The sequence below is a fragment of the Onychomys torridus genome, chromosome 4 (assembly GCF_903995425.1).
Source record: "Onychomys torridus chromosome 4, mOncTor1.1, whole genome shotgun sequence".
NCBI classification, from domain to species: Eukaryota; Metazoa; Chordata; class Mammalia; order Rodentia; family Cricetidae; genus Onychomys; species Onychomys torridus.
In genome coordinates, this window is record NC_050446.1 from 113,635,144 (window position 1) to 113,779,322 (window position 144,179).

General features: G+C 38.4%; 1 long non-coding RNA gene across 1 annotated transcript; it reads right to left on the reverse strand.

The window, feature by feature from the left end:
• Positions 1-16,746: 16,746 nt before the first annotated feature.
• LOC118583026 lies at positions 16,747-109,989 on the reverse strand. Its single transcript, XR_004944813.1, has 3 exons — positions 109,885-109,989; positions 20,611-20,836; positions 16,747-16,859 (listed from the first exon to the last, which is right to left on the reverse strand). It is a non-coding gene; the product is annotated as an uncharacterized LOC118583026 (long non-coding RNA).
• Between the last annotated feature and the right edge of the window lie 34,190 nt (positions 109,990-144,179).

The following is a 144,179-nucleotide window of genomic DNA, read 5'->3' on the forward strand; positions in this document are numbered from 1 at the left end:
GATTTCCAAAGAGGCTGTACAAGCTTGCATTCCCACCAGAAGTGGAGGAGAGTTCCCCTTGCTCCACATCCTCTCCAGCATAAGCTGTATTCTGTGCTTTTGATCTTAGCCATTCTGACAGGTGTAAGGTGGTAACACAGAGTCGTTTTGATTTGCATTTCCTGCATAATTAGGGATGTTGAGCAATTCCTTAAATGTCTTTCAGCCATTTGAACTTCCTCTGTTCAGAATTCTCTGTTTAGTTCTATAGCCCATTTCTTAATTGGACTGTTGGGCATTTTGATGTCTAATTTCTCAAGTTCTTTATATATTCTGGATTTCAGCCCTCTGTCAGATGTGGGGTTGGTGAAGACCTTTTCCCATTCTGTAGGCTGTCACTTTGTCTTGTTTATTTTATTTTTTAATTTTCTTTTGCAGGGAGTGCTGCAGTGGTAAGGGGAGGGGGGACTAGGTGATGAGTGGAATTAGGATGTGTGATGTAAAATTTCCAAAGAATCAATAAAGAAATTATGTTAAATTTTTTAAAAAGTTTAAAAAAACTGTTACCTTTATAAAGCATTCTTTTTTATTTATAGAGGTGATTTATTTATTCTTTCATTGGTTATTCAATATCTACAACTGTAACCCTTGGACATCATCTCAAATTCATTAAAGAGGTCCCATTGTGAGCATCCGGGACCCTTCACTTAAAGTCTTCCTCTTGCATCAGGCCTGCCTGGGGTGACAGATAACAAGTGGTAAAGAAGTTATGAATGCCAGACCAATCATTAGCTTCAACGGTGTAACTCTGAGTTGCACCCAACATCACATTGCAGAGGTTTCCTAGTTACACAGCAAGAAGACCTGTTTAGCATGGTTAACTAGCTACCTGTTCTTTTTACATTCTCAAGTTCTTATGTCTGCTTCCTGGTGGACATTTCTAAGAAATAAGCCAAACCCAAGTTCTCATCCCTGTATATTAAAATAAAGTCACTATTTTCTTCTCTAGGAAATGACCTATACATGTGAGAAACAGGAGCAATGAGACTGAAAACATATCTTTTTATGTAACTCAGTTTTTGATAGGAACAGCAGAGGATACCCAGACAACAAACTCAGAAGTAAACATGTGACATAGGGTGAAGGGATTGAGCATGAGTGTGGATAATGTGCCAGAAGAATGTCTGAGGAAAACTGAAAATGTGGAAGAAATGAACTTTGCCCAGGACTCTGGAAAGGACACCCAAGTAGCAGAATACAAAGCCTAGGATAGAGAGAAAATAACAGAATTCAGGGACAGAAGAAAGGTCAGTGTAAATAGATGAGTGAACACAAGGAGAAAATAATAGTACTTTTCAAGAAGGATGATGTACAAAAAAAATTTATCCATTCATCCATTGACTGACATCTAGGTTGTTTCCAGTTTCTGGTTACTATGAGTAGAGCAGTAATGAGCATGTTTGAGCAAGTCTCTGTGGTAGAGTGAAGTGTCTTTTGGGGTATATGTCCAAGAGTCGAATAGTTGGATCTTGAGATCAGATCTCATCTTTCTGAGGAATTGCTATACAATTTCCATCCTGACTGTACAAGTTTGCACTCCTACCTGCAATGGAAGAGCATGTTCCACTTACTTCGCATCCTTGCCAGCATGAGCTATCTTTTTTTTTTTTTTTTTTTTTTTTTTTTTTTTTTTTTTTTGATCTTGGCCATTCTGATGAATGTAAGATGGAATTTCAAAGTAGTTTTGATTTGCATTTCCCTTATGGATAAGGATATTGAACATTTCTTAAAGTGTTTCTCAGTCAATTGAGTTTCCTCTTTTGTGAATTCTGTATGTAGATATATACCCCATTTTTAATTGGGTTATTTGTTTTCTGGATGGCCTCTTTTTTAGTTCTTTATGCATTTTGGACATTAGCTCTCTACCAAGCGTATAGTTAGAAAAAGAACTCTTTTCTCATTGTGTAGGCTGCTGCTTTGACCAAATGATGGTGTTCTTTGCAATACAGAAGCTTCTCAGTTCCATGAGGTCTGACTTATTAATTGTTGTTCTTGGCACACAGCTAATAGAGCTCTATTTAGAAAGTCTTTCCTGGTGCCAATGATTTCAAGGCTATTCCTCACCTTCTCTTATTTCAGAATCAGTGTATCAGGCCTTGTGTTGAGGTATTTGATCCATTTTGAGTTGAATTTTGTGCAATGTAATAAGTATGGACATGTTTGCATTCTTTGACATGCAGACATCCAATTTGACCAGCACTATTTGTTGAAGATGCTGTCTCATTTCCAGTGTGTATATAAAGCTTCTTTACCAAAAATCAGGTATCCATAGGTATGTGGACACATTACTGGATTGTCAATTATATTTCATTGATCTAAATGCCTGTCCTTTTTCTGCCAGTAGCATGGTATTTTTACTACTGCAGTAGTGATGAAGTTTGAGATCAGGGAGGGTGACACACCTCCAGTTCTTTTATCATTCTGGAATGTTTTAGCTATCGGTAGGGGTTTCATGTATTTATTTGTTTGTTTGTTTGTTTGTTCATTTGTGTGTGTGTGTGTGTGTGTGTGCATGTATGTGTGTGCATGTTTCCATATGAAGGTGAAAATTGTCCTTTCAATTTCTGTGGAGAATTGCATTGGGATTTTAATGGAGATTGCATTAAATATGTCAATGGCTTTTCTTAGAATGGCAGTTTTTACCACATTAATCCTACTGATCTACAATCATGGGAACTATTTTCATCTTCTGATATCTTCTTCAATATTATTCTTCAATGTCTTAAAGTTTTATTATATGAGTTTTCACTTGCTTGATTAGAGTTATCCCCAAGATACTTTGGAGACTTCTGTGAAAAGTATGTTTTTCCTGATTTCTTTCTCAATCCATTTCATTTGTATATAAGGAGGCTACTGATTTTTATGTGTTAATTTTATATCCTGCTACTTTGCTGAAAGTGTTTACTAGCTATAGGAGTTCCCTGCTGGAACTTTTAGGGTCACTTATATGCTATCATATCACCTGCAAATAAAGATACTTTGACTTCTTTCCTTCTTATTTCTACCTACCTCATTTCCTTCAGTTGCCTTATTATTCTAAGACTTCAGGTACTGTGTTCAATATGCATGGAAAAAGTAGACAACCTTGTCTTGTTTCTGTTGTTAGTGGAAATTCTTTTTTTTCCCTGCATTTAAGTTAATATTGGCAATAGGCTTGCTGTAAACTGCCTTATTATATTTAGGTTCATCCCTTGTATCTCTAGTCTCTAAAGAATTCTTATCATGAAGGGATGCTAGATTATATCAAAGGTCTTTTCTGTATTTAATGAGATAATCATTTGTTTTTTTTTTGTCTTACAGTCTATTTATATGGTGGATTACACTTGTCAGTTTACATACGTTGAACCTTCCCTGCATCTATGGGATAGAGTTTGCTTGATCATGGTGGAGAAACTTTTTGATGTGTTCTTAGGTTTGGTTTGTAAGTATATTGTTGAGAAGTTTTGCATTTATGTTCTTAAGAAAAATTGGTCTGTTATTCTCTCTCTTTGTTGGATCTTCATGTTATGTTGCTATCAGAGTAAATGTGACCTAGTAAAGAGAATTGGGCAGTATTCCTCTGTTTCTAATTTACAGAACAATGTGAGGAGTATTGAGGTAAACTGCTCTTTGTAAATCTGGTAGAATTCTGCCCTAAACTCATACAGCCCTTAGAGTTTGGGTGCTGGGAAACTTAGTTGCTGCTTCTATTTCACTGGATCTTAATAAGTCTGCTTAAATTGCTTATCTGGTTATGATTTAACTTTGGTAGGTAGTATATGTCAAAAAAATCTATTTCTTTTAGAATTTCCAATTCGGTTTAGTAAAAGTTTTTAAAGTATGTCCTTATAAATCTCTGCATTTCCTCAGTGTCTGTTTTTATACACTCCTTTTTGTATCTAATTTTGTAAATTTGAATCTTCTCCATCTATATTTTAGTTATTTTGACTAAGGGTTTGTCAGTATTAGTGACCTTCTCAAAGAACCAACTCTTTATTTCATTTATTCACTATATTGGTTTTTTGTTGTTTTCTGCTTTATTGATTTCACCTATGAGTTTATTTCTTGCCATTTATGACTTTTAGATATGATTTCTTCTCTTTGTTCCAGAGCTTTCATGTGTGCCATTTAGTTACTAATATGTGACAGTTCATTTTTTAAGTAGGCACTTAGTACTATGAACTTGTCTCTTAAAGCACCCTTCATTGTGTCCCAGAATTTTGGGTATATTGTGTTTCCTTTTCATTACATTCTAGAAAGTTTTAAATTTCTTTCCCAATTTCTGGCTTGTCTCACTTTTCACTCAATAGTTCATTCAGTTTCCATGAGTTTGTAGCTTTCTGTTGTTATGGATATCCAGCTTGAACCCATAGTGGTCAGATAGGATGCAGGGGTTATATCAATTTTCTTATATCTGCTGAGATTTGCTTTTTGCCCAATATGTGGTCAATTCTGAAGAAAGTTCCATGGCCTGCTGAGTCGAGGACATAATCTTTTGTTTGGGTGAAATGTTCTGAAAATATCTGTTAAGTCCATTTGATCTGTAATGTCAGTTATCTCCAGCACTTCTCTGTTTAGTTACTGTCTGGATGACCTGTCTATTGGGAAGAAAGGGATTTTGAAGTCTTCCACTATTGGGGTGTGAGGGTCAATATGTGATTTAAGCTAAAGTAGTGTGGTGATATTTTATCTGTGTCCCCCAATAAAGTTTATCTGAATATCAAAGGAAAAAGCCACCCATTATATTAGACGTAGAAGTCAGGACAATTATCCACCATGATCAAGTATGCTTCATCCAGGGATGCAAGGGTGGTTCAACATACAAAAGTCTGTCAATATAATACACCATATAAAAACTCAAAGAAAAAACACATGATCATCTCATAGATGCAGAAAAATTTGACAAAATCCAACACCCCTTCATGATAAAGGTCTTGGAGCCATCAGGAATATAGGGAACATACCTAAACATAATAAAGGCAATCTACAGCAAGCCAACAGCCAACATCAAATTAAATGGAGAGAAACTCAAAGCAATACCACTAAAATCAGTTACAAGGCAAGGCTATCCCTCTCCCCATACTTATTCAATATAGTACTTGAAGTTCTAGCCAGAGCTATAAAACAACATAAGGAGATTAAGGGGATACAAATTGGAAAGGAAGAAGTCAAGCTCTCCCTATTTGCAGATGACATGTTAGTATACATGAGTGACCCCAAAAATTCAACCAAGTAACTGATACAGCTAATAAAAACCTTGAAGGATACAAGATCAACTCAAAAAAATCGATAGCCCTTCTATATACAGTAGACAAACAGGCTGAGAAGGAAATCAGAGATACATCACCATTTACATAGCCACAAATGTTATAAAATACCTTGGGGTCACTCTAACTAAGCATGTGAAGGACTTATATGACAAGAACTAAGTCCGTGAAAAAAGAAATTGAAGATGTCAGAAAATGGAAAGATCTCTCATGCTCATGGATAGGCAGGATTATCATAGTAAAAATGGAGATCTTACCAAAAGCAATCTACAGATTCAATGCACTTCCTATGAAATTACCAACACAATTCTTTCACAGATCTGGAAAGAATAATACTCACTTCATATGGAAAAACAAAAACCCAGGATAGCCAAAAGAATCCTGTACAATAAAACATCCTCTGGAGACATCACAATCCCCGACCTCAAGCTCTACTATACACCTACTATAGTAAAAACAGCTTCGTACTGGCATAAAAACCGACATGTGGACCAATTGGAAGCACACCTTTAATCCTATCACTTGGAAGGCAGGGATTTGTCTGGGCCTCTATGAGTTCATGACCACACTAAGAACAAAGCCAGGCATGGTGGCACACACCTTAAATTCCAACATTAGTAGGCCATAAAGGTCTGGAGGTCTGTACAGAAAGACAGGAAGTGACAGGGCTGGGCAGGAAAAGGAAGTGATGTAACTGGGCAGAAAGAGGAAATGAGTTAGCAGAACAGAAAGGAATATAGGTGTGGGTATACAAGAAGTAGTTCTCTTTGGAAGCTGTGGAGTTGGTGAGGTAAGGTTAGCTATGGCTTTTCCTATTCCTCTGATCGCTCAGGTTTTAACCCCAATATCTGGCTCCTGGTTTTTTATTAATAAGACCATTTAAGACTTTGTTCTACAAAGTAGTGTTTCTTTTATTAACTTGGGTGCTCTTGTGTTTGGTGCATTGATATTAAGAACTGAAATGTCCTCTTGGTGGATTTTCCTTTTATGAGTATATAGTGTTCTTCCCTATCTCTGCTAATTAGTTTTGGTTTGAAGTCTATTATGGCTGATATTAAGATAGTTACACAGGCTTGTTTCTTAGGTCCATTGGTTTGGGGTATTTTTCTCTATCTTTTTACCCTGAGGTGATGTCTATTCTTGATGTTGAGATGTGTTTTGTGGATGCATCCAAAGGATGGATTCTGGTTTTCACATCCATCCTGTTAGTCTGTGTCTTTGTATTGGGGAAATTGAGATTATCAATGTTGAGAGTTATCAATGAACAGTACTTGATGATTTCCATTATATGTTGTGGTGGCGTGGCTTTCTTTTTTCCCTTCTTTTCATTTGCTAGTCTGATGTTATTTATTCTCTGTGTTTTCTCTAGTGTAGTTAGCCTCTTCAAGATGAAGTTTTCCTGCTAGCACCTTCTGTGAGGTGGGGTTGTTATATAGATACTGCTTAAATTTGGTTTTATTATGGAATGTCTTTCTTTTTCCTCTGTGATGGATTGCTGAATATAGTAGCTTGGTTAGTATCTGTGATCTCTTAGAGTGTGTAGAACATCTGTTCAGACCCATCTGGCTCTTAGAGTCTCTGTTGACAAGTCAGGTATCATTCTAATTTAACCGAAGAAACCTCAGCATGGCAGACTAGAGAGTGCTTATCTGCTCCTTTCTATATGACAGAGTCTGGCTTTATTTGATGTCTTCAAATTTGTTTTCACAAACTGATTATTTTTCCTACCTGTGGAGATCAGAGTTTCTCACTCTTAAAGCAGTTCATATTCATAGAGTTTTACAGCCAATCTCACAGACATGAGGAATTTTCCACAGGAACTCTTTATTTTCCTATGAGGTAGAACATGCTGTCTCTTTGAGAAAGACCTTGTGTGCCAAAACTATTTACAATTCCAAAAGTCAGCTATATTCTTACCATTGTATACAGACTAGATTTCTTTTTAATCCTTTTTCCAGTAGAAATTTCCAGTGTTCATTTATTTCACAGTAGATGACCTTGCTTTGGGACCATGTGTTTAACTAAAATAACCAATCAGCCACAATTCAGTGTGGATTTTAAAGAAATGAGAGACAGGAACACTTTCGCAGTGTTATAACATGGCAATTATACTTCTCTTTGGATTTTGAGTGGCTTGCTATTTTTGGTCAGTTAGATGCAAACTAAGATTAAAACATCTCACATGTACCTAGAATTTAAATCAGAAGAAAATAGCAATGTCTGATAATTTAAGAAAACCAGCACTCAGTTCCTCAATATAATGAAGTTTAAAGACTGACGAGGAGGCAGGAAAGTGGGTAAATACAAACCTTAGACTCAATTACTAAGTTAGAAAGATATTTAGAGAGGCAATGGAAACTTGAGGGGGGTGGGGAACTTTTTTTTAGTCCTTGTTCTTATTATAGAGGTGTTAGCATAAAATTTCTCCTGCTAGGGACTGGGGAGATGACTCAGTCAATAAAGAGCCTGTCTTCAGATCTTCATCACTCATGTAAAATCCAGGTGTGGCAGCATATATCTCTAATGAAATTGATGGGAGGAGAGTTAGATGGGAAACCGGGGCCAGTGGATTCTTAGAATTCATTGTTTATATAGCCTAAGTCAATAAGCTCCAGATTCAGAGAGAGAAACTATTTCAAAATAAATAAGGTGCAGAGCAGCTGAGGAGGATACCTGATGTTAGTCTTTGACCTCTATAGGCATATAGGCATGTACACATATGCTACCATACTGCATAAATAGCTTCATCCATGCCCACACAAACATGTATTCTCTCTCTCTCTCTCTCTCTCTCTCTCTCTCTCTCTCTCTCTCTCTCTCTCACACACACACACACACACACACACACACACACACACACACATTCTCTCTCCTGCTTATCTATTCCCTTCAGTACTCTTCTGAATCTGGACTAGAGCCCTTTATCAAGGATCAAGGGTTGCCTAAAAACTTCCATTCATAAGCACTCACAATTTTCTTAGTAGTTGTGCCAGTGTTCTATTGCCACTTAAAGCTTTGAAGTCCCCCAGTTAAAAGCTAAGGGTAGATGTTTGCTAAATTCTTACACTAACTTCACATGATACTGTTGTTTGGGTTTTCAGCAGCACTGTCCCACTTTCTTACATAGTGAATCACATATGCTTTGTCTCCCTGCAACAGTATCTGAAGGCCCAGAGCTGAGGCCAGAGACTTGCTCTCATTCTAGCTATAACTTTCAACCTACGTGACAGCATCCCAGAGCACAGAAACAACCAGGTTGGAAATATCAATGAAGGCACAGCCATCTTGGAGAGTCTCCTTGTGTGAGCACACAGGGAAACTGTAAAGGAAGGGCTCTATCAAGACTGTTCATTGAAGGTTATGAGGTTATCAACAATAATATCACAGTCACCAAACAATGTAAAAACAGTTCAGTATGCATCAGCAGCACAATGTCAATGGTCTATAAAGCCCAAGAAATATATTCTCCTGTTGGCCCCAATAGGGGAAGTTGCCATGTCAGCGGTTTAGTGGATGCTACTCTTTGCATTACTCTTTGTCAAAGAACAAGCCCTATTTAGATGGTAAACCTATAGCAATGGGAAATTGCAGAACAGAATTGAGGCATTCAGCACACTGCCCAAGATACTGTCTAAGCCAACTCTACTAATAAGAAAGCTTCATGGGGAACTCAGTGGAGGGTGTTTCAGCTTTGCAAATGGTTTGGATTAGAGAGGTGACCCAGACCTTTGTCCCACTGAGAGCCACTGGTTTGAGTTCAATGCTCACACCAGAGATTAAGAAAATAAGAATTAAAGCTCTTCTTTGTGTAGAGTAATTCTTTCTGCTTACTAAATAAATTAGTTTCACCAGATTAAAACATTGGCCTGACATTCACCTTGGTTAAAGGGATAAATTAAGATACAGCCCTTTAAAAGTCTGAATCACAATATGTTCATTCTTATTCATTCTTACTCATTCTCCATAAGGGTGCACAAATCAATACTTCGATCTCCTGATCGTCTAGTTCACTTTATTTTATGTACTTGAAACTACATTAAACTGCCTCTCTAGAACAACTTGTCCATAACTCAGAAGTTAGTCTTACACCATGTAAAGGGATTTGATTGTAAACACAACTTACAGAAGCACTAGCTATTTTAGGATCCACCTCCCAGGCACACCAACCAGAATAAGTCTTGAGAATTATAGCATGTACTGAAAAGTAGGCCATTGCCTCCCTTTCTTACTAGCAATTTAAGGTTAATGCTACTTCCCACTAGGTTCTGTGTTGTGACAAGAAAAATAAGTCACTCATCCACAATACTGAAAATAAGAATCAAGTTCTTCAAATATTTCTTTCATTGTAAAAATCCTTCCAGCAATCAGTCCAGAAGCAAAGAAGGAATATTTAATGTGATATGAAATATAGATACCACCAACCATGTGAAAGAGTTCTATTCCAGACACTGTCTGTAAAGAAGCTTGCAAGAAGACACCATCATTGTTCAGTTGTCTGTGCAGGACTGCAAATAATAACTGTGATTATACTCAGAAAGCTCTTGACCACAAATGGCAGGAATATATGCCCCCATGACTGACTTTACTGCATCCTACACCCTGCTCACAGGAATAGCCCTCTTTTAAAAGTCTGTTGGTAAGAAAAACCTATATTTCTCTGTAGAAGTCTACTTTTTGCTAGATGAATATATATATATATTTTTTATAAAATACCTATGCTCTTCTCTGGATAGACACTGTCATTTTTTTAAGTGAGTAAACACTGCAGCGTTTCTCAATGCTTCTTTTCTTTTGTTCCCATCATCCCTTCAAAATAAACTTTAAAAATTACAGCCTGTGAAGGCAGCATTTGTGATAGTGTCACTTCATTTCCCCTGTTGCTAAGGACCATGACTTTCTGGTTTGTTGCTGATAATAGCATATTTGGTATAACTGTCTACAAAAGCATTCACAAAAAATTGCACATCAAGGGGCTTCTGTTTTTCTATCTAAAATGAAGTAGGTTAAACTAATAAATTTTAAGATCACTTTTAAGTCACATAGAATAAAAGTGGTCTCAAGAGTACAAAGAGCTAATCTCTACTTCCATCTTCATGCAGATTTTTGCTAAGCTTCCCGAAGATGGATGTGAAACCCTTCAAAGGAATGTGATTCCCCCAGCGTTTCTCAGAAACCGTCCCCAATGACCTTATCAGAGAGACCAGCTTCTTTTTGAACAGAAGTTCTCATGTGTGGTTTCAGGCTCCAACACTGTTTCAGGTCATCAGAAAGTAAAATGGAAAACAAATGGCATTTCTTAGGAATCTTTCACGAATGAAAGATAAAACAAAACTCCCAAGGGATTAAGCTCCCCGACCCACACAAGCACATCTGTGAAAAAAAATAAAAGCAGGTGTTTCAAACCACACATGTACTTACTTGTTTATAAACTATGTCTCTAGGCTTTATCTCATAGTAGACACTACAGTGGCCAAGTGTAAAAGAGACAGCCTTGATCTTAATGGATCATCATTCTAGTGCAATAACAAGATGAGGCCATTATCACATGATAGGAAGGAATGAAGGTAAGTAGGTAATATAGATATAGACAAATGTCTCCAAAGAACATTTGGTAATAGGTGACTGAAAACATAGTATTACACCAACCAGAGATGACTTGGATGGCATTATATTTCCTCTCCTTTCTTTAATTTATTATATTTGTGTTTTAATTTTACACATCAGCCATGGGTTCCCCTGTCCTCCACCCTCCCCCCCCCCCCCACCTTCCCCTAGCCTTTCCCCTCCATTCCCATCTCCTCCAGGGCCAAGACTCCCCTGGGGATTCAATTCAACCTGGTGGATTCACTACAGGGAGGTCCAGTCCCTTCCTTCCAGGCTGAGCAAAGTGTCACTGTATAAGCCCAAGGTTCCAAACAGCCAGCTCATGCTCTAAGGACAGGTCTGGGTCCCATATCCTGGGTGCCTCCCAAACAGTTCAAGCTATTCAATTGTCTGACTTATCCAGAGGGCCTGATCCAGCTGGAGGCTCCACAGCCTTTGGTTCATAATTCATGTGCTTCCACTCGTTTGGCTATTCATCCCTGTGCTTTTCCAATCTTGATCTCAACAATTCAAGTTCTTACAGTCCCTACTCTTTCTCGACAATTGGAGTCCTGGAGTTCCACCTGGGGCCTGGCTGAGGCTCTCTGCATCCACTTCCATCAGGTATTGGATGAGAGTTCCAGCACGACAGTTAGGGTGTTTGGCCATCTGATAACCAGACTAGGTCAGATCAGGCTCTCTCTCAAACATTGAATGGAAGTCTACAAAGGATGAATCATTGCAGATTTCAGGAGACCTCTCCAGCACTCTCCCTATTCCTCTTCTCATGTGGTCTTCATTTATCATGGTCTGTTATTCCTTGTTCTCCCTTTCTGTTCTTGATCCAGCTAGGATCTCCTGCTCCCCTAAGCGTTCTTTCCCTTGAATATTGCCCTTCATTACTCCCACTGTCATCCAGGTTGTTCATGTAGATCTCATCCATTTCTCTGTCACGGGGCAAGCTGTGTGTCATTCCTAGGGTCCTGTTTTCTAGGTAGCTTCCCTGGAGTTGTGTAGCAGTCTAGTCATCTTTGTTTTACATCTAGTATCCTACTATGAGTGGGTAAACACCATGTTCGTTCTTCTGAGTCTGGGTTACCTCACTCAGGATGATTTTTTTCTAGATCCATCCATTTGCCTGCAAACCTCATGATGTCATTGTTTTTCTCTGCTGAGTAATACTCCATTGTGTATATGTACCATATTTTCTTTATCCATTCTTCACTTGAAGGGCATCTAGGTTGTTTCCAGGTTCTGGCTATTACAAAAAATGCTGACATAAACATAGCTGAGCAAATGTCCTTGTGGTATGATTGAGCATTCCTTGGGTATATGCCCAAGAGTGCTACAGCTGGGTCTTGGGGGAGATGGGTTCCCTATTTTCTAAGGAAGTGCCATATTGATTTCCAAAGAGGCTGTACAAGCTTGCATTCCCACCAGAAGTGGAGGAGAGTTCCCCTTGCTCCACATCCTCTCCATCATAAGCTGTATTCTGTGTTTTTGATCTTAGCCATTCTGGTATAGGTATAAGGTGGTATCACAGAGTCATTTTGATTTGCATTTCCCGGATAATTAGGGATGTTGAGCAATTCCTCAAATGTCTTTCAGTCATTTGAATTTCCTCTGTGGAGAATTCTCTGTTTAGTTCTATAGCCCATTTCTTAATTGGACTATTGGGCATTTTGATGTCTAATTTCTTGAGTTCTTTATATTCTGGATATCAGCCCTCTGTCAGATGTGGGGTTGGTGAAGACCTTTTCCCATTCTGTAGACTGTCGCTTTGTTTTGTTGACCATGTCCTTTGCTCTACAAAAGCTTCTCAGTTTCAACAGGTCCCATTAATTGATTGTTTCTCTCAGTGTCTGTGCTACTGCTGTTATTTTTAGAAAGTGATCTCCTGTGCATTCAAGACTACTTCCTACTTTCTCTTCTATCAGGTTCAGAGTAACTGGATTTATGTTGAGGTCTTTGATCCACTTGGACTTGAGTTTTGTGCATGATGAGAAATATGGATCTATTTGTAGCCTTCTACACATTGACACCAAACTGAGAAGCTTTTGTGGAGCAAAGGACACGGTCAACAAGACAAAGCAACAGCCTACAGAATGGGAAAAGGTCTTCACCAACCCCACATCTGACAGAGGGCTGATATCCAGAATATATAAAGAACTCAATAAATTAGACATCAAAATGCCCAACAGTCCAATTAAGAAATGGGCTATAGAACTAAACAGAATTCTCCACAGAGGAAATTCAAATGACTGAAAGACATTTGAGGAATTGCTCAACATCCCTAATTATCCGGGAAATGCAAATCAAAACGACTCTGAGATACCAACTTACACCTGTGAGAATGGCTAAGATCAAAAGCACAGAAGACAGCTTATGCTGGAGAGGATGTAGAGCAAGGGGAACTCTCCTCCACTTCTGATGGGAATGCAAGCTTGTACAGCCACTTTGGAAATCAATATGGCGCTTCCTTAGAAAATAAGGAATCAATCTCCCCCAAGACACAGCTATAGCACTCTTGGGCACATACCCAAGGTATGCTCAATCATACCACAAGGGCATTTGCTCAACTATGTTCGTATCAGCTTTGTTTGTAATAGCCAGAACCTGGAAACAACCTAGATGCCCTTCAACTGAAGAATGGATAAAGAAAATATGGTACATATACACAATGGAGTATTACTCAGCAGAGAAAAACAATGACATCATGAGGTTTGCAGGCAAATGGATGGATCTAGAAAAAATCATCCTGAGTGAGGTAACCCAGACTCAGAAGGACAAACATGGTATGTACTCACTCATAGGAGGATACTAGATTCAAAAAAAAGATGACTAGACTGCTATACAACTCCAGGGAGGGTACCTAGAAAACGGGACCCTAGGAAAGACACAGGGATCACCCAATAACAGAGAAATGGATGAGATCTACATGAACAACCTGGATGACAGTGGGAGTTATGAAGGGCAAGATTTGAGGGAAAGAAGGCTTAGGGGAGCAGGAGATCCCAGCTGGATCAAGAACAGAAAGGGAGAATGAGGAATAACAGACCATGTTTAATGAATACCACATGAGAACAGGAATAGGCAGAGTGCTCAAGAGGTCCCCAGAAATCCACAATGATATATCCTCTGTAGTCTGCTGGCAATGGTCAAGAGAAAGTCTGATCTGACCTAGTCTGGTGATCAGATGCCCAAACACCCTAAAAGTCATCTTGGAACTCTCATCCAATAACTGATGGAAATGGATGCAGAGATCCTCAGCCTGGCCCCAGGTGGAGCTCCAGGTGTCCAACTGTCGAGAAAGAGGAGGGTCTGCAAGAGCGTGAATTGTTGAATCCAAGATTGCAAAAAGCACAGGGATGAATAGCCAAATGAATGCAAGCACATGAATTATGAACCAAAGGCTCTGGAGCCCCCAGCTGGAGCAGGCCCTCTGGATAAGTGAGACAATTGAATAGCTTGATCTGTTTGGGAGGCATCTAGTGTGTGGGACCAGGATCTGTCCTTAGTGCATGAGCTGGCTGTTTGAGACCTTGGGCTTACACAGGGACACTTTGCTCAGTCTGGAAGGAGGTGACAGGACCTGCCTGTACTGAATCTACCAGGTTTAAATGAATCCCCAGGGGTGCTTTAATCCTGGAGGACATGGCAATGGAGGGGAGGGGCTGGGGGGAACATGGGTTGAGGGGGGAGGGGGGAGGACAGGGGAACCCATGGCTGATGTATAAAATTTAAAAAAGATAACAATAAAGAAAAAAATTAATAAAAAATGAATAAATAATATGAAACAATAAAATAAATAAATAAAAAGACCCTAGTGGCTCTAAGCAGGCATTGATTTAATAGTATCTGTTATATAGGGGCAGTGAAAAGGGAACAGAATACAATAGTTACCAAACCTTGTTTGGGTAATGGTATAAAGTTTCTATAGGTATTTGTAATGAATACAGTGGGTACTGTATTGGAAGGTGTTAGGTTAAGTGAAATTAAAGAGGATGTTTATTGCCTAAATTCTTAGATCCCTTAATGACCCAGGCTTCAGACATAAGACAAAATATTTTGAAGTTTGTTTAGACAAGGCATACACTAGAAAATGTTTGCTTCAGAGTTGTTAGAAGTTTACACCAATGAAACTAATGAGATGACAAAGTTGTAAGGGTGATAGATTTGTGGTGGGTGCCTTGTCTCTTTTAATTTTTTAAAGATCCATTTCTTTTATGTGTACTGGTGTTTTTCTTGCAAGTATGTGTACCATGTGCCTGGAGTGCTTGTTAAGGACAGAAGAAGGCACCAGGTCTCTTGGAGTTGCAGAGCTCTGAGAACCATCATGTGGGTTCTTGGAATCAAACCCTATTCCTCTGAAAGAGCAGCCTGGGCTCTTGATCACTGGGCCTTCTCTTCTGTTTTTCCACTTGGGCAGTGAGAAAGTGAGAATTCGGTAAAGTAAGGGTAAGATGAACAACTCAGGTTTTGATTTCATGAGTTTAAAATGCTGAAAGATAGGAACAAATTCCAAGCTGATGATACAACTGTGGGTGGTGGGAGCTAAGTCTGTATATGAGCTCACTCAGGATGAGGGTGAAGAAGGCAGGGGAAAAGGGGTTAAGATGGACACTTGGAAGGCACTGAGGCTTAACCGAGGGAAAGAAAAGCAGCCAGCCAGAACTTTATAAAAGTAAAAGATGGGTTGGGGATTTAGCTTAGTAGCAGAGTGCTTGCCTAGCAAGTGCAAGGCCCTGGGTTCGATCCTCGGCTCAAAAAAAAAAAAAAGTAAAAGATATCTAAGGCTGAAGAGTTCTATTAACAGTAGAGCTAAATGCTGAAAGTTTACCTTGCAAATTAGGCAATTCAAATTTTTTTGTGACAGTACATTCATTGTTAAGTATATGCATCATATTTTAAGAGGTACAAAAATCTAGTGGATGTTGAAGAGATGGAGCAAGTCCTTTGCAAATTTTAGAAAAAGGAGAAATATAGATTTCCTTAGATGTAGAAATCTAAGTTGGTAAAGGCATGGAAAACACTTTGAAGGAATAGTTGAAAGCTTAGAAGATAAAATGAGTGATTAATGAAACATTTATAAAACATTAAAGAGTATTAGCTGGATGTGGTGGCTCCTTCCAGTCATGCCAGTACTTGCAAATCTGAGGCAAGAGGATTATCTTTAGTTGAAAGACAACCTAGGATGTACAGAGTAAGGCCTTGTATCAAAAAAAAAAAAAAAAAATGAAAAGAATAGAAAAGAGAATTTGTGTGTTATCTTGAGATTACAAACAGAACAGGAAGTAGAGAAACAGATCTTTCTGGTGTCATTAGTGGACTGTGAGGAATTTCTTTGAGGTTCATGAGAGAATTCAGTGTTCACTAAATTATCAGGTGTTTATGATTACCTAAAACATGCCAAGAACTCTGCCAGTCACTACAGCTGAGAAAGTTATACAACATTTGTGGAAATAAAACTGTGTCCTTGCCCTCAGATGGCAGACAGAATTTGTGTTGAGGAGATTGTGAAGGTTTGGAGAAGAAAATTGACCGAGGACTTGTAATAAGATCATCACATATTGATGAACACTCTGCAGAATACCAAGGATGCTCAAAACTGGTACAGTTCTTCCGAAAGTATTCCACGTTGCCTTGGCAGGAAGGAAGAGAACAGAAGTTTGACTTGATAAAGAGCTAAGAAGTTTCAAGATGGATTGATGAAATTAAAGGTAAGATTTAAAAAAATGGTTGCAGTGATGAATAATCAAAAATTCAAGCAGAAGGCAGAGAGTGAAGGGTCAATAGAAGAGTAAGAATAAAGGACTTCCATGGGACAGTTAAGGGAATCAAGCCTTTATTTGTAGCCATGTTCTAACTGTAGTGAGAACAGCCTTCAGGGATTGAAAAGGGGAGGTGTGCTTAAAGCCTACTGGAGATGAAGTTAATTGAAGCTGAAGTGGTTACAGATGGAATATCTCAGATATGAATTCAATGATGATCCTGAAAAGAGATAAAACAAGGAATAAACACAAATCAGTTGTCATTGTCCTGTGAATGAGTTGGTAGATGAATGAAGCTGTTCCAGTGAGCTTCTAGGGTATTAAGTTTAAAGATATCCTGGGCATGCATCTTTAGGACCTTACAGTCAACCTTGAATGTATTTCTGATTCAGAAACAGTTTCTGAAGCAGTAAGCAGCACTTTTATGCAAATTAAAATAAATTTATGTATCTTATTGTATGGCTCATGCCTGTTGTCCTACTATTTAGGAAGCTGTGGCATGAGGACTGTTGGGAGTTTGATGAAAGATTGGGCAGTAAGTACCATATCTGACTTGGTTAAAATGTATGGCCCTGTCTCAAGAAATAACACTTCTCCCTTCAAAACAATAGCAACAACAAAATAAAAACACAGAAGTGAAATCTCCTACCTTTTCAAAATTTGTTTAAGGACATCTAAAACACACTTTGATTTTTTTCTTCCTTTTTTGTTTCAAAATATGTCAGAATGTTTGAAGTCATTCTCTTGTTATCAGAAGTGATGAATACAGGTGTGCTAAGGAGTATGGGATACCTGTACAGAGATATGAAAGGTTGGCCAGCATCTAAACTCTACTCTATGCTCTTATAGGAGACAAGATTTTTTCTATGCAGAACGAAGATTCAGCAGATGAAATTATTTTACTTTTGCAGCAAAGCAAGGCAAGGCAACTTCTGTGTGAGATAGACACCATATTAACTTTTCATTAATATAGACTAAGGGAAGCTGAAGTTGTCTCCTTAAGCAATACTATACTAGATACTTGTCTTATTATTTAATTATATCCAATTGTTCAGAGAAGCAAGCCAGAATGACAAGAGGCAGCGTACATCTGATAGACACTATATAGGATGAGTTGAACGATGGCTGTCTACTGTTACTTCATACTATTGATTCTGATTTGAAAGTCTCAGAAACCCTTCCAGAGGTTTCCTGTTATTCTTTCCCATCAGTCTGCATGCCAGGTTACCAAATGCCTACCACAATGAGCAAATTCTGTAATTAGCTCAGTTAGAATTCCCTAAGATGTGTGACCTGTGTCAAGTGATTTGATCATCCTGTCTCACTGAAATGTGTACATCATAATCTTTGTTTTACAAGTGAAAGAGTTGTTTCATAATTCATGTGCTTCCATTCATTTGGCTGTTTGTCCCTGTGCTTTTTCCAATCTGGATCAGGCCCTCTGGATAAATGAGACAATTGAATAGCTTGAACTGTTTGGGAGGTATCCAGGCTGTGGGACCAGGACCTGTCCTTAGTGCATGAGCTTGCTGTTTGGAACCTTGGGCTTATACAGGGACACTTTGCTCAGCCTGGAAGGAAGGGACTGGGCCTGCCTGCACTGAATCCACCAGGTTTAAATGAATCCCCAGGGGAGTCTTGGCCATGGGGGAGATGGGAATGGAGGGGAAGGTGGGGGGTAAGGGTGGGAGCGGGGAGGACAGGGGAACCCATGGCTGATGTGTAAATTTAAAACACAAATATAATAATAACAAGTGAAAGAGTTGAGATTTCAGGGTAAAATTTCTTACCCAGGAGAAATATCAACAGCATCTGGATGATGCTGTGATCTGAACCCAGACCAGGCCAATGGCAAAGCCGGCTCTCATTTCAAAAATTCTATGGAACTGACAGCCTTTTGAGAGCTCACTTATATATCTTGTGACTAAAGCTTATTATTTTATTGTTGATTCAAGTTATACCAACACTTGGTTCCTAGTTGACTCCAGCTAAGCACAGGAATCTCCTCATCCTCATGGATTGTATGTTACTAATCCAGGGGAGCACAGGAGGATAAACTTGCCTTTCCTGACCCATTCCAGAATCAAGATTTTATGAGGGACCCTGAACAGTCCTTCCCTAATAGGAATGTCCCTTTCCAGCTTCCTTACTGAGCTCGTTGCTCTTTTAGCATTATAATCTCCAATGAATAGAAGCATAACCAACACATAAAGAAGAAAAAAAATCTATTGACGGTTTCACATTATATATTCAACTAACTCCCAATAGAAAATTTATGGGCATCAGGATAGGATTTAATAGTATGATCATGACACATAATGGAAATAGTGATTTGTCAACATAATGGTAGAAATATGTTACTGAGATCTGTTGGAGTCAAAATAAAATATAATTTTGGCATATAGAAGAATATTTCAAGAAGTGGACTTTACAAATATCTCTTTAGCCATCAGCCACATATTGAAAGGTGGCAAGCATGTTTGTGTTTATCTCATTGCATTCTGTGTTGGAACAATTTGTGAATATGTTTGGAAACTGCTTTTATTATTATTGAGATTTTTCTGCAATGGCCTCTCACTGCTGGAGATAGTATAGAACCTAACATTCTGATAACACATAGCTACACTCTCAGGGTCACCAGCTTAGCAAAACAAACTCTGCTGAGATTGGATTGTTTTTGCTTGCTGTGCAGTACAGGAGAATTATTTTTAAACTAAAGAAAACTTTCATTTCAAAGCTGATATCTAAATAAAGAAACATATGGATGAGGCTTTTTTATTTGTAGCTTGATATGAGCTAGAATAGCACAGGACTTGGGAAGGCATCACTGGCAAAGGAATGACTTGGAAGGGCAAGTTTCCATAAAGGGAAAAAAATCCTAAGGAAAATAGCCTCATTGCCCAAGACCAAATGTGAAGGAGCTGCTGTAGTGTGGCAAATGGATGTCTCGGCTTGTTTGTTTGTCTTGTCACACATGAGTACAGGGAGAGTTGGTGAAGTTTGAAAAGATGACCTATGATCCAGAGAGCTACAACCTTCAGCATTTAATATCATTCCCTACTTCTACATTTTTCTCTCTTTGTCTCTTCTGTCTGTCTGTCTCTGCCTCTGTCTCTGTCTCTGTCTCTCTCTTTCTCTCTCTCTTCACCTTGGGGAGAATGCATTATTCTCTAATCTTAAGATGCCTTACTCAGCCTTGATGCAGGGGGAGGGGTTAGGTCCAGCCCCAACTTGGTATGCCCGCCTGTGTTGACTACCCAAGGGAGGCCTTACCCCCTATGAGAGGGGATAGGGGTGTGATGGGGGAAGGTGAGGGAGAGCAGGAGAATAGAGAGGGGGAACAGGGGTTGGTATGTAAAAGAAAAGAAAAAAATTTCAAAAAAAAAAAAGATGTTTTAAATGGTGTGAAAGTAATACTTAAAAATCACTCTTCAGGGTTTAGTTAGAGAATCAGAACCATTATACATTGGGTACAGGAATTTAAGTTGTAGACACCCATGTGACATTCTTTTTAAATATGTTGTTTATGCAGCTGGTGCTGGGACTGGTGTCTTCAGAGCAGGCCAGAGGAAGGTGAAAGCAAAGAGACAGAGTAGGTAACATTAAAGACCAGCAGGAGCCCACAGAGTGTGCTGGAACCTGTCAGCCTTGTTGCCTCTGATCTGGGTGTGGTGAGTATTCTACAGAAGCTGCACCTCTTTGTCATATATTAAGTATGTACGTGACCTGGGAGACACAGAAGTTTAGAGTAGTTTCTGAGAAAAGGGCAACAATTGCAAGCCCAGCTTCTGTCATACATAAATGTTACTACGATTGATAATTCTGTGTATAGTGTCAAAAGCATCTTCCCAGGTCACTCAAAGGTAATGGTAAGAGGCTAGTGACTCATAGCTACCATCCAACTCTGTAAAAACGTCTCTTGCCCATAAACACTAGAAACATACACAGATCTTAATCATGCTAAGACTTACCTTCACCACACCTACCCTTACAGTGACTCTTCCTCTAAGGTGAAGTTGCATAACAATTCCACTAAGAGTTGAGCCAGGGAATGGTGAAAAGGAGTGAATCCAATTGCCAAAGGCAGGTGATCTGGTCCAAAACCAAGCCCACAGCATCACCAGTTAGCCATGTCTATACATCTTATATGAAGATATATCAAGCCTCCTCTTCCCCATGACCATTTTCTCATATTCTCTGTAAAATGGATAAAACACAGTTAGCTGTGGTCAAGCACACATGGAAGACCTTAGTATAAAGATAAGTAAGAAAGGGAAGGTAGTATACTTAAGGTATTTGAGTCATAACAGCATTCTCTTTGTGTGTGTGTGTGAGTGTGTGTGTGAGTGTGTGAGTGTGTGAGTGTGTGTGTGTGTGTATGTGTGTGTGTGTGTGTGTGTGTGTGTGTGTTTGGTATTTATAAGCATTGCATAGGTTTTCTTCTTCTAGACGTTTATAATTATGATTTTATAATCAAGTTATGATTTTCTTTCCTCATAAAATAGTTATATCCATTGGTTGAAGACATTTTTAAAGACTGCCCATTCAGAGCTCAGATTCTTTGTTAGGTAATATAATTGTAAAGTAAATACAAATAATATATATTATATACAACATGCACACAAAGTTGGGTGGGTAAGGAGGCCTGGATGTAGAATGAGTTGCTGGTGAAAGGATGGATAGATCAAAGTATGTTGTACAAAACTCTCAATGGATATGCTTTTATTAAGCAGCCCTAGACACCAAGAAACAAACTCTGGAAAACAGGACATTCTTTGAGGAAGGACCAGGTGAAGAATCCAATCATTAATAAAAAGACTAGTTGTCCCAAGAGAAGGTACACTGCCAAAGAAAGAAGGTCCGTGGAAATAAAGAGAGCTGTTGCTCTTCCTTTATGTGTCATCATGGATATTAGATTCAATTGAATTTCATCTATTTTATTTCTCAAAGATGTTGCACACCTAACCTGTACTTATATCTTCTACCTCAGGGAGGGTATATGAGTTTCAAAAGTATCTACCCCCACTTTTCAACAGTAAAAATGAGAGGTTAGTGACTCATTGCTGCCCTCTAACTCTACAGGGGATTCTCTTAAGGGCCATTCTAACCAGAAACACAAAAGGGAAACACATGTCAGTCTAGCCATGTTGAAATATCATGGAGTCATCACATCCACCCTTAAGGTTGTTGTCTTCTCCCCTAAGGCTGGAGGACTTGTGACTATAACAGAATAGCTTCTGGGTGACTTTTGAAATTAGAACAGAAAGGAGAGTATAATGTGTTTGTCTTGTCTTATTCTCTCTATGGAAATTCAGGTACCCTGAGATCTTTACAGTATAAGGTAATAGGAAAGCTTTCTGAGGCTGAATACTGAAGAGACAACATCAAGTAACTATCTATCTGGGATTAGATTCCTGAAGGAGCTGCAATTGCTCCTGAGCAGAGGCAAGACATATAAGTCTATATGAATACATCCCCCAGCTTTGCATTGCCCCAGTGGACACTGCCTAGTGACAGTCTTTGAATGAGCCTGAAGATTCAAAATCTCCAACCAAACTGAGGGTCCTCTGAAGGGTCTGTCTGAATTCTTAAGCCACAGAATCTACAGAAAAGAACTATTATTTAAAACATAAAGGAAGCATATGGATTGCAAGAGAATATAGAGACATATGACCAACAAGGATAGGGGCAAAGTAGAATAGTATAAACAGAATACATGATAGTATATATAGAATATAGTAGTAGCTTCAGTAGTACTTGCATTTATAGTAAAAAAAAAATAAAATTTATACCAGTAACTGGCTCACACATGCAATTTATGTCTTTTATCCATAAAAGAACAAAAATGAGAATAACATTGGTTGTCCCCATTTTATAGAGGGAAAACCAGAAGTGCAAGGATATGGATTAAACTGTATAAGCTGCCCACAAGTAAGGAAGACAGGAGAAGGATCCTGATATTATAGCTACTGAGTCTGAAGATTTACATAAAATAGAAAGAAGGACTCTTAAAATAATGACTAAGAATAACTAGCATGTGTTTAATACTTACCCTCTCTGTCAGTCACTTTGCTAAGGACTTTAAAAGACTTGTCTTAATGGGCAATGAAATTGAATGGTTGGATAGGCATGTAAATGAGCCTGATAACATGAAATAGACAGCTTTGTCAGAGGTATGGGGAGAGATAGGTTCAAATTTACTTTCCCTTAGTCATGAATTTTGGAAACTATTTTAAATACTGCTGAATAGAAATGCCCAAGAAGGTCATCACAATCCCCATAAGCAGGAACACAAACAGTAGTCTAACAAAAATAGCAATGTAGGTTTCAAATTAAACACAAGCACTCCAAATCACAGACAATCTATGTGGCCCATAAGCCATCACTCATAAACGTCCTTTTATTTTAAGCTGACATTCTCAATAACTTTGAATAGCACTGGAAGAGAATGTAATAAAGACCCAGCCTGCAGGCCTACTTTAGAAATTATTATTAATATTCCATGATGCAACATTCATTGTGAGTCACTCATAATAATTCTCAGGGCCAGAATAAAATGAAGTTCTTTTTTTCTCATTTACTAGAGTAACCTTCCTAAATTAAAGCAGATGCAAATCACGGCTTGCCCACACATATTCTCATTCTGCTACCAGATATTTATCTGACAAATCAAAGCCTTCTTAAGAATTGGCATTCACTGCAAAATGAAATCTGGGAAGATGGAATAAGGAAAATTTTCTCTGTAATATATGTAGGTTATTTTTACCTTCCTATAATTATGATCACCATTCTCCTCCATCATCACATGTGTGGGGATCATTTGGATTTGGATTAAGTTGTGAAGGCAAAAAGTATCCTATTTAACAAGTAGCCACAGCCTTTAATTAGAAAATGTGTGGCTACTAGGGCACACAGAACCACTGTATGGTATACACACTGACACCTCCACCTGTCACCAGGCCTTCCCTCTTCTTAATAACATAATCAATAAATTATTTTCCAAACAATTATGTACCCAAACCTAGAAAGGAGAGCTTGTTTGACTGGTATCAACCTTGCTGGCCTTGCATCCTTTCTGTTCTCATTGCAACTGTGTTCTTCCTACTTATGTCACTGCTTTCTTGAAGCAGTGAGGCACCAAAGGGAATAGGCTACAGGGTCCTTCCATCACCGACTAGTTGACTGTACACTAGACCACCCACCTTTAGCCGTCTTACTTTCTACCTTCTCATGTTCTTAAGTGGTGCCAGTCAATTTGATGTGGTTCTAGCCTACCATGTTTTAAATGTTTTAATGTTGCTGTTAATGAAGAAAATTGTGTTCATCAATATTCATGAAACACAAATAAATAATATGTGTGTCTCAAAACTTCACTGCCCTTCTAGGTCTTGAGGAACTATTGGGCACACAGGCCTATGCTTGCTCTTCGCACAACATTGTCTTCACTCCCAGGGCCATCACCTCCATCTTCACTTGACTGGAAAACTTTAAATAACAAACATGTGGACATATGACTAGAATGGTAGCAGTAGAAATCGTCAGTCAGCACATTTCATACAGATTGTTAGGCTAAGTAGTAGACAAGGAGGCGGGAGAAAAAAGGGTTTCCAGTGAATCTCAAGCGCCCTCACAATGTGTGGGTAACAGAATAGGTTGTGGTAACAGGATAGAATTCAGACCAGTTTTCATTCCACTTCTATGACATATGATCTTTTTTTTATTATTTTAGGAGTTAAAATTAAAACTCTAATGTCATTTTTTTCATTTTTCACAAAAGTCAACTCTTTCGTTATTGTGTATTGTGAGGATTAAGTTATCTCTTGTTACTTTACCTGACATGCAATGTGCTTCTCATGTGGCATCTATTGCTTTACAAGCATTTAAATGCATTTTCCAACTGAGAAGTTAATTCTGCCACAATTTAAGATGCATCCTTCTCCTATCCACTCCCCCTAAGCTCCTGAGATTTACCTTTGGGCACTTGCCCTTGGCCCTTGTTATTTTGTTGCCTTACTTGTAGGAATTATAGATTCTTCCGCAATATTTTTGTCCCAGTCTTCATGTCCTCTTTGATACAGGCCTAGCAGCAAACTTACTCAAGTCTCCCAGTGGGATCTCCTTGAGTACCACAGAAACAAACTAAAGTAAAAACAATTCCAAACTCACACTGACTTGACTTAGGTTCATGGTTTGTGTCTTTATAACTCTACACCCTAATATTTTTTGTATCTAAATAGGTAAACAGGAAATTTTTTGTACATGTATGTTTCAGAATTATATGTTTTTCAAAAGATTCTTGTTTTATAATTAGAATATTTTTTGTGAATCATGTACTTTTTCATTCACTTCTTGGAGAGTCATCTAAGATCCTACATACTATAGGAAAGTGCATCCTCCTGGTCCCTACTAACTTCACCTTACTGGAAAGGAAGCATTCCCAAACCCCAGGTGGTTCAAATGAAAGTTTAGGGTTTAGCAATGCCTTCTTTGATTCACTCCATTATTTCACTTTCAACTATCTTGACTTCGGTATCTCACATCACCTCTAGGCAGTATGAAACTGGCTTAGACTTGAAGCTTCTAAATATTTTTGGGGGGCCATTTAATGACACAGCATGTGTCATATGCACAGAGACAGGCCCAAATGTAGATCTTAATCCAAATTGGGGCAAAGTAGACCAAGTCATACCAGAAAAACTCATCTGAATTTTCTAGAAAGTAAAAGAAATTTAGAAAAACCTGTAAGTTATAACTAACCTGAGCTGTAAACATGAAAATGAGAGTGTGTGGGCTATGAGTGTGAACAAAAATTACTGCAGATAATTTTGTGTAAAAGTGAGTAAATAGTAGGGCAACTTTAATGCTATTTATTTCCAGATTTGAGTCTTGTTTTAGGATCCCTGTGTCCTCTCTGCATATATACAGATTTAAGACGTAGGATTTTTCCTCTCCCCCATCCTGTAGTGTTCTCTGAAGTACTGTTACCCCATCAGCTTCCAATTTACAAAAAAAAATTTCTATAGGCCGTGGGGTACAGGCATTGTTCTTTAAAGACAGCTCTAATTTAATTAATAAATAGTTGTTTTTTAAAAAGTCTCAAATCACTAAACATATCCATGGAAGATCAAGTGTTTGCCATACAAGTAATCAAATAAATAGATTGAACAGGAAGAAAATGACTCTGGAACTCTCACTGTTCTATTATTAACTAGCAATCTACATATTTTCCCCCAATTAATGCCTCGAATGGGGTCTGAGTCAGTTGAAACCTAATTACTGGCTTATCGCTTTGTTAAGTCCCACAACAGTTGCTGTGTCTGCTTCATTTGTGTATGCTCTGCCACTACTACCCCATAGGATGTCAGTCACCATTTGTCACCAGAAGTCCCTGCAGTAGCTAGAGCTTTCTGTGGAAATGTATATCACTTACCATGTCAGTAGGCAGAACAAATGCTTTGTTGCTCATTCCTTATTTACCAAAGATGAAACATCTCTGGCACTGGCCATCCCAGGCATTTCTCCTATACGTGCATGATAAACTACTAGATTTTTCTTTAATATTCAATGACTGTCATCTCATTAGACAAATGAGCATATAAATAAACAAGCAAAGTCTGTCCAATCAAATGATACCCTTGCTTACTTCCCATTCTATCCTGGGACTAGATCATAGGCATATTATTAGCTTATTGGCCCAGAGCAGGTTATGACTGGCCTTCAATGTAGGAAAATGAATATCAGCTTGACTGCCCCACATTACAGTTAACAGGAGTTAATCCAGAGAATCTTCCCGGCAGGGACATATTAGGAATTTATTCATAGTGCTCATGCTAGGTTTTTTTAATGCCTGTGTGTCACCACATACCTTTCACTAGGATGTTCTGAGATTTGCTATTTTAGCTTTCTCCACTCTCCTTAGCATCCAAGATAATGAACATAGTAGTTCCTTGCTACTTCAATGACAATATTAAAGCTTGTAGGAAGCAGAGATCACATATTTCTGCTTATAACTTGATATTCTCAATTCTACTCACCTTCTTTTTTTTTCCCCATTGGAAAAATCTGTGTGTATTGTCTCCTTATTTACTCAAATTATTAATCTTACTATGAAGTCACAAGTATGAACAGAGAAAAGTCCAAAATGTAGACAGTGGGAAAGGTATCTAGGGGATGATGAATACCCCACCACATCTGGGACAAAGCACTATATACAATCTGAGTCATGTCTGCATCACAGCTGGATTGCTTGGCAGTTTCTCCATCCTGTGATCACAGTGGACTGCCTAGTCAAATTGTAGTCAGTGCTTTTCTTGGTTGAAGTTGCCATGAGTTTAGTTTTGAACTTTGTTTGTAATTCTTGTCTTTACTTCATTCAATTCTATTCTTTCTATAGGACCTAGCCTGTATGACCACCTTTGACAAGACTTCTATAATGCTTAAAAGCCATCCAAGTCTGTTCCTCCTGGGAGACTTTGCTTCTTCCTGTTCAAGAGCTTTCAGGTTGTGCTGTCAAGTCACTAGCGTGAGATTTCTCCAACTTCTTTCTGTGGGCATTTAGTGCTATGAATTTCCCTCTTAGCACTGCTTTCATAGTGTCCCATAAGTTTGGGTATGTGGTGTATTCATTTTCATTGATCTCTAGGAAGTCTTTAATTTCTTTCTTTATTTCTTCTTTAACCCATTGGTGATTCAGTTGAGCATTATTCAGTTTCCATGAGACTGTAGGTTTGCTGTAGTTTTTGTTGTTGTTGACATCTAACTTTAAACCATGGTGGTCTGATAGAACACAGGAGGTTATTCCAATTGTTTTATATCTGTTGAGATTTGCTTTGTGGCCAAGTATGTGGTCGATTTTAGAGAGGGTTCCATGGTATATTCTTTTTTGTTCAGGTGGAATGTTCTGTAGATATCAAATAAATCCATTTGAGTCATAACATCAGTTAAGTCCATTATGTATCTGTTAAGTTTCAATTTGGTCGATCTGTCCAGAGATGAAAGTGGGGTGTTGAAGTCTCCCACTATTAATGTGTGGGGTTTTATATGTGATTTAAGCTTTAGTAATGTTTCTTTTATATATGTGGGTACCCTTTTGTGTGACGCATAAATGTTCAAAATTGAGACTTCATCTTGGTGGATCTTTCCTGCAATGAGTATGTAATGTCCTTCATCATCTCTTTTGATTGATTTTAGTTTGAAGTCTATTTTGCTGGCTATTAGGATGGCTACACCAGCTTGCTTCTTAAAACCATTCGATTGGAAAGTCTTTTCCCAGCCTTTTATTCTTAGGAGGTGTCTATCTTAGAATTTGAGGTATGTTTCTTGTATGCAACAGAATGATGGGTCCTGTTTTTGTATCCATTCTGTTAGTCTGTGTCTTTTTATAGGTGAATTAAGTCCATTGATGTTAAGGGATATTAATGACCAGTGATTGTTCTTTCCTGTTGTTATTTTTATTTTTTGGTGGTAGTGTGTGTGTACTTCTCTTTTTTGGAGTTTACTGCTGTGGTGTTATCTATTGCCTGTGTTTTCATGGGTGTATCTGGCTTCCTTAATTTGGAATTTTCCTTCTAGTGCTTTCTGTAGGGCTGGGTTTGTGGATAAGTATTGTTTAAATCTGGTTTTGTCTTGGAAGGTCTTGTTCACTCCATCTATGATGATTGAAATTTTTGCTGGGTATATTAGTCTAGGCTGGCATCCATGATCTCTTAGTGTCTGCATTAAATCTGCCTAGGTATTTCTGGCTTTCAAAGTCTCCATTGAGAAATCAGGTGTTATTCTGATGGATTTGCCTTTATAAGTCACTTGGCATTTTTCCTTTGCTGCCCTTAACATTCTTTCTTTATTCTGTACATTTAGTTGTTTAATTATTATGTGGTGAGGGTCCTTTTTTGTGGAGTCTTGTCTGTTTGGTGATCTATAGGCTTCTTGTATCTTCATAGGTATTTCCTTCTTTAAGTTGGGAAAGTTTTCTTCCATGATCTTGTTAAATATATTTTCTGTGCCTTTAAGTTGGTATTCTTCTCCTTCCTCTATCCCTATTATTCATAGGTTTGGTCTTTTCATGGTATCCCAAATTCCTTGGACATTTTGTGTCATGACTTTGTTGGTTTTACTGTTTTCTTTGACTGATGAATCTATTTCTTCTACCGTATCTTCAACACCAGAGATCTTCTCTTCCATCTCTTGCATTCTGTTGGTTATACTTGCATCTGAAGTTCCTGTTTGTTTACTCAGATTTTCTATTTCCAGCATTCCTTCTGCTAGTGTCTTCTTCATTTTTTCAATTTCCCTCTTCAGGTCTTGGATTGTCTCCCTTGCTTTTTCATTATTTTCATTCAAGGATTTATTGTTTTCTTCTGCTTTAATTGTCCTTTCCTCTAGTTTTTTATAGCGTTCTTCCCATTTTTTGTTTGTCTATTCCTCCATTTTATTTTTGATTTCTTCTATATAAGGCTCTAGCCTCTTCATGATGTTACTCATAAGGTTGTTTTCTTCTTCTTCTTCTATTCTGTGATGTTCAGGTCTAGCTGTTGGAGAAGGGCTAGGTTCTGGTGATGCTGTATTGCTCTTTATTTTGTTGTATGTACTTCTGCCTTGACGTCTGCCCATCTCCTCTTGTGTTTGTTCTTGGTCTTATCAGTGTACTTGGTCCAGAGAGAGCTGACAGATTTAGGGAGCCTCTCTCTGGTCCAGATGGAAGCTCTGGGCCAGATGGGAGCGCTGGTCCAGATGAGAGTGCTGGCCGGATAGGAGCTGGGGGGGCTGGGCTCTGAATCTCAGGAAGTCCCTGGAGTCTCCTTATCTTGTCCAGATGGGAGCTCCTCTTGTCCAGATGGGAGTTCCTCTGGTCTCTGGTCCAGACGGAAGTTCTAGGGCAGGATGGAAGCTGGGGGCTGGTCTCTGAGTCTCAGGAAGTGGCTAGGGTCTCAAGCAGATGGGTGTGGGGGCAGGATGTGGATACTGCAGTGTCTGCCTGCAGTCTTGGGAAAGGGGAGCCTTCCCGCAGGGCCCGCTGATTGGCAGGCAACTGGGGCCAAGTTGGTCAGGTCCTCCCGGAGTGGCATGTGTCCAGCGGTGGGATCCAGGTGCAGTTGCCTCTCTGACTATAACCCAGGCACTCACCTCTTGTCCAGATGGGAGTTCCGGGGGGGACCGGGTCTTTTTATTTTTAAGCATCTTCATGCCACATCGCTTAGCATTTTGTACTTGCCATTCATTATAACTGTTATGCCTCTAATTTTCAGAGCGTTATCCTTGGACTTGGAAACACACTCATAGAGAGAGCCAGATGAGCCTAATGGTTTAAGTCCCCTTCAGAACAGCTTCCAGCCAGCAGATGACTGGTGGAGGAGATAATGGCAGTGAATTTACACAATGGAGCTCATCTGGGATATGACTCAGGCTAGGACCATCCCTGAACGCACATACTTGCCTGAGACTTTTGCCCCCTTTGTTTGGTTTTTCCCTACTCCTTCATATTTTCTGTTGGAAACACTGTTCTTTTTTTTAATTTATTATATTTGTGTTTTAATTTTACACATCAGCCATGGGTTCCCCTGTCCTCCCCCCTCCTGCCCCCAACCCACCTTTCCCCCATCCCCTCCCCTCCATTCCCATATCCTCCAGGGCCAAGACCCCCCTGGGTATTCATTTAAACCTGGTGGATTCAGTACAGGCAGGTCCAGTCCCCTCCTTCCAAGCTGAGCAAAGTGTCCCTGTGTAAGCCCAAAGTTCCAAACAGCCAGCTCATGTACTAAGGACAGGTCCCGGTCCCACTGCCTGGGTGCCTCCCAAACAGTTCAAGCTGTTCAGTCATGCTGGAACTCTCATCCAATAACTGATGGAAGTGGATGCAGAGATCCTGGGCCAGGCCCCAGGTGGAGCTCCAGGAGTCCAATTGTTGAGAAAGAGGAGGGACTGTAAGATTGTGAATTGTTGAGACCAATATTAGAAAAGCATAGGGACAAATAGATAAAAAAAAAAATGGAAGCAAATGAATTATGAACCAAAGGCTGTGGAGCCCCCAGCTGGAGCAGGCCCTCTGGATAAGGGAAACATTGTTCTTAATAGTCACTTAAATAATAGATCTGCTTCATGACAACCTATGTCCAGCATCTTACCCCAGGATCTAGTCATCTTCTATGTAGAGCTGACCACTACATTCTGTTAGGTCACTCTGTGCCTCTATCCTTCTGTTCTCTAAGCCTTACCAAGACACCTCAGGCCATCCACCACCTTATCTAAACTGTGCTCTTCAGTTCCAGATACTCCTACACTCTCCAGGGAGTATGACCCCCAACCAGACCAAAGAAAATGCTGCTCTCTCCAAATATTTGATAGTCCAACACATTCCTCAAGATATTTGAGAAGCGCTTTCTCTCAAAATAAGAGTATTTTTTATTTCTTTTCTGGTTGAAAAATCAGTAGCCTATCTTTAAAATAATTTTGATGCTCTAATGTCTATTGCCTTTTGTCTTGCAGTTCTGTCCTCTTCTCTGGACCTCTCCTTGTCTTTTACACATTATAATTGCAGTGTTTTTCTTTACTTTGTCTAATTTTTCCCAGTAAGCATGCCTCTAGCTAAAGACAAGGAAGTTTTCTAAATCATTTTCATCCCCACAGAGTCCCATTCTGCTCAGCAGATGCTCAGCAAATATCCATGGCAACCTATAAATCACCTGTCCAGTAATCAATGACTCCTGGAGTTGAGACATCCTTGCTATGGTAGTGTTACCAAACTAATCAGAAATGCAATTTTATTTTGTAGCTGTCCTGTGTTCCACATTGTAGGTCACAAATTGTCCAAGTCAAATCACACTCATAGACAATACCAAAATATGTAATAGTGATGTGTTTAATTCTCGTTAGTAGACTTGCTTGCCAAATTTATTTGGACACTTTAAAGAAATGGAACATCAATTTAATTTGGTATAGAATAATTAGATTCTATAGTCTTAGCCATTTAAGAGTTACCGAGTTGAACAGTCAAAGCACATTTACACAAAGACAGTTGTATATGGAAGGATGCTGGTGCTTCTAATTATCTCTACTGAGGGGTGGACCAGAGCAACCTTGATTTCAGTACTGATAAGAACACAGTGCCACTAGTTGATAACCTCAAAGCTCTGATCTCCTTGGGTTTGCCAATGGCTCTGTGAGATAAATGCTGTGTGCCCATGCTTCCTGGAAGCAATTTCTTTAAAAACTAAAATTAGTATTATCCTCATTGCCCCTTATACTCAATTATAACTGTTGAGAATTACTTTGTAGATTAGTCAGTAACTCAATTTCTGCTAAATCTTATAAGCCAAAAATGGGAAACACACACAATCTTTTATTGCTTTAGCCTTGTCTGTGACCTATACACTAGAAATGTTGCCTAGCTCTTATCTAAAGCAAAATCTACTTAGTGGTAGGTAGAGGTTTTCCCTCTTGATAGCCAACCAGGATTGATCACATATTGCTCATAAAAATGATGAATAAACAAACACTATCCTACTCTTCAAATAAATGACTTGGAAATTCTAACATTAAGCTTTCTATGATGTATATCTTATTTGGGTGAATGTGAAGTAAAATGCTGTTTTATTTACATTTGTTTTTAATGGGTCTAACTCCAAACAACTTTTAGAAGGTAATAAAATGTGGAGTCTCTTACTTATACCCAGTCCTCATTATCTCTGCCCTTTAATTTTTTTCTTTCAACATTTTATATCAGTTGGTTTATGTCACCCTATAACAAACATCTAAACTTGATAACCTAAGAAACCCACTTATTTTTGGTAATTCTGTGGTTTTGAATGAGTGGTTTGGCTGGTTCAAGCTCATTATTCTTCAAGCTCTTGTAAACTGCATGGTAACCAGGCAACTCTGTTAATTTAATTTGGTTTTCTCATGTGCTCATATCCTACTAGGAACAACTGGTGAACTTGTCTCTACTCCCACCCCCAAGTCTCATATTTCACTGTCATTTGTTCATAGTGAAGAGAAAAGAGCAAAGATGAATTGTGAGGACCCTTGAAGCCACAGGTTCGGGACAATGTTTCTACTAAGGTATGTTAGTTATTGGAAGCCTAGGCTTCATGACTAGAGAAAGCTCTCAAGCTGAGAGGAAAGCAGCAGAGTGAAGATTCTGGAAAGCATGGAATCTTTGAGTCATCTTTAAAAACAGCCTTTATCTCCCCCAGTTTGTCAAATGTGCTATGTTCCAAGATGTCTTAAGTATATATATATATATATCTTATCCTAAAAATTTTGACTAAGATGTTATCATTTGAGAAACATCATAGAAAGATGAATAATTTGTAATCATCTGTCTGTCTAGACAATGCTGCTGAAAAACTGCTCTATGCCCTCTATATCCACAACATAGACTTTCCAAATATAAAGAAGAACATGTATGCATGAAGAAGTATATAAAATGAACATTCTGTGTTCCAAGAGGGATGTTTTATATTTTGTGTAACAGAAATATTACTGACAACAAAATAATGTAATAGAAAGTATATACACGTGCATTCATTGAATACTTAAATATGTGTAATTGTCTTTGCATCCATCTTTAACACATAAGCTAACTGCATACTTATAATACCTATTTTACAAATGAGGATACTAAAATTTTTATGAATTGGATAATACACCTCCAGTTATTAGATAACAGAAATAGGTACTGAAGTTTTGTGTCACAACAAAAAATCCACTTGCTCTCATAGGTGGCTGTCTCTAACTTCATATCAGTCCCCAGCAATGTTCTCTATCTCTGCTGCGCACTGAAGTCAATTGCTTCAAAATATGCTTTTTTTTGTTTTGTTGTTTGTTTGTTTGTTTGTTTGTTTTTTGAGACAGAGTTTCTCTGTGTAGTTTTGTGCCTTTCCTCGAACTTACTCTGTAGTCCAGGCTGGCCTCAAACTCACAGAGATCCACCTGGCTCTGCCTCCCAATTGCTGGAATTAAAGGCATGCGCCACCACCACCCAGCCAAAATATGGTTTTAGTACCACCCCCAAAGGTACAATCCATGGATCCACAATAGCAACATCACCTGAGCTTGCTTGCAAATTCTCAGATTCCTTCCTCAGGCCTGTAGGATTACAGCATCCAGGATAGAACTTGGCAGTCTGTATTTTTAAAAATCTGGATGGCTATTTCTGGTGCATTTGGAAGCTTGAGACTGATCGCTTATCACTATGTATAATACTCAATCCTGTACATGAGCCCTGAGACACCTGAGTTCTTTCTTAGACTTACTGAACCAATGCCTTCAAATAGTTCTCTGGGCAATTCTGGTGCACTTAGGATTGAAAAATCACATCTTTTCTCTAAGTAGATTTCAGTATATACTTAATTATATTCCAATGTATATGCATCAGTATTTATCATACTTACATAGTTTCTCTCAGAGAGAAGCATAACAAATGCAAATTTTCATTCAGAGAAGTATATCTAGTTTTAAAGCCAAAGGATTCTCAATCTTTGACAACAGTCAATTACTTCAGGATTCCAGGATGACAGGATGATCAGTGCTTCATCTATGATTAATGTTATCTGAGCTATGAGCAATGGAATGAAGTGTCCCTCAGACCTGTAACCTGGGTTGCACATCTCAGATGAAGCCATTATCCTTTCTATGGGGATAAATCACATGCTCAAGCATGACTACCTTCAAGATTAGACTCAGAAGCTGAGGCCCAGGGTACATATTGGTGCTCCCGTGCCAAATAAGAAATCACATTCAAATTCTTCTAGAAATTGTCGTTTTCAATTTCTACCAGAGCATCTGAGAAATACTGACCCATCACTAATTGGCCCCTTAGTTCTGAGTGCTAGAATAGAAGGAATTAGGTTCAAGAAGTATTTCTGTTGCCAGCTATCTGGAAACTTTTAAAAAAAAATACCACACTTGTTAACTTTTATCTCCCTTGGTAACTTTCATTGAGAACTGTCTGTGAAGGACAGAGAATCTATACTTTGTAAAAATGATTTTCTTTTTTTTAATTTATTTTTAAATTATACTCTTCATATTTATTAATTACACTCATGATATTAATTACATTTTTGGTATTCATTGATTATATTCTCAGTATTCATTCGATAATTATATTTATGATACTCATTAATTACATTAATTATATTAATTTATTACATTCATGATATTATGTCCTGATACTACTGTCCATTTGTGGGGTTTTTCCATTACACAAAACAGAGATTCTGTACTTGGGAAATCATTGCTCTATATGCCTTTCGTCTCTGTCTTGAGATAACATCTAATCTGTCTGTCTCTATGAATTTGTATATTCTACATATTTCATGTAATACAATTCTAAGGTATTTGTCCTTTTTTGAATGTAAAAACCTTCTATGTACAACTGCAGGAGAAATAGTACTCAGATAGCCTGAACATAAAATCAGGTTATAGTTTTAAAGTCTAGAGTTATTTTAAACAGTAAAATATTTTCTCTGTAGAAAATAGTATAAATGGTAACATTTCCCAATAAGCCCTTTTAAGCCAAATGATAGCTGAATTATACATATTAATATTGATTAAATTTTGGGATACAGAAGAGACCTATCTTCATCTGTTCAGAGAGCTATGTTTTGGTTTTAACCAATCACTGGGCAAGTTTTAGTGAAACATTTCACTATTAGGATAAGAATTTGAACTGTATCAAGCTGATGAAAGAAAACGCTGGCCATACTTTCAGGATGGGAGGCTAAAAATCTTATTAGACTATGGATTAGCATATAGAAAAATGTCTGCCATAAATCAAACAGTGAAGGGGGAGATGAATAGGAATCTCACTTACACAACTTAAGTAAAACATAGCTCTCTGAACAGGTAAAAATGTTTTCAACTCAGTATTTCTTTCAATCCAAATGCCTTCAGTTCCCATTTCAAACTAGCTCACAATCTAAAAACAATCACTTGTGGAATGCTTCCTGAATAAAGTGCACTTCTAAAGACTTTGAATGATTTAAAATAACCAATGCATGCAAGAACTTGCTACTCAAACTGTGGTGTGTAGATTAGCAGTAGTGGCACTATCTGGAACTTCTAAGACACTCAGACTTTGGCTCTAGACAGGCTACACAGAGTTATTTAGTTAGCATGTTGAAGGGTATGTATAATATTAAAGTTGAAATATATTGGCATGGAAAATATGGTTTGGCCATCTCAAGGTATTTGAGGTATATGCAAACGAAAACTTAAGTCATTATGAATATTGGGAATGGATCAAAACTTGGCCCTCAAGGGTCATAGAGGTTAGAGATGACTGAATGTGATGAATTGAACTATCTTAAGTCAAATTACCTAGAACATGAGCCTGAAAAAGAGAAATGTGTACTTGAGAATTATAAAGGGGGAGTCTTGGAATAAGCAGGAGTGAAGGACTGGTGAGCAGGGATGTGTTTCTAGCTTAATCGTAAGGGAAGTCTGGAATGTAAACTGTCTAACAGAGTTGCCACTGCCTTGAGACAGGACAAATATGCTTTTGTAATTTTCGTCAAAGAGTCATTGCTCACCCCTCTGTATGTGTATAGACAAACTTCTATCAAAATGGGTTATGATACCAGGGGCAATTCTAAGAAGAGGAGCAGCTGTAAGATGCCAGAAGTGTGCATGGTGCTAGAGGTGCAGGCACTGACCAGAAAAAGGCATGTTAATGTGATACCAACAATATTACTCTAATCTGAATATCTGTGAGCCCTCAAATATGTGTGTTGAAACTTTAAACTCAAAGGCTACAGTATGAAGAGATGGGGCACTTCAGAGTGATTAGATCATAAGGACAGAGCACTCAAGAATTGAATTAGTGATTTATATGGTTTCAGTAAGGCTTGTCTATCTAACTCATGTTGAAATTAAGTTCCCATTATGAGATAGGAAGATGGGACCAGGTGGAACCTTTAAGAGATGATTGGGCCTCGATTCTTATAGATGGATTAATGGACTTGTAAGTTAAAAGGATCTGGAAAGTACGAGTCTCCAAAAACCAGTTTGGCTAGGTGTCTAGTCCAATCCTGATCTCTTACCATAGAATCCCCTATATTGCCTTGTATTAGAAATGTGAGCTTCCTTTCTTTGTAACTTAGTGTGTGACATTTAGTTAAAACATCTGGAAAGAGACTAAGGTGGAATCTTTACAAGAGACCAGAAAGCACTATTGCCCACCGTTTACCACCGCCATTCTACAATGTAATGATATTGACAGCCTGTGACTATCATCAGAAAGTGAACATGTTATCATCCTGAAGATGAACTATCAATGCTGATTCATAAATTTTTATTGTTTCTGAGTCATTCAATTTATAAGACATATTACAGAAGCTAAACAGACTAAGAGAAGGAATTGAGAGAACAGATGCCAGAAAGGTACAACAGTGGCAGAATCTTTTATGTATTCACTGGGAACAGTGGTCAGGGTATAATATATCATCTGAAAATGTTTGTTAGATTGAAGAACCCAGTTATCTTTTGTTCAACTACTGCCTTTTAGTTCCTTTGGGGAGCTCATCTGTTCTCTGTCTGAGAGTGGAATTTTGATAAGAACTAGCTATATACCAGGCTGCGAGGGTAGCCATAAGACTGAGGTTAAGCAGTCAAGGCATCACTGGCATGCGAACTTGACCAAAATCAAGCCAGAGTCTAATAAACGGATCTGGATATTGTTTAAAAGGATTCTATTACTTCTTTGATGTTATGGAGCCCAATAATGTAAACAATTGAGAAGACATGGGAGCAAAAGAGAAACTGAGTCTGAGTGAGCCAAAGCATGAAACCTGATATGTGAGCTAACATTCTAATATAATTTTCCCAGAAGACAATCAACATAGGACTCTGTTGCTTACAGTTAAGTTTGTTCTAAGGTTTGTCTACTTTTTAAAATATGGCTTATGCTCTTTTTTGTGGGGTTAACAAGATAAATTTCCAGTTCCTTTTCTCGTTTTCTGAACCTTACCCTTTTACTTTTATCACCATAGAAACTCTGTGTTTTCTTTTCCTTTTTTTAGTTGGGCAGGGGGAGAGGGCCTAATGTGGCTGTGACTGTGTTCTCTGTTCAGATCACTCACTGCATAAATCAAATTGAAAATGATTACTCACAATTTATGTAAAAACTAGATGCTCATTTTGATCCCATAAACTTCACAGTGGATGAAAATAAGGTAAAAGTTAATACATTTTAGAGAAAGGTGATATCTTTTAGTCCTTAATGTATCAATTTATTTCTTGACTTTGAAAAGGAAAATAACGTTTTAAAGAAAGTGTTTTCAATAGCCAACTCTATTAGGTTCTATCTTATTTTCAAATAATGATAGAAATATTCTTACAAATAAACTGAAAGTGGATTAACTTTGAAAAACAGGGAGGGTAAGCTACTGAACAAAACAGTTTAAGACACATCAAAACTTGACAATTTATTTCCACTGTCAAAAAGCATAAATGCAATAATTCCTAAAGGATAAACAATGAAAAATAAAAGTCTAAATTTTCAGGGATTCCTAAAATTTAACTTAGGGCACATGGGAAGACTTAAAGTATGTATGAGCTTCTGAACATAAGACAAAACTTCAGATTTTTGAGAGACTAAAACCTTGTTTGTTTTGTAAATTTGCCCAATGTTTTTCTTTATTTCATAGTACACTGATCATAACTACTACCAATTGAGGGCTTACTATACAGACACTTCATATGTCTCTTTTTTGAGCCTCATAATCATATCTGAACCTTTCTTGAGGAGATGAGAAACATAGTGCTAACATGTTTTTACACTTCTCAGTGATCAAACTGGGATTCTTGCCCAAGTGTCCCTAAGTCTATAGTCTGAACACTTAACAACCTTGCATTGGCCATCTCAGATTTGTTTTTCCTCCCTCTTTCTTGCCACACACACCTCATCAATTTAATCAGAGTTTTTAAAGGTTTGGCAGAATACCTAAAATACGTACCATAAGGTGGAAGGATATTTTGGATCCTTGGTTTAAAGGTTTGGTCTGTCATAGATATCAAGACATGGGCAAGCAAAGCCACTCATACACAGTATCTTAGAGTTTTATTGCTGAGGAGAGACACCATAATCATGAAAACTCTTATAAAGGAAAACATTTAATTGAGGCTAGCTTACAGTTTCAGAGGTTTAGTCCATTATCATCATGGTAGGAAACGTGGTGGCAAGCAGGTAGATACGGTGTTGGAGAAGGAGCTGAGAGTTCTATAAGTTGATCTACAGGCCTGAGAAGGAGACTGTGTGTGACACACTTGGTGTAGCTTGAGCATATGAGACTGTAAAGCCTGACCCCATAATGGCACACTTCCTCCAAGAAGGCCACACCTCCTAAAAGCACTACTCCCTATGGGCCAAGCATTCAAACACATGAGTCTATGGAAGCCACTCCTATTCAAACCACCACACATGGTGACTAGAAAACAGAGAGGGAGCAAGCATAATGAGTATATTTACATCTACACATCCTTTTTATATTTTTCTTCTATCTGGGTCCCCAGACAAGATTATGGGATAATGTTTTCCCCATTCAGGGGAACATACAGGAAGGGTCTTTCTCCCTAGAAGTAGCCTCATGGACACACTCAAGAGGTAAGCTTTACTAATTTCTCTGGCAGTGATTCTCAATACAATATTAAACATTGTATTTCACATTTGAAATACCTTTAGATTATTACATTGAAGGTTTTAATATTTGCCTTCAATGATTTTTCTCCCTAAAATGGCTGGCAACTGAGTATCAACACTGACAACTAATGAAGCCTAACTCTCTTCCTTCCCTACTTCAAGGCTGCAAGGGTCAGTGCATTCTGTAGACTGAAAAGGACCAAAGAGGACTTCTGTCTTACATTGGTCTAGGTAATATTGCTTGTGACAGAATTTCTCAAGAGTTGTCTTTCCTTCAGTAGAAATACAGTACAATGTAGTCTTTGATGTTTCAGCCAGACTTCCTTAATCCCACTTCTTCAAATATAATCTATGCAACATAAGAAACTGCACATGACAGCAACTAAATGTACTGCCTTCCATAGTTGATGTTCCAGACTCACATTGAAAACTTAACTTTTCAGACTTGTTCTTCTATAGCTACCATTTCACACATAGTATCAACATTTGAGAGACTTTCCATTATGTATAAAGACTACACACTTAGATATGCCCATATTCCAGTGTCCTAGTTAGCTTTAACTGTCAACTTTATGTAGCCTAGAGTCACCTGAGAAGGGAGTGTCAGTCAAGAGATTGTCCAAATGAGCTTGGCCTGCGAGCACATCTACTGGAGGTTATCTTAATAGTTCAACAATGTAATAGGTCTCAGACCACCATGAGTGGTACCATTTCCTGGGTAGGTGCTCCTGGTCTGTATAAGAAGGTTGAGCAAACATTAGTCTGCATGTAAGCCAGAAAACAGTGTTCCTTGATGGTTTCTTCTTCAAGTCCCTGCCCTGACACTCTCAATAATAGATTATAACTTTGAAGTACAAGTCAAATATCCCTTTTCCTCCCCTAAGTTGCTTTTGGTCAAGGTGTCTGTTATAGCAATGGAGAGCAAATCAGACATCTATTCTCAGTGGAAGGTAATTTTTTAGGCTTTTTGAGCCAAATTTTAATCCATGACATGTTAACTTTATTTTCAAAGCTGAGTTCTTTGGGTTAAGTTGGTCCTAGAACTTTTATATAACTGATAATCTATTTTCTGACCATCTGGAATATTCTCATCAAGAAATACAGATTAATAATTAGTCTTCTATGATAGTCAAACTTATAGTCATATTAAGTTTTCTAGATATACATAGATATAATTCAATTAAGTAGGTAATCTTCAGACACTTCAAAGACCTACAGAATATGGCATTTAAAATGTTTTAAAAACTGAGAATTTCTGAACAGTGAGACATGTCTGCTCCTGGCAGCACCAATATATTTAAAAGAGAAAGTGGGCATTGAAGACACTCCATATGGAGTTTATCTTCTTAGCAAAAATAGCCATTTGGGCAAGAAACTGTTCTTGCTTGGACTGCTTGACAAAATGTTGTATCAACTGGACATACAGGACCCATAGGAAGGTAACCACTGAACTTTGCAAGGCAAAATGGTACTTCAGATTCCTGCTTCACAGAAGTAACTGCCAGACATTCTACAGGACACAGAGAAATAAATGACTGAGAGACTAGACTTAGGGGCAAAAGATGGATGCCCTAATGTTACAGAGGAACTTTGGATGACTGTCCAGGCAGGTAGCTGTCTCTGTCATTCTAGATTTTTGGAAGTTGTTTACAATGCTATTTCTGTTTACTTAGGTAATATTGTATCCTTCTGAGGTCTTTGATGCAGTTTAAGACTAGATAATTACAATTTTCCTTGGTTATGATAAAAGATAAATTAGATATAAAACCTTAGACTCACAAATATAGGATAGATAGAAATTTTTTTCCTTTAATTTTACAAATTACAAATAGACTAGATATTGTAAATGTAATTCTTGCTTGATAACTGTTTTGTTATAAGTAATTTTGTTATGTTAATGTTAAAGCCTTCCTTTTTAATTAAACAGCAAAGGGGAAATGCTGTGGAATAATGCTTTTGTACACTGGTTTAACAAAACACTGATTGCCCAGTAGCCAGGCAGGAAATCTAGGCAGGATAAGCAGATTAGGAGAATTCTGGGAAGAGGAAGCCTGATTCAGGAGATGCCAGCTTACCGTCTAGAGAGCAGCATGTAATGGAACACAGGTAAAGCCATGGAAAATGTGGCGATTTATAGATGAACAGAAATGGGCTGAGTTTAGGTGTAGGAGCTAGTCAGTGGTTTTAAATAATATAAGCCTATGTGTGCTTTCTTGGGTCTGAGTGGCTACGGGACTGGTGGGTGAGAGAGATTTGTCCTGACTAGTGGTGGGTGAGAGAGCTTTGTCCTGACAGCAGGACACAGAAAAACTTCAGCTACACTTCCATATCTGACCTAACAACCAGATAAAATACTGTGGAATGAGCTAACAGACCACTAACTAAAAAGCTAAGAGTGTCCTAAATATCCTCGGAAACCTATGCAATGATTCTCCTTCCTTGCACGACCTGCCTAATGATTGCTTCTACCAATGTATTTGAGAAACAAAAACAAAAAATCTTGTTCTATGACTTTTCTGCAGTGACTCTGAAGAACTAGCATTTTTTATTTATTTAAGAATTTTTTTTTATTGATTTGGCATACCAACCACAGATACCCCTCTCATCCCTCCTCCCACTCACTCCCAACCCTCCTTCTTGACCCACCCCTATCCCCTTTTCCAAAATGGTAAGGGCTCCCATGGGAAGCCAGCAAAGCCTGGTACATTCAGTTGAGGCAGAACCAAGCCCTCTCCCTGCTTCAGTGGTGAGCAAGGTGTCCCACCATGCTTCAGAAAGCCAGCTTATGCACAAGAGATAGATCTTGATCCCACTGCCTTGGGCCCCTCAAACAGACAGAGCTACACAACTATCTCCCATACACAGAGGGGCTAGTCTGGTCCCACGCAGGTTCCACAGCTGTCGGTCTAAAGTTTGTCAGTTCATATGAGCTTGGTTCAGTTGTCTGTGTAGATTTCTCTATCACTATCTTGACCCCCCACCCACCCTTGCTCATAGAATCCCTCTTCCCTCTCTTTGACTGGACTCCCAGAGCTTGGCCTGGTGCTTGGCTGTGGATCTCTGCATCTGCTTCCATCAGTTACTGGATTAAGACTCTGTGATGATAGTTAGAGTATTCACCAATCTGATTACGGGGGTAGGCCAGTTCAGGCACCCTCTCCACTAATTGCTAGTAGTCAAATCTAGGGTTATCCTTGTGGATTCCTGGGAGTTTCCCCAGCATCAGGTTTCTCTCTAACAACATAACGTCTTCCTCTATCAAGATATCTCTTTCATTACTCTCCTACTCTGTGTCTCCCACAGCTCTACCATTTGTTCCTTCAGGTGCTCATTTCCTATCCTTTCCCCTCTATTTCTCTACTCATCCCCAGTTTACTCATGGAGATCTCATCTGTTTCTGATCCCCAAAGTGATCCATGCATCCCTTTTAGGGTGCTCCATATTTCCTAGCTTCTCTGGAGCTGTGGATTGTAGTCTGATTATCCTTTGCTTTACATCTAGTATCCACTTATGTGTGAGTACTGCCATGTTTGTCTTTCTGAGACTGGGTTACCTCACTCAGGATGATACTTTCTAGAAGAACTAGCATTTCAATAAATTCCAAATGATGGGATTATGTGGACCTGAGGACCACACTTTGAGAAACACTACACTCTGAACACCATTCACAGCCAGATGGCAATGGTCTCAAGTTGGAGAGAACAGAATCCAAAGAGACATCCCTCCCCATCCTTCTCTTTGGCTAACAGATTGTCACATTCCTTCGTTTGCAAAACAATGTGTTTTAACAGTCATATAAGAATCTGATCTTGAAGGTGACCTTCAGAGAAATCATACAAAATGTTTCCCCTCAATACCTGAGAAAGGACTGGACAAGACACAAAGAACTTTGCCAGAATCGCTAGGGATCTTTTAGCCCACAACATTGTGATACTCTCTTTCAAAATTAGAAATATCTTGGAAAAACATTAAAGTGCTTAGCAATTAGGGAAACTCAAATTAAAACATCTTAGATATTTCATCTCACCCTAATCAAAATGTCTAAGTACAAGAGTATAACTAACAACATGTTGATGAGGAAGAAGGGAAAAGGGAGCTATCATTCTCTGTTGGTAGAATTACAGACTGTAGTAGCCACTTTGGAAATCAGTGTGGAGAATCCTCAAAGGGCTAAAAGTAAACATACCATGTAATCCATCAGTACTCCTCTCTGACAAATGCCCAAAGGACTTAACATCCTACTCTGTGGATAATCACTCAACTCTATTCATTGCTGCTCTATTCACAATAGTTAGGAAGTAGAAACAACATAAATGCCCATCAACTAATGAGTAGATAATAAAACTGTGGTCCATTTACACAATGGAATACTATTCAGCTGTGAGAAAAGGGAAATAATGAAATCTGGGGTGATTTCATTGAATAAAACTAGAACACACTATACTGACTGAGGTAACCCAAACCACAAAAGACAAAAGTCTCATACTTACTTTTGGTTCCTAGCCCCAAATTTTTAGACATGAGCATAAAACCTAGAGGAACCAGAAATGTGAAAGAGACCAAGTTGGAGGATGCTGCCTAGAGTGTAGAACCGGTGGGACATGGGTGCGATGGAGTAGGAGATGATAAGAATGGGGGATGCCTTAACTGAGAGGGAGGAGGGAGGACAATATAGCAGAGGGAGACAGGAGGAATACATGGCACTAAGGAAACTGGAAAAGACAGAGGTGATCATTATTTCATTGTTCCCCTAAAATTATACAACTTGGGGACAGTAATGCTCTCTCTACAAGCTACAGATATCTACCAGAAATCTCATTACCCAGCATTCATGACACACTTTCTCTGGAATTGTTGGTAAGAATAATCCAAGAGACCCCCAATTGTCATCGGTCTTGCTTCTCTGTCAGAATTAGAAGGTAAGGCCCTATTGATAGAGATATGATGTATGTTGGACAAAGGACATCGACTAATTGGGCTAGAAGTGACCAGAAAGTTTATTCCTGAGAACTGATTCTCATAGGATCAGAGGGTGCTACCCAAGGGAGAGGAACATTCATTAGACTTAACCATAGGCTGTAAAGTCTATGAACCACAACAACGACTGCTGGAAACACATCCACAATGGTTCAGTAGTGACACTTTTATATTGGCTGTAACCAAAAGTCATATGAGTGGATTTATGGCTTGCTCGAGAGAAGGGAAATTGTGCCTCATACTGGAAAATCAGCCAGCTACCAGTGACAGGAAAGACCATAGAATCAAAAGAACTTACTTGCCACTTTTCCCCTAAACTAGTGTAATTCCTAACCACTCTAACTACTTATCCTTGTACCCACAGATGAGTGGAGATCTCATCCATCATCAAAGAAGCTACTTTTTGCAGCAGAAGGAAACCATTACAGAAAGCCACAACTAGTCAAAATGAAACATGGGATGCCCAATCTCAACTGATAACATATGTCCTGCCTTAACTCACAGAACACCTTGGAAGAGCAGGTGGAAAGACTGTAAAGGCCAAAGAACCAAGAAGTCTGCTGTGACATTGTACCTTCTAGCTGTGACAAGAACATCACACCCATTAATTAGCAACAACATATCTACTTAAACTAGATTGGAACAATAACCATGCCAATCAACATGCCAACATAGATGGAAGAAATCTCAAGAAGTCCCTACCTCTAGAAAAAGAGCTTTAAGCAATTAAGGCCTTCTGAGAAAGAAAAAATTAGTTTACCCCAGGGATGTGTCCCCTGATTGGTTTCCTATCAAAAGCAGTTAACCCTAGAATCATACACATGCAGGTAACACTGAAGGGGCTCAGCATGTTACATTTATGTATTTGCTCATTTATATGTATATGTATAAAGAGCAATAGTTAAAGAAGAGGAGACTGACTTAGAAAGGTAACGGGGTTGTACAGGAGGGATAGGAAGAATGAGAGGGAAGGGGGATTATATAATTACACTGAAATTAAATTTAAAAGGTGAATTGTCTTTCGGGCCCCATTCCCTCTTCCATATGTAAATAAAAGCTGGTTCCGTAATGGAATAGAGATGGTGAAGGCAACCTGAGGTCCAGAAAGGGTCACTTAACATTTTTCCAAGCTAATTTCCACTTGCAGTCTGTCTAGTCTCTGTATCTAATGGCTTTCTATAGTATATATGATGGCTATATGTATATATACATATGTGTGTGTGGCTGGTGAGGAGACCTCCCCCCTTTACCATACTATAAATAAATTAATGCATTTTCCTTTACCAAACATTTTCCTTATTTCTTAAACAGAAGCACCATGTTTGTGGGCCTAAGTGAGGGAAGAACACTGAAGGGAAGAGTTTTTATGACAGCTCTTCGGTTAAAACTCATTGCTGGTGATAAAGGTGAAAATTACTTTCCCCAGATGTGTCTCTTTGATTATTTCTTTTCCTTTGATAGTGTTCCTCAGAGTTTAAAGACACATTTCTGTCTCCCCCAAGTTAGCAAACTTCTCTATAGGTGATCCAGGTTCCTAAGTAGCATACTATAGGTGACTCAAAACCATTCTGTCACTGATTTGTCTTTCCTTTAATATTGGGCCTGACTGAATGGATTAGGAAATCTGCAAATTGGTAATTAGCCTCGACAAATCTCCTTTAGCAAACTAGGTCCTCACCACCGCACTGTGCTCCCAGCTCACCAACTCACTGGATCAGGTGTTTGAACACAGTGGCAAGAGTCACTGTTCAGTCCACAAACCTGCAGGGTGGTGGGATCTAGCTGGCAATGGGCACCTTCTTTCCATGTTCCTTGTCTACAAAAGCAAGCACTCTTCTTACTGCCATTTCCTGCCTAGAGGCTCCCAGGAGCCTCAACTTCCTTGAAATATTCCTGAAAGTATTGATGGCTGTCAAGAGCACAATGGCAGGCAAATTATGTTCTTTGTATAGGAGCTGAGTAGATTAAGAATCTTCCTTTGAGTTAGCAGACGTTCAGCAGTTTTATATTTTAAATTATTCTTATAATTGTCATTTTAAATACTGTGCATGCTTTCTTGGCAATTTTATTTACTTTTAGACAATTAGCATGCTTTCTTGGCAATTTTATTTACTTTTAGACAATTAGCTTTACAGAACTTTTAGTATGTATAATGCTCCATTGTAGAAGATTATGAAAATCCTGAGATAATTCTGTGGAGCCTAACTTGATGGAGCAAGCCCATTATTTCAGCTATTCAGAGACCAAAGTAAGACAATTGCAAATCCAAGGCCTAACTGAGCTACAAAATAGGTTCAAGGCCAGCCTGAGCAACAAAGTGAGACTCCATTTCTAAATAAATAAAGTAAAAAAAGGCTGGGGCTTTAATTCTAGGATAGACTACTGGCTGGTGTATATGGGACCTTGGGCTCAAGCCTCAGTACTACAAAAGAAAGAAAGACAGAAGGAAGGGAGGGTGGGAGAAAGGAGGGAGGGAGGGAAGGAGGGAGGGAGGGAAGGAGGGAAGGAGGGAAGAAGAGAATAATTAGGGTGACAGGCACATGAAAAGCATCATGCTGGACTCAACCCAGCAGGTATTAGATGCTCTCCATTAAGGAGCTCCTAAGCTTGCAATTAATCTCTGTAGCAATCTGTAGCTCAATGAATGAGAAGTTTCTAAGTGGAGAAGGTCCTTCTTATTCAGTCAGCCTCTATTAAAGTGATTGGCAAATGGTACCCTTTCTTTTGGGTACTTAATGAATGTGAGCACACTAAAATGCAAGCCAGAAGGTAGTATCTACATGAGCTTAGGCTGAGTATCATGAGGACAGGACAATTCATAATTCATAAAGAATGCTAAGATGCACTCTCCATACTAAACCTAAGAAGAGAGAAGACTTCCTGTGTTCAGGATGCAGCTTCAACACTCCAGTGAAGGCAAGTGTACCTGGAGCTCTGGGACAATGTTAACTTCAAGGAGCTGAGACTTCTTTTTAAGTAGGAAGAATAATGATGAAAGCTATGATGTTTATATGGATCATCTATCTGTCTGCTGCCCTGTACCAAAGCTACATGGTAGCTGGTATAACTAACCTTGCTTTGGAGATGAGCAGAGAATCTGGGAAAAGGTCCCTTTTTGTTTTGCATCACAGGACTAGATTGGTAGGGATAGGTTGGAATGCGGCCATCTGTATACATGATCTAGGTTAGTAACCACTGGATCATGAGGCCATGATGATGCCTCCCAGCCTCGAGTCAAGAATTAGTTACCTGAAATCATTGAGTTTACCTGGCATTCTGTGGAACTATGGGTTCTGTTCGACTAAGGCTAGGGATGGAAATCAGAAAGTATCATAGTTGTCTGTAGAAAAACAATGTTTCTTCAACTATATGATATTGGTGGCTGATTTGAGTCAACACAAGAGATAAAAGTCAATGCATTAAAGAAGAAATAAGTCACCCGAGTCAGAGGCAAGGCCCTTGGGACTAGGTTGATCATAAGGACTTCCTCTGAATTTGAGCTAGTATAGAAAAACAGAGCTGGAAAGATGGCACAGCAATTACGACCACAAACTACTCTTGCTGAGGACATGAGTTCAGAACTTGGAACCCGTTTCTGGAAGCTCAGAACCACCTATAACTCTAGCTGAAGAGGATCTGACTTCTTCTGCCCTCCCCATGTACCAGCATACACCGACACACACACACACACAAACCACCCACCACACACTCACACCACACATACTCACACACACACCACATTCACACACACTACATACATATCATACACACCACACATACACACACACACAGCACACCACACACAAAATAAAATACTTTTTTAAAATGAAGGAAAACAGGATAAACTAAAGGCCCTTCAAAAGGAAAAGAAGTAAGTCTCTCACCTCTCAATGGCTAAAAGAAAAGAATTTCAACAGTTGACCTAACATGAGACACTATTCTCATTCTGTGAGATATTTTAAGAGTTAAAATGACTAATTAACCACATTATAGGGCAAAATGTATATGACTTTTGGACCTTGTTTCTCATCTGTAAACCTGTTATTTTTCCTAGAAAATTTCACAAACAAAATCACAAACCATATTTACAGACAAAACAAGTATCTTGGTCTCCCTGTGCCCAATGCATGGTAAGGGTCCCTCTGACCTTTATTTTTTATTTATTTTATCATGTATACATTCCTTTCTTATCTGTAAACCAGAATGAAACACTTAATAAACCAATAAACCAATTTTCAATATCATCATGAAAGAAGATTTTACATAATGTTTTTTCAGTACACCCTTATTTCATTCTCTGGACTTAGATGTGGTTACATCCTATGAGCAGCAAAGCTCCGGAAGCCACAGAAGCTATGCCTAAGCTATTCTTGACAGAGCCTGGTGTGATCCTCTCTTAAGGTACTCTGTTTCCTCTGGAGTGCATACTGTTACGCTTTTCTATTTTTCTTTAATTTTTGAGATCAGGACATAATTGTGTCATTTCTCCTTTCCCTTTTCTCCCTCCAAACCCTCCCATATACCTCCTCCATCCTCTTTTTAAATCCATGCCCTCTTTTTTCATTAATTGTTGTTACATGCATATAGGTATAGGGATTTACATATGCAATTCCTAAATATAACCTGCTCCAGCTGTACAATGTTACTTGTGTGTTTTTTAAGTCTGACCAGTTGGCACTGAATAACCAATCAGTATCCTCTTCTCTGGAGAAGGCAATTTCTCCCACTCTCAGCATTCCTTAGCTGCCTATAGTTTTTTGTGTAGTGTTGATGCCTGGGGGGCCTTGCCCGCCAACTTTGTCTTAAGTGCATGCACATGCGTGTCTCATTGCCCACTTTTACAACTAAGCATGTGCTTTTTTTCTTTTAATACACCTACACTTTACCTGGTAAACCTCTTCTTAGTAAATCAAAGTTGTCTCCTATTTTGACTCACTGTGAAATTCTTTACCTTGGCATAAATCAAGGTCTTGGCTTTACTTGACTAGTGGTCTACTTAGGCTTCCCACAAGGGCAATGTTGAACTGCAGCTCCTTTAACTAGTGTGATCTGTTGAGCCCATCACTAATTGAGGCACAGTGAGTTTTGTTATGAAGATCATTATTTGAATAGATCTTAGCCACCTTAGTACATTTCCTAGGGGTTACTAACAGGGGAAGGGGCAGCTGAGGACAAGTGACCTGTTACCATATCAACACCAGAAGCATTATGTTGTTTACAAATGCTAAATATGCCAAGCAGATTCTGGGATAGGAGAAAAAACTTCAAATGTAGGTGAGTTTTGTTCAATGTTAAATAAGGTACAAGTAATGTTAGCACAGTTTTAGAACAAGGAAATACAAATATCAACAAGAGAAAGGAAGGAAGGAAGGAAGGAAGGAGGGAAGGAAGGAAGGAAGGAAGGAGGGAGGGAGGGAAGGAAGGAAAGGAAGGAAGAAAGGAAGGAAGGAAGGAAGGGAGGGAGGGAGGGAGGGAGGGAGGAAGGAAGGAAAGGAAGGAAGAAAGGAAGGAAGGAAGGAAGGAAGGAAGGAAGGAAGGAAGGAAGGAAGGAAAGAAGGAAGAACGGAAGGAAGGAAGGAAGGAAGGAAGGGAGGGAGGGAGGAAAGGAAGGAAGGAAGGAAGGAAGGGAAGGAAGGAAGGAAGGAAAGAAGGAAGGAAGGAGGGAAGGAGAGAAGGAGGGAAGGAGGGAGGGAGGGAGGGAGGAAGGAAGAAGAAAGAAAGGAACAAGGAAAGTAAAGAAAGAAAACTGCCCCCAGTTTGATTATTGCTTACCGTCTATTCCTCTTTGTTGTTGTTGTTTCTGTTTTTGCTTCTTTTTGTCTAGAGCTTTCAGGTATGCTGTTACGTTGCTAGTATTAGTGTCTCCAATTCCTTGATGTAAGCATTCAGTGCTATGAATTTTCCTCCTAACACAACTTTCATTGTGTCCCATTAGTTTGGGTGTGCTGTGCATTCCTGTTCATTGAATCCTAGGAAGTTTTTACTCTCCTTTATTTCTTCCTTGACAAAGTAGTCACTCAATAGAAAGCTGTTCATTTTCCATGAATTTGTAAGCTTTCTGCTGTTGAAATGCAGCTTGAGTCTATGGTGGTCTGCTAGGACAGAGGGACTTATGTCAATTTTCTTGCATCTATTGAGACTTGCTTTGAAACAAAGTATGTGGTCAATTTTGGAGAAGGTTCCACAAGGTACTGAGAAGGTATATTCTTTTGTGTTTGCATGAAATGTTCTGTAGATACTACTAGGTACATTTGGTTCATAATGTCTGTTAGCTCCATTATTTCCCTTTCAGTTTTTTGTCTGGATGGCCTGTCTATCGATGGGAGTGGAAGGGCTCAAGGAGGGGTGCATGGATCTTCCCCGGAAGGGGAAATTGAGATTTCACAGGTGGCCTAGGGGCAAGTGAGGTTGAGGACAGGAGGGGTCAGGTGGGTGGGAGGAGGGATGGAAGCAAAGAGTAGTAAGAGAGATGACTGGAATGGGGGAACAATTTAGGAGGTGAGGTAGAAACCTAGTGCAATGGAAACTCCCTAAAAATCTATGAGAGTGACCCTGAAGAAGACTCCTAGTAATGGGCCTACAGAGCCTGGACTGGCCATCTTCTGTAAGCACTCGAGGCGTCTAGTGGAGGAACTGGGACACCAACCCAGCCACAAAATCTTTAGCCTACAATTTGTCCTGTCTTCAAGATATGCTTGGGTAAAAGTGACACAGAACTTGTGGGAGTAGCCAACTAATGACTACTCCAATATGAAACCCAGACCACAAGATGGAGTCCATGCTTGATTGACACTGCTTGGAATGCCAGTAACAAGAAGCTGTGTAGCCCAGAGACCTAGGATAGAACCACACAGGACTGAGGAAAAAAAGTTAATGAAATGATTCCTAATAATATTCTGCTATACCAGACCAGAGCCTAGCATAATTGTCATCAGAAAGGCTTCATCCAGCAACTGATAGAGGAAAATTCAGAGACCCACAGCCATATATTAGACAGAGCTCTGGGAATTCAGCAGAAGATGGGGAGGGAGAAATGTAGGAGCCAGAGGAATCAAGGACACCACTAGAACACAGTCCACAGAATCAATAACCAGATCTCATAGGGGCGTACAGAGACTGAAGCAACAATCAGGGAGCCTGTTATGGGTCTGACCTAGCTCCTCTGCATACATGTTACCGTTTTATAGCTTGGTGTTATTGTGGGACTCCTAACAGTGGAAACAGGGGGCTACCTCTGACTCTTTTGCCTACTTTTGGGAAACTTTTCCTCCTACTGGGTTGTTTTGCCCAACCTTGATATAAAGGCATGTGCCTAGTGTTAGGGTAGCTGGTTATGCTGTGTCCAGTTGATATCCTGGAAGGCCTGCTCTTTTCTGATAGGAAACAAAGCATGAGTGGATTTGGGGGAAAGGGGAGGTTTGAGGGAGTAACTGGGAGGAGAGGAGGGAAGAGAAGCTATAGTCAGGATGTGATACATGAGAGAAGAATACATATTTTTAAAAATGTGAAAAATGGTAGAAAAAAAGAAAACTGTTTTTGATGTAGTGGAAATATAGACAATAAATTATAATAAGCATAGTATTAGAATAGTACAAAGAAAAATAAGCAACTTGTGACCAGAAGAATATGAGATGAGAGTATAGCTTTAGATAAGACAGTTTCCATTAAGGAGCTGAAACCTAAGCTGAGCCGTGAGCTACATTAAAGAGAGTGATAGTAAATGTACAGAAGAGGAGTCTTCAAGAGCACAGTCATCTCAGCCCTAAATTGTAATGCTAAGGGCCAGATAATTTAAAATGTGGGCTAGAAATAAAGCAACATATGCAAAGGGCAGCTAGGTCACAGAACAGGAGAGAATCAGTTCACAAAGGAAAACTGTCTTCACTACATCTACTTGGGATTTTTAACTTAAAATTATTGAATACTTGAAAAACAACTGCACAATTGACATTTGCATATAACTGTAGAAACAAAATGGCAATGCATCTATGATGTTAAAGCATGCATTAAACATGAATTTAAAGACCATAAAATAAGCCACCATTCTTCAGCAATTAAGCAGAGAAAAATGCCTTAGGAACAGCATGGATGAGTTGCTAAGGAGAGGCTGTTTAAACACCGTTAAAAGAGAGAGAGGCAGAGTACAAATTGATGCATGTTGAGTTATACACACTGAACTGAACCTTTGGCACTAGGAATCAGAGTATTTTGTTGTATAACATAAAAACATATTTAAAAAATGTGCTGTGTCACAGGATCACAACCAGCAGCATTAAAAAGCAACGTGGCAATAAAATATCACATCATGTCTGCCTGTTGTCCACCCATGAATGCATCTGTAGAAACTTTGAAATGGAAAAAAAAAAGAAAAGAAAAAAGAGACAGTGTTTTTTTTTCCCCTCTGCTTAAAAGCAAACAGAAAACAAATACCAACTCTGCTCTACTTTAGCATCTTCAGAGTATGTTATTTATATAGAGAAGAACTAAGAACCATCCTGTTTACAGAGGTCCAAACATAAGTGAGTGAGGGCAGTGAGAGTACCCCCGCTTTCCGGGGGTACTCAGGAGCCACTTTGTCATCACTGACATTAAACAAAGTTGCAGAATTCACCTCTAGCTACTTGAAGAAGTTGTGATGGTAATTCAGAAAAAAAAAGCAAGGCTCTTCTCCTCTAGAGATGTATAATCTAGTATTGCTTTTATTCCTACAAACGATCGTAGTAAACATGGCACTGAGGGCACCTGAGATATGAGTGCTTGGGGATAAGGCTAAAATGCCAGCATGTTGTGGTCTCTCAAACTTTTAGAGCAGGTGAGTACCCAACATTACATAGATGCATGCTTATCCTTGCCACAACTTCATTAACAGCATTTTTATTATTATTTATTATCTGTGTTTCCTCCAGATTTCTTATACTTCGCTTAAGTTTCTGGAAAGGAATTCATATGCTTCTGAGACGAAAGATAGATAGTTGAGATAATCAAGTTCTTATCATCAACAAGCCAACGGTTCAACTTTTGAAGAATTTTTAACTTCAACTACACTGATGAATTTTTTTTTTTAACAGTTGGACCAGCGGGGCCCTTTCCCCACAGGAGGCTGCGGTGCCTCATTGGTACTTCTATCATCTCCACTACCAGGTGTTTTCTCCTTTGTTGGTTTTCGCTTTTCTGTCTCCACTTTTCCTTCTTTCCTGGAGTGGCCCATGTCATCTTGCCCTCTGCATATTGCTCCTGATGGGCCTGTTTCCACACCTATTGGCACACTCTGCTTTCTGTAATTATGCCAGTGATTATTCCAACCACTGTAAGATATAAAGCATTTCACTTATTTGTCTATTGTGACAACTTTTACACACTTTGCTTTTCTAAGAAGTCTATTATAAAAAACAACACTTCAGGTCTTGGTTGGACTTAATTTATAATTGATCCACCAGCTCCCCCTCTCCCACCACCGTGATTCTACTTGTTTTTAAACAAATATTAAACTTTAGAATAGCTCTAAGATTACAGAAGAGTTGGAAAAACAGCAGAGAATTTCCATAAACCACAACCAGGTTCTCCTGGTGTCAGCATGTTTCATTAGCGTAGTCATTTATCACAGCTTCTACACCAGCAAGAATACACATTCTTCCCTGAAGTCTAGGATTCATTCATGTTTCCTTTATCTGGGCCAAGATCCCCTCCAAGGCACCAGGACCTCTGAACACCTCTCCTTAGACTCCTTTTGGCTATGACACCTTAGTATACTTCCAGAATCTGTGACAATCTTGACAGTGTTCAGGATTACTAACCATATATTTTGTAGACTTTCCCTCAACTGGATCCCTTCTGACTTTTTCCATTACTCAAGTGAGGCAGCAGATTGGGAGGGAGCTTTCCTATTTTGGGTGAGGCTGTGAGTTCAGAGAAAAGTGACGGGAGTAGAGTGACAGTTTCACCATAGATCAACATAGTCAATCCAGCCCTGTGCCGATGCTCTTGCTCCAGGGCAGCCAGGTATTGCTTGTTGGGTTTCTCACTGCAGTTGTACTCTTACTCCACCATTCACACACTTTACTCACTGAGGAAATCACTATGCACAGCTCATACTGAGGGGCAGGAAATTATTCTCCCACTCCTCCTTAAGAGGAAAGAACCAGGTATTTGTGCAACCTTTTGTTTGAACCAATGGGGCCTCACAGATATTTATTTTACACTTTAAATTATGAACAAATATTGTTTTTTATTTTACTGATCACTGATCCAGGCTTATCCTTTAAGATCTCTAATTTGGCTCCTAAAAATGTTGTCCCTTTGATATATTCTCAGGACAGTAGAGTATCTTCTTAAGCACTTACTTTATTCCTGCCAATACTATATTCTTCAAACTTAATATGTCAAGAAGCCCTGTACCATCATTGGTGAATGGAATCAGAAAATACTTCTAACCAAGAATGGTGGCACATTGGTCAAGAGTCAATCAGTAGTGCAATTTTAAGGTCTACAAAGTGTTTTTCAGACCAGCCACAGACACACAGCAAAATCTTCGTTCAAAAGCAAAACACACAAAACTAAACCCAGACTCTATATGATAGGTTTTCTCACTGATACTATGGTATCATTGTGTCTAGGCATATAAGAACTTATTTATACATGTCTAGAAATATCCATATATATCTTTATTAAGCTGAACATGAGTTGGTACAGCTGCCTAATTAATTAACTACCTTCTGTCTTCCTCCACTTGCCTATTGATAGCATTTCGTTCAACTGAAAATCATGTTTCTGCTTTTCACTGTAAGTCTACTGTATTGTCCCAATCTAGTATGCATGTGTATTGGTATCAGAATGATATCCTGCAAACCCATGAAAATGATTTCATCAATTAGGGTGCAGTGACTATGTATGTGTACTTTCTTTTCTTTTAGCCTTAGAGACTTCACCCATATCCAGGGATCCTGAGCTCAAAATATTTTCTTCTGGTCTGTTGAGGAAGGCTGCCTCATGTATCATAATTTATATCATTTTGTCACATAATTCATTCTATCTTGGTCTCTCCCCAACTTCTAAATAATTTTTTGCATTTGCATATATTAATATTTATTCTTTGTACTATAAGTTTCTATGAGTTTTAAATGTTTATGTAACTTTATGCACCTACCATTATATTATAAAACCTTACTCTTCTAAAGAAATTTCTGATTTATCACTTAGATACTTTTCTTCACTCTGGCAACCACTGATATTTTTAACATTGCTATGATACTTGCGTTTCCAAAACATTATGCAATTGGGAGTTTTACTGTATATAGTCTTTTTGCTAGCTTTTCCATCTAGGAATATACATTTTTAAACCCGCCCATACCTTCTTATGGTTTAATTGCTCTCTTCTTATCAATGAATAATATTCTCCTTTAGAGATTATCTATGGATTGTTTATCCATTCACATGTTAAAAGATACCTTGATTGCTTATAGATTTCTGTTATCTCATAATCACATTGCTGTTGCAAACTGTTTTGTTAATGTGTTTTATTGGGGTTATTGTGTTGAAGTGATATAGATAAAAAACTATCTAGGGACACAGTGGCTGGATCACTGGGTAAGAGTATTCTTAAATCCAAACAACTGCTGATCTGTGAATGAAGTAGCTGTGCCATTTGTATTTCCTGCAGCAATGGATGAGAATTCTTGTTCTTCCACATTCTTGTCAGTAATTAGTGTCAGATCATTGAAGTTCTGTCTTTATAAAGCAATTCACATTAGGTGTAGAGTGATATTTCAGCTCTGTTTTAATTTGAAATTCCCTAGTTAGAAATTATATAGAGAATGTCATGTACTAACTTGCCATTCTCTGTGACAAAGTGTCTCTATGGATAATTTGCCCATTTAAATACATTTGGTTCCTTATGAGTTTTCTCAGTTCCTTACATACTTTGCATAAGTTCATTAACAGATAAGGCTTTGCAGAAATTTTTCCCACTCCATGGCTTATGTTTACCTCTATCACTGGTATCCTTTGCATAGCAAAAGTTGCAACTTATGGATAAACCCCAGAGAATTAATAATTTTCATGCTACTGGTACTTTCTTTAAAAGTCAACACAAAATTTAATAGTCATGTACATTTTCTTCTTGATTTATAAATTATTGAGTGACTGTAATGAGGTTTCTAACACAAATATATTTGTCCCCTGCTTCTTAGTCTATCATATACTCTCCAGGATGTACACATCAAGAGTTTTTTGTGTTTTAAGGTAAGAGGTCCTTTTTCCTAATGCAACATTTACTTTTCTACTTTTCCAACTTCGTCTAGATTACTGCTGTCATGGCATGACTTTCCTCATCTGTTTAACTTTGAACATTTGAATGCTTTCTCAATATTACTGTTACTGTTTTCCACATAAATCTGTCACCCAGGTGTCAAAGTATCATTAATTTTTATATATAAGTACAACAGATTTTGGTTTATTTGTTTATAATTGATTAACTGCTTTGCTTCAGGTGGACTAGATGAAAAAGAGGAGCTATGGTTTTATATACATAGCACAAATGTAGTCATTAGAAGTGAATATGGTTCATGTGTTATTATTCAAATTTATCTAGCATTAATGTTAAATTGAATTAATATTTGCCATATTTCAATACAGTTAACCCTTGCATGTAGATGTAACCGTCTTGTTAAATAAGAAACACAGAGCCAGTTGCAGAGTTAAAAACCACGAGGTCAGAGCAAGAGTGGAAAACCTTACCCTTCACTGCTTCTGCTCTCTTTCCTCTCTGCAAGAGACCTACTTCTGTGTGTCCCATCTTTTTTATAGACTTTCTGTTCTGTTTTCTCATTGGTTGTAAACCCAGCCACATGACCTCCTCGTCACTGCCTGTTTGTACAGACCTCCAGGTCGTCTATGGTTGGTATTGAGATTAAAGGGGTGTGTCTGCCATGCTGGCTGTGTCCTTGAACACACAGAGATCTACCTAGCTCTGCCTCCCAAGTGCTGGGATTAAAGGCGTGCACCACTACCGCCCAGCTTCTGCTCTGACTTGCTCTGACCTCAAGGCAACTTTATTAACTAACATACAAACAAAATCACATTTCAATACAAATAAAATATCACTATACTTGCAGGTCTCATAAAGTACTATTCTAGTTTAAATATGTGGTCATTGATCCTTTTAAATAAAAATCACACTGAAAATCCTTTAATAATACAAAGGCCAGTGAAATAAAACTTAAAGGCTAAATTATAATAGCAAATGAATCATATTATCAATAAAATTGTAAAAAAAAAAATAAATAAAGACAGCCCTGTATTACATTTCATTTTTCTTCCTTTTAGTACAATATATATTAATTGTACAAAATATCTGGTTTTACTGTGCAATTCTCATACAATTATGAGAGCTAATCTTGGTTTTCAACTTAACACATATGGAAAGAAGGAACCTCAATTGAGGAATTGCCTCCATCCATCAGATCTGTCTTTGGTTATGTCTATGGCCGTGTTCTTTATCAGTTGATGTAGGAGGGCCCAGTCCAAGGTGAACTATACCAGCCATAGGCTGCAGACCCAGCTGTATAAGAAGGCAGTTGAGCAAGCAAGCTAGTAATCAGTGTAGCTGCATGGCTCTGGCTCTAGTGCCTCCCCTGAGTATGCTATAGGGCCATCTCTCTCCCAGCCACATGATGGTTTATAACCTGTAAGCCAAATAGACCCTTTTCATTATAAGTTGGTTTTTGGTCAGTGTTTTATCACAACAGAAAACTACTTTGATCATATCTTCACTGAAACCAATACCCATGTTTATTCTGTCTTATTCTCTAGTCTCCATCTTCTTCCCAAATAATATCCCTCATACTTTTATATCTTTTAATTTTTTGGCCTAGACATATGAGAGAAAACATGATATCTTTATTTCCACATCTGGTTTACTTTTCTTAACATGCTGATCTCTAGAAACATCTGTTTTTCTACAAGTGACAATTTTGCTCTTCCTTAAGCTAAAATAATACTCCATTTTGTGTGCACAAATGTATACGCATATATGTACAATATTTTTCTCATCTATAAGTAGATCCTTCCAAAAACTGTCTTGGGTGTTACTCAGCCAGAGCTGGGAAGATACAGTCCACACTGCTAGAAAACCAAACTGGAGGCTGAACTCAGAGGACAAAGAGGGTATTGAACCTCAGGAGTGCAGTAGACAAAGAGAATCATAAATCAATAGATTTCCAACTGGTACAATTCCTTAAAAGCAATCTAGAAATAGAAGGATGTACCAGAGGGACCGCACAATATCTCAGAGCTTGACAAGAGCTGAACATAGCCCACCAGAATCAATCAGCCAAGGACAACAGCCCAGCAATCTGGGGATGTGACTACAGAAAAAGGTTGGGGATTTCTAAAATTGGAGAATCACTCCCTTGTCCCCTCACATGCCTGCTACTAATCCCACAAAGAGTAAGATCATTCAGAACTCTGAGAAGAATGGGGACAGACCATAAAGTGTGGTGTGGCATCTGGATCAGAGCAAATGGCTCTGAGCACAGAGACAATGGAAATAGCAACAGCAGTGTGGTAAAGGAATCTGAAACTGAGAAATTTTCAACATCCCCTGACCCTCACCATAGCAGAGGAGAGGTACAGGAATCACAGGACATTTGTGACAGAAGTTGGTGCAGTGTCCTGATGGACAGAACTAAAGTAAATCCAGGTGCTGGGCTCTTCTTCATTGTTGGCTGAGCTTTCAGCATTGGCTAAGAAAGTATCTTCCACTTCATTGCAGTATTCATTTGTGTCTATATATTTTTAAGATTGTTTTAATTTCTTTTTCTTTTACATACTATTGGAACGAGCTTCACTTGACAGTTTGACACACCTTGCAAGAGAGAACATCTATTGAGGAACTGTCTTTATCACATTGGCCTGTATATGTTGATTGCTAATTGGTGAAGACACGCTTACCCTACTGTGGACAAGATCATCCTGTCCTGGGCCATGTAACAAAGGAAGCTGAACAAACCAGAGAAAGCCAGCCAGTTAGCAGCACTGCTTTATCATCTCTGTTTCATTTCTTGCCTCCAGGTTACCGTCTGGAGTTGTCTCTCTAATTTCTTTCAGTGCTGGATTGTGGCATGGAGGATAGAAGATGAAATAAACCCTTTCCTGTTTTGGGTCATAGTATTTATCACAAAAAAAAAAACAGGATACAAATATTTGTTTTTTCAATTTTTAAATCTTTCAGTGTTTTCTTAGTATGCACATTTTAGTGCTTTAAGTGTCAATTGATGTGTTGTAACTTGTGCCTTGAAAGATGCTTTACATCCTTTCTCCATCTTTTCTCTAATGTTTTTCTTATCTTTAACCCAGATACTTTTCTTCTGTTTCTTTAAATTATGTGCATATGTGTGTGCATGTATGAGGGAGTGTGCATATGTGAGAACAGGTTTCCTGAGAATCTGAATAGAGTTTGGGAATTCCCAGAGCTCCAAGTGCAGGTTCTTGTGAGCTGCCCAATGGGGGTGTTGGAACCAAACTCTGGTCCTCTGGAAGAGCAGTACATGTTCTTAACTATTGATTCTTGTTTGTTTTCTCTCTTACCTGAACTTATTCCCCATTCACTTAGTTGTTAAAGATACTCCATTTCCCCCAACTAAGCCCTAGGTACTCATAAGTGCTGCAATCAAGAGACAAGTACCTTCTCCTGGTACTTGGTAACACTGAAGCCATCATAGGTTTTGCTGAAGTTTACTTTCCCCTTAACACAATCCAAGTAAAGAGAGCCTACTAGGAGGACTCGTGGAAAAATAAAACAAACAAACAAAAAAAACAGTGTGCAAAAGGAGAAAAACTATAAACTAAAAGATATACACACTTTAACAGAGAGGTAAAACATAGCAAAGAATGTATAACACAAGACAACACACACCCCACTGCAGCATCTCTACAAGCTGATAGCTCCTAAATATTGCTAATAAAAAACAAACATGATGAAATAGCTGAAATATCAAAACTATACTACCAAGTTCTGTCTTTATAAAATGTCAATTGAGGCCCAGCTACCGGACTCCAGCAAAGCCCATACCATGTGGCCAGGGTGGGCAGAACTCAGCCAAATGCACCAACCAGGAGCCCATCCAGGGCACTGGGTGATTGGGCACTGTAAGGATCTCTTTGTGTTGAGGAAGCATGGCCCAATCTAGCATCATGGAGACCTGAGTAGGACAAGGAGACCCAGATGCAGGCCTGGGGCTGTTCACCCCAGGCTCTGAGGAGAAAACATGGGCCCACCTGGTAGCTTGTAGCACCAGATGGGCACTATTAGAGTGAGCAGAGGTATAGTGTGTTGTACTATGGGAGACACACACACACACACACACACACACACACACACACACACACAGAATGGTTCATGGCTATGTGGTCACAGGAGGACAGTTGTCCCTCCCCCCCCCATTAGCTGCAATGCTTGGGAGAGCATGCCCTGCACCTTACCTGGGTAACACAATAGAACCAGTCTTGCTGGCAGAGGTGTGGGTGAGCCAGTAAGGATGTTGTAAACATGGGAAAGCTATCCCTACTACTCCTCTGTCATGTGGCAATGTGGAAGGGTAAGAGATGTTTCCCTTACCCCTCACCTCTTACCACATGCAACAGATAAGAGAGCCGACCTTCCCCCTTACCAGCTGCAGCACTTGGGAAATGGGCCCTGCCTTTTGCCTAGGTAGCACAGCAGAGCTGCCTGGTGTTCAGAGGCTATACTGACCCAGCCCTGATATTATGAACAAAGGAGAGCTGTCTTCATCAGACATGTGGTAGCATGGGAAGAGGAGAGATGCCCTCTCCTGCTATCTCCTGCCCATCATTGCCTGAGACAGGTGGAGAAGCTGGCCCTAGGGTCATAAGAGCAGGGGTGCTGTCCTTTCCCTCACCAACTGTAGCACTCAGAAGAGTGGCCCCTGTACCTCACCTGGGCAACACAATAAAGCTGATCCTAATGGTGTAGGTATGGGAGAGCCACCCCTGAGGATGTAAAAGCAGGAGAACCTACCATACCCTTCACTCATTGCTATAAGAGGTGAATTAGCCAAGCAATGCTGGAGAACTCACCCTGGTGTTAAGTACAGGGGAGAACTAGCTGGCAGACCAACCCTACAGCTGCTCAGGCCCAGAACCAGGGTTATGACTTGGCTCACCCCAACATCCACCCCATCTTTGTTCTGCCAGAGCACATGAAGGGACCTGACCCACAGACCAGAAAATACAGGATCTCCACAATATGGGGCAATGATGGGATAGCCAAGAAGAGTCCTAGTGAGAGCCCAGCATTGACAGTGTAATACAAACCAGACCAGTGATTAAAATGAACAAAGGTAAAGAACATTTGCAAGCCAAGATCTATGGACACAGTGGTTTACTGTGTGACTCACTGAACCACACTGCAGCTTCTATGATGATATTTTTCATTTTTCCCTTCTTTTTCTATCTTTTTTATCTCTTAACTTTTGTTTTATTTTCAAGGAAAGTGGTGTAGATGCATAGGGTGGATAAGAAGGAACAGGAAAATGAATGGGATCAAAATATATGATGTAAAAGATGCATATAGGAAATTCAAAGAGATAATGAGTTTAATTCAAGATGTAGACAAGCTTACAAAATCCATTCAAGACATAGTAAGAAAGTTACTCAAGTGGATGACATCAATTACTTGGAGGAAAATTTTAAAAAGAAAACATGATTAAAAACCTCAGAAAAGAAATTGAAGTACTGGAAAAAACAAACAAATTCTAGAAATGAAAGAATACATTAATTAAATACAGGAAGTATTCTCAATAGATAAAACCAAGAGTAAAAAGAATGAGTAAAATGTTGAGGTAATAATATACACAGACATAAAGGGGGGATAAAAAACAAGGAACATGACCCAAAGTTCCATGAAATCTAGAATGCATTTAAGAGATCCAATCTAAGAATCCTTAGGATAGAAGAGAGAGCTGAGATGAAATCAAACACTTTAGACAAGCAATTCAATTCAATTGTAACTAAGAATTGTCTTACCCTATGGGGAAAAAAAACCAGATTTTCAAAACACAGGAAGCATTTAGAACCCTAAATAGACTTCATCAAAGAAGAGTGTCTCCATGACACATCAAAGTCAACAAGCCAAAAGTATAAAGCAGACAAGCAATGCTAAAGCTGAAAGGGGAAAAAAGGTAAAATTATCAGAATAAGACTATGTCTATTGTCAACAGCCCTAAAAGCCAGGAAAGAATGGTCTGATATATTTACTGGAAAGTAAATAAATACCTAGCAAAAATATCTACTAAAATAAATAGAGAAATAAGAATATTTGCAGGCATACATACCATGTCAACTAAGCTAACATTTCAGAAAACTCTTAAAAGAATACTATACATAGGAGAAGAAAAGGGTAGTTTCACACATTTGGATGGCTGCTCGTTTGCTGTGTTGGACATGAGTGATTCCTTCTGTGTTCCTCTGTTCATCTAGTGTTCTCATAAAATACATTCTTTTCTCTGTACACATTCTACCAAGGGAAGAATAATTACTAATTAACAAACCAATGACAGCAACAAACAGTAGATGATGAAAAATAGCAATCTTCTCAATTATAACCTTGAATACAAGGAGCCTTAATAGACCAATTAAAAGACACAGACTAAATGACTGAATTAAAATCAAGATCCAGAACTGGAAAGATGGCTCAGCAGTTAAAAGCATACAGTGTTCTTGCAGAAAACCTGACTTCAGTACCTGGCCCCCACATCAGTGGCTCATAATTACCTGTAACTCCAGCTTCAAGGAATCTAACCCCCTCTTCTGGACTCCTTTGGTACTCACACACATGCATGCATAAATACATGCAGACAAACACACATATAAATAAAAATTAAAATATTTTAAAAGAAGATTTAACTATCATCTGTAAGGAACTTGTAGAGCTAAGAAATACATTCAAAAACTCGGAATAAAAGGTTGAAAATCAAAATACAAAACAAATGAAAGCTACAAGCCAGCTGTCTCGGCAATTCTCATGTCTGATAAAGTAGGGTGCAAACCACAACTTGTCAGAACAGACAAAAGCCATCACTCTCAATAAGAATCAATTAATAAAGAGGATAAACTGTTGTTAATATCAATGCACTAAATTTTAAGGGCCCCGATTTCATTTTAAAAAATACTCAGTGGTAAAAGACTACATAGGCACTGACACAGTAGTCGTGGGGGAATTGATACCTGACTCTCACATCTAGACAGATCTATGAAATTCAAAACCAGTCAAGACCCCTAAGAAACTAATTATAGCATATATCAATTAGATTTTACAGCTATCTATGGAATATTGTACACTACAGGTAGAGAACTCACCTTCTTTCATTAGCATATAGAATCTTCTCTAAAATTGAACACATTGTAGGTCCAATTCAATCCTCAATAATTTTATTAAATGAAATAATTCCTCCTGTCTTATCTGACCTCAATGGGGAAAAACATAGAAGTAAATAGTAAGAGTAACATCAGAATACACAAAGATACTTGGAGACCAAACAAAACACTTTTGAACAAGCTTTGGATTATTGACAATATCAGGGAGGTAATTAAAACATTCCAAGAAACAAATGAAAATGAGCTCACAACCAACCAAACCTCTGGGATACAATGAAGACAGTCCTCAGAAGAAGGTGTATATCTCTAAGTGTTCATATTAAAAATCAGAGAAACCTCAAATAAATAAGCTAACCGCATACTCCAAGCCTCTAGAAAAACAAAAAAGCCAAATCCAAAAGCAGCATATGTCAAGAAATAATAAACATCAAGGGAGAAAATAATGAAATAAGGACTGAAAGAAAAATGGACTGAATCAACTAGTGGTTCTTTAAAAATATTAACAAAACTCATCAACCACAAGACAAATTAAACAAAGATGAAATAGAAAAGGGGAAAACAAATTAATAAAGTAAGATGAAATGAAATTGTTAAAATAGACTCCAACAAAATCCAGAAACTCATCAGGGAATCCTTGAAAATGATGCTAACAAGGTGGAAATTCTGGCAGATATGAACAAATTTCTAAGTTCATGTCATCTACTCAAATTAAAATCAGAGATATAAACAATTTAAGCAGACACATAGCAAGGAAGGCAATTAAAGAGGCAATTAAATGTCTTCCCACAAATGAAAACCCAGGGTTGGACAGATTTAATTGTGGTAATATATTGTGTCCCTCAATATATTGTGCATCCTAATAAACTTATCTGGGGTCAGAGGACAGAACAGCCACTAGATAGACATACAGGCCAGAAAATAGTGGCACACATGCCTTTAATCCTATCACTTGGGAGACAGAGATCCATCTGGATCTCTGTGAGTTCAAAGCCTCATTGGAAACAGCCAGGCATGGTGACTTACACCTTTAATCCCAGAAAATGATGGCAGAAAGCAGAAAGGTATTTAAGGAATAAGGACCAGGAACTAGAGCCTGGTTAAGCTTTTAGGCTTTTGAGCAACAGTTCAGCTGAGATTCATCCTGGATGAGGACTCAGAGGTTTCCAGCCTGATGAAACAGGATCAGCTGAGGAATTGGCAAGGTGAGGTTGGCTGTGGTTTGGTCTGCTTCTCTGATCTTCCAGCATTCACCCCAATACCTGGCTCTGAATTTGTTGTTATTAATAAGACCTAACAATTCATGCTACATTTACTGTTGAATTCTATCAAACTTAAGGAATATCTGCTAATACCAGAGCTTCTCAAAGTATTTGTTCTACCTTGGTTTCTATTGCAGTGACAAACACCATGACAAAAAAATCAAATTGGGGAAGAAAAAGATCTGCTTCATTTTATACTATAATTTCTACTATTGATGTAAGTCAAGGCAGAGACTCAAGTAGAAGTTTGAAGTAGTAACTATGGAGGAATGTTGCTTGCTGGCTTGTTTCTAGGCCATCTTTCTTATACTGCCCAGGCCCACCTGCCCAAGGATGGTACTGCCACAGTAGGACAGGTTCTGCTACATCAACTAGAAATCAAGATAATGCTACACACACACACACACACACACACACACACACACACACACACACAGTCCAATCTGATGGAAGCAATTTCTCAATTCATATTTTCTTTTCACAGTTAGGGTTTACATTTCTATCAGGTTGATACAAACTAATCAGTATACTATTGCATGAAACAAAAAGGAAAACAACATTCCCAAACCCATTCTAAATAGCCAATCTAAGCTTGTTACGAAAAATTAAAGATATACAGAAAACAATAGAGTAAGTTCATGGATGAATGTGGATGCAAAAACTTTTGACAAAATACCCTCAAGCAAAATTCAAGACCACATTAAGAGCAGTATATATCATGAACAAGTTTATTATGATCCCAGTTATATGATACTGCTTCAATACACATGAATCAATAAATGTAATGTAATATTTTAATAAAATTAAAGACAGAAATCACATGATTATCTCAATAGTAGCAGAAAAGACATTTGACAAAGTTCACGCTTTCATTTTAGAAGTGAAGAAACTGGGAATAGACAGAATTAGGCTCAACATGATAAAGAATGCACACAGCATACCAACAGGCATATGCAACATTTGTATGGACTTTTCAACTCAACTGAACAAATACTAAAGAGTATGATGGCTGGATCACAGTGGGAGTGTGTTCAGATTCATTAGAAAATAACTTGGGCTGGAGAGATGGCTCAGAGGTTAAGAGCACTTACTGCTCTTCCAGAGGTCCTGAGTTCAATTCCCAGCAACCACAGGGTGGCTCACAACCATCTGTAATGAGATCTGGTGCCCTCTTCTGGCCTTCAGGGATACATGCAAACAGAATATTGTATACAAAATAAATAAATTTAAATAAAAAGAAAAGAACTCATCTTCCAAAGTGACTGTGCCATTTCCCATGCTCATCAACAATGAATGAGGCTTTTCCACACCTCTCTTGGCATTTGATGTTGTCATTATTTTCAATATAAGTCTTTTAAAGAGGTTTGTAGTAGTACTTGGTTTTAATCTGAAGTTATTTTTTGTATGTGGTGCTGACATTCTTTTAGTATGCACATTTTTCTTTGTATGTATTTAGAGAAGTTTCTGTTGTATTATATCTATTGCTCATAATTGGGTTATTTCCCTATTTTTGAGATTTATGAACTCAAAGTACTTTAGCAGATATGTGTTTTGAAAATATTTTCTCCCCTTTTATGGCTGAATATTTTATTTTAGGGGTGGCATTTTTTTCTAAGCAGAAGTTCTTTGTTTTAGGAATTCACACTTAACTTTTTTTTCTCTCCTGGGCCATGTTGTATTACTATATCTTATTCATTGTCAAACTCAAGTCTGCCTAGATTTTGCCCTATGTTATCTTCTAGTATATTTAGAGATGTGTACTTTATACTTAGATCTGTAATTTCTACTTACATCTATAATCCATTTTAATTGATTTTTAAAGGTACAGTGCTTAGAATCTTGGATTGTTTGTTTTTGTTTGTTTGTTTGTCCAACTGTCCCAACATCATTTGTTACAGTGACAATGTTTTTCATTCAGTGTTCTTATTACAAAGATCAATTGATTACATCTGTGTGAGTCAATTTTCTGATTCTCATTTCTGTTTCATTGATCTGTTTGTCTATCACAAATATTCAAAAGTCACCAGGCTGTAGTGGCACACGCCTTTAATTCCAGCACTTGGGAGGCAGAGGCAGGCAGATCTCTGTGAGTTCGAGGCCAGCCTCGTTTACAAAGTGAGTTCCAGGAAAGGTGCAAAGCTACACAGAGAAACCCTGTCTCATTAAAAAAGAAAAAAGAAAGAAAGAAACAAATATTCAAAAGTCTAGTTTTTCATATCTGAATAATAAGACTGTAGGAAGAGAAACATTAGTTATCCTTTCTTAACTTTCCTCTTTTTTTCACAAGCATACTTTTATTGTTATAGATCCGTGTTGGTGTTGGAGTTTACATACATAATAGGGGTTACCATACTACTCTATCAATGTTCCCCAAACTATCTCCAAAACATAAATACATGAGCTTCCTTATACACTAGTCAGTAATATTTACATGAATAGAATTAGCATCACCACATAATAAATGACATGAATCACTTGCATATCTTGTTATAGCCCAGAATTCTTCAAAGGGATACAATGTGATACTTGCGGGGTACTTCATGGGCATGACTATATTGTGGAAACTAAAACTCAAATGATGGCCTGTGTTCTACATACTGAGTCAGTTCAAAAGTCAGAATCTCCAAAGTCTCAACTTTCTGTTAAAGATACCATAGTCCTTTGTTTTAGATCTCCAAAGCACCACCTGGCTGAAGATATCACAAAAGCGTCTTAAACACACACACACACACACACACACACACACACACACACACACACCACACACACACACACACACACACACACACACACACACACACACACATACACACACTTGCTTCCTGTCATGAATGATATAAAGGAAAATGACCTGTGTTTCCACAATCATGTGTTCATGGAGCATGGCCAATAAAAAGGAGAGAAAGGTAATCTCTGCTAACACATTGTCCCTGCTGTATACAATTTTATTTGCTAGTAATCCTGACATGATCCACATTACATATTGAAGACCTCCTGTCTTTCATTTTCTCTGTCTCGTGAGCATCTGCCCCTGGCTATAAGCAGTATCATTTTTATATTGGCACGTCATTCACAGCCATCCCCCATCAAACTCACACAAAAGAATTAACCAGGTGCTGAAATGAGTACAGGCAGACTTTACCTATAGTCACACTAACCATTACTCAAAACCTCAGCATCTGATGGCATGTCATATCAAGACCAAAAAGTCAAACATTTTACCTCAATGAGCAATTCCACACAAAGAAAAGAAATAGATCCTCTGTGTCTTGCAGGGAGATGCCAGAAGTTCTCTTTTTCAGTCAGAGTGACATCTCTGCTCCAAAAATCAGCGTCACTCTAGACAAATGCTCTTTGTAACATTTATATACTCATTAGTTACAAGTGAGTGGAGCTGGATAGAAAACTGGAGCCATCATTTTCCTGATCACCAGGTCCCATAGACACCTGCTGTCTGCAAACACTGCAGTTTAGGGATACACAGGGCTTCCATTGCAAAGGAAGTAGGCCTGATTTTCAGTCAAGTTCATAACTCTAAATTGCATACTACTGAAAAAGAAACACTTTGTCTTCTGTAATTCAAGATGAATAGGAACATTCTCATATTTATTTGTTTCTTTAGAAACTGAGCTTGGAGGATATGTTGTGTTAGTTCACAGCTGCTTCCTACCCAAGTCCAGCTCCTATCTGGAGACCCACAACTTTCTTCCTTTTAGTTGTTACCAGGAGTCTAGGAAACACAGCAAAGTAAGTGTGGTGATACTGTGTTGCCCAACTGTGTTGTCATCCTAATAAACTTATCTGGGGTCAGAGAACAGAACAGCACTAGATAGACATAGAATCCAGAAAATGGTGGCACACACATCTTTAATCCTGTCACTTGGGATCCATCTGGATCTCTGTGAGTTCAAGGCCACACTGGAAACAGCCAGGCATGGTGACACATGCCTTTAATCCCAGGAAGTGATGGCAGGAAGCAGAAAGGTATATAAGGTGTGAGGACCAGGAACTAGAGGCTTTTAAGCTTTGAGCAGTTCAACTGAAACTCTCAGGGCTGAGGACTCAGGGGCATTCAGTCTGAAGATTCATGGAAACAAGATCCAATGAGGAATTGTTGCAGTGAGGTTATCTGTGGCTTGTTCTGCTTCTCTAATCTTTTAGAATTCACTTCAATACCTGGCTCCCAAGTTTTTTATTTATAAGACCTTTTAAGATACATGCTACAAATAAGTTCTTATTTTAAGTAACAATTAACTAGTTGGCAGATCCTATTATTTTTCCAATGTTCCTGATGTGATTTTTATAATCAAGGATTAGCAATTTCATTTTTTTATAATGTCAGAGGGAAGATACAGAAATGTGATAAAATTCAGAAGAATCATTCTGGTCACTTTTAAATATTCATCTTTTAAAAGCCTAGGTACTAATGAATTCTAAAGTTTTTCACTGAAATGGAGAAAGAGAAATATTTATATTTTCTGTGGGTCTGTTTTCTCATGATTTTGTGAACTTTTTTTTTTTCTTTTTTCTTTTCCAGAGCTGAGGACTGAACCCAGGGCTTGTGCTTGCTAGGCAAGCGCTCTACCACTGAGCTAAATCCCCAACCCCAACTTTGTGAACTTTTTGTGTATTGTAGATATTGCTCAAGTAATAAGAATTCATTAAAATTTATTGAATGAATTAATTAATATATAATTACTGGGCTCCATGCCTTCTTGTCTCATATCTCATCTCTTCATCTTTATCTTAACTTTATCCATCATCCATCATCTATCATCTATCTGTTTGTCTGTCTATTTTATCAATCATCATCTATCACACAAACACACATGCACACAAATACATGATCTTTCAAATTTTAGTGTGTATTAAAATTGCCTAGAAGATGTGTTTAAACTCATAGACATCACTAGGACTAGATAGATTTACTGAGTCAGTTAGACTGGAGGAGACTGGAAATTTGCAATTTTTTGTTGTTGTTGTTGTTTTTCGAGACAGGGTTTCTCTGTGTAGCTTTGCGCCTTTTTCCTGGAACTCACTTGGTAGCCCAGACTGGCCTTGGGCTCACAGAGATCCACCTGGCTCTGCCTCCGGAGTGCTGAGATTAAAGGCGTGTGCCACCACCACCCAGCTGGAAATTTGCATTTTTAACATCTGCTCAAGTAACACTTGTGCTACTTGGCCAGATGACCACACTTTGAAAATCCCTGTTCTAATGTATACTTCTCAAAGTTTAAGCACCTTCTTCTCCATTCAAAAATGCTTTGTAACAGATATTGGCTGTCTCTGCAACATCCTCTCAAAAATTTTAGTTAAAGTTACAGGAGTAGCTCTGGTGAAGGTTCAAGCCACCAGAGATCCCTTTCAACTGGCCAAAGTTTATAAAGGTTGAGAAATGGGGGATAAATGTCATAGTGGGGACCATTCTGAGAAGTACTCTTGCGACATATCAGAGATCTACAGAACTCAAACACTCATTTCCCACAGCTGGGACCTTTACATAGCAGACTCATATTCTGTCCCACCACTTCCTTCTCACTGTTTCTCCTCACTCCTCACTCCCAACACACATTCTAATAACCTGTGGCAGAGACTTTGTCCTAAGCTTTGCTTTCAGCATAAGCTAAATTCAAACATGTTCCTGAATCATAATCTCATTGAGCTACTGACCTACTTCTCCTAATACCTCAACATCACCCAACTCCATGAGCATGCCCTCAGCTATACACTGAGTTCTCATATGTTCTTATTATGGTGTGTCTGAGAACAATTTTTCTAGAGTGGATTTTAACATGAGCAAATGAATATATGGAGCACGAATTATGTCTAGAAATGAACTTTATTTACATAAAATAACATTTTAAAGTACTAGGTAATAGGGTATCAACACACGGAATTGGGAGGAAGGTTTTCAATTCAACATATCACATGAATTGTGGGAAAATGGATTACAGTGCTGGACTGCCTATTCTACTGCAGTTTTGGGGACTTGTCTGCCTCTGCAGTGACAGGCACTAATTCGTTATTTCTGTTTCTCTGACAAACACAACCAGTAACTACACTGAAAGATACTACTCAGTTTCCATTGCTGCTGCAATTGCTCTATTATAGGATTTGTGGTCTCATCTTCACTACATCTTCTATGGAGTTCACTGACTCAAACATCAGTGCTCCCAAACTGACTCAAATATTCCTCTACTCATGTGCACATAGACTGCCCCCACACACATACACAAAGGCTTTAATACTACTAAATCCCAATATCAAGACCACTTGGACTTTGACTACATTTCTTAGATATACAAATAAAAGGAAACAAAAGCCCCTGAATATTTCTTTCAGTCCTATTAAGTGTGTCTGCCTCAATGCCTAGTATGTTTTCTCTGTTCTAATCTCTCCTCCTCTTTCACTCTTCCCTTCCTCACCCAGAGTTCTGTCATGTTCTTCCTCCAATTTGTTGAAGAATGACACTATTGGCCTATGCCTTATATACAATCCAATGATGCCAAGGCTAGAAACCTTAGAATTTTAAGATCAAGTTGCAGATAAAGTAAATAGCATCATCAGATCTTACCAAGAACCACTGTGATTTCAAAACATAATGCAGTTCTGCCTTTTACATAAAAACAAAGTTAAGAGTGATTAGAATTCCTTCAGTAACTTTCTCCTCTAAATTTTGGTGCAAATCAAAAGGAAAATCACCCCCTTTATTTTTCTAGTAGAATAAAGATTTAGCTTATAGGTGATCTGTGTCATAGTCAAATATAATTCCAAAAGCACACCCTCCTGTTTGTTAAATAAAATCATCATAGGAGTTACTTTATCAAGAGTAATCAAGGAGATGTCTCTAGAGAAAATGAAACCCAAGCAACTCCAATTTAACTGCTACATAAAGTACTATAGGGGAATCTTACTAGTGAAAAATATCTTGAAAAATAAGAAAGGAATTAAAATACTTTTGCTATTTCAAAACATAACAGTAATCAAAACAGCAGGGAAAGGGCACAATAATAGAAATATTGATTAATAGAATAAAATTGAGAGTCCAGAGATAAATATGCTTGTTTACAGTGGAATGATATGTAAGACCAAGAGAAATGTTTCCAACATAAAAGCTGAAATAAGTGCCATATAGAAAAGAAGAGTGTTAATTTGTGTTTCATACTCTCTCCCAAATTAACTCAAATAGGGACCTCAGCACAAGAGCTGAATATAAAAAAGTGTGGATGGAAATCTTCATGGCCTGGGATGAAGCAATGACAGTGACCCCAGTTATAACAACAAAAGCATAAGCGTCTGAGAAAATGGTAGGTATATTTCAACAGTGAAACTTTTTAAAAATGCATGCTTTAAATCACATCATAATCAATGTAAAGACAACATGTAGAATAAAAAACATGTAACAACATTTGTATGATAAAACATAGCAAGAATATAGAAAGAACTTTATAGCTCAATGACAAAAGTAGCCTAATTCAAAATGGATGAGATAATTTCAATAGGTAGACTTTTCTCTGAAACTAAACATTCAAATAGCCAATACATGCATAAAAGATGGTCAACATGGCTAATCTTCATGTAAATGGAAATAAAAGTATAGCAGGATTGTTTTTATAGTCTACTAGAATGTCAAGTGTTGGCAAGAACTTAAAGAAAATAGAACACTCCTACATTTGTATCATGATATTTGCTAATTCTTTAAAAAAAAAAGTTAAGCATAGAGTTGCCTTACAACTGAGCAATCAATTTCTGGAAATATAACCAGGAGAATTAAAAACACATCCATTCAAAATAGATACACAGTTGTTATAGCTAGAACAGTCATACTGATCAAAAATAAAAACAACCCAATTGATAAATCAATAGCTAAAAATGTGTTTTAGGCTCACACTAGAATATTATTAGTGAAGAATATAGTGCTGGCAATGCTACAGCACAGATGATTCTTGAGAACACTATGCTAAATTAAAGCAGCCATCCATAAAAAGCTGAATACCTCTGTGATCACATTTGTATAAAAAATCCATAATCCATAAATTCATAGCAACTAAAAACAGATTAGTGTTTCCATGTGCTATACTGTGGAATTTCATGTCTCCCAAAAAAATGTGTGTTCAAGGCTTAGTCCTCAATGATGGCGCTATTGGGAGCTAGTAAAGTTTTTGAAAGGAGGGGCCTAATAAGTTATCTAGTCACTGTGTTTTTTAAGGGGATTAGAGAACCATATGCCCTCCTGGATGTTTTTGTTGCCTGATTATTAAATGACCTTTATTGCTTTTCTGCAGGTGTCTGTAATCAAGGACTAGAGCACCCAAAACTTTGAACCTAAGCATGTTTACTCTTCACAATTCCATGATCTCAGATGTTTGTCATGGTGGTAGAAAGCTTGTGAGTACAAAGGAACAGGGGTAATAGGCTGAACTGACTGCTAAAGTACAAGGCCTATAGGGTAAATTATATGATAGGTAAATTGTATATCTATTAAAAAATAGAAAATGATCCAACTCCTTGCTCTGGACCAGTGCTTGACTTGACTCCAAAGGAGAGCCTGGAATTTTAAAATAAGCTTCCACAAGGCAAATCCTTTGACAGTGGCATCAAATGAAAAATGAAGGAAAACACAGTTAGCCATTGCCCTCTAAGCAGAAAGTATTTCCTAAAGGACTAGAAAGAAAGCTTTGTCCTGGCTCCAATTGAATAAATGTGCTGGAGCATGGTCTGGCCTTTGCTAGTAAGCTCTACTTCTAACCAGCAGAGGCAACTGAAGGCTCAAGCAGGGAGGATAGACTAGACAGTGCCCTGGTGAGGTGGCTTCTCAAAACAGAGGAGTCAGTCTCTGCAGAGCTTGTTCTAGCTGGGGAAACTCTAAGAAATGATTTAACCCTGACCACAGAGTCTTCATTTCTAAACTGACAGCCATGTGCACAAGGATTGTTATGAGGACTTAATGAGTTGATATTTATAAAGCATTTGCAAATATGCTCAGATCATAGTATCACACGAATGTTTATTGATTAAATGTGTCATATTAAACATAAATACACATACTCAATACAGTATCTAGTAACATTAAGTAAAACAGAGGTTGATGATTACTGGCTCTCATAAATTGAGCACCTTGACTGCAGCCCCCAGTTTTGGACATCTTTTTTACAGTCTAGTACCATCTATGATTTCAATGAATTTCTAAACTGAATATCCCAAAGTCCATCCTCCTGTCTACCCTTGAAGGCCACGTGCATAACATCTGTTGTCTGTCCCTGTATGACGGAAACATTGCACAAATCTTCCTTCTCTGTGAAGTGAACTGAATAACATGCTCCAAAATTTATGTAGTAAGGTCTTCAATCTGAAAGTAATAATATATTAATAGTAGCTAATTTGGGTGAGGCTCTCATAGTGGTATTGGTGTCCTTACAGAAAGAGACATCAGAATACAAGTGCATCTTTTTTTAAAACTTCACTTCTACTTCTTCCCTCCTGTTTCCGCATACATGTGCCAAGAAGACCATGTGAATACACAAGATGGTGACCAATTATAATTCAAAAGAAAATCAGCATCAGAATAAACCCTACTTTGTCAGAACTCTGATCTTGGACTGCCTATCCTCCAGAACTACAAGAAATGAATTTCTGAAAGAGACTGAGTGCTCAGTCTTAAATGAGATATCTTTCTCAGCCCCATCTCACCCCTGTTACCACCACCAAGGTGCAAAGTACATTGCAAACGAGGTAGAAAGAATGTAAGAGCCAAATGATGACACAGAGCTATGAAATGCAAAATGGGGTGATACGGCCATCACATTTATAAACTCATACCAGCTGTGATTATTTGCACAAGAGCTATGGAAGATCAGCCCAGCCAATGTTCCGGCACAAATGGGAAAAGTGCTCCAGGCTCCATCCCTTACTAAGGAGCTATTGGTAGTTGATGGGTACTAAGGCAGGGGGGATAATCAATTTTTTTTTAATGTGTAGCCAGTGCTAGATTTCTCATGATCCAATGGGTGGCCCCTATCTATACACATAAGGGCATCATTACTTAAGACACAGATTGGGGGCTATGGCTGTATTGGTAAAAACATGTGGGAAACTGGCATGAGAGGGGAAATTGGGAGTGGATATGATCATGTTTCATGGCATACATCTGTGAAATTCTCAAGAGTAAAGAAAAATTAATATTAATTTCTGTTTTAAGCCATTCAATATATAGTCCTCAGTTCAAGTTGACTAGTGTCCCTTACTTTTCTAAGAACAGAATTACAGGGACAATGGCTCTTAGCCCTTACATCTGGATCAGCAACAAATGTTATATTTTTTAAGTTTCTCTTTTACTGCATTGAATCTAATTATATGCACATATTTTCTTGAGTTGTAGAGAAACTGTCAGAGGCAGTCTCTTGTTGATGCCAAACTCATGTAGAAAACCTGATCAAGATGGGAAGTCCACTGGGTGCAGGGTAAAATCCTCTCACCCCTGATGCCTTCCACACTGCCACTCTAAAAAGAAGTAGTTACCGTGACATTCTTCTGGTCTTCCAAGTCTGGTATTTTTTATGAAAGCTTGCAAGCTTAATTTTGGAAGGCTGTTTGCTTCACATATTTTCTCTCTTTCTCTATTGTGCGTCACAGTCTATGTGAATTATGGAAATAGCTCTAATGACATCCTAACTGGGGTAGCATTCTTCTTAACTCCAGTGACTCCTCGTTATTCACAGTATGTACTGCAGCATGCGTCACACTTGTTGCACAGTTTTACATCTGAGCACAGCATCTTTACCTGCCTGCTTACATGCGGTTGCCAAATCGACACAAGTAACAAAAATATTTTTAAAATACTACATACCAAGAAAAGCGTTGTTGGGAATGTCCCTAATGAAACATAGCCACAGGGCTGGAGAAGTGGCTAAGTGGTTAAACGCACATGCTGCTCTTGCATAGAATCTAGTTCAAGTTTCAGCTCCCACACTGTGTTCAATGTCTTTAACCCACTTCCAGGAAATCTGACACTCTTTTCTAGCCCCCAAGACACACTTTGAAAACACAGTGCATATGCAGACAAATAAGCATACACGCATGTATTAATTTTTAAATAAGTAATTAAAAAGAAGCAGGTATATCAATCTTGGAGACCATAGAACATAATGTCTTGTAGAATTCTTAGTGCTGATATATGATAGTTCCCAACTCACAAAGCATTTGCAACCCATCAACTTACTCATTGTGAATTCAAAACACCCCTAGTCAAAATTTCACTTAATACATCTAACCTGTCAAATATTCGGATTAGCAATATGGTTCTCTATAGACTATTGGCTATTTCACTGCTCAAAAAGCATGTAAGAGGACTTTAGTGGGGGAGCATCCTCCTAGTTTTAGAAAAGATCAAAATTCTAGCATCCTTTCCTTTTAAATATTTATTTTTGATTGTGCATATATGTGCATGCACACACATAAACACACACATGCCACAGCTTGTGTGTTTTGGGGGAGGGTCAAAGACATCTCCTGGGAGTCACTTTTTTCCTGCCATATTGAAGGATCCTGGGATAAATCTTAAAAGTCAGTATGTCCATATTCAAGTTCCTTTACCTACTAAGCCATCTAACCAGACCTCTGGTATTATTTCTAATGACTTCTGTCTTAGTTGGGGTTTCTAATGCTATGAAGAAACAACATGACCATGACAATTCTTATAAGGGAAACCATTTATTTGTGGTGGTTTGCTTACAGTTTAGTCCATCATCATCATGGCAGTGATCATGGTGGTATGGAGGCAGACATGGTGTTGGCTACATCCTTGTCAGAAGGCAACAGAAAATGGACTGAAGCAGGAGGTATGGCTTGGGCATATATGAGACCTCAAAGCCCATCCCCACAGTGGCACATTTCCTCCAACAAGGCCATACCCACTCCAACAAAACCACACCTCTTAATAGTGCCATTCTCTATGAGCTTGTGCGGGCCAATTACATTCAAACTACCACAACTACTAATTGCATTTGTACCATATAAAGAAAGAAAAATTCTATTAGGAACCATCTGTGTATGTGTTATCAAATATATTAGCAACCGGCCACATGTAAGCATTTAATACATATGTTGCTGCTAGGGAAAGGGGCACCAAAACATTTGAAGGGAAAGATTCGGGAGTGGAGTTTTTCCTTCATTTTCTTTGTATCTTAATGTATTTATTTCTTTGTTTTACATATTGAAGGATGTTCATTTGTTATCATAATTAACAATAGTTTACAAATTAGTGAAATTCTCTGTGATACTTCTTTAGAAGCATATATCAGACAATGATCATGTTGATCCATTCTATCCACACCTCCCCACCCCATACTTTATACTCTTCCTAGTCCCCAGTAATCCCTCTCCTATTCTTAGTTATGTTTATTTTTCTTAACTTTATTTTCCTTCTAAGAAAGAGAAGTAACACTTATCTGAGTTTGGTTTATTTCACTTAACATGATACATTTATATTTCCTTCAAACAGCCCTTGGGACTCAGAACTGCTATGTTCGACAGTGCAGAGAATTTTCAACATGAGTCCACACTGCTTTCCCAACAACCTCTTCACAGGGGTCTTTCCCATTCTGCAGCATTTCTACTCCAAAATTTCTGAGATATCTGTAATATCCAGATATACTTTCAAAGAAAACAAAATTTCTAGATCTTATTGTTAAGACTTGGGTTTGGTATGCCTTTGATATATTGTTTTATTGTGATAGCACATTTTCCCTCCACTTTTCTTTTATTAAACAACCTCAAATCCTTATAGGCAGCATGTAAATATTTCTTTGAGCTGTCACCATTTGTCTCTCTGAATTCACTGCTCACATTGCCATGGTGAGACTTTTCTCTGAGGAGCCTCTGTGGGATCAAAAATGAGTTTACAATATTGCTCTTTTATTCCCTTGTCACATAGAAGCTTCATATCAAATGCTATATTTCTTTTTAGAGATTCATATGTCCACGTTTGACTGATATTACCTTAATTCCAATTTTAGTATGTTCCGTTTCATGGAACTGAATTCTTAGCAAAAAAACTCCAGTTTCTGGAAGTCAGTAGCCCAGCTACATGGGTTCAGCACTCTGTGACACTTGGCCTCAAAATGAAACAGTCTAGTCTCTAACATGCAGTTTTCTTCTAACAGATCTGCAATGACTATTTTGTAGGATATCGTTTATTCACAAAAAGAGAAAAGTAAGGAATGGGGTAGGGAGAGAGGAAATGGGGTTGGGGGAGGAAGGAATGAGTGAAAATAAAAACAATGCTTAAATATTACCAACTTCCAGGCTAATTCATAAGTCACTCCAATAACTTGGTATCTCCAGGCTGACTCACATATTTGATACATCGCCTAATCTTGAGGATGTTTCTAAGGCTCTGATATGAATCACAAAATATGTTCCACATCTCTGCACTCATAGGGAAATGAAAGTGAGGTATTTTTTTTTCCTTCTGTGATTTGCTATTTAAACCCTGCACCACTAGTTGTACTTTAGCTGTCAGGAGCTGTGACACAGCTTTATTTATGGTGAATGATCTACCAATGTATCAATGACCAGTATAGATCAACTTGACTTCAATCCCCCATGCCCTGACAGAATTTAGGTAAACTTAGTTATAAAAGTTAGTTCCATGTGTAGGTGGGTCTAGTTCCTCCCCATAATTTTTATAAAATCTGTATTGAGAACTTCTTATTGTGGTTTAATCTCATTTTCACGCTCCTGGCTATGTCAGCCATTTAGACTGGTAGATTCACTACTCAAGCTCTTAGAAGCTTCCTCAAGGAAGTGTTTAGGGAATCCATTTGACCTGTGTGAGGTGTGAATCTGGCATTCTCTGGCAGTATAGACTCAGCTTTTTATTCGCTTACCTGCCACTTCCAATGCCTGCCTGTCTTCTGTCACCCATATCTCTTCTATAAGCCTTTTCCACCTGCCATCACACCATGGGAACTATTGCCTAGAATATCTGCTCCACATACATTTTGTGTTATTATAAGAATAAAATAAACTATCCACTCAGGAACAGTTTATAAAGTCACATTTTAAAAGACCATTTTTCAGAGAATTTTCTTTTCATATACAGTTGAAGTGGTTATTTGGTCAAATCTCTAGTTATAGCCAAGTGTCATGAGACATGCCACTTTCATATTCAATCCCAGTCACATTAAATCAGGCAAAATTTTCCCCAAGAGGGAAAAACTCTAAATAGTACCCTGACTATGGCATTATCCCACTCAAATGGAAATAATAGTGGCAATTTGTCTGCTACAGAATGAAGTTTAATGACTGAACTCAGATCTTCAGAAGGTGTAATAAAACAATAGAAAACATTCTGAAATGCTCAAAATCACTGAAGATGTGATACAAAGGCATGTATATAGGCATGGTTTTATTGTTTTATTTATTTATTTATCTATTTATTTATTCATGTGTAATATATCTCTTCAGTGATAACTCTCATAGTAAGGAAATGGCTTTAAAAACCTTGACTCATCAAATGAGCTCAATAAAAGCTTCTATGTCCACACCCCTCCCAGCATCTGACCTTCTTAATAGTTTTCTAAATTTTCAACATCATCCATATTTAACTTGCTTTCTAGGCAAGACTGATAATTTAAATATTCAAATAAGCTTGGTACTGAGATGTTACAGATGACCTAATCAGTAGTGGAAATACAGGTTCTACTGAAGGGGAAGGGGCATCAAATATTAATGTATGTCCTCATTTAGTTTTGCTATACAATAAACAACCCTTATGTTAGGTGGCATGAAACTGTAATCATCAATTTTTTTCTCATGATCATGTGATGAGTAATAGGAGTTATTCTGGACTCAGCTAGACTGACATATGTGTTCAAAGCCAGTTTTGAAGTGACTGGGCCTGGCTTTTCTAGGGTGAGCTTGTATTGGGACAGTTAATTTCTGTTCCACATTTGCATTTCTTCCACCAGGTAAGCTTATGTTTTTTATCATCAATAGCCATGGTGTTATGAGAGAAGATAGAAACATACAAGATCTAGTTTTATGGCTGGACTTAGAACTGACTGACACATTCAGCAAAGCAATTCAATAGCCAAATTGTATTCACAGGATGCAGAAACAGTTTCCACCTCTCTGGAAAGTGGCATAGATATGAAAGGGTGGTGGGAAGGTGTAGCTCCGGTCATTAACATAAGCAATTTATTTTAAAAAAATACAAAGACATTTCGAACTTTAAAGTACTCAAAACCTACAAGTGTTTGTAAAAACAATTCTCACCAGAAACTCCCAAGGAAAAGCAGGAATGTCATCATCAGTAACTGTTGCTCAGTGATAAGTAGTTCCTCACATGACTGTGTATCTCTAAAGAAGCTCACTGCTGGCTCATTCAGCTGTGCCTACATGCACCAACCACACTTGATTGTCCTATCTTCTTTAGTTTTCTAAAATTTGCTGTTACAGTTGATGCTTCTTCACATGGCAAATATTTGTGATCCTTGACCTAGTTGAGGGTCCCAGATATTGAATAAGAAATTCATATTATCTCCAAAAGGAAGCCAACTGTACATTTGTCTAAGAAAAATAACTTGTAAATTATTTTAATAAGCATCATGACACTTGAGACTTTGAGAGTACATATCTGTACTAGAAGGCTGTGACATCCATTGGACTCCTAACAGTACATGTAAAGCTGCCAATGAACAGTGTTATCAGGGAAACTTACTTCTGTATATGCAACAGTGTTGATAAATGAGGACAAAATGTGATCTACTTGCATAACTTTAAATACTTTAGTTATTGCATTTAAAAAATCACATAAACAGGGAGTGTGTCCCAAATATTAGATATTCTACACAAAATAAAATAAAACACTTTTTGCCTTTTAGGATGAAAAGTAGGCCATAGTTTTCTTGTATGCTTTGTATCTAGCTCAGTAATTACCATAAAATACATGGCCAATCAACCTGAGCTGAAGGAAAGAACAAAGCACAAACCAACACATTCACTAGGCATTTACTACATTGTACAATTCATTCTTCATCATTGCTTGAAGAAATACTAGTTTTGCTTGTGTCTTTTGCTTTAAAATTCTTGAAATTAATGTCAAACCAACTGGTTTAATGATGAACTCTTGGTCCTTAAATTATATAAACAACTCCTATTGTCCCTGGATTCTATTTAGCAGCTTATTTGAAGGCAACAATTCTTTAGACCTAGAGTAAGTTCACACTGAGATTAGTGTAACAGTAACCTGTAAGGAGAGCCCTTGGCTGCTTCAGGGTCCTTCAGAAGGACATATGCTTATTTTCCAGTAAGTGGATTACATGTGGCTTAAACTTACAGTGCCCAATCAACTCCGAGTTCTATGATAGCTGTTTTTTCCTGCTGTAAAAGCATGTAGTCTGTTCACTCCACATGATGGGTATGGGTATTCCCTCAAATATTCATAAAGTTTTCTGTAAATATCTGAGTCTCCTTTGCACATGCATAAATATATCACTAACAGAAGAATTATAGAGCAAATTTCAAACTTTAGACTGAGGTTCTCTTCAAAGTTAACCATCTCTAAAATGCACATCACATTCTTCAAAAATTGTTTGTTTGTTTTTTTAAGAAAATGAAGGCTTGACTATACTATGAGGAAAAATCTGAGCACAATGAAGTCTGTCTACCTGTCTACTCAATATATGATGATAAATAAAAGAGAAAAAAAAAAACCTGAACTGAACGCACCATGCTGATATGCGAATGGCAAATATCTCCACAGCTAAGACAATCAACAAGTCACTGCTCTGCTTTTCAGCTCATCAACCCTTCCATCAATAAACTATAAACTAAACATTTGCCCTTACACAGTGCTGGGCTAAGAGTGATGGACTGTGCTATAAAAGCACAAATTAGAATTCCCTCCTTTGCATTGCTTATATTTGAAGAATAATCTCAAGTCCATATCCATGCTACTATCCCTCTTTTTTGTTTTGTTTTGTTTTAGTTTTTTCAAGACTGGGTTTCTCTGCATATCTCTGGCTGTCCTGGAACTTGTAGATCAGGCTGGCCTTGAACTCACAGAGATCCACCTGCCTCTCACTCCCTGAGTGTTGGGATTAAAGGTGTGTGCCACCACTGCCCAGCTTCCTTACTTTTTTTTAATAAAATCTCTTTTGGGGGAGCACAGTTACCCCTTAAAAGACTTTTCAGTTAACCCAGTAATAACCTATACCACAGTTTGCCTTATTATTTTTAATTATTTACATCATCATCAGCTAGAAAAGATGGCACAGATGATGCATGTTCAGTTCTTTCTCTCTATAGTTTCATTAAGATCATAAGACTTTGCGAATAAATCAATAGATTGCAAGGATTTGACAAGCCCAGTGCATAGTAAAGCTAACATATGACAGTACCTACAAGGAAAGCCTTTCCTACCTCTCTATCCAGCTCTGAAAGAGTAAGAAACTGACCATCAAAAAGGAGTGTAAATGAGAAAGGAGGAATACTCAAGCAGTAAAAAAGAAAAAAGAAAAAAAAGAAAGAAAGAAAGAAAGAAAGAAAGAAGAAGAAAGGAAGGAAGGAAGAAAGAAAAGAAAGAGCTATTTGTGGCTAGAATCCTTTCCCATGACTGGCTGGTAAGGTGAAGACTTCCATTAAACAGAGATAATCCTGATTAGTCTGTGCAGATGGAGACCTGCTTTATGAAGCAGAGCTTTTGACATTTGGGGATTAGATCACCATTTCATCTCAAACAGAGTAAGCATTAATTTCACAGAGTATTCATAAATTACTGAGTGAAATAACAGAATGCGCCTTGAGTCTTTCTAACTAAATATCAATTTTCTAGCATATTACAGATTTTGTGATAGGCAAAAATTTTTTCATCTTTCCCTAACTCCCCAGGGGAAATTACCATGTTTTGTATTGATCACAGATATTTCTGAGGCAAGAAAAAAAGTAAGTACTATATGAAGACTTAGAAATATTTGTTGCATAAGTATATAAATGTTGACAGAAAATTTGAGAATTTTGCTTGAATTTATAGACTATTTTTTAGTCATGCATACTATTTTACATTATTCTTTCAAAATTGGTTCTTCTCTTGTATATTCCCAATTGAAGTTTCTCCTCCTTCTCCTCCCAGCTCCATACACACGCACACACACACACATACACACACACACACACACACACACACACACACACACACACACACATCCCCTCTCCCAGAACCACACCTCCTCTTTTCCATTTGGAGAAGAGCAGGCCTGCTAAGGATATCAGTACAATATGTCATGCCAATTTATAATAAAGCTAGGCACATACTCTCATATTAAGCCTAGACAAGCAGCCCAGTAGGAGAAAAAGAGTCCCAAAAGCAGTCAAAAGAGTAAAAAACATCCTCTATTCCCACTCTTAGGAGTCCCACAGAAACACCAAGCTACACAATCATAATATATATAAAAAGGACATAGGTCAGACCCATATAGACTCCCTTGTCAGTTGAATCTTGGTGAGCCCCTATGAGCCCTGGTTAGTTGATCCTGTGGGCCATTTTCTTGTGGTGACTTGATCCCTTTGGCTCCTATCATCCTTCCACAGCCTCTTCTAGATCTCCACCTAGTTTGACTGTATCTGCTTCTATTCATTGCTGAATGAAGCCTCTCTGGTGATGATTATGCTAGGCTCCAGTCTATGAGTATAGCAGACTATCATTAAGAAAGATTTCATCTACTTTTTCCCCTTGACTGTGTTTGGTTCTATCCTTGGTCCCTGGGCCTTCCAGACTCTGGTTCTGGGCCTCAAAGGAAGTGTCAGGCATGGACTCCTTCTCATGGTGTAGGTCTCAAGTTGGACCAGTCATTGGCTCAGTTCCACAGGTTCTGTGCCACCTTTACCCCAGCACATCTTATAGGGAGGCAAATCATAGGCTGAAGGTTTTGTGGCTGGGATTGATGCCCCAACCCCTCTTGGTTATAGAAGATGGTCACTTCAGGCTCCATGTCCCCATTACTGGGAGTCTTCTGTAGGATCACCCTCATGGATTCCTGGGAGTTTCAATTGCACTAGGTTTCTACCTTATCCTGAAATTTCTCCAAATTCCAACCATCTATCCCAGTTCTTTCTCCCTTCACTCCAGCCCACCCTCATGTAATCCATCCTGTTACCATCCCCACCTGTTCCGAATGTACCCATGAAATCTATTCTATTTCTCCTTCCCAGGGAGATACATGCATCACCCCATCCCCAGAGCCCTCCTTGTTACTTAGCCTCTCTGTGACTGTGGATTGTAGCATAATTATCCTTTACTTTACAGCTAATAGCCACTTTATACATGAGTATATACCATGTTTGTCTTTGGGGGTCTGGGTTACATCACTCAGGATGATTTCTTTTCTAGTTCCATCCTTTTGCCTTCAAATTTCCTGATGTCCTTGTTTTTAACAGCTGGGTAATTCTCCATAGTGTAGATGTACCACATTTTCTTTATCCATTCTTTGGTTGAGGGACATCTAGGTTGTTTCCAGTTTTCTAGCTATTATGAAGAAAGCTGCTATGAACATAGTTGAGCAAGAGTCCTTGTGGTATGGTGGAGCATCATTTGCCCAGGAATTGTATATTTGGGTCTTGAGGTAGATTGATTACCAATTTTCTGAGGAATCTCCATATTGATTACCATAATGGCTGTACAAGTTTGCCCTCCAACCAGAAATGGAGGAGTGTTCTCCTTGCTCCATATCATTGCCTGCATGAATTGTCACTTGTGCTTTTTATCTTAGCAATTCTGACAGGTGCAAGATGGAATCTCAGATTCATTTTGATTTGCAATTCTCTGATGCCTAAGGATGTTCAACATTTTGTGAGGTTTTTCTTAGCCATTTGAGATTCCTCTCTTGAGAATTCACTGTTTAGACCTGGATTTCATTTTTAATTGGATTATTTGGTTTGTTGATGTCTTGTTTCTTGAGTTCTTTACATATTTTGGATATTGGCTCTCTATCAGATGTGGAGTTGGTGAAAATCTTTTCCCATTCTGTAGGCTGCCATTTTTCCTGTTGACTGTGTCCTTTGCCTTACAGAAGATTTTCAGTTTCATGAGATCCCATTTTTTAATTGCATTCTTTCTTCTACATGCCAATACTCAGTCAAACCAGCATTATTTGTTAAAAAAAAAAAAATCCTTTTTTTTCCATTGTATATTTCTGGCTGATTTGTCACAAAGCAAGTGTCCACAGGTGTATGGATATATGTATAGATATTTGACTTGATTCCATTGATCAACCTTTCTCCTTTTATGACAATGCTATGCAATTTTTATTGCTATAGCTCTAAGTACAACTCTGTAGTGCCTGAAATAGGGGACAGTTATACCTCCAGAATTTCTTATATTGCACAGGATTGTTTCAGCTATCCTGGGTTTTTTGTTTTCTATATGAAGTTATGTATTTTTCTTTCAAGGTCTAAAAAGAATTATGTTGAAATTTTGATGAGTATTGCATTTAATATATAGATTAGTTTTGGTAAGATGCCCACTTTTACAATGTTAATTTCTTTGATCCATGAGCATGGGAGATCTTATTTGTGTTTTCCTGGATTTCTGCAAGGGATTTGTTCATTTCCTTTTTAAGGGACTCTATCATCTTTATAAAGGTGCTTTTAAAGTTGTTTTCTTACGCTCCAGCTGTGTTGGGATATTCAGGGCTTGCTGGAGTAGGTTGGTCTAGTTGGCAGTCCTCTGGGGATCTAAATGCTGGAGTGGCCTTTGATAGAACAGGGACTTCCACTGGAGGTATTTGCTGGGATAGGGTGAAGAGGAGAAGAAGGGCTGCTGTCATTAGGCTAGGTGGGTTCTGGAGGACTAGAGTCCAAGAGCAGGGTGCTTACCTGGGGATCTGGGTGCTCCTGTGGCCTCTAATGGAATAGGGGACTTCCACTCAAGGTGAGACTTTTCTTTATGACTTTCTTTATTTTATTTATATTTTGGAAAAAGTCTTGGTTAACACAAATAAAATAAAAAGTGAAAACATAAAAGCTGCAAAAAGAATGTCTCAGACTACTCCTTCCCCAGTTTTAGGCATCATTTACACTGACTTGAGTGGAAGATCAAAGACCTTTCTCAACTCCCCTCATCTAAAACTCCGGCTGCCTAAAAATAGTCAGCTTGTGTAACTAATTACTACTGCAGCAGCTTTTCTTCCTCCTTTGCATTTTCTCCTCTGATATTCTTGCTAATAAAACTGTCAATTTTCTTTTACTTCAATAAAAGGTCACTTGTGACAACAACCCCCTCTGCCTACTAACGGCAAGAGCCTGTATTAATATTTTAAATGTACACAGTGATATTTCCAAAAGGTCAGTTTTTTTAAAGACATAAAATGTCAGTCCTAATTCTTTTCCTTCCTTCTCACTCTCTGCTCCTCATCACCACCACATTGCTGTTCAGCCTCAGATTTGGGGTTTAGTGTAAATCACATTTGGCCATATAGACATCAGAAGGCATCAGATTGATCACAGGAGGCACATGTTTTTATACTTATATCTCTAATAACAACTAAATGTTCAAACAGGACAGTGACAGAGAAGGACATTCTGAATGAGGGTATTTTGTGAGCTTAAATGTTGTCTCATATAGAGGCACAGAGAGAGCTCAAAATTTAGTGGTTTGAGGCATCTAGCATTCTGTGAGTGTGACTTAGTGGGTTTTCAGATTCTGTGTTTCTCACTGTCTATAGTCATGAGGTTGTAAGAGGCCACTGTCATATCAAGGCTTAACAGGGATCATGGACATGGATGTTGGTAAGATTTGTTTCCTCACAGACTGTCTTGATACAATCTGGATTTTGGAAAATTTCTTCCTTGTGTCCTTGCTACCTGAGAAACCTCTCTCTAAGGCAGCTCCAAGCCTGGAAATTGGTCTCCTCCAGCATAAGTAAGTCACAGCATAAGAAGAATGAGTTGAATGGACATCTGTACCATTGTAGTTTGGTCTAAAAAGTGATCTCCATAATTTGAGTCATATTCTGTTTGCTGGAGTTAGACATTAGATATAGCACACACTGTAAGGGAGAAGACAACACAGAAGAGGTGTCCAGAAGGTAAGAATCATCTCTAAAGGCTGCCCACCATAATATGGAGCATAGATTTTCACCAATACTTAGAGCAGTGGTTCTCAACTTTCTTAATACTGTAACCCTTTAATACAGTTCCTCATGTTGTGGTGACTCCCAACCATGAAATTATTTTCATTGTTGCTTCATAACTCTAATTGTGCAACTTTTATGAATCATAATGTAAATATCTGTGTTTTCTAATGGTCTTAAGCAACTCATGTGAAAGGGTCATTCAAGATCCCCCAAAAGGGGTTGTGAACCACTTCTAAGAGGGAGAAGAGAGTGAGAAGTAGTAGGAGACAGGGGAGAAGGAGGAGCCTTCACCCAGAACAAAGAGAAAAAAAACTCTTTGCTGTCCTGGGCAAAATAACAGGATATAAGTATGAAATGATTCATTATTTTAGAAAAAAAATCTATAGAGTACATCACCATTGGACCCCAGATGGTGGCTTTATTTTGTGAGGCTATGTAACCTTTAGAAGTCAAAGCCTAGTTGAAGGACATAGTCATTGGGGATGTTGGATCTTTTTCCTACCCATCCTTCCATAACCACTCCATGATGGTTTGCTGAAGTAACTATGGACTAAGATGTCCAGCTGTGGGGCAAAATAAGTCTTCCTTACTTTAATTGCTTTTGTCAATTTAGACATTTGATCACAGTGTTGATAAACCTTATATAGCTAAGCCCATGCATATGGTTCAGGACTTGAACCCTAACTTACAGGGAACAATATGCTGGAAACTAGATATTGAATTAGTCAAATATGTTATGGTGTGATGGGAGACAAACCCATGAAAACCATGACACAGGGAATATGGAATGATGAGCATCAGGAAATAATTTGTTTGCTCAATTTGCTTAAGAAAGACAAAACATGGTTTCTGATGATGGACAACTCATAATAACCTATTCTGGTCCTACTGGGAATGAGATGAGAAGGGTATCTCATGCTCAGGTAATCATTGCTAGTGGTTGGAGTGCAAAAGAAGTTTCTTCAGCTGTTTAAATTCTCTAGAATAATTCATTTTTATTTAATTTGGGGCACAAAAAAATATTTAAGTACTAATAAAAGCTGAGCTACTTCTCAGACATATTAAGATACTCAGAACATTTATATAATAGAGATTTCCCATACCATTAGAAGTTCAGATCAATAAGTTTCAACTTAAAATGTCTTCTTAGCATTCAGAAAAAGTCAAAAATTATTTTATTTAAACATCAGAATAGTAATGAGAACTGCTTGTTAATAAGTGTGCCTATCCTTTCCATGCACCTTGAACAATGAGCTATGAAAATTATATCTATGCAAGAATTTAGTGTCAGAAGAAATTTTCATATTGTATTGCTTATTGATACCAAATGAGGCTGGAACCTCACTGTGTTGTCAGTGGAGATCAATAAAGGAAGTGACACTCCAACTCCAATCCATGAGTAATAAAGGTTACAAACCATAGTTCCAAACTATACAATCTCTTTCTGAAAACAAAAGGGGACATGGCACTCCTTAATATACTTCATGAAGTTAGTGTGACCCTGTTAGGAAAACAGAAAAGTAAAGGCAACACAAAGAGAAAACAATTGCCCACTACTACTTGATGAGAAATAGAATTAAATGCTATGTAAAAAAATCCTGTATTATGACCAATATATATTGGTTCAAAAGCTGTTTCAAAATTCAAAATTAGATGGATATAATCCACTGTATGAACAGTCCGAGGAGGGGAAATGACATGATCACACCCGTGAAGACAGTCACTTAACCTAAGTTAGCACTTGTTCCTGAAAATACTTTCAGCCATCCAAGGAGAGCTTAAAGTGACAAAATGTACGTGCAATATATCCTATACTTAGCCTTATAATTGATAAGATCGTTTTTCCCTAAGAAAGAGAAAAAGGCGAAAGTACTCTTTTTTACCCCTTCAATATGGCACTGGAAGCTCTCTCTAAACAGCACAACACACAAAATAGAATTAAACAGACAAAAATTAATAACATGCAATCAGAAGCAAAGTGGTCTGTAACTGCAGATGATAGAATCGTCTATTTATAAAGCTCCAAGAAATCCATACCCTCATACTCATAAAACTAATGAGTTCAGTGAGATTATAAGATACAAGATAATGAGATAGCCATACAAAATTCAGTTGCATTTCAATGTCTTAATAGTGTACAACAAAATTAATTACACTATTTGCAGACACTCAACATTTTAAATATTCAGATAGTCTAACACAATAATTACATATCTATACATCAAGGATAAAAGAAATATGATGCATATAAATGGAGAAAAATAACAACTGGTAGATGCTATACAGGTATAGTGTATAGTGCAATGTCTATGGAAATCAAAATTTATGTCTTGGTGTTGTAGACAAGGTTTTTGTGGAGTTTTTAAGGAAAATAAAAGGAATTCATAGTTAAGTCTGGATAGTTCTTATAACTATAAATTCGTTATGTCTGTACATAGATCTATATTTATCTCAGAATAAAACCTTCCTTTCTTTAAACTGAGGTGGGGAAGCTGGAACACACAAAATATGGGTGGTGTACTTATCAACTATAAAGTCCAAAGATATGTGCCACCCCAGAAAGTGTAAACCACCCTGGCCTTCCAAATGGAAAGAAGCTAAGTCATGCAGATGAAGAGTTTGTTTGCTTACTTTTGAGGGAGTATTGTTTTTTATATGGTTCTCATCACTATCTATTCTTAGAAGTAACAGGCTTAGTAAAGTTAGACATTAAGATTTCATCTTCAACTATCACCCACCTAGAGATGCTTGTAGACACAGTAATTGAGATTCAGTATTTCCACCTATTCAGTAACTATACCCATCATATATTTTTTTCTTATTTTATGGGATATTAGAAAATTCATCTTTACAAATGTGTTTGTTCTGTAGCCAGGGAATAACTATTACTATCCAAGGTATTATTAGTTAGTATTAGATTGCTAGTATTGGTTAGTTGGCATTATATTTTTAGTTGCCAGTAAGTAACACGTTACTTTGGAATAAAGGAGTTTAGAAATGTGTAATTTGAGGCTTATATTTCCAGATAAGTAGATTTTTATCATTGAATAAAAAGTCATAAACAAAAAAATGATAGCAACTTAATACTGTTTTTCCAAAGTAGGACATAATGAGAGAATTTTCAAGAGAGATAAAGAAATGGCCAGTTATCTGATCTAAGAGAGATGCATATAACTAATGCTTGAGCCCATTTTTAGTTTTCAGTCTCATGCTTTTCTCATAAGATCATGTTGATTCTACCTATCTAGAGGCAATAGTGAGCCATTTAATGTCACTGGACCAACTTCATCATTTGGATATTCAACATCCTTTGAAGATAAAAGGGGCATATTAATTAGATCACAGTGATTAACCGCACAATTTAGGATGATTTATTTTAAAATAGGCCCACAGAATATATATGTTCAATGTTGTATACCTAGCATATAGGAAACAGAAAGGGGAGGTGGCAGAATAAGGTCGGGAACCAAATCTCACAGCTGTTACTCATTTTCTGACCTGTATGAAGCCTGCTTCTTTCAGCTTCCAGCTTCTTTACCTTGTCATTTTGGTTATACTGAGGGATGGAGTGGGGGTGGGGGGCGAGAGACATAGGAGATTGGCATTATACCTCTGGTTGTATCTGTGAGGGGGTATTTCCAGAGAAGACTAGCAAAGAGGAGAAGGCCTTTGGTGATGCAGGGAGCCCCATCCCACAGCCTTTAGGCACAAATCGAATGAAAGGGCAAAGAGACTAGAGAAAGGACCTATGAGTGCAGGCATTGTTATTTTCCCTGCCTCAGGTCACCTAGCCTCTCCACCAGGATAGACAAACTTGTGAGGTAAAAGAGATAATTCCTCCCCTAAAGTTGTTTGTGTCATGTTTTCTATAACAGTCAAAGGAGTCTGGCACACACTAGTGGAAGCCCATGAACTGTGGACTGGTGGCTATGGAGCCCCCATGGGACTGGCCCTGTGGATATGGAAGACGGTTGTTTGGCTTGAACTATTTGGGGAACACCCAGGCAGGGGGATCAGGATCTGTTCCCGGTATATGAGCAGGCTTCTGGAATCCAATGCCTGTGGTGTGACACCTTGCACAGCTTTGGTGCAGTGGTAAGGGGCTTGGACCTGCCTAGGCTCAGTGTACTGGGCTCTGCTGACTCCCCATGGGAGACCTCTATTTGGGGGATGTGGGGATACAGGGTGGCTTGGGAAGGAGGGATGTGGATAGTATGTGGAGTAAGTAGAAAATTTCTTTTTTAATATTTTTCTTTATTATTATGTTTTTTAAATTTTATACATCAGCCATGGGTTCCCCTGTCCTCCCCCCTCCCACCCCCACCCCCACCCCCACCTTCCCCCCAGTCCCTCGCCTCCATTCCCACGTCCTCCAGGATCAAGGCACCCCTGGGGATTCATTTAAACCTGGTGGATTCAGTATAGGCAGGTCCTGTCACCTCCTTCCAGACTGAGCAAAGTTTCCCTGTGTAAGCCCAAGGTTTCAAACAGCCAGCTCATGCACTAAGTACAGATCCTGGTCCCACATACTGGATGCCTCCCAAGCAGATCAAGCTATTCAATTGTCTCACTTATCCAGAGGGCTTGATCTAGCTGGGGGCTCCACAGCCTTTGGTTCATAATTCATGTGCTTCCATTCGTTTGGCTATTTGTCCCTGTGCTTTTTGCAATCTTGGATTCAACAATTCACGCTCTTGCAGACCCTCCTCTTTCTCGACAGTCTGGCACACTTTGAATGGATATAATTTCTGCATTCCCTGTTGTTATCTTGCCTTAAGATTCATAAAATGGAGCAAGAGAGATGGCTCAGCAGCATAAAGCATTTGTTGCATTTGCAGAAGACCAAGGTTCAGTTCCTAGCACCCACATGACAGCTCATACCATTTGTAACTCCAATCACATGGAATCTAATGACTTCTGACCTCAAAGTGTTCTTCAAACACTGCATATGATGCAGAAACATGCATACAAGCAAAGCACCAAATACACATATTGTCTTTTTAAATTTTAAAACTGATTGTATGAAATAAAATACAGATAATTAGAAAGTTTAAAGTACATAATCACTAAAACAGCAAGAAGCTAAAGTGTCAGAAATCATTCTCCTAACTAAAGATGCCTACTCCAGATCATGCCTAGATTCCTGCCTTTCTCTAGCTGCTACCTAAAGACTCTCAGTTGTAAATCTCAGTAAAACCTTTACAAAGCAATTTGGTGGAAAAAATGTTTTAGATAACTGCCTTTTGCAGTGATATGTGGAGAATTTAATTCCTCTTGCTGGTGTTCTCTCATCTTACACGGAAGCTGAATACCCAAATGTTTGTTTCTAGTTGGGTCCTCAAGCAGAACACAGTTGGCTTCCATGAGGTGATCAATTTAACTTCTGGGCACTCTAAAATGAATTAAAAAAAAAAAAAAAACTACACTGAAGTGATAAAGAAGGGAAAGAGAGAGCAGGGGACTGTTGTAAGAATGAGAGTTTTGTTTTCATCCTTTTCTTAAGAGTAATTTAAAACTGCCTTCATGAACATTGCTCAACTGATTTGACATTGTGCAGCTTGCCCTGCTGGAAACTGTGTTACCCAGCAGACAAAACCCAATTCCCAGTGATTAATCAAGCAGGACTGATAGCAGGGTTCTGATATGAAGTTTTCAAAAACAGAATAAGGAGTGGCATTTAGACAAACCAGTATGTATGTACTTATTATGAAAAATACATTAGGGGTAGTCAAGTTTAAGGCTACCTGGTAATAGAAATAAAGAAAGTGGAATCAACAGATTTTTCTTTAATTTTTCCTTTGCCTTGGAAACAGCTACAGACATATCTTAGACTGTACATTTCTGTTCTAGTTAGAAGAGTCATCAAGACATCAACCCAGAGACATAAAAATGACTAAACAGCGACAAGAGTTTTCAAAGGAATGCTAACAATGAAGATTTGAAAAAGGTGAGTGACAATGGAATGTCAGAAAATGGCCTTCCCTGACAGAACATCAGAACTGTGTGTTTTCAACAATGGAGTGGTGTCTTCTTGTAAAGCCACTTTGTCCTCCATTCTGCATCCCTTTCAAGTGCAACACAGAAAAAAATAATGTCTTCCCTAGGACAGACATGTTTCTGCTTCTTTTTTACAGGTACCTTCATATCACAGAACAAACTGTCATCTGTTCCATGTGATAGCCTTTCCAGAATTTGAAAAATGCTATCACATTCTTCCCATTCCCTTCCTCACATTTGTATAAGAATATAAAACATAAGCACCATAATTTTGACTACATGAAAGTTTTGTGAACAAGAAAGAATGAAAGAGGTACGTTAAAACAAAATAAAGATGTGAAAGATTATTTTTCCCTCTTTATTTTCTAGATAGTTTCTGAGTTAGTGAAATTGCTTTTGTAATAGGGAAATGAAGGTATAAAACTTCAAAAACACAATGGTGTTTCTACTCTGAAAAAAAATCTAAGTAAAAAGTAAAGCAAAAATATTTTCTAAATTTGAGCATCAGCAAGTGTAATCTAATCACCATTCTCCTTGATTACAAAGTAAGACTGAAGCCAGAGTGTCTGTGAACAAGGTCACTATGCTAAGTGACAACAAGGTCATAGAAGAAAAAGCAAGGCTTATACACCAATCTAGTAATCATTTTACTGCACTAGGTCATCCCCATAAGCACAAAGTATAATGTATAATAACAGCATTGCAGTTCCTCCAATTTCCTTAGTCTTTGTCATTGTTACTCCTGCTTAGATTGTCTCTGTGTTTTCTTTCCTTGATAAGAAAAAAAATCTACCTATATTTTCAAATTTTTGGTTTTTGTTTCACTATCAAAATGAAGAAATAAAATTTGGAGATGTGCTTTTCTGTGTTTCTTCTTAGTCATGAGACATCATAAAAGATGCCCAGAGGTTTTCATATTTATGTCCTCATTGGAATAGTCACTGGGAAGAATACCAAGGAGAAATGCAGAATTTGATACCACTAGTTTGTAAGTAGAAGGAAACTATTGAACATTTTATAAAGATTGATTCCCAGTACATCTGTGCTTGACTGACAGAGATGCTATTTTGAAACCAAAGGTCAAGAATGCCAAGTAATAACAAAACGTTTCTTTAACCCTCCATTTGTTCTGATTCACCAACCAGCCTCACTCATATTTTTAAACCTGTACATTCTCCTTGAGGAGACAGACACACATAGCAGCCTGCACTGGAAACTATGAACACAAAGTATCTTACTTAGTGATGTTGCATGTAGAATCTCCCTGGAGGATTGAATGCTGTTGGCAAGATGATAACTGTTCCATAACACATGCTTTTCTTCCCAAATTGGCTTTCTCTGGCTTCCTTTCTAGTACTTTCCTTCAGTCAATTCTCAAACAAGCAGCTGGCATACATTTATTTTATTTTCCAAGGGGAGAGGGTCTTTGGATCTGTTGCAAGCCCCTCAAATGCATGCATATACCCAGCACCAGAAGACATGTTATAATAAATATCCATTAGAAGTAATACAGAAGCTAGTTGGGAATCAAATATTTCCATTGGATGAAGAAATGGTATTAGCTATCAACTTACTTACATAAAAGGCAGATTTAGTTTGTCAAAACAGTGTGGTGGTTTGGATGAAAATGGCCCCCATAGACTCATAGACATGGCATTATTGGAGGTGTGGCCTTGCTACAGTAAGTGTGGCCATGTTGGAGAAAGTGGGTCATGGGGGCTTTAAGCTTTCAGAAGTTCAAGCCAGGCCCAGTGTCACTCTCTCTTTCTGCTACCTGAGGATCTGGATGTAGAACTCTCAGCTACCTTTCCCACACCATGTTTGTCTGTGTGTAGTCATGCTTCCCACCATGATGATAATGAACTGAACACTTGAACTGTAAATCAGCCCCCCAAAAATGCTACCCTTTATAAGAGTTGCTGTGGTCATGGTGTCTCTTCACAGCAATAAAAACCCTAACTAAAACAGCCAATATGTAGACCCCAGAGGAGAAAGTAGAGCTATAAAGCCATACTATAGTAAATAGAGAACAGTGCCTTCTCCCTTCTCAGGGTATGTCACTCTATAGTGATTCATAGCTTTTCTGAAATTTTCCATTGAACATCTGGGTTTAGAAGAAAATGAATCTCTTTGCTATTAAAAGTCACTTTACTAAATCAGGCCACATATATTACCCAAATTACCCAAGACTTCCTAAATAAGAAAGACAAGTGAACCAATGAGAATCCCAAAATGTGCTGCCTTTGTGGTTGCCTACAGTGCTTTGGAAATTATCTTATTAAGAACAGAGTTTAGGGACCCTAATACAATTTCATTAAGGACTTGCAAGGAAGGGGGCTATATGCCAATGACCTAAAAGACACCATCCATAGGTGATATCCTAAAACTCCTTCTATGGCAGGACATTGAACAATCAGGTCAGTATGGCAGTCTGAAGGAAAATATTAAAGGACTTGGCAGTGGGTTTGGGGCTGCATAGTACCAATATATCATGCAGAGGCTCAGAACAATGAGTTTAATCAATCTGTTAGAGAAATACCTGGGTATAACAACTAGTCTGGCCACCCTGGTGGGCACTAACTCAACATCTTGGCATGAGTGACCATATCCTGTCACTGTCCTTTGTACCAGCCTCCAGCAGGGTTTTCCATTCTGTCCCTGCTTTCTGTCATATAGCAAGAACTGTAAAGTGCCAATGAGTGGCAGATGCTGTGTAATGAAGGCCAATCCTCTTACCTCACATGGCAAGTTAAGCTTCAGGGAACCCACAAGATGAGTCCTCCCACTCGGTGCCCTTGTTTGGCCTCTACACTTTATTCTCCTTATCTGTCTTCCCTGAATCCTCACCAGGTCCTCCTTAGAACACTAAGATCATGACTTCAGGTCTAATTCATAAATATCTGACCAAAATAGCTTCCTAAGCCACAATGACTTGTAGTGTTGAATCTCATAGATTTTGCTTATTCCAATGCTGTCCCAGGAAGCTCCTTTGGCACGCGCCCTACACTGATCTTACTTATGTCTTAATGTTCCTTTCCCCTCTGATCCAGAGTCTGTGTGCTAATTCCAGAGGACATTGTATCTGCAAACCTCAGAGTGCAGTTCTGAAATATCACCAAGTCTGTGTCTACTGTTTCAGCTATTTCTGTTCTGAGCTATTGCTGCCAAGTTCCATGCAAATGTGAAACTGCCAGATCATGGTGTTCCTACAAAGCAAATGGCCCTCCTATAGCATCACACCAAATGGCTGAACATTCTTCTTCATAATTGCAATAATTTTACTACCAATGGTGATAGCTATTCTGTAGAATACTTGGGGGCCTCTGGCAGGAAGAATTTGTAGTAATCTCTTCACTTAAGTCTTTAAAGTAGAAATCATTAGCTCCAATATACTGTAGGAGGAAGTGAGTCAGGAGTAAGTGAACTCACTAAGTGTCATACTAACTGTCCTGTGTGCTAGGCTACAGCTAGGAATCTGATCCACCTATTGTCAAATGTGATTCTAAGCCTACTATTAGTGCTATCTTCCACAGGCAAGAGTGTGATCAACTTCTTGGCATTGGTGGTAAATGGATGATAGAGATGAAGTTACTTTTGCTAGGAGAGGAAAGTCCCTTAGGCTCTTCTCACTCTTTCCTTTGATTCGCATTAGCAAGGCCCTTGCCCTTGTGCTGGCAGTCTGGAACACAGACTGCTGATTTCCTACCCTACTGGGCCTGTTCTATCACCCACTTTTGCACCAAATTACATTACTCCTTTATGTGATTCCAGCTGCCATTCCTCCCATTATCCTTCCTTTGCTCTGAGATTCTAAAATAGAACCCATGCACAAAAGCGTTTATGGGCAATGTAGAATTGACTAAAGCAAGCATTTTAGCAACCATTTATGTAGGAAACAATGTAGTAAGTTCTTCTACTCTGAAGGTCTTCCCCCTACTTGAACTCCCTTAATACTCACTTCTCAGCTGGCCACTGCAACTACTTCTTCACAGTTATTGGCATTCTCTCCCATCTTTTATGTGAGTACAGAGGCCAGCCCAAAGCTAACTTTCGTGCAACAGACACCTATCAAAGGCATTGTTCAAAAGAGTTAGTCTTTCCAAGAAAATGAATTTCCTGAATCTGCTGCTAAGATGATAAGCACTTTTTTAATGTGACAAATGTAAAGTTCTGGAAAGCTGTTAGCACTGGATAGAAAGGACAGCCATTTGCACCATTGTCCCAGACCCAGGAAGTGCACACAAGGATGGAATGTCATTTCATGAAGCCAAGAAAGAAGGAACTAACATCTTTTGGAGTGCTTCATATATTAAAAAGAATTGAGAAATGCATCCAAAGTTCAGAAATTGTGGCCACTTGGAAATGTTTATGTTGAAAAAAATCATCTTTACCATATACATACATATGTGTATATGTGTACATATATATGCATATAATATACATCTACAAATCTACAAATGCCCAACAATAAAATGGTACTACTTACAACCTAGCTGCAGGAAATGTTTTGCTGAAGGTATACCTCAATGTTAGAGAATATTTCTGAGAATGTCATGAATTCATTCCTCATTGTCAAATTGTAATGAATTTTTTATCATAATGTCTACTCTACACCATACAATGACTGTCTTTCTCACTTACACATCTCTTGGATTGCTTATGATTTCATTTGAATAATAGTATCTGAGTACAAATGTAAGAGTCCCCCTCGAAATCGAAGATCCCTCCCCCTTATCCTAACCTCATATGCAATAGTCCCTGGATGAAAAACAATGAAATGACTAGAGCAGAGCTTCTCAACCTTCCTAATGCTGTGACCCTTTAATAAAGTTCCTCAGGTTGTAGTGACCCCAACCATAAAAATATTTTCATCGCTACTTCATAACTGTAATTTTGCTACTATTATGAATCATAATGTGTCTTGTAGTGGCCTTAGGTGTTGTGAAAGGGTCATTTGACCCTCCACAGGAGTTGAAACTCCAGATTGAGAACTGCTGTGCTAGACCCATCCTTAGTGAAATAAATTTGTCCCTAACACATACATTAATTAACACATAGGAATATATATTTACAAATGAGTACATGTATATGTAAAACAGGATACATATTAATAGAGTATATAAAATATATTTATGTATATGTATAGAAAGAAAGACGGGGAGCAAGGAAAAATAAACAACCTGGCTGAATAAGTGGATCAATTTAAATGGATCAATTGTTTTCAGAAATATCCCTAAGCAATGAATCAGTCTGTCCAGTTATTGCTTTTATTTAATTGTGTAAACATAAAAGCTTCAAAACTCTCCAATAAGTAGAGTGTCATGCTGTGTGTACTACATGTATTTGCAGAATCAAATCAATTTTGGTTTAAGAAATTATTCTACAGTATATGACCCAGATTGTATGACATCCTATAGCGGATGAGACTGCATAAAATATTTAGCTACCTGAATAAAAGTGGCCACAAAAAACAAAGCAATTGTAATTTAACCCACTTCAATTCAGCTCTTCTCTTCTTAAAAGGGGACTAAAGAACACTTAAGTTTACAAAACTAAGAGACATCAATGCCTTGCAATGAGAAATGAAAGGGTATATAAACCATCCCTTCATCTTCTATTGGCTTGGAATGGCAGAGCTTCTTATGATATGGTAGATGGACTTCAAAAATAATGGACACCAGTTCCTTTCCTCCTGTATCCTCATGCTTCAGATCAAGACATGAAATCCAAATCCTCTTCCCTTAAAACTGAGTCAGTAACTTTCTTGACCAATGTAACATAGAACAAATTGCATTTCAGAATTTTGAAGCTATCTTTTGGAGATTCCTCTCTATCATGTGTATAGGAAGAAAGAAAGAAAGAAAGGGGACAAGGGAAAAAAAGAAGTGTTCTGGCTGAATAAGTGAAAGACACATTTAAACGCATCATTTATTTACAGAAATGTCCCTAAGCAATTAATCAGTCTGTCCAGTTATTCTGAACAGACAGAAATGTTATCACAGAAAGAAACCAATTACAGCTTCCCTAGTCTGTAATCTACATGAGGTCAACTCCAATGCCAGCACCAACTTCCAGCCATAGGAATGAACCCAACAAGATACTAAGCCCAAGCATTGCTAGTCAGCTAATTAGGCCCCTTTACTTACATGGATAGAGCCCAGGAGTAGGCAAGATGCTCTTCCTATGCTGGTCGTTGGCAGAATTTGAATCCTTGGTTGTTTGATGGCATTAAGTAAGTACATCAGTAGGCAAGTGGAACAAAGTAGCAAACAATGGTACCTTCTACAGATTGCTTATAGACCTTGGATATCTTATCTGGACTCTCAGCTCTTTATATATCATAGCTCTTATGGAGCTCAACTTTGTTTGTAGCTGTCATTCCAGGTGCAAGTGAGCCTAGGTATCAGGATTACTAACCTAACTAGCCAATATGATATCACTTGTGTAGGCCTAGGAAGTCTAGATTCCTAAAACTCTTATCACCAGAGTTACAGCTCTTGACCCAGAATATAGGAGACCTTGGAAACACAGATTTGACAGCTCTTTGGATATTCTTCCAATAAGCAGTACCTTAAGTTTCTTTTCTCTAGCTTCTTAAGGATATCTTTCTTTAACCTCAACCCTCCACCCTCTCTGGTCATCTCTTCTTCCACTAACCTTCTTCCTTGGACTGTTCTGGTGCTACTCTTCCAGCTGTTGAGTAGATAGCTGCCATGCTGCTTCCACAGCCTGGCCCACTGACTACTCAGCTGCTCCTGCCACATATCAAGCATTGCCCAAGGTTTCTAGGCCTGGATACATGAGAGAAGAAAGGCAACAGCTCCAGAAGAAAAGCCAAGTCACACCTTGTTGCTGGGGCAGGCGAGACTCAACCAAGCGAAACCTGTAACCCAACCAAGAGCCCTGGTGCCAGGAGGTCAGCTACCATTGTTATGGTGAGCAAGTACAGCATGGAGAAATGGAAGAGAGCAAGAGACAGAACAGTTCAAGGGCTAGAGAGAGAGGGGGATCTGAAGAGGTGAGGGTGGTGAAGAACCGGCTGATGTGAATGGCATGCTAGCCATGTAAGTCCAAGGTGATGTCTGGGCCTGGGCTATTGCCAAGGGTCAGGTCTTCATCTGAGGCCCTGAGGCAGTTAAGTGGGCCTATATTGATGTCTGTGGCTCCTGTTGCCACTGAGGGCCAGTGGGGAGGCCTGTGGTCCAGGCAAGCAGCTGGGCCCATGCTGCTCCTAGGGCCATGCTAGTCTTGATGACCTATGCTGCTACCTGGTGCCATGTGACAGGCTGCTGCCAAGGACCATATATGGGTCCATGGTCTTATCACAGTCAGAGTCTATATTAATGTCCATGGCCCATGTTGACACCAAAGACCACACAGATGCCCCAGGGTCTGAGACACAATCTGTGGCTATGAGAGGGTCTGAGGGCAATTAGTATCATCTGGGCCAGAGCTGCTGCCAAGGGGCATGTCTTGGTCTGGGATTTTGCAGCAGCCAGGGTCTGAGTCATCCACATGAGGCCATGCTGCCAGGGCAAAACTGATTGGGGTAGCCTGTGCTGCTACCAGGGCCATGGTGATGTCTGACCTGAGGTGCTGCCAAGGGCCTTATTTGGATCCATGAGCTACTGCAGCTGGGGTCTGTGATTATGTCAGTGGCACATGGGGTCTCCAGAACCATGGGGTGTTGAGCCAGCCCTGCCCTTCACTGGCCCTGGATTACCTGGCCCTGCCTCTTGCCAGATACTGCAGAGGAGAGCTGGCACCACCGCTCAGGGGAGAATTGGCTCTTACACTCAGGAAAGAATGCCCCACCTTTGACCACAGGCTTTGTACCTCACCTAGGCATCACATTAGAGCTGACTCTGTCATCTGGACACAGGTGAGCCATCCCTGAGGGTGTGAGAGCAACAGAGCTGACCCCACCCTCCCTTGTCTGCCATGCAGTGGCATGGGTGAGGGAAAGATGCTCCCACCTCTACCCTTTGCTACCTGTGGCAGGCAAAAAAGACACTTGAGTACATAGGGGAGCAGGCCCTGCACTCTGCCTGGACATCACACCAGAGCTGACCCTGTTTCTGGGTGCACAAGTAAGCCAGCCCCGAGTACATGAGAGCTTGAGACCTGACCCTGCTTTAACAGCGGCCCCCCATATGCTCCCTACAGCAGTCAGGAGACAGGGCCATGCACCTTGCTTGTGCAAAATGGTAGAACTGGCCCCAGTATTGTGAGTGTGGATGACCCGGATCTGAGAACCTGAGAGCAGGAGAACTGGTCCCAAGCCTTGCTGTGGGCTTCATTGGGTGACCTAGCCAAGGCAGTGCTGGAGAGCTTGTCCCAATAGTGATACTGAGGGAAAATTGGCAGGCTGACCAATCTAGCTACCAGCCAACACCGGAATCAGGGCTAAGAGTTGCCCAGTCCCAACATCCACCTCATCTATGAATTGTTGAAAGAGGTGAAAGGGATGAAACAATAGATCCAAAACAGCATTATCTCCACACCACAGGACAACAAGAAGATAGCTAAGAGGAGCCCCAGTGAGAGTTCATTATTGGTGGCAGTGAGGCAGAAGCCAGAGGCCTTGAGCCAGACCAATGATTCATGGCAATGAATACTTGCAAGTATAGATGAATGAACTAAAGGGTAAATTGTGTAACTCAACGGGCCACCCTACAGCTTCCAAATCAAGATCTCGATCTCTCTCTCTCTCTCTCTCTCTCTCTCTCTCTCTCTCTCTCTCTCTCTCTCTCTCATTTTGTTTCTTTGTTTGTTTGGTTTGGTTTTGGTTTTTCTTTTAAATTTGGTTTTGTTTTGCAGGAGAGGTTAGCAAGGGCAAAGGGAAGATTCAAAGCGGGTGGAGAGATAAGTGGAACTGAAATCCGTAATGTGAAATCCACAAATAATAATGTTAAACAATGCATGTCAACAGGATCTGACCAACATATCTGTGTTTTGTATCGGTCACACTGCCACCCAGTTTTCCCTTTCTGAGTGCCACCCATTTTGAACATTCCACAGACACGTTGAGAAAATCCAGGGTGCTGTGCACGCTGAGCAAGTGACTTTCTAGATGGTCAACTCAATTCAGGACTGAATTGTGAAGAACCTGAGTATTCCAATTTCCTGATAATTTAAAAACACTGCCCTCACTTTGGTAAGCAGTGAGGCTGCTATTTTATATGTGACTATCAGAGATAAGTGATCCCCTAATAATAGAAATTCTTCAGTTGATATAAAATATAAACTTATTTTTTAGTTAATTATGCTCACATTATGCAATCCATTGCTATGTTATCTATTGTCTATTTAGACAGAATTCAAATTTGAAGACTTAAGTCTTCAGAGTCTCCTTTATTTTTTTAATATTTTTAATAATTTTTATTATTTAAGACAATTTTTAAGTTTAAATATATTTTATCATATTCTTCCCCCGCTACAAGTTTGTCCAGATCATATCCTCCTCTCTTTCCACCCAACTTCAGTTCTTTCTCAAAAAAATTCAAAAACAAAATACAACAACAAAACATCCTAAAACTAGGAAACAAAATAAAGCATCACCTCCAAAAAAGAAAAAAGCAATATGAAATACACCAAACAGTAATCAAATAAAAACATGCACTTGTGCATGCATGTGAGCACAGACACACACACAAGCTGTGGAGTCCATTCCATTATTTGTTGGTCGACTACTCCTGAACAGGAAATTTACCCTGGAGTGGTTGATATTCCCAGAGACATTTCTCTCCCCCAGGAAGTATAAATGACAGTTCTGTTGTTAACCTTTCCCTTAGTGGCTAGGATTACATTCATTCAATTTTTAATGTAAAAATTATTAATAAGATAGAACAAATATATCACACTGAAGTCAGACAAAACAGACAAACCAACACAAGGAAAAGAGCCCAAGAGAAGGCATAAGAATCATAGACCCACTCATTTGCATGCTCAGGAATCCTATAAAAACATTAACCTGCTATGAGTGAATACATGCCATGTTTCTCCTTCTGAGTCCGGGTTACCTTACTCAGAGTGATTTTTTCTAGATCCATCCATTTGCCTGCAAACCTCATGATGTCATTGTTTTTCTCTGCTGAGTAGTACTCCATTGTGTATATGTACCATATTTTCTTTATCCATTCTTCAGTTGAATGGCATCTAGTTTGTTTCCAGGTTCTAGCTATTACAAACAATGCTGATATGAACATAGCTGAGCAAATGCCCTTGTGGTATGATTGAGCATTCCTTGGGTATATGCCCAATGTACTCACTCATAATAGGATACTAGATGTAAAACAAAGAAGACTAGACTGCCATACAACTCCAGGGAGGCTACCTAGAGAACAGGACCCTAGGAAATACACAGGGATCACCCAGTGACATCTACATGAACAACCTGGATGACAGTGGGAGTAATGAAGGGCAAGATTTGAGGGAAAGAAAGCTTAGGGAGCAGGAGATCCCAGCTGGATCAAGAACAGAAAGGGAGAACAAGGAATAACAGACCATGATAAATGAAGACCACATGAGAACAGGAATAGGCAGAGTGCTGGAGAGGTCCCCAGAAACCCACAATGATACATCCTCGGTAGACTGCTGGCAATGGTCGAGAGAAAGCCTGATCTGACCTAGGCTGGTGATCAGATGACCAAACACCATAATGGAATAACTGATAGAAATGGATGCAGAGATCTTCAGCCAGGCCCTGGGTGGAGCTTCAGGACTCTGGTTGTCGAGAAAGAGGAGGAACATTAAGAGTGTGAATTGTTGAGACCAAGATTGGAAAAGCACAAGGATGAATAACCAAACTAATGGAAGCACATGAATTATGAACTAGGGGCTGTGGAGCCCGCAGCTGGATCAGGCCCTACAGATAAGTGAGACAATTGAATAGTTTGAACTGTTTGGGAGGCCCCCAGGCAGTGGGACCTGGACCTGTCCTTAGTGCATGAGCTGGATGTTTGGAACCTTGGACTGACACAGGGATACTTTGCTCAGCCTGGAAGGAAGGGACTGGACCTACCTGTACTGAATCTACCAGAGTGAATTGAATCCCCAGGGGAGTCTTGTCCCTGGAGGAGATGGGAATGGAGGGGAGGGGCTGGGGAGAAGGTGGGGATGGGGGGGAGGGAGGAGGACAGGGAAACCCATGGCTGATGTGTAGAATTGAAACACAAATATAATAAATAAAAAAAGGAGAGGAAAAAAAAAAAAACATTAACCTGAATGCCATAATATAAGCACAGAAGACCTGGTACAGACCCATGCATGTCCTGTGAATGCTGCTTCAGTATCTGTGAATTCATATGAGCATTGGTCATGTTGATTTAGGAAAAAAAAAAACTGTTTTCTGTTTCCTCTGGCTTTTAGATTCTTTGCCCATCCTTTTCCCTGATCTCTGAGGGATTGGAGGCATCCCATTTAGGGCTGAATATTCCAAGGTCTCTTACTCTCTGTGAGTCTCTGTATTTGTTCCCAACTGATGCAAGAAGAAGCTTCTCTGATGATGGTTCAGTAAGACACTGATTGATGAGTATAGCCAAATACCATTAAGAGTCATTTTATCACTGATTCCTTTCTTTCTTTCTTCTTTTTCTTTTTTTTAAAGACCAGTATTATTTGGCTTTGCCCTAGGCCCCTCAGCTATCTAGTCTCAGGTTTTTTGGTTATTCAGGTAGTATCAGGTTCCATCTTGTAGAGTGAGCCTTAAATCAGATCAGTTATTGGCAGGTTACTTCCACAAGCTTTGTGCCACCCCTGCCCTAGTATATCTTGCAGGTAGTGTACTATTGCAGACAAACGGTTTTGGCTGGCTTAGTTTTTAAGTTTCTCTTTTGAGAGCATGCAGGGTGCCTTACTACATATAACAAAGATGCTGGAACATGAGGGTGAAGGCTCTATGTAGACACAAGCATGACATGTACATGTTCAATGAGTTGTATAAGTATTATCTTCAGTAATGGGACCTTGCTGTCAGTTTGTGGAGAGCAACTTATAGTGTTGGCAGCAACCTGGATTGTTTGGGAATTCACATTTGTCCCCTTTGGCTAACAACTCAATTAGATATAATCCAATGTTTTATTTGTATGTAAATAAGTAAAATATTAATTTTTACTAATGAAGTCATCTTTTTCCACAATTTTATTTTCATATATATATATATAATACTTGCATATATTTTCAAGTTTAATGTGAGGGTTTGGTTCACATGCCTATTGTGGAAAAGGAAAAATAGAATAATTTACATATCCCAAAACTTGAAATCCATTTGTCAAGAGATGTCTACATTCCCATGTTCAATGAGTCAACCTAAACAAACATTAAGATATAGAAAAAAAAAAAACCTAAAGTTCTATATATAATAAAATATGATACACAGGGCCAGAGATGTAGCTCAGTGGGTAGGCTCTTTGACTGGCATGTGTTAGGCCCTAGGTTTTGTCACTAATACTACAGAAAAGGGGAGAGAAGAGAAGGGAAGAGGGGAAGGGAGGAGTAAGTAAGGGGGAAGGAGTGAAATGTTATATATATGACAACACAGGATAGAATAGTATCCAACCTTAAAATTGCATACAAGGACATCTGTCCTTTTTGAGAAGACAAATAAATCTCAAGAACATTATGCAAAGTGAGAGAGAAATACTATATGGTCTCATTCACATGAGGAATATAAGAAGTTGAATTCATTTACAGAAATAGTAGACTGGTGGTTACAAGAGTATAGGATTAGAGGAGTATAGTGAAAGGAGGGGAGAGGAGGTACTTGGTCAGTAGACATAGTGTTTAGGAGATATAAATTCCTTGTCCATTTTTGTGACTAAATGGCCATATCCAATAATACATATGCCTTGGTTAGTGTTTTGTCAACTTGACATAAGCTAGAATTATCAAAGAAGAGGAACCTCAATTGAGAAAATGCGTCTATCAGATGTCTAGTAGGTCTGTCTGTAATTGCATTTTTTAAATTTAATTTAATTTTACATATCAGCCATGGGTTTCCCTGTCCTCTCCGCTGCCGACCCCAACCACGCCTTCCCCCCCAACCCCCCCCCCATTCCCATCCTCCTTCAGGGCAAAGACTCCCCTGGGGATTCAGCTCAACCTGGTAGATTCCAGTCCGCTCCTCCAGGCTGAGCAAAGTGTCCCTGTGTAAGCCCAAGGTTCCAAACAGCCAGCTCATGCACTAAGGACAGGTCCGGGTCCCACAGCCTGGGTGCCTCCCAAATAGTTCAAGCTATTCAATTGTCTCACTTATCCAGAGGGCCTGCTCCAGCTGAGGGCTCCACAGCCCCTGGTTCATAGTTCATGTGTTTCCATTAGTTTGGCTATTTGTCCCTGTGCTTTTCCCAATCTTGGTCTCAACAATTCACACTCTTGCAGACCCTCCTCTTTCTCGACAGTCTGGCACACTTTGAATGGATATAATTTCTGCATTCCTCTTTCTTGACAATTGGACTCTTGGAGCTCCACCTGGGGCCTGGCTGAGGATCTCTGCATCCACTTCCATCAGTTATTTGATGAGAGTTCTAGCACAACAGTTAGAGTGTTTGGCCATCTGATTACCTAAACATAATAAAGGCAATTTACAGCAAGCCAACAGCCAACATCAAATTAAATGGAGAGAAACTCAAAGCAATACCACTAAAATCAGGAACAAAGCAAGGCTGTCTGCTCTCCCCATACTTATTCAATATAGTAATTGAAGTTCTAGCCAGAGCAATAAGACAACATAATGAGATTAAGGGTATACAAATTGGAAAGGAAGAAGTCAAGTTTTCTGTATTCACAGATGACATGATAGTATACATGGGTGACCCCAAAAATTCAACCAACAATCTGATACAGCTTATAAACACCTTCAGCAACATAGCAGGATACAAGATCAACTAAAAAAAAATCAGTAGCCCTCCTATATACAATAGACAAACAGGCTATAATTGTATTTTTTAATTAATGGCTAATGTGGGAGGGCCTGGCTCACTGTATACAGTGCTTCTCCTGGACAGTTGATTCTGGATGGTATAAGAAAGCAGGCTGAGCAAACCCTGGGGAGCAAACCAGTAAGCAGTGTTCCTCTGTATCCTCTGTTTTAGTTACTATCTCCAGGTTCCTGCCCTGACTTCCCTCAGTGATAGAATATGACCCAAAGTATTAAGATTAAACAAACCTTTTGTTCTCCAAATTACTTTTGGTCATGGTGTTTTATCATAGATGTAGAGATCATAACTAAGGACAATGTACGTGTCTCAAAATAAGACAGAATTTTAAGTGTTCGTACTTACGTAGAGGAACAATATTAAAAATGAAATCTAACATCAACCTCACTGTGCTGAATAGTTTTATGTCAACTGGACACACGATAGTTATCTGGAACACAAGCTAGTTATATGGAAGGAAATGCCTCCATAATATTTGGCTCTAGAGCATTTTCTTAACTAGTGATTGATTGATAGGAGAATGTGCAGTCTATTGTGGGTTGTGCCATCCCTGGGCTGGTAGTCCTGGGTTCTATAAGAAAGCAGGCTGAACCAGAGGGAGCAAGTCAGTAAGCAACAATCCTTCATGGCATCTGCATCAGCTCCTGCCTGCAGGTTCCTTCCCTGCTTGAGTTCCTGCCGTCACTGCTTATATATATTCACAGTATATATTCTTATCTTTATCTTTACTTTTTTTCTTTTTCTCTCTGGTGTGATAGGTAATCATAACTGCCATGTTCACTACATCAGCATTCAACTAAAAACTCAAGCTGCTGGACACACTTTCAGGGGATTTTCTTAATAAGACTGAGGTGAGAAGATCCACCCTAAATCTGTGCTATGCCTTCTGTGGCAGCCCATGGAAAAGGACATGGAAAAAGGAAGATTTTCCTTTTTGCCTCCTTGCCCTGACTTGTGGTGATATTGTGTTCCCCAAAATATTGTGTACCCTAATAAACTTATCCAAGGTCAGAAAACAGAACAGCCAGTAGATATAGAGGCCAGAAAATGGTGGCACACAAGCCTTTAATCCTATCACTTGGGAGGCAGAGATCCATCTGGATCTCTGAGTTCAAGGCCACACTGGAAACAGCTAGTCAAGGTTACTCACACCTTTAATTCTAGGAAGTGATGGCAGAAAGCAGAAAGGTATTTAAGGCGTGAGGACAAGGAACTAGAGCTGGTTAAGCTTTTAGGCTTTTGAGCAACCACTCAGCTGAGATCCATTTGGATGAGGGCGCAGAGGCTTCCAGTCTGAGGAAACAGGATCAGCTGAGGAATTGGTAAGAAGAGGTGGTTGTGGCTTGTTCTGCTTCTTTGATCTTCCAGCATTCACCCCAATATCTGGCTCCAGGTTTATTTTTATTAATAAGACTCTTTAAGATGCATACTACACCAACTCTTGCTAGAAAGTTCACCTGCTCTATTACTGAGTTATTCATTCACCTATACTAGACTAATCTCCTTAGGATTCCAATATAGACTGAAGATCAGCAGCTCTCAAGGAATCTTCTAGGACTGTAGTGACGGATTGGAACTGTTGAGAAATCCAGCCTCGAGAACTGAACAACTACCAGATTCTCTGATTTTTCATTGGGAGATAGCCACAAAGACTACATCCTGCCAATAAGTCTAATGAAGTCCTTTTTAATTTGTATATATGTATTATGTAATACATATATATACACACACACACATTCCTCAATTCCATTCCTTTAAAGATCTCTGATTAATATATTAATATATCTGGGGTATACAAAAGAGTATTTGCTTTTATTTAGTATATGACTATAATTTGGCAACTCCAACTGGGAAATAACAAATTTATATGTGAAATATACAGCATCATGAAAAACTGATGGAATTTCATGAATAATAACAACTACTTTTCAAATATGACCTTTTTAGTGCTCAGTTAAACACAGCAAAGGAAGTGCACTTATTCCAGGACTTCCTGGGTCTTTTAATATATAATTAATACCAAAAGATAGATGAGTGTGTGGTTTCCTAAGCCTGAGTTTTTGCTTTTAAAGCTATCACTACCAATAACTTCTTAAAGGGACAGAACCATCTTCTATGAGAGACTTTTAGAAACACACTCTCATGCTCATGAGACACACAATCTGGGGCCTAATAAAATTTCTAAGGGATTTCTGTGAACAAAAACGGAGGCTAAAGTGTTGCCCTGAGTCCCCCAAGCAGTGTGCTGCTTAGTGTGGTCCTGCTAAGAGTTGTTCCCATGTTAGTTTAAAATGGCTGTAAATCCTGTCTTTTCAAGGGGAAGGTGTGAGGGGCCTGCTGATTTCTTATGGGTGGTGGGTTGGCACATAGAGCAGCCGGAAATAGCAGTCCCTGTGCTAGAAATTCACCCACTGTCAACCTGGAAAAACCTCACTAACCAGAAAGTTGCCAAAAACAAAGTCATAATTTTCTTTCTTTTTAAATATGCATGAAATGTTTAAAATAGAAACTAATAAAAATGGCATTTTTGACCCTGGTGTGAAATGAGTCTTGATAAATTAAGAATTAAACTAGTTAGCTCAGATGGAAAATTTTGGTGACATTAGCTTATGTTGCTTGTGGTACTTCTTAACTCATTGCGGGGGAGGGGAATCACCCATATATTAGGCTACCAATAGATTTCCCCTTTTGTTTTCAGCTCTTCATTTTCTCATTCATGTTACAGAAAAATGGAAAGAACATAAGTCCACACTGTCACTCAGTTATCCACTAATGATGTAGCTTTAGGAAATCCACTTAGCTTCACTGAACTTGTTCATTCCCTGTGAACCTGAAGTGGTAAGATTAAATAACATACATAAGTTGCTTTTCTGCCCTGCCATAGACAGAGAAGGTGATTAAAAATGATTTATTTACTCACTGCTTTCTGCTTTTCCTTTCTGTTGTCTAATGAACCGTCCGTCCCAGGCCTGCAGAGCACAGCAAATTCTGAGTACCACAAAAGATCAACACTATGTTTATGAGCCATAATCTGAGATGCTAAGCAGAGGTCACCTTGGCAACGGGGGTGGAGTTTTCTATATTTACAAGAATGGCCCACAGCTTTGTAGAGAAGATTCAAAAACGTGTGATCTCAAGCGTGAGAGACTGAGTTTTAGAAGTATAAGTTGTGAGGAGAGTGGTCTCTGCCAAGCTCCTTTTTCAGGCATGAGACTAGATTTGTGACTTACAAAGCATCTTAAAGGCTCACTACACTCTTTGAAAACCTCCTCTGTCTTTCCTGTCACTCAAATCTTCCTGCCAGTTCCCCAGTGAAGGCAGCAGCACATTTACAGTCAAGACACTCTCCTGGGCTTGTTTTAGCAACTCTAGAGCACATGTTTTGAATTTACACTTTTTTATAACCCTGACTCTACAAAAGCTCAATCAAGGAAATGTAAAGTACCCAAATAACTGTCAACAATGCTTCCAGAACTATGATTGCTGAATAGTTAATTGATTTTCAGTGACCATGGCAAGAAAAATTTGCCCAAAACCTGCCCCAGAAGAGATAGGAAATCTAAGCAAATTAGATTCTTTCTGCATAGAAGGAGACATGTTCCTAAGAAATGCCTCAGCACAAAAGCACCAGGCAAAAGTGACCCCAGGGGACCTTGGTTACATTTTAAAGAGCAGATAATTCTTATATTTCTGGTTTACATTTGTCTCAAGTGTAGAGAAAGAAAATATTCAAAATTCTTTCTTTCTTTGGAATTATTATAACAGTGCTACAAAAATCTTCAATGCTGAAGATTCTAAATCAATCTTATCTTGAGAAATGGTAGAAAACCCACAGAAAAATTATTAATTTATAAAACACAGAAATGCACTAAACACCACCACAGAATTAAAACACACTCCACAATTCAAAATATTAATATTTGTGAAATTATAAACACAACTACCATATTAAAAACAAAATGAACATTTACCATCACAGGAAGGTATTGACTGACATGTACAAATCAAAATTACTCCTTATTAAGAAAAACTACTGTAAAGTAGGTATAAACTAGCATTTAATATACAAATGATGATAACCCAAAGTCAACACTAAGTTTATTAAGGTAACATTAAAAAACTTTCTCATTAATGTCAGGAATATAAACAGAATACTTTTTATTACAATTTTTACATAGTACTGCTCTAGGAATACCAACTAACAGTTAAACAAAATGTAGGAAAAACATTATGAGGAAACAAGAAATAAAATATCCTTGTATAGTTGCTAATATGGATAACTTAAAATAATTTAGTACCTACCACAAGCATTTTGCAAGTTCAAAAAGTATCTAGATACAAAAGCAAAATACAGAAACCAGTATCTTCCTCCATACACTTATATCAGAAGAAGACAGAATGCAATCATTAACAACATATAAAATAGCAAATATGAAAATTTTATACAGATAAACTTAACAAAAATATACACAGTCTATTAATGAAACTTCGTTAAACAAAGAAAATGGAAAAGAAGAAAGAATTTCTTATGACGATAAAGATACTAAGCACTCCTGGCTTAGCTGTAACTGAAACTGATGCGAATTAAAAAACAAAGCAAAAAAAAGTGACAGAATATTCAGAACTACGTAACTTCACTCTCTACTTCATATAGAAAAGTAAGCAAGCAAAAATAACCTTGAATTCTATGAGGGGAACCAGCAGAGAGAGCTAGGACAAACAAACACAAAAGCCTACTATAGAGCCTCGCCATGGAAATTTAACTACTGCGACTTGTGATAAAAGAACACAGAAGTCCAGAATTTCATATACAAATAACAATTAAACATGAAGGTATTTCAATTTAGAGGCAAGAAAACAGAGGGTAATTCAGAAAATATGGTGGAATTATATAGTAGACTTCTGAAAAACTGCACATATAAAATTATATATGAAATAATATATATATAAATTATATATATAATTTAGTAGATTTATATTAAACTATACACTAACCTTAAAACAAATTGAAAATTGATAAAAATGTATTTAATATAGCAAATAAAACTCTTTTCATGTAATCTTGAGGTGACCAAAATTGCTATTTCTAAAATCAAAAGTAAGTAAAACTCTCCTAATATCCAACAACAGTAGACCAGAAAAATTCATGACAAACTGTGGTACAGTTTGAAACAGGAAGTCCATCACACAGTGCTGAGAGTGAGCACTGGCTGCGTCAAAGAAGAGGGACTAACTCTGTGCACCTCAAGCTGAATGACAGATATAGGGCAGACTAAAGAGGAAGACTAGATGATGCCATTTGTAGAAAAGTTCAAAGTTCAAAGCCAGACATATATTCGGCGTAAACGAATAAAGCAAAGCAAAGGGAGTCACCAATGAGAAGACCTTGGTAGGGAAAGAGGAATTGTGACAGGCAAGGGGAGCGGTGGGGCTTCTAAGGGCTTTCTTGGTCATTCTGAAGGATGGCTTTGTCTATGCACAATTCACTCATAAGTGGACATTTCACAAGAAAATAGCTAAAAAAATAAAACTGGCCCCGTTAAATTTGTGGTCAATATATAGAAAATCAATTTTCTCAAATATAGAGAGTCTCTACAAGTCAATTTTACAAACAAAAGCAATGCTCTCTTAGAACACAGAGGCAAGAGTATTGTAGGTTTGAGGCCAACCTGAGCTATACAATGAGTTCTTGTCTCAAAAACAATTTTAAGGCAATCCAAGAGAAAAGATGAACAAAGCTTATAACAGAAATTTCATTATAAAGTCTCACATATTTTAAAATGGCAACTTGATCTACAGAATGGAAATTGAAGTTTAACACTGACCTTGGAAGATAAGAAGACATCTAAGAAATTGAAAATATGTTTATTTGTACTTTGGAGAAAGTCGCTTTCTTTCATTGTCAGTAAAAATTTAAAAATTAAGACAATTTAAGTATTGCAACAAAATTAGAGATCTGCAGGAATGGCAACTTACCTTCTAGGAGTTTTTTTTCTTTAGGTATGCATGTGTGAAAATATCAGTTCTCAGTATTATTCTGTGGGGATATTGTTTGTAACTGCAAATTATTATAAGCAGAAATTGAGAAGTGTCAGTGGGCAGAAGCAGGGAGACCAAAATTTTTATCTCCAGCACCCATGTAAGGGCAGGGCAGACGTGGCAGCCCACCTACAATCTCTGCATGTGGGTATTAAAGGCAAGAGATTGCCAGAGCAAGCTGGCTAGTTTGACTTGCCTATTGAGTAACTCAGTATACAAGGTGGAGAGAGAGAAATACACCTAACAACAACCTTTGGCCCCTATATGCATATGTATACATATATAGTATATGTGCAGGTGGGCAGTTGCATGCACAACACAGAGATGCAAATAATTATAAGCAAACTATGTATCTGTCAAAAAGGATTTGTTAACCTACGTGCATAGGGACTACACTCTCCCTACACACACACACACACACACACACACACACACTCACTCACTCACTCACTCACTAGGTAATCCAGTGGTCAGCAAAAAAGACACACAGATAGAAGCAACAGTAAATGGACTCTGCGTGTGACAATAGTAAAAGAAGAAAAGTTCTTGAATTTGGGATGGAGTGGGGCCATGGAAGAGTGTAGATGTAACCGTCTTGTTAAATAAGAAACACTGAGCCAATTGTAGAGTTAAAAGCCAAGAGGTCAGAGCAATAGCTGAGAGCTGAAAACCTTACCCTTCACTGCCTCTCTGTCTTTCCTCTCTGTAAGAGAGCTACTTCCTGTGTCCTGTCTTTTATATAGACTTTCTGTTCTGCCTTCTCATTGGTTGTAAACCCAGCCACATGACCTCCTCGTCACTGCATGTCTGTATAGACCTCCAGGTCTTCTATAGTTGGTATTGAGATTAAAAGCGTGTGTTACCATACTGGCTGTATCCTTGAACACACAGAGATCCTGCCTAGCTCTGCCTCCCAAGTGCTGGGTTTAAAGGTGTGCACTACCACCACCCAGCTTCTGCTATGTCTTGCTCTGACCCCAAGGCAACTTTATTAATATACAAATAAAATCACATTTCAGTACAAATAAAATATCACTATAGAAGAGGTTGGAAAGTGTAAAGACTATCTACATACAGCACTCATGCAGAAAACTAAAAACTAAAAACAAAAACATACTATGGGCAACTATACAATTAAATAGTACATAGCCATTTAAAGAAATTTTAAAACTTTGTAGATCTATTTCAACTGATATGTGAAAAAAATAACCTTTAAAATCATCCAAGCAGAGAGCTATTTAGTATACATCATTTATAGGATTATAGAAAAAGAATACAAATTTCTGTCAGTAATTTTACAGATCATTTGATTCTGGGAATAACAGCATTGTGATTTCAGGACAAAGAAGAGGAGATGACTTATGTCTGGTTCCTATCCAGAACCTTCCACATCTGTTCTATCACTTCTGTTTCAACATTTCTATTGCCCTCCTCCAACTGCAGAATTTTCCTTGTTGCTGTCTTGGTATCCTTCTTGCTTTAGAGTAACTCTGAGAATAGAAAGAATATAAGCACAAATAGATTACATCTTAAAACTAGTGATGTCCATTGATTAGTGGGCTTTGGAACTTTTTTCTTATGCAGATCTCTATGTGGTGTGGAGGCATGTGTCTATGTGTGTTTACATGTATGGGAGCAGATGTGTGCACAGTGCATGTGCAGCTCCAAGGTTGGCATCAGAAGTCTTCTTTGAGTGATCTTTTCCTTATTCATTGATGCTGGCTATTTCGATTGAACTCAGAATTTACCTATATAGCCATTCAGAACAGTCACCTTGCTCTGAGGGTTCTCCAACTCCATTTTCTAAGCAATGGAATGACTGGAAGGTTGCTATGCTCAGTAAGCATTTATTTGGGGTCTGAAAATCCAAATTCTGTCCTCTTGCTTGCATATTGAGAGCCACTGAGCCACCACCCAATCCAGGGATTTAAAAATTTTTAACCAAATCTACTGAAATAATAAACCATTTTCAAAGAAAAAGTGAAATGTTTACCTTTAGTTAAGTAGCTTTCCTAATTTGCAAAAAAGTCCCAACAATCACAAAAGGCAGGAAGAAGGTGTGGATGGTCATTCTAGTTCATATTTTAAGTAGATTAGTTAGTGATTTCTACATTCCCACACTAGAGTTCTATGGAAGTGATCAATAAAAAAATGAGTTTTCCTGGTCCAAAGTGCTTGTGGGATTTACAAATAAATATATACCCATCATTTATGGCTACTGAGCTTAAACACAAATATATTATTTCAAATTGTTTTCCTAGTTTACAGTTTTCTATTTTCTATCTACACTATTTTAAGCAATTTTGGAGTAAATATGAGCCCTTGAAGAAGAATACAAACTCTAACTTTGCCAAATTTGCATTAGAAACTTTATTTTGTTTCCTGTTAGTTCATTTACTCTCAGTATGTCCCTGAACACCTACTGGAAAATTAAATTTTCTTTTCTAGTGCCTAATTTTTTAAGAAAATCCATGGTCAACTGATATATGCAATAGAAACATGTTTCAGTGTCCTGGACCCATCTATTCTCACTATTGGACCTAATTGCCTCAGCAAATGATTGCACATTTCCTGTCTATTTACAGAAAAATGGCTGGCATTGTGTGGATCTCTATGTATTAGGGAAACATGCCGAGCAGCCTTAAGGTAATGTATAAATATAATTGGTAGAACTCGATAATTTCAGTGAGTGAATGGTGTGACATAGATGAGAAAGTAGAAAACTACAGGTGGACAAAGTTTGTTCTTCGTCTGTAGGTTTCCAGTTGCTACCTCTCAGTCCTCTAGCAATCAGGGAGGATAAGTGCACGATGACATTAGAGAGATAGCACTTCTGATTCCTCACCAAATGTTAAAAGACCAAGGTTTGTTGTTGCTGGTACAAACTAAAGCATAGATAGATGTGATGGTAACTCTCTGGAATCCATGTTGCACTCTGATCCACAGTTCATAGCTCACACATTATAGTTATGCAATTTATTATAAATGACCACATTCTCCTTAACTGACAAAAGGATGAGGGAGAGAAATAAAGAGGAAAGAGAGAGAGAGAGAGAGAGAGAGAGAGAGAGAGAGAGAGAGAGAGAGAGAAAGCCTCCAAGGTATCAGCATTTTAAATCATGCTTTATTCCTGCTTTCTTCAGAATCTTCCAAGCTTGAAAGTAAGAGAGAGCAGATGATGGAGTGTATACACATCTCTGTCTTTGATACCTTTTCTAGTTTCCTGTAATGTGGTGGTAGAGATAAAAATGAATCAAATCCTAAGTTTGTTCCTGATATGATGATGGTACAAAGGGCTATATGTAGATGAAATTCTAAACAGTCTTAGTAAATAAGAAACACAGAGCCAAATACAGAGGTAATAACTGAAGAGATCAGAGAGCCACAATTAACTTATTTTACAACCTCGCGCCATCGATTCCCCAGAGAGAGCTTCTTCCTGTCTGATTTGTGTTTTTATTGCCTTCCTGTTCTGCTTTCTGATTGGCTCTAAGCCCAGTCACATGACTTCCTCATCACTGCCTGTCTATACAGACCTCCAGGTCTCTATGGTTGGTACTAGGATTAAAGGCTTGTGTCACCATTCTTGGCTGTGTCCTTGACCACACAGAGACTCTGCCAGCCATGTGATTGGATTAAGGGTGTGTACTACCACTGCCAGACTTCTGTTTATGGCTCGCTATGTGATCTCACTATGTTACCTCTGATTCTCAGGCAAGCTTTATTTATTAACATACAAATAAAATCACATTTCAGCACAATTAAAATGTCACCCCAGCTGTATGATTGGATGGATGGTCAGGTAAGGCACTCCAGAACACAGAGTGCATAAGCTAATCTAGAAAACAGATAGGCAGACATTAAGAGGAGTCTTGGGGCAATACTCCTCCAAGAGAAGAGCATACTCTTCAAAGAGAAGCTGATTGTCCAGTTGGGCACATAGATAAGGAGCAGGTAAAGAAGTAGCAGCAAATAGGATCACAGAGAGAGAGCCCAAAAGAGGATCTCTAACCAGATAAATATAACCCCTTGTAGAAAATTATGCAAGAATTTAGGGCTCAGTTTTCTTTTTCTCCTAAGCAAGACATGGCAGCAGATCATTTCATAGAGTTCTATGACCTTCTCTCCTAGGTGTCTAACCCACAAACCTGGAGTTAGATTATTAAAACTCAAATTAATATCAACATTGGAAAGCAGTGGAAGAGTGGGGTGGCAAATATCTCTGCAGCTATAATGCCAACCTGGGGGAGCTTAAGTATTTGATAAGAGTCTGCAGATGGAGAAATGTGTCTTCAAATTCAATCTTGGACTCAAGTTTGTTATGTGACTCTAGGCTTCACACATATTTTGCCACTATAAGGAAAGAACTAGAAAACCTATAAATTCAAATGTATTCTCCTATAATTTTTTGATTTTCAGTCTACATCACAGCATTACCTTTTGATTGAAACACTTGGGTTCAACAAATTATATTTTGGCAGTTCAACTTTGGAAATGCACATTCAGCTTTTCATCCTAGAATCCATTCAATGTTAAGTATTTTCATTTCTGTAAGCTCAAAATTTAATCACGATTTTGCAAAATAAGTAAATCTGTGATTATAGATTTGCTCAGTTATTCATGAACCCATATTACCAGAATGTGTTTGCATGTAGGTATAAAGGCAAATGATCAGCATTTTTCTCAGCACTCTGAAAAGTGATTGTTTGAACAGAGAAGGAATGATGCTCACAATATTACTAGAAAGAGATGACTTACATAGAATTAGCTATTCAAAGTAGACCCCCAGATGCTACCCACTCAGCACCTGCAGTGAAGAGAGAAACATTCTAGAACTATCCAAATCACATTCCAAATTCTTGAACAAAAATCAAGCAGACCTGTATTTTGTTACACCAGAAAATGTCTTCTTAAATACCGTAATTGTGAGGACAATTTCTAAACAAATTAAAGTGGACAACTCTTTGTATACAGGGATACCACACAAAACAGACAAGTTAATGATTATTTCCCTTCTATTAGTACTCTGGCCACCACTTCCAGCAAGTCAGGAAATCAGCTGACTTGTGGAAACCTGGCCAGGTAACCATTCGAGAAGTTATTAGGGATAGCTGATAACTGTCTCTCAGGAATTCTGCTGAACTCAGCTAATTCGATTTTACTTAGGATTTAAATCAAATTTTAGTCTTTCCATTAGGAGATAAAGAAGCTAATGTATCTTAAACCTGTCTAGTCTTTCTCCCTCTTCACCTTACTCTCAGTCAGCCTGGACAAGATTCCTTTAAGGTAATGGAGAGAAGTCTTTATTTATTGCAGCGGGTACTGAGTCCATGGAGAAGGCCTTTTTCTTTGTCTATTCTGTGCTTTTGTTTTAGAGAAACCTGGACTTTTAGAATTATCATCTAGTTTCCCCTTTTCTGTAGGAAAAGCTATCTACTTATTCCACATTTCAAACATACTTTCCTAAAACTTATACTTTTAGCATACTCATTGTCATCTCCTAAATTCCTACTCAGATTCCTCTGCTCTGTAAACTAATCTAAAATGTACATTATAACTGCATTCAAAGCAAAAGAAGAACCTAGAAACACTAAAATTGATGGCTTTCCCTTGAATATTATTCTATAACATAGGTGCTATCACACAATGTTATACAAATACTATTATACATCTTCCAAATAGTATTTTAATTAAAGAAATGGTATTATTTTCCATACCAACTGTGGAGATAAATGAAATGATAAACAAATTGTTAAGGACTACTGCCAAAATGTAAAAAGCATCACAAATGTTTTCACACAAATGTGAATTCCTTATTTTGAGGTCCATCTGAAGAATACCACTATATGTATTAAAATGTGAAAATTCAGGCTGGGGAGATGGCTCAGTGATTGAAAGTAGGTTGCTCTTCCAGGGGGCATGAGTTTGATTCCCTGAACCCACATGGCATATTGCAACCACCAGTAACTTTAGTCTCATGGGATCTTACACCTCTTCTAAACTCTACAATCACCAGACATGCACAAAGTACACAGAGATAGATACAGGAAAAATACTCACATCTATGAAATAAAAAAAACATAAATTTAAAAAATAAAAAAATATGAGAATTTTAAATTATTTACCCATGTTATTATTAATTAGTATTATTTCAGAAATAAACTCAATGGGGAAATTCACAGATGTATGATTAGATTTTCCTCTGTAATCTCCCTAAAAACTAATGAGTAAACTTAATGTGGTGATATATTGTTCACCCCAATAAAGTCTATATATCACCACAATTTAAAGCATTGGAAAGAGTAGCACACCTTTCAAAATGACTGTTTCTTTTCATATTTCCTCACTGCATTTACAACTAAGACATTCACTAAACAATCCAACATTGAATTCCTTTAGAACAGAAAAAAAAAAATGCCAGGTAACGAGGAGGTCAACCTGCTGATAAGAAGGATGCCATAAGACAAACCTGTAATAAGGCTGGAGAGATGGAGACCAAGGAGCAGACACCACTGTGACCACTACCAAAAACACAACACCCATAGTTAGAGACAGACACACTGCACTGGAACTTCACACAGCCATGCCTCACCTCCTCAAAGTTGATTGGGATTTGGCACCCAATCTTGATTTATCACTGTATTTTCTCCTTTGTATACTGTTGTAGATGGACATCCACAGGCTACAACATTAAAAACAAAAACTACTAAAGAATAATTTACAACTGAAAATAGAGTGGCAAAAAGAACCATTAAATTGCTGCTTGAAGTCTTTGTAAACCATTTCCTACAATTGTTCTACATTCAAATTGGTCACTTGTGACAAATAACTAGTACTTCTGTACAAGCTCTGTTCTTTCTGAAATGCTGCTTAATGTTTGGAGATTGTGATTAGCCAGAATAGATTCTCTGACTCAAGACAAAATTACCTTCTGTTAGCCTTGACATCAGACCTCGTGGAGGAAGGAGACTGTGTTCTGGAGTTGTCAGAGGGAGAAAACAAATCACTTAAATATCCGACTAGTTACCAGCTTGAATGTGTTCTAATAATCATGCTCTTTTGTGAAAATCAATTAAGCACAAGACATTTTCTAATTTATTGTCTATGGTCTTCATGGCAACCAAGCAAGTAGGTACTATTATTACTCTGCCTTTGATAGAAACCAAGGCTCCAATTGGTTACATGGGCTCCAAGTATAATAGCTAATAAAGACTGGAGTCAATGCATGACATTAAGTGTTATTGGTTCTAAAGTCCATGCTCAATCTACTATTACAGTTTTCTATCTGTAGCTTATGATGCATTTTAATGAAATGCAAAATGTATGTGGATCTATAGTAAGTGAGGCAGATGAAAGAAGGGAGACTCTGGTGGAACTATATGGGAAAAGTCTGCTATTTTACAACTTAGATCCTTTCTGTATTCCCTAATGTCTACACAGCAGCCCCGTGGGCTTCTGTGGGAAACCATGGCTCTGTGGAAACTCTGCTGAAGCCAGGGTCATCTCCCCACATATATAGACATATCTTTATATGTGTTTTGGGTCACAGACTCAGATGCTCACTTGATCCCACTGTTCCTCTTAAAAAAGCAATGGTTTCTTTTCCTCCTCAGTCATGATCTTCAACATCATGAGTCTGTACCCAAGTTCCAAACTCAAAATGCTAAAGAAAAAGGTTATTAAAAAGTGAGGGAAAGTGATGATAGTCAAAAAAAAAAAGAAAAGAAAAGAAAAAGGTCTTATTAAGAAGCAAACATGATATTACATCTAGACAGTCCACATCAGTTGCGTTTTGTGTACTTTATACCAATCAACCGCATATGTACGCATTTAACTGGTATTTGTTTCATATTGTGTCTATGTTTACAAATATAAAAAGCAACATCTAAACTACCTATGTTTCTCTATGAGTCAAATATGAAAATTTAAAAGAACAGTTTGTGCGTTCAGGCAATCTCTTGGCAATGCTGGTCAGGGCAGAATGATGTTATTTTAAATTCTTCTTTCATTAGAAGAGGCGCTTGCTTCTTCAGAGTTCCTGTGCATTTGTGTTAGAGCTGTACTCGCATTTTGTACTGTGGTGTTTATAAATCGTGATGCAGTTCCACAGCCGTTTCTGACACACTCATTAATTTGTTCCCAGCGGCAGTTCATTACCGACATCACAAGCAAAGCATGCTCTCTCCCTGGGCACAGAGGGCCCACCGGAAATTAAGCAGACATGGCAGCCTTGCACCCCAGAGCAACCAGCCAGTCTCATCTCCTGCAGGAGGCTGGATAAAAACAAGCACAGGAAAGTGGTTGGAATGAAAGGATCCTGCCTCCTGTTGCCTGGCATCTTCTGAAGCTTCTGCTGCAATGAACAGTGGTTTTTTGATAAGGTTGGGATCTTGCTGTTACTGTGATGTTCTTTCACTGGTCGGTTTTCTTACTTGGATAGGGTTGAGAAATAGCTCGAGTACAGAGAAGGCTTAACTCTGTCCCTTGTCTTCTAATGTGGTTCTGCTTCCTGGGTGCACAGATGCTTCCTGGTTCTGCAGGGTGATTGGAACTCTGAATTGCATCCTTCACTGAAATCTCATCAGGGAGTGTGCTAAGGAAGCCAGCTAACTCCACAAGAATAATTACAGCCCTGCCAAGCTTAGCTTCTGAGAAAATGCTATTTTTATTATTTTTAACTATAAGAGAATAAGAAAGCAAGGGTTCAAAAGGGGCAATATGCTGTATGTGGACACATGTACTATAGCATATAGCATATGTATGGATGTCAAAGAACAATATTGTGGAATTGGTCTTCTCGACTTCTATCTTTTTATGAGTGTTAAGAATTAAACCCAGGTCTTCAGGCTTGCATAACATGTACCATGACCCACTGAACTATCTAAGTGATGCTTAGAAAACCTTAGTTTTAAAGAAACTCTGTACTCTAGATTGGGAAAATAAAATTGTTTTTTGTGACCATTTTTAGTGGTTGTCAGTAGGCTCATCAATCCCTGACCCACAACAGATCGACACCATCCTAACCATGACCCAGTCCTATGAACTATGGGCATCTCAGTATGTCCTCCTAAGCTTCAGTGTCCATCATCATCTCATTTGGCTGTTCCCTTCTGTTTCATGTGGTGGGCTAGTGAACTGATGAGATAGAGCATGAAAAATGGATATGGTATGCTGAGGAACAGAACTTAGAGCATTGGGTTCAAATCATTACCCTTTCCCAGCATAGAAACCACATCAGTGCTTCATCCTGATTTATATCACAAACAAAATCTGACTAAGAAAATTTAGAATCAAAAGGGGGTTTGCTTCTAAGCAGTAAGTAACTGTTAAAAATAATATAGGCAGGTTCACAGAAAGGAAGCCAAGGTTAATTACCCTTCCGATGATCCTCATTTAGCGTGAGACCATGAAGGCTACAAGCAGTGATGATGAAACCCTGACAGGAGAGAGAGTAACCCCTAATAGCCAAAGAATGAGTAAGCATGTTGCTCTTAAAGTTTTCAGTGGTAGGAGTAGAGGTTTACATTCTGTATCATGTGACCACATCTGTGTGCTAGAAGTTAGGAAAACAATGGTCAAGGCCTAGAACAATCTCAAGGCCATTCTCAGCCAGAGCACTCAAGAAAGGGTAGCCTCACTTACAGGAGTGAGGGAGACAATTCAGCTTTCTTATTCAGCTTTCTTATCCACCCAGTCCAGAAGAGACTACAAGGTTGTATCTGTCATTGCTCAGAAAGAGAATGGATAACTGATCTGTAAGGAGAGAGTGGCTGACTGAACAATATCAACTTGAAGCAAGACACTACCTAGTAGCCATTCTTTGCAGCTCACCTTGAAGCCTGGTGTGGAAATTCCAGACACTTCCTGCTTAAGGGGACTGAGAAGACAGACAAGTAGACTAGAGAGATCCATAACAGTTCTTTAGAGGTTCTGCCAGACAGAAGGGTCACCCAACCTTTCTCATCTGCACCTTAACCATCAGCAATTTTGACCATCTCCATCTTCTGAACATGACAAATTTGGCCACTGCTTGCTGCCTCCACAGCTGCTATTCTCTTACCTGTTCCTGAAGCTCTGAAAGAGCCCCATTACTCAATGGATTCCTGCTTTCACTCTTGCTTCCCCTATATCTGTGCCATACCTCATAGATCCTTCCTTAAATATGTGAGGTCCTGTTCTAGAGGTTTTCTTTCTTTGATAAAACACTGCAACTAAAAGTAGCAGTGGAAGGAAAGAGCTTGTCTTACACTTCCAGGCCATGATCCATCATTGAATGAGGTCAGGGCAGGAAATCAAGTCATGGTCCTGGAGACAGGAGCGACGTTTCTAGCTTGTTTGTGTTTAGCTAGCACTCTAACATAATACAGGATCACCTTCCTAGGGATCTCACTACCCACAGTGGGCTGGGGGCTCCTGTATCAAACAAGACAAGATTACTCAGTTGAGACTCTTTTCAGGTGACTCTATACTGTGTCAAATTGCTAGATAATATTAATGAAGACTGAGTCTATTTTTGTCCTGTTCAAAATCCTTGCATGGCTTTAAGCAGAGGAAAATACAAAATCTCATGGTGACCTTAGGATTCCCAATGATCTATGAACTCAATGATGTGTAGCGTCCATGTATTGCTTCTCTTCTGATTTGACCAAGCACTCTACACCTCATGCTGTATTAAAATATGTGCACAGAGAAATTCCTGGCTTGGTGTGAAGCACTCATTCTGTCAAAGTCTGAAATTCTCATTCCTGAAATTCTCCCTGAGTTTATGCCATCCTTTCCATAGGGTCTAGCTGAAATATCTTTTGTCTATATTGTCCTTCTGTGATGATCCTGTTTTACCATCTGATTTATAGTATATGTGTGCATGCATGCACACCCAAGTGTAAATATTCCCCATTGTCTACATGTAGATGTAACTGTCTTGTTAAATAAGAAACACAGCCAATTGCAGAGTTAAAAGCCAAGAGGTCAGAGCAATAGCTGAAAGCTGAAAACCTTACCCTTCACTGCTGCTCTGTCTTTCCTCTCCACAAGAGAGCTACTGCATCTACATGCTTTATTTTTCTTTATAGACACATCTTCTTCTGTATATCCTTTTGCTTATTTCTGTTGTCCATTTTATATGTCCCATCTTGGTTAGAATATAAATTTCCTATGAACTCTTTGGCTCCTTTGACTCACCATTTTCTTCCTAAGATAGCACAGGAGTCCTTTCAGGTGTTCAATAATTACTAGCAGAAATAAGTGACAGCATGAATGAGTTGATTCAGATACTGTAATGACTGTTTTGCAGTCAGCAGAGCACACTATGAGGAAGCCTAGAAATAACTGACTTGCATGACTCGGAAGAGTATCATGACATCTGTTGGAAGAAGCAAGTACGCAGCCACACTAACCATGGTGTACAAGCACTACTCTGGGTAAGATATCTATGAGAATTTGGTTATCTTCAAGAGGAGTATTCACCAGCCTTGAAATTCATCAAGAAGCAAATAAACTAATAGAATAATACATCAGCTGTGTTCTCTTTGATACTACTGACGTGCTTTCAGTATTCTGTCTCTCTTGCTTCCTCGATGATTTCCATTTAAGATTTGTTTTTATCTTATGTGTATAGGTATGTTGCCTGCCTGTATGTTTGTGCACTGTATACATATAGTGTCTGTAAAGGCCAGAGAGGGTGTTGAATCCCCTATGGAATTACAGGTGATTGTCAGCTGCTATGTGGATGCTTGTAATCAAGCCTGGGTTCTCTGATAGAGCAGCCAGTATTCTTACCTAGTGAGTCACAAACCCATCTTTGACTCTTTCTTAGGAAACATTTCATGCTGCACAGAATGTGAACCTAATAGGTGAACTGCCATCCAATTATGGTTTTCTTACTGTGGATGTGAGGAAGACACAAAGCTTCAGTAAAACCTATTTATGAAACTAAGAAATGCCAACAAAAAGCAATAGAGTCAACAAAAACTACTTAGTCAAGGAAAACAAATAAATGAGCATGCATCCCTAACACATTTTCTTTAAAAGCCGCCTAATATTCAGTAGTATGTATGAACCATAATGTATTCAATCCTTACCTTGTTGATACATTTCTCAGCTTAATTTCCATTTTTCTCCTCAGAAAAACTGAAATAAATACACTCATGAATATATCACATCACACCTTTTTGTGCTTTTATTTCTCTAAGCAAAATTCCCCGGGGTAGAACTGATTGCAGTAAGATACCAACATTTATAATTTTAAACAATATTTCTAAGTAACTTTCTCAAATGTAATAGCAACTTACTTTCCCAGTAGAAACATCTACAGTAGTTGTCCCCCCACACATACACGCACATACCTTAACCATGTCATGCAAAAATACTAGTCTTATCGTACTGGGTTGAAAATCTGATAACTCAACTGTCTTTATTTTTGTGTGCATTTTCCTGTGTATGGTTAGAATTTTTTTTAAAAAATCATTGTCTTTTTCTCTTATTATCTGAATTACCTCTTATATTTATTGAAATCGTTTTTTGGTTCTTTCTTAAATCACTTGAAGAGTTGAGATCAGTAGCCTTCTTCAATGGCCTAACGATTGTAATTAATAATCTCTTTAGCTTCAATGTCCATTCTTACTGTCTAGTGTCTGGAATGCTTATATACTATGTTTCAAATTCATCTACTTTCTGACATTTCTGTGTAGCTGAAAATGTCCTATCATATCAGGTTGTGGTACTATCCCTTTATATTTGTTCCAAAATTACTATTTTTATTTAGTTTTTCAGTCCATCTTGAATGAACAAATGTGTATAGAGTAATGAAAAGTTCCTGTTGTTTCTTCTATATCAATAGTAATGGTTTCCTCAAATATAATCAATAAACTCTCCTGAATTAAAACGAAATCTCAGTATGATAAATTATCACACACAGCTGGTAGTAATTTCTGTTTTCTCAGCACTCTGACTGAAGTATCTTCAGTGAAAACCATTAATATCATATTAAATTGTATTATAAAGAGAAAGAAACTGACTGTACATAGTGTATATGTTTTATCCAATTTCCAGGAGTAATGCTCTCAGATTTAGTTCAACAACAATCCAAGCTCGACAATCCCATTTTCACAAGATGCTTTCTATGAACCAGACTCTTTCTTGAATACTTCTTTTACTGCCTATAATAAATAATATGAATAAACAATATTACCTTTATCTCAGTTCTCTGTATAAAAATCTAAATATTTGACAGTTTAATTACCCAAGATCACAAAAAAAGTAAGTGATGGGGCTGAGATTTTAGCTTACACTGGGACCCTAACATTGGCATTCTCCTGATGATAATTTTAGCTTTGTATCTTGAACATTCTACTTATCACAACACAGAAGATAACTAGTGGATATTTATTTGATTGGATTGGGTTTCAAACATGAAACTTTTTTACACCACACAGTCTTGTAACATTAGGAAATAATGACTTGAAATGAGTTTTCTTCTTGAAAACTCAGAGTAATTTCAAAACGGCAATTTAAGTAGCTGCAAACGAACAGCTCTAATGAGTTTAGCTCCAGACTCTTCTTCCCACCAGGAAATGATTGAAGACAAGGAGATAACCTTTCATTAATTCCTTATTAACCATCTTAATCATGATTACATCACTGTCTCTCTCTGAGTGTGGACAATTGTCAGCAGGCTCTGAAGCTTGGATTCATTAAGCCCACAATGTAGGAAGGTCTAGACAGCCCACAGGGTCATTTCCTATCCCCCTAGGGATGCCACATTTGGTGAAGATGTGCCTCTCTTATAATAGTAGCTTCTTTACTTGTGTTTTATTGCTGCACATCCCTCAGAATCCAGCACAAATCTCTGGATTCTCAAATGCTTTGCCTGAAAGCTCTTAGAAAGAGGCAAAATGCACAGTCTGAGCATAAGTCAGTAAGTTCCTACAAATGGATAAACGTATTGGTAGGTGCAACACATGGTTTTGTAGTTCAACAGGTTCGGGGAGGAGTCTACCTCCTCATCTCCCTCAAGGAAGCAACTCTCTCCCTACAATAGAACATTTCAAGGAATCTGCTGTGTCAGGGGTAGGAAGATAAGAGGAGGGGTTTTATCCTACCAAGCAAAAATCCCCAAACCCAGTGGCTTCTAATGTTTCTGAGATGAATACTGCAGCTTTCTATTCTATGTCCTTGAGTAACAGCTTTCAGAAGGCCTGACATTCCTCATTTTCAGTCTATGCGATGTGAATGGGGAGAAACACCAACTTCAAGCCTGAGTGACTAATGACTTTGGGATTGCTTTGGGGACTGGGGTAAGTGGATCTGCCAGAACCAGTGAGCTATAAAAAGACTACAGGGGGACCATGTGATGTGGTAGGTCATGTAGGAGGCTGTCCCTATCTTTGTCCACACCCTGAGTAATAGCTAACTTGTTTCAAATCATCATACTGCTACTTTCTAGATATGTAGCTTTGTACACCATTTCACCTTTTACTACCTTGGATCTGTTATTTCTAGAACAATATTAGTCTAAGATTACCTCTCACAGAAAAGATATGAAGATTGACTTGAGTTTCTATTGGCTAATTATATAGTAAGTAGCAAATTAAAAATATGTTTAAATATGAGTTACCATAAACATACCTTAATGTTTCTATTAGAGAAATTTCTCACACTATTTCATGGTATCTGTAGCCAAAAAGAAAAAAAAAATAGACAATCTGGAACTGTCAAAGCCATCTGGGTCTGTGAGGGGTGTTAAGTGCCTTAAAATAGAGAAATGAAGAGGCCTGTGGAGCATGAAAACTCTTCCTGGTACTGTCATCTAACATTTATATCAAGCTGTGCCCAAGGAAAGGCCTTTCCCATGTCACATAAGTGTGTGTGTGTGTGTGTGTGTGTGTGTGTGTGTGTGTGTGTACATATACAATGTATATTTACTTTAGTCTTTCAAGTTATTCTAGTTTTATTGAAAAGTTGAGCAGAACACAGGAAACTTCCCTATATAGGCCTTCCCCTCACATTGAAAAGATTCTTGTTTTATCAAAATCAGAATGGTGAGAATGTGGGAAATGGATTTGTTTGAAGAAGGGAGCTTGGTTGGGGATAAGAGTGGGATCTGAGTAATTAAAATGTATTACATAAATGCATGAAATTATCCAAGACAAATCTAATTTAATAAAAGAGATGGAAAAACCTCAAAATGGGAAGAAATAAAAAATCTGCCCCCATGAAATTTTATAAAATGAGTGGTACACTTGTTGCCAGAGAAATAGACTTTGAAACAGCATTATCACAAAAACTGGTACATTCTCGTTATATATCCTATAGGTTTACACAAAGTTGTAATGATATATATTCACCGTTATAGAGTCATAGAGAAGAATTTGACCACCCTCAAACTCCCCTGTGTCCTGACTTTTCTTCTCTTCCTCCCAAATCCCCTTGTGACAATTAATCTTGTTACTCTCTTCACAGTTTGCCTTTTTAGAATATTATAGTCAGAATGATACAATATGTGACCTTTACACCTTATAGAGCATCCTCTTTAACTTAGTTATTTTCATCCACGTTTCCTTCATAGCTTTTCATAGCTCATGTCTCCTTTGCTCTAAGTAACATTTTGTGTTCTGGACATACCATATTTTATTTATTAATTCACCTAGAGAAGGGTACCTTGGTTGCTTCCAAATTAAGATAAATGTTGATAAAGCTGATCTTTGGGGAGGTTTCTGGATACACATAACATTTCAGATCATTCAAACAAACACCAGCAGTTACTTCTGCTGAATTCTATGCTAAGAGGAGGCTATGTTCTGTAACAGGAGTCACTTCTGCTGGATTCTATGCTAAGAGAAGGTTCTGTTCTATAACAGGAGCCACTTCTGCTAAATTCTATGCTAAGAGGAGGCTCTGTTCTGTAACAGGCTTCCTGTCTTCCAAAGAGGGCTACACCAGTTTGTGCTCCTACCATGCCTGACTGGGCAGTATTCCCATGATTATAACTCTTCACCAACATGTTTTGTTCTCAGTTTTCTGGATCTAGGCCATTTTAATAGGATTTAGTGGTTTCTAGTTGTTTTAGTTTGCATTCCTCTGACATTGTGTGATAGGGAGCACCTTTTCATGCACTTACTTGCCATCTATGCATTTTCTCTGATCAATATGCTCTCATTTTTTTTAGATTAAGCTATCTTGCTTTGTATTTTCTGCAAATGGCACTTCAAAAAGAAATTTTTCCCTGCTTCTCTCTGTGAGGGGAGCTCTGAAGATTCATACCGGCTATGCTAAACTGAGCATACTCTTCCATCCCTCAGTTTCGAGCGTCTGCTAGCTAATACAGGTGAACTGCATGCTCTGAATGAAACACAGCACAACCTAGAGCTCCATTCTTGAAGTCTAGCATAACAATATAGCATAATATCTAAAATATCTGAATGAGTTGGTAGGTGTGGAGAGCACATACTGACGAGCTAAGAAAGGTAGAAACTATAAGGACTTGCTAACTCTGGGACTGGGTGCTCATTAGTAGAGCATATAGACCTGAAGGAGGTATATAAACATTCATCAGAGGACGGAGAGAAAAAGAGGCAGCTAGGCCACTATGAGCCAATTCAGGGATCACAGTGCCAGTAGGACAGATGTGGGTCCATATGTATTAATTTGCTTAGAAACTCAGAGCTTTGCTAAAATCCCATTACTGATCTGCAGAAATCATTCTCATCTCCTTCTGTCTGTGTGAACTACAAATGGTTGTGTTATCCATCCCTGAGTTCATTTTAAATGTCTCATTTCTCATTTATTTGCTTATGCAATTTCTCTGACCAAAGAATGTTCATATGTATGCATACACACACACTCTGTATCTTATCTTTCCAAATCATTTCAAATCATTTAAGCTGTTGTCTGCTCCTTGTAGGTGCAATGATATACTGCTAGTGAGTTAAAGTTTCTGCCAACACCACATCCCATAAAGAAAAGAAAAGGTCATGGTATGGATTTTTTTTTATTCAAATATGTTTAGGAAGCAATGTTTGAGAAACAGAATAATTTAATGTAGAATTTGCTAACTCCATTAATATTCATGCTTTGTGTGAGTACTTACTACATTCACACCCACCATTGCCAGTAAGAGGCCATCAAATAAGTGAACTCCAAACAGAATGAAGATTTGCTGTGGTACACCATTATGTAGAATTTCTACCTTGAAGATATATACTATTGCTACAAATGGCCTAAAGAATGTGAATAATAACAAAATATAATGAAGCAATTATCAAGAATGAAAACTGGGCATTACCTTTGCCTTTAGTATTATACCTTTACTTATTAGAACGTATGACTTAAATTTTTATACTGTCCATATTTTTCAACAAACTCTCAAAATTCTTAGAAATTCATCATTTGATTTTTATCACTGGTACAAATATGACATAGCACACCACTGCCTCCTCCTCACCTACACTTCCTTTCCTTTTAGAACATATTGAAAATGATGTAAACAAAGCATTACACAATTAATAAACAATGTTTAAATGTCAAGTTCAATAGCTAATGGTCACAAACATGGGGGGAAAACCCAAAGCATCATTAAAGAAAATATTTTTACTGATAGAAAGTGGGAGAATATTTTAGGTAATGTAAAATAGAAAATCACTTTGGAATGACTATTCTTCAAAAATAAAGTGAAACCAAAAAAAAAGGAAGAAAAAAACTCTAAAGTACATTCCAACTGAAGTATTGTGGTTGATATATTGTGCACACCAATAAACTTATCTGAGGGTCAGAGAACAGAACAACCACTATATTAAACATAGGTTTAGGCAGTGGTAGCACACGCCTTTAATCCTAGCATTCCAGAGGCAGAGATCTGTCTGTATCTCTATGAGTTCAAAGCCACACTGGAATCAGACAGGCATGGTGACACACACCTTTAATCCCAGGAAGTGATGGTAGGAAGCAGAAAGGTATATAAGGCATGAGGACCAGGAACTAGAGCCTTTTTAAGCTTTTAACTTTTAGCAGCAATTCACCTGAGATCCATTCAGATGAGGATTCAGAGGCTTTCAGTCTGAGAAAACAAGATCAGCTGAGGAATTGGCAAAGTGAGGTTGCATGTGGCTTGTTCTGTTTCTCTGATCTTTTCAATGTTCACCCCAATACCTGGCTCCAGGTTTGTTTTTATTAATAAGACCTTTTAAGATTCGTGTTACAAAGTATATTCCAACTTTTGAATACAAAGTCCCTGAAAGGGAGAGGTTAGCTTAATGTATTCAGGGAACAGTGAGACACCCGGTGTGTCTAAAATGATGTTAACAGTTGGAGGACACTAGGAAGGACGACTGCAGATATCAGAAAAGTCTGGGTCATACAAAGTCTTGTGAGCCTTGGTGTGGACATGTTCTTTTAATTCAAATAGGCTTAGGACTTAGGAGGTTTTGTTTGAAAAATAGCATGATTTAATGTAAGTTTTAAAATGTTACTTAATCCCAACTACTATGTGAAGAACAGATTATATGCATGCAGTAATGGCAGAGATAAAGCATTTGCAAAGGGAAGTGAATAAAAAAAAAAGAAACAAATGATTATTGCAATTTTCAGCCAAGAGTAAAGAATACAAAACTGGTGGTAAAAATCTAATGATTAAAAAAAAGCAACCATGGATAACATGCAAACAAATGGGTGCGGTTATGTTCAAATAAAAATGTACTTATAAAAGTAGCTTGCAAGACAGAATTGACTCATGAGCCAGTGTATGGCACCAGCCCTCCACCCTAGAGCTCAATACACAGAAGAAATGCAATGTGGGTCACAAATGTAAATTTAATACTTTTAACAACTTTATTATTTAAAGTAAAAAAAGAAAGAGGTGAAACATTTTAATTATATCTAACCCATTTCTTAAATATGATTTCTATTAAGATGTTGAGTCTTGACAAGTTTTATCTTGTATGTAGAAGAGAATGGGATTTTTAGCTATTTTGTGACACTTGTTTATCTTCATGGTTTATGCAGATTTCAGCTTGGGTAATTAATCCCCATTAGGAAGTCTTAACTGAACTCATTCAATATATTCCTATATCCAGATTACCTAAAAAACTTTAGACATGTTGTAGTGCATGCACATAATGTTCCAAAAATTCAGTCTCCGGGGAAAAAAAAATATGTCAGAAGGAGCACAACAAAAAGACACTAGGTACTTTTAGACTCCACAGTGTAGTTGATGATGGGTGGTGAGCTACTATCCTCTCTGATCTTGGTACAGTATTCTTCTCCATGGTCTCACTGGAAAATGGCTGATCCACAGGAGCTAGAATCCTGTTTTTATGGTACATGAAAGTAATTTAAACAGCTACTTTATTCTCTCCTTTATAAGAATACAGATTGGGCACCCATCTTTTTATTGAATTGCTGTCAGGGAAGGATTTGCACAAGGTCAACATAACAAGCCTCTCCAGCAGGTACTGCAACAGACTTTAATACATTCAGAGGATTTATGTCAGATTCCAAGCACTAAAGATTGAGCTGATAATCGTAGTTATTTGGCAAAGGCATTAACATTTCTGTCTGTGGAGATTTCAATGCTCTGTTAACTATTCTGAATCATTTACCAGTGAGGAAAAGTACCAAGCTGAATGAGTTGAGTTAGGGATTTCTCACTGCCCACCACAGGCAATACCATAGAAATCTCTAGTGTCATCTGCAAGGAGAAATCAACCAGGATGGCAAACTGCTTTGACTCCTAATGAATATGAATGCACAAACATGAGCATTTCAAAATGCAACATTGGGAGCATAGAGAGAAGAAACCTGCTTTGAAGTGTGATCCCTCTGTGAAGACCCATGAGTGATTTTCTTGAAAAGGACTGAATGATTTCCAGCACTTCTAAAGAAAATACACTCTGGCCTATATCCAGCATGCTTCCCAACAGCCCCTGCAGTGTGGGCCTCTTCTATAAAGGTGACTTTCTCTTTAAAAACAAAATGCTGCAAAAAGAGAACCACTGTGTTGACAATAATTCACAAGAAAGCATGGAGGAAAAGAAAAAGGAGAGCAGATGTGTCTATCTCTCGAGAAAGACAGCAAATTTAATTAGTTTTAAGATAAATACAGAGTTCTTATAAATATCTGAGATGAAAATTGATTTTTTTCCCTTGGTATGCTGACTCCAAACATGCTTCATGAGTGTCAAATGGCGGGGCTAATGTTTCATTCCATCTACTGAATTCTACAAGGGAAACAGAGGTAGCTACAAAAGTAGTGATTTTGTGGCTGATACATGACTTCCTAAAAAGCATTTCATTTTTCCCTCAATAGTGACAATAGTCATCAATTACACTAAGAGAGAATGACTGTATTTGAAACTGGCATTTACTGGAAGGTGAATCAAGTTGAAGCAGTCACTAGGATGACCCAGACATAGCACTGCATCGTCTCCATCAACATTTTCAGCCTTTAAGATTGTAAGTTCCAGAAAAAGGAAAATGAAGACAATTTACTGTGTTTTTCACATTCTAAACCATTCAGCACACTGCCATTCACAAATCTGATCCTCTCAAATAAATTGAACACAAAATTATGAGTGTGAAAAATTCCTTGGAAACTGTCAGAATTTCAGATGTGATTCTTAATGTGTGAGCCTTGATTAATGCTATTTTTCTGCCTGTGCTTGGTCCTAACTCAAAATATATACTTCTGACATCAGTTTTAACCATGAGCAAGCATTTCTATGCCTATTGTTTCCATAGGTCTTAAGGATATAAGCAGTTTACCCTTGTACAGGCAGGAAGCACCACTCTGCCATAAAGTGGACCTGTCCTGGGGGTGACACCCAGCCTACATCTAGCCTCCTTTCTTAAACAGAAAAGGCTACTATAGGAAGCACATATCTTAGAATTTCTCCCACCTTTGCCTATGCCCAGTCTCACAGACCTAGCTTAGGTCACACAGACTGTGGGCTGCTACAGAATGATGAGTTCCCCAGAATCTTGTAACCTGCACCGTGCCCACACTGCCAGGCCTCCCTGGGGTCATGCAACTGTGTACCAACTCAAACAAGTGAGACCCACAAACCCATCTGACACGCACTTCTGACACTCCCAGAAGGCTCAGCTCAAGATATGCCTCTCTGTTATCAACCCCACTTGCCACATTCCCCAGAACCTCACCTGCCCATGCCATGCTGTGTTCCCTGGCTTATCCTAAAACACAGCTTTAGCACCAGCAAGGATTCATGTTTGCATGATTTCTTGAGACATGAAAAGCTCAAATGTGTGAATTTTAGGCATTCTAGAAGGATCCCAGGTAAACAGCATAGACCATAAATCTTCATTTGACAAGATAATAGAAGAAAATTTCTGCAAATCAAGGACATCCATATAGACACAAGGAGCTCACAAAATACCAAATACGACTATAAAAGAACCCCCTTGGCATGTTATAAAATATAGAACAAAGAGAGGGTACCGAAAGCTGCAAGAGAAAACCACAAGTTAGAACAGTTGACTTTTTAGTGTCTCAATAGAAACTTTAAAAGACAGAAGAGCCCTCTTGGTTCTGAAAGGCCAGAGATGCCAACTCAGGCTTCTTTACCCAGAAAAACTGTTTGGCAGGAAAAAGAAAAACATGGGAATAATTTTTCAAAGGAGAAAAAGAGTAACAGACAATTTACTTTGGTGAAAAAACAATTTAAGAGAGCATAATATTGACTTGGCGGAATGGAAATTAAATAAATAACAAACTGTGTAACAAATAAGCCACATGTTAATTCAAGAAAGAAATTTTTAAAATTCTAAAAATAATGAAAAATAAAACACACACAACAAAAGCTCAGGAAATGTTAAAAACAGTCAAAGGTGGGAAATTTATAACTCTAATTATATACATAAAAAGAGCCAAAAATGCAAAAACAAATGACTTAATATGAAATGTAACAATCTGGAATAACAAAAATAAGCCAAACACAAATACAGTAGATAAGAAGAAATGATAAAATAAAAGCAGAAATTAAGGAAGTTTAAACAAAGGAAAACATTATAATATTAAATTTGAGAGATTTTTTAAAAAATGATATATATAAACAAAATTGACATATCTTTGCCCAAATAATCAAAGAAAAGAAAGAAGATATTCAACTTAACAGAATCAACAATGAACAGGGAAACATTACAACAAAGGAACATGCAGTGCCAACAGTGCCACAGGCTTGGTGGGATCAGAGTTTTCATCTAACAAGATTTGGGTAGTAGGAGGTGGTAGGAATGGGAAGAACAACGAAGATGTGAGTAAAGGGAACCAGAATCAACAAAGCCATAGAGGAGCCAAAAAAAAAAAAAGATGAAGACAGCTACAGCAAGTCTCAGGTGACAGTTAAGGAGGATGAAATATGAGGTTAGATTTCAGCCTTACAATAAGAAGAGATTTCTTGATCATTTGTTGCACATCAAAAAGGAACTGAAACAGCAAATTTGCAGAGGAGAATCAGATGAGCTTGATAGGAACAGTTTACAGACTTGCTGCGGAACAGTGCCAATATAAAAACATGTCCAGTCTCATCATCAACTAGTGGTATCTGAAAACAGAGAAGAAAACACATTCCCTGAGACCATCCAAATGGAACCAGCATGACAATGTGCAGTACTGAGGAAGGTGAGACACAGGGAAACCTAATGGACCATTTACAGAAGTGCAGTTTCTCCTGATGCTCAGGAGAAATCTGAATATGAAACCTTTGACCAGACCAAAAGCTATCTTTTGTTACTGAATAATTTCAAATGTCTAAATATTTTAAACTGTCGTCACTGTAATTAAAAATATAGTGGAACTATATTTCACAAAATTCTGCTGTATCAAACATTACTGAGAAGATTTGGGGAATGCTTTTATTCAGAAAGAAAAATATTAAAACTTTATTTCAATAATGAAGAAAAACAAATCAGTTTTAAAAACAAATATAAATGAACAATTAATCTACAAAACATATATTCTACATATAAAACAAGACTAAATATTCTTTGATATTTTTTATTGTTTTCATCAGTTACTTTCACATATATGTAAAGATGAATGTGGAAAGGAGTTTATTTGGAGCATTGCAACAGTGAAAAATGGAAAATTAATTGGTTTTTGATAGAAGGGATATATTATGGTTTACCATCTGTCTAGATTAATTTCCTGTTGCTGACAAAAATTAACTAAAAGCCTTTAAACAATTACAATTTATTATCTTATAGTTTTATAGTTCAGACACATACAGTTTCATAGGCCTAAACATGATGCTGCAAGTTGGGTTTGTAGTAGAAGCTTTATCAAGGCCTCTTCTGCTGTTAGGTTAAGCAATGAGGTCACTTTTCACTACTGGATATAAAATCAAGGTTATTGGAGCCATCTCTCCAGCATCCCTTCTTTATATTACGGTATGCAAAGTTTAATATGAAAATAAAATCAGCAAAGGAGAAAGTGTAAAGCAGAACAAGCAGAGACAAACGTGTGTTGGGGAAATGTCTGCATTAAATACCAGCAACAAAGGAAAAACTAATGAGAAGATCAACCGGAAACCTGCTATAAGCGCTGGAGTCATTTCTCAAGGCTCAAATAAAAGGAAGAGAATGATTAATGAACAAGTTTCCAGGCTCTAGAGAGGCTGTGAGGAAGCTTGTAACACTTGGGAACTGCCTTACAACGAGCTGAGGAAGTTTAAGCTTTGTTTTGTTTTGTTTATTTTTTTTCAGTTTCTACTTCACTTTGGATGAGGGTTTTTCTTTAGGATGCCAAATTATCAGTACTAGTAGCCTGTCTCCTGATGCCAAGCCATCTCCCACAGCTTCAGAAAGCCATAAAGCAGAAAGTACCAGGAACTTCGGGGTACAGGAATTGTCCCCCAGAGACATTGGCAGCATCTTCTATAAGTGGAGTTGGATACTGGGAAATAGCAGATGAGTCTCTCTGGTCCACAGTATAAAATCGATTCCGTTAGCAGTGGACACCAGCTTATCACAGAATATTCAGGCCCTGAAATCTACACTGTCCTCTGATAGAGACTGGAGGCCACCTCATGTCACCAGGTTCCACCTCCACAGAAACATCTTGTTGCATTTCAAGGCCCTCTATCTCCTCTTGGAGAATTCTAAAGCAATAGATAAACTATTTCTGCATAATTTTAAAGAAATATGTGGTAGTCCCAGTCATCCTTCTTCTCAGAGAACCTGTTCCAATTAGTATCTGATCCAGATAGTGAATTAGGAGTCGGATACTATTTTCTGCCCTATCCCAAATCCCCTGAGTCAGTGCCACCTGCTATATCCTTCCCTCTGTAGGATAAGAAGCACCCCCCAACAGCTGGGCTTCCAAAAGATCTGCCTTGTCATACACTCCTGATTTCCAAGAATGAAGCATTAAACGTTTCCCTTTATTTTAAACGTAAATATATTTATAGTCTACTAAAAGTTGTCCTTTTTTTAACTTTAACAATAAAACTAAGTAATATAAAAGAAAACAAAAATCATCTGCAATCCTCATTACAAAACACCACTGTGCCGAGTTGCCAGCCTTTCTGAAGAAGACTTCAATTACCACTCAGAGGGGCTAGGCAAGTGCAATGGAGGCCATATGGATGCAAATTGGGACACTGGACTGATCATATCTTTGCCCTGTGGCCCTAGTAGCCTCCATTTCAGTACTCTAGTGAGTTCATTAAAAATTATCCCTAGGTCTTTGTCTCTTCTTACATTCTTATCTTGGAAAATGTGGGATTTCTGCTCATTCAATCATGTGGCAAAATTTCTTCTCCCTCCCTTGAATTTAGCATGGGCTTCCAATTTGATTTTCCAAAAGAATACACTAGAAACAATAGTCCTCACTCACTTTCTGGTGTCAAGCCCAGGAAGCTCAAAGATCATTCCAGATAACAAACCACACAAACAAGACCTTCCTAGTCCAGCTCACCTTTACTGACCTACAAGAAGACCAAACATTCAAGCACAAACTCTGAACCCAGTTCTGAACAGAACAAGAACCTTACCACCCATCTAAAAATGTGCGAACATAGTGTTTTGAGCTACTACATTTGACATGGTTGCTTAGACAACAAAAGCTAACTAATGAAATATCTGTGGGCCTTAAGTTTGTCATCTACAAAGAAGACAAATAAAATCACTTCTAAGGGTTTGGAAGTTTTGTGCATTTTATTACAAGCTTCATAATTCTATGGTTTACATATAACAGAAAACTTCAACATGGATCTTACTGGTTTGCTTGACACTAAAGAGTTTGAGTTTTAGCTATGCCCTGTGTTCATAAACATCCAGGCACTTGGAAATACCTTGATGTTCACCTTTGAGAGCACAGAGGACACCAGATCATTGCAATAGTGCCAAAGCCTGGGTAGTCTTTATCTATGTATTAGAGGCTTTCCTCTCTCTAACTCACACTAAAACCTTTTTCTCACTGCCAGTCCCAGATTTGGGGTTTGAACTTCACTTAACTTGTTTAGATTAGTATTATGTCCAAACTTCCCCTTTCAGCTATGGGCAAAATGTTTTAAAGCCTTAATAACTGACTGAGATTTTTTTAAGATTTATTTATTATGTATACAGTGTTCTGCCTACATGCATGCTTGCAGGCTAGAAGAGGGCACCAGATTTCATTACAGATGGTTATGAGCCACCATGTGGTTGCTGGGAATTGAACTCAGGACCTCTGGAAAAGCAGTCAGTGCTCTTAACCTCTGAGTCATCTCTCCCTCCCCTGACTGAGATTTTTATGGCTAAATAGGTTGTCTGTAAAGGAATATCAGCCTATGATAGAAACAAAACAAAAATATCCTACTAATTGTTCACTGGAATAAAAGGCTTCCATCGGGAAGATCTACGAGGGTCAAAACGATGCACTGAACAGAATTGTAGTTCATTGTCTCCAAACGATACAGCTAGATGTGCCAATTGTCTCTTTTATTTTTATGAAATAAATCATGTAAGGGGACTAAGGTATTAGTTTCAAATATTGGTCATTCATTTTCTGGAGGTTTGAACATACTGCTTAGATTAGCTACATATCAAAGAGTAGTAAGACAAGATTCCTATGCTGATTATAATAGGGTTATTATGATAACCAAATAAGACTTACATGGAAATAGCACGAGGTATTCCATTTGGTCAGTTAACATTTGTTTTTCCTACTCTTTGTATTGATTCATTTCCTAAACAGCATTCAAAGTCTAGCTTAGATGAGCCCCTTTGTAAAGTTTATACACAATGTCAGCTCATGCTAAAATCCTTTTCTCCCGCTTCTTGTTGACTCAAGCAAATTTTCTGAGCTTGGACTAAGTCCATAGATACCGTATTTATCAGAATTTCCCCTGCCATGTTGAGAAAGGTATGATAACCAACCTAGCAAATTCATCACAGTATGAGTAGCCCAGTGTTATATGGGGGACAGTATGAGAACATAGAACATATAGAAATCAGGGTATTTTCTAAAACTCACATTAAAATTGGTATAGAGGTTAACAAAAACAAAATCAGCTTTTTGATAATGATGATCTGGAGTAGGAAAGGGCTTACTTCAGCATATTTATACTTATTACTTGACTTTGTGTGTGTGTGTGTGTGTGTGTGTGTGTGTGAATTTTTTGGTTGTTGTTCGTTTTAATTGAAATTTGTATCAATATATACTCAATTGTATCTGACTTCCTTTACTTAACATTTTGTTTGTGAGGTACAGCTGTGCTGTTGTATGCAGCTACACATTTTGTTCGTTCTTGGTGACACATAGCATCTTATTGTGGTTATATGCATTCAATGTGCTCCACATGGTCATTTAGGCATGTGGCTCTGAATAGTTAGATATGCCTCCTTAGGTAGAACTATCTATTCATTAATTTTGGGAAGATGCATACCCAGCAAGGGAGTTTCTGACTCATGACTTTAGATATTACCCAAGCTTTTCAAACTAATTTTATTATACTTTTCTTTCACAACAATAAGATCTATTGACACACTGGTGGGCTAGGAAAGAGACAAGAGAACAGAAGCAAAGGATAAAAGGTCATCATTAGAGTCAAAATATTCTTTCGATCCACTAACATTACAGAGCACAGGAGTTGTGCTACTGGCACTAAATAGTTAGAAAAATACTGCATGCTCATATAGATCCATAAACTTCTTACAGTGAAATTCTTGGGTCTGTCAGCTGCACCAAAACCATTGTATTAGTTACTTTTATGCTGCCATGATGAAAAGCCTGTACCAAAAGTGGCTTATGGGAAAAAAATAATTTATTTGGGTTTATGGTTCCAGAGAGATTGAATCTGTCATGGTGGGCAGGCATGGTGGCAGGAGCAGGAAGCTGAGTGATCATATGAACTGCAAGCATGAAGCAGGGATAGTGAACTAGAAGCTCTATACTCTCAAAGACCTACCCCAAGGACATATTTCTTCCAGAAAGGCCACACCTCCCAAACCTTCCCAAACACCAACAGCTGGGATTCAAAATGTCTGAGACTATGGGGAACCTTACCCATTCAAATCACCACACCCTTAAAAACTTGACAAAACAAACAAAAATGTCAGCAGTTTCATGGTAGTGTGCATTTCTCAGATGGAATGAGTCCTGCGGTATGTCACGTAAAGACAGGCCCCTTCTCCATCATTTGCCTTTCCTATATTAAGAGGAAGCATACATTTATAGATGATTGAAAATCAAAAAACTAAAAAGTTTAGAAGATCAGAGGCAAATCCATATGTGAAATCCATAGAGCTGTTTTCTTCTATCCTTTCTTCCATATTAGATACATCTATTCCATCTTTCTGACTCTAACCCATAGGAAGCTTCTACCCTAGAATGCAATTCTTTTCCCTTAGCATGTTGTGGATGAGCAGAGTTTTGATTCAGAATGACTTTTACTACCATTAATAGCAAATTCTTATTACCAGCACCCATGTTGAGAAGGTCCACTTATTAAGCAAGATACTAATGTTCTGTTGAGAACATAACAGACTGTGAATATTGGCTTTGAGACTAACAGGTTTTTAAGGTGCCTCATACACAGTAGGAATTCTGGAAGTATTTATTGCCTTCAGATCTTTCCCCTTACAGCTGTGTATCAATTTTATAATCAGTGGCTTGAGGAAAATACCTATGATCCTTTATTTGGCTGTCATCATTTCCAGGGCGATGCCCTCATGATATTAACCTCAAATAGTGTTGTGACTGATACAAATAGAGATTCCTTAGAACATGTGTCAGAGTTTCTAGTAATAGATGAAATCAACATTAAAGAGCCAGAAAAAAAAAATAGGGGGAAAATGGTTCAAATAAGTGATACCTATGTAGAAACCCAACTGATGAATTTTGCACTTGGTCTCAATTAGAACACAACATAGACACAGGGCCAGTTCCATGTCTGTACTGAAAAAGAACAATACAATGAGGACAGTGTCTCGATCAAGGTTTCTCTTAGCTGGAACTTAGGGCTTATACCTACTACTCCATCTACTTGGGAGACGGGGCAGCTTTTGTAAGACCCTGTCTCAAGATAAAAATAAATAGCAGTCTATGAATGTAGCTTAACAGTAGGACCTATCATATGTGAATTCTTAGGTTATATCCTAAGTACAGGAGGGAAGGGGGACAGGAAGAAAGCTGCTTCTTAAAGTAATACTCAGACAGCATGTTTTTGTGAGCAACCAGTATGTTAATTACATTGGCTTGCGGAAGTCTTTGAAAGAATGGATTGCTTCCCACTTACTTTCCTTTCAGTATCCAATAAAACCAGATTATTCATATCCCCAAATGATAAGAAACAATGTTTCAAGGTTCTTTGACGAAGTTGAAGACACTAATATAATCATATATGGTTCAATAAAATTTATTACTAAGGGATCTGATGTTGGGCCATACTCCCCAGACAGATTTTATAAGTCTCTGTATTTGGTTTTCTGGAAAAGACAAACAGGGTTCAAAAGCTGGGACATTGAGCTGGGTAGTTTTAATGCCAGTTTGATACAAGATACAGTCATTCAGCCGGGCGGTGGTCGTGCACACCTTTAATCCCAGCATTCGGGAGGCAGAAGCAGGTGGATCTCTGTGGGTTCGAGGCCAGCCTGGGCTACCAAGTGAGTCCCAGGAAAGGCACAAAGCTACACAGAGAAACCCTGTCTCAAAACAAAAAAAAAAAACAAAAAAAAAACAAAAAAAACAAGATACAGTCTTCTGAGAAAAGGAAACCTCAATTAATAAAATCTGTACGTAAGGTAAGATTGAGCTATAGGCAAGCCTGTAAAGTATTTTAAGATTAAGAAGATTAATCCTATTTTTTAATTTAATCTTATTTTTTAAATTTTTAAAGAAGATTAATCTTAAGAAGATTAAGATCTTTCTTAAGAAGACACTTTGCTCAGCCTGGAAAGAGGGGACTGGACCTGCCTGTACTGAACCCACCAGGTTTAAATGGATCCCCAGGGCAGTCTTGGCCCTGGAGGAGATGGGAGTGGAGGGGAGGGGCTGGGGGGAAGGTGAGGTAGGGGCAGGAGGGGGGAGGACGGGGGAACCCATGGCTGATGTGTAAAATTAAAACACAAATATAATAAATTTGTAAAAAGGAAAAAAAAAAAAAGGAAGACCCAAACTATTGAAGGTGGTGGTCCTGGGTTCTGAAAGAAAATAGGCTGAGCAAGCCAATAAGCAGCACTCCTCCATGGCCTCTACATCAGCTCCTACCTCTAGGTTCCTGTCCTGTTTGAGTTCCTGTCATGACTTCCTTCAATGATGAACAGTGATTTGAAAATGTAAGCCAAATAGACTCTTTCTTCCCCAAAGTGCTCTGGTCAAGTTGTCGTGTCACAGCAATAGAAACCCTAACGACAACAGGCATTGTCTCTGAAAGAATGGAAGTTAAAACATGACTTTTGGGGTCATCTTTTTCATTTTCCTGATGTTCTATAAGTCAATAGCTTATTAATTCAGGAATTACTTGAATGAGGCCCAAAGCATTTTCATTTTCCAGTGTTTAACGTTATGTATGTCTCCTTTAAAATGACTGTTGTAGTGATATTTTGTTTGTGATCTAACAAAAAGAAGCTTTTCTGAAGACCAGAGTGCATAGCTAAGCCACTAGTTAGTCATAAAGGCCCGGGAGTGGTGGCATACACCTTTAATCTCAGCATTCTGGAGGCAGAGGCAGATGGCACTCTGTGAGTTCAGGGACACCCTGAGCTACACAAGACTGATCCAATCTAAAAGAGAAACAGAGCCAGTCAGTGGTGGCACACACCTTTGATCCCAGCACTTGGGAGGTCTAAACAGGAAGAGATACGGCTGGACAGAGAAAGGAATATAAGACAGGAAGAGACAGGAACTCAGTCTCTGTCAGACTGAGGATTTGGTAGAGGTAAGAACTCTAGTGACTGGCTGCTCTGCTCTGATCTTTGAGTTTTCACCCTGGTATCTGACTCCAGGTTTTTAAGACCAATTAGGATTGTGCTACAGATAGTGATGCCAAAAACTGCATCCTCTGTAGAGCTTCAGAATAAAGATAGTTGTGACTACATTGCTATGAATGAGACATGGGGACTTCAAGCTTAGGACCCCCATCTTTTATGATGAGTCAGTGAGCTCCATCACCTCTTGTCCTAACCTTCTTTGTGTTGTGATTTGTCCACACATATTTATTAAGGATATTACATCTTTACAGCTTTTTCATTGACAGTGTGCCTCAGATAGTAAAAGAAAAACAATATAATTTATTGTTCTTCATAAATATCTAAGGGAAGAAAGGGGAGATAATATGCAAATCCTGAAATTCACAAATGAGATGGGATAAAAATCTCTGCAGAATTTATAAAGTCTGCATGATGCCTTAGATTGTGATGTATTACACTTCCACCCCCACTCTCCCATCTACAGCAGTGTCTTCAATATTTTACTGATCCAGGCTAACATACAGCTCACAATTTTAAACTGACAAATCTAAAAGCATAAATTTTAGATGCTTTTTGCAAAACAGCAAGGCTGAGCACAGACTGTACATTCAGAATATTATAGCCTGTCCTAATTCATGCCATTTCCACATACTTTTTCCCTTTTGAAGGCTTTGGGGGCATATTTCAAACAAATATCAGTGCTTTGTGTTTATGCCATATAATAAAGAGAATCTTGGCCTGTCTGTAGGAAAATATCTGTTTCCCCAATCATCTCTG